The 119,493-nt window shown below is 45.8% G+C and overlaps 2 protein-coding genes across 5 annotated transcripts; one reads left to right on the forward strand and one right to left on the reverse strand.

Moving 5' to 3' along the window:
* Positions 1-9,335: 9,335 nt before the first annotated feature.
* CCDC177 (coiled-coil domain containing 177) lies at positions 9,336-15,642 on the reverse strand. Its single transcript, XM_063331700.1, has 2 exons — positions 14,977-15,642; positions 9,336-14,312 (listed from the first exon to the last, which is right to left on the reverse strand). Exons 1-2 carry the CDS (start codon positions 15,419-15,421, stop codon positions 12,406-12,408), a joined length of 2,352 nt encoding a protein of 783 aa, XP_063187770.1. The 5' UTR covers positions 15,422-15,642; the 3' UTR covers positions 9,336-12,405.
* A 15,007-nt stretch (positions 15,643-30,649) lies between these two features.
* Positions 30,650-118,412, forward strand: SUSD6 (sushi domain containing 6). Of its 4 annotated transcripts, XM_063331469.1 has the most exons (9): positions 30,650-30,849; positions 33,987-34,055; positions 38,064-38,150; positions 69,204-69,390; positions 73,925-73,954; positions 105,532-105,729; positions 108,699-108,837; positions 110,095-110,516; positions 112,348-118,412. In XM_063331469.1, exons 4-9 carry the CDS (start codon positions 69,270-69,272, stop codon positions 112,371-112,373), a joined length of 936 nt encoding a protein of 311 aa, XP_063187539.1. In that variant the 5' UTR covers positions 30,650-30,849; positions 33,987-34,055; positions 38,064-38,150; positions 69,204-69,269; the 3' UTR covers positions 112,374-118,412. The 4 variants fall into 4 exon arrangements, with proteins under 4 accessions (XP_063187539.1, XP_063187538.1, XP_063187541.1 ...); XM_063331468.1 differs by lacking the exon at positions 33,987-34,055; XM_063331471.1 differs by lacking the exons at positions 33,987-34,055; positions 73,925-73,954.
* The last annotated feature ends 1,081 nt before the right edge of the window (positions 118,413-119,493 follow it).

A 119,493-nucleotide genomic window follows, 5' to 3' on the forward strand; every position in this document is an offset into this window, starting at 1 on the left:
CACAACCCTCTGAGCTCTATCTTTCAACCAGTTTTCTATCCACCCCACTGTCCATTCATCTAACCCACACTTCCTAAGCTTCCCTATGAGGATGCTGTGGGAGACCGTGTCAAACGCCTTGCTTAAGTCAAGGTAGACCACATCTACCGCCCTCCCCTCATCTATCCATCTAGTCATGCCATCGTAGAAGGCTATCAGGTTAGTCAGACATGATTTCCCCCTGGTGAATCCATGCTGAGTACTTCTGATAGCTTTCCTTTCCTCCACGCGCCTTGAGATGACACCCAGAACGAGCTGTTCCATCATCTTTCCAGGGATGGAGGTGAGGCTGACCGGCCTGTAGTTCCCCGGCTCCTCCTTCTTGCCTTTCTTGAAGACTGGAGTGACATTGGCTTTCCTCCAGTCCGCAGGCACCTCGCCTGTTCTCCAGGACTTTTCAAAGATGATGGAGAGCGGCCCAGCAATGACTTCCGCCAGCTCCCTCAGCACTCTCGGGTGCATCCCATCAGGGCCCATGGACTTGTGAATATCTAGATGATCTAATTGGTCCCTCACTCGCTCCTCCTCAACCCAAGGGAAGTCGTCTTCTTTCCCTGTTACTTTATTCAATGCCTGGGACTCCTGAGGGCTGGGCCGAGCAGAAAAGACCGAAGCAAAGAAGGCATTCAGTAACTCTGCCTTCTCCACATCCTCCGTCACCATGACTCCTGCCTCATTCAGCAGTGGGCCTACAACTTCCCTGGTCTTCCTTTTGCTTCCAATATACTTGTAGAAGCTCTTTTTGTTTTGCTTGATGTCCCTAGCCAGGTCTAATTCCAAGGCAGCCTTGGCTTTCCTTGTTTCATCCCTGCACGCTCTGGTGGCATTCTTGTAATCCTCCCAAGGGGTCAGTCCCTTCTTCCACTTATTATAAACTTCCTTCTTCCACTTGAGCTTTTTCTGAAGCTCCCTGCTCAACCATGCAGGTCTCCTGCGTCCCTTGGCCGATTTCTTTCTGCATCCTGTCTGCTAACTGGCATGTATAAAAAGAAGGTTTACAACTATTTTTCCTCCACTCTGTCAATGGGGGAAGGGACTCCCGAATAACCAATTAATCCTGCTGACTCGAGCTGGGGACGAATAGCCATTTCTGCTGCTTCAAAGTTGTGGCTGGGATATGGCTGTGAAGCATCTGGGCTGGCATGCTGGAAAGCCCCACAAGCCCACCTTAACATCCCAGCAAGTGCAGCAAATGCATCAGAGTGTGGATGCATGGCCAGGCCTCAGGGCTGTACAAGTCATTGAGGCTTGAAGCCCCAGGTGATACTTCGGGTCTTGCCTGCAAGTGAAACCAGTGTAGGAGCTTTGACTGACAAGGTCTGACCTGGGAGGCTTCATCCTCCCAGCCAGCTGTCTGTCCCCCCTTTCTGCTTCTTGCCCCTGCCAGAGAAGGAGATGGGGACACGAGCCCACGTCCAGCCTGACAGTGATAAGACACTATCTTTCTTGAGGGAGGACCTATTTTTTGAGCAATCCTCTCTTCCCATGTTGTCACTGCATAGGTGAGGATTATGATTCCCCTTAAATCTGGCTTTTCCCTTTCTGAAGGTCCCTGCCCTCCTTGGAAACAACCCCAGCCCCAGGTTTCCTTTGCCTGTGGTGTCACCTCTGTTAGGACACAGGAATGTGCTAGTTGTCATCATGTGCTTGCCTTTGGGCAATTGACCTTACCAGGCATGAACCCAGCCCTGCCGCCTGGTGACAGAATTGAAATGGTTGCTTATAAATAAAGCCGCACATGGCTCTGGCCTTTGTACGAAACTGCCAGCCACCTCTCCGCTTCCCTAACAAGAATTGGGATATGGGCAGGTCATGGGTCTCTACCAGCCTCTGGCAGTTTGACATTTAATTTGGTCTTTAAGGGCCGGGGGGGGGAAGAGAGAGAGAGAGAAAGAAATGTCTCCGTCTCTGGAGACATTCAAAACCTGCCTGGACGTGTCCCTGTGCAACCTGCTCTAGGTGACCCTGTTCTGGCAGGGGGGTTGGACTAGATGATCTCCAGAGGTCCCTTCCAACCCTGACCATTCTGTGATACTGTGGAAAAGCAGAATTTAAAACAAGCTTCAGCAGAAATGTGCTTCCTCATCCTGTGCTCTTGAGCTGGATACCTCTCCTGCGGCTCATCCTCCTGATCCCAGCACTGACACACAGTAAAACCCTTTTAGTGCCCGCTACATTCAAACACTAATAGAAATGGTCTGTATCACCCTCTGCTTCGCAGGGGCACCCTTGGCTGATCCCCAGAGCCCAGAAGGCGGTGGGATAGCTCGGGATCCCTCCTGCTCTAATGTCGGGGTAGAGAAATCCACCGGGCTGGGGTGCTCCAGAAGACACTTCTCTGCTACTGTAATGGAGGAGCCTTCAACAGGAAGGAGACCTTAAAAAATGTAAAATTCATCATGACTCTCATGTAGGGTCCCAGTCCTTTTTTTATTATATTGTCCACTCATTTATGCGCCTATCCCAGGCAGCTCTGTGGAGCTTGTTTCCCTTTTCCCGTCTTACTTCCACCATGCATTCAGGACACGTTTCTTTGCTGCAGTGCTGTGAAAGCCATCATCATTGAGGATGTCTAGAACAGCTTTTCTATGTTTCTTCACTCACCCAGCTTTCCAGCCACCCCCACCTCGCCTTTCTTACCTGTGGTCCTAAGTACCTTCCACCATTCTTCATTCCCTGAGGGCATCCAAAATGCTGTGTGAAAGAAGCTGTTTGGCCACGCACATTTCTCTTGCATGAGACCTATACGCTGCATCTCCTATGATTTGAAGGTTATTTAAAGCTCCCACTTTGCCATTTCTTTCTTCTCTGTCACGTTCAGCAATTCTTTCCTTTCCTCTGGGGAGACATTTTGTCCCTTTGCCTTTGTACCTCCACCTTCCCCATAGAAAAGACTTATGCTAACATTATACTCTATACGTCTGATATATTGACTCCCTGGCCAGCCTTGCCTGCTTGCAGGATGCCTCCCTGTACCTGAGGACATTGCAGTGTGTTGTCATGGAGAGGATTCAGACAGTATTGCTAGGTCAGCGGATCCCATAGTGCATGTGAGTTTATACGGTGCTGGCATCAGGATGGACAGAAAGAGCCCCGGTAGATTTCAGGAGACTCTGCAGAAATCCCCTCGGTAGCTGCATTACAGTAAATTTTCTGTGCATTTGGGGACTTGCAGGCTGTGACTGAATCACATGGCATCTGTGGCACCTGCATTATAGTACAGTCCCTTTGCAGGGAGGGATGTGCAGGATCCCAGAGACTGCAGGAGCCACAAGATATCTGTAGAGCAGCACGGCATAGTTTGATCCCAGACACTTAGAGAGAACAGTAGCTCTGGGTGTGAACATCACTGCCTTCAGGAATCTCTACTGCCACAATTTTTTTGATGGAACCATAAATAAAATGCATTGAAATACCTGACTGTGCAAAGAGGTACGTGCAGGTTCTTTGAAATATTGTAGGAATCACAGAAAACTTCTGTTACAAGACACAACACCTTCTGCCTGGAAAGTATTAGGGCTCGCAAAACCTGAGAGATGCGAGTTGGGGTGACAGCTACCGTGCGAAGTGATATGGAGTGTATCCACAGCAAACCTGAGATGTCAGGTGCTTTAACTAGTGTTGCGTAAAGCCCTGAAGGATCCCTCAGCCTGCCCACCTGCATTTTCTGAGAGCAGGCAGGTCAGCTCTGGTTTTCTGAAACAACCCTCCCTGGCTTTACTTCCTCCTGTGCAGCAGTAGGTGAAACTACCAGCAGAAAAAGCAATGTCATGACTCAGAACTGCTAAGATACCTCTAAAATTCTTGTCACGACATGTCATGCAGGCCTATATAAGCTAACTATGAATTTACTGGTAGGGCTCAGAATAGGCTGAAAAGCCCATCAGGAGAATACCGGACCAGTTAGCCCAGCCTGGGCTCTGCACCGCTGCAGTTAAACTCCTAGCGGTGACCAAGCTCGTCTGTTTAACACTGGCTTGGTTCTACCCACACCTCACCGGCAGTCATGGCAGTGGTAATAGGGTGGACATATCTTAGACAGGGTGCCAGAAAGGGAAGCTTCCCTCTCACACGAGAAGGGGCACCACTGCCCATGCCAAGGACTGCAAGGAGGGCAAACACCTAATCGCTTCTTCTGGGCTGCTAGTGCTCGCCCCATTCGTGTTACGCTGTCTGGGAAAGCAATGCAAGGGAAGCAAGTCCGCAGTGGTGCTGCTATTTACAAATCAAACAGTAGCATCCCTTTGCTCCACAACAACATCCTAATTCCTCTGTAGGTTTTTCAATCTACACCACCCAAAGGCCCAAAGTTCGGATTCAGACAGTTCCTCTTGTTGCTCGTGCGCAGGCATGCCTCAGTTTAAGGAATAGCAGGGTGAATTAGTCGGCTTGAAGCCTCCACAGGCTTCCACAGCCAAGTGGAGACTTGGCTGCACCCTGTGGCCGGCTCCCCAGGTACCAAACTGTGGGTGTAGGCAGTGGGAGTAGGAGCCTCGGCCCTAAACTGGCTAGGAAATAAGGACAACTTGAGTCTGGTGGGGGTAGAAAATGGTGCAGATGCTCTTAGTCAGTGTCTGGGTGAGGGCTACAGAAGTCCCCCAACAAGAGCAAAGTGTCACTCCTCCGTGGGGCTTCATGTCAGACATAGGCTGAGTCCACCCAGCGTGGCTGGGTAGTGGTCCCTCTATGGTGAAATACTGCCTTGCTGTTCGTGGATCTCACCTTGTGTTTCTTTGATCTCAATTTTCCCATCAAGTCTGAGGAAATAGCTGTTACTGGTAGATAACATGAAGCCTGTCTCGTTCAGTGTGGACTGGAGACGGGTGCACAGGTAGCAAAGCTTGTGAACAGAGTGGGCCCCCTCCTAGGGTCTAACAAAATGCATGCCACTTGGCACTTGACAAAACTCTCGACTTCTAGTATAATGCTCAGGGTTTTTTTCAGGCGGGAAAGGAAAATGTCTTTCTGCTTTACCTACACATCTGTGTTTTGAGCTCCCTTCCTCATTTATTTTCCCATCTTTTATAAATCATTAAATAATTGTCAAAGACAGCACAGCTTACTTTGGAGGTGATTAAAAATGAGAAGAAATTATCCCCTCACCCTCTTACAAACCAAAACATTGCCAATAGCATCCGACAGACACGGAGCCAAATCTCTTACTCCCCACTGTTTAGCTTGCTGTCTGACAAGGTGCCTCTGTGCCAGCTGCTCTTCCCTTTGGCTGCGCTGTGCTCTTTAAGCAGACATTGCTTTACAAACACCCAGGAACACGGCGTGCAGCACAGGGTATTGACAAACTCGTCGCTATGCCTAAAAATACCAACTGATATGTGACCCTCCCATCCCATTGCCTGGGTGCAGCGCAGGCAGGGGGAAATTTCCACCAGGCTCTTGGAAGCATAACCTATCCCAAGGCATTGTGATTTACATAAACAATAAAAAGGTTAACATATCTAGGCTGTATTCATTCCTGAAGTAACTCTGCTGGCTCTAGGGAGGTAACTAATGGGATGAACCGGGCCCTGTAACTTTAATGTGCTGAAAGAAAGTGTTATTGTATTCTGTCATACATACACATATAAGTGATTCTAGACAGCCAGGATGGTATAAGGGTCCTCAGTTCCTGCCTGCTCTTTCATCTAACCTTTACAATGTTTAACCTGTAGCTCCTGCCCATTTCTGCTAATGCACCTTCCTCCTGCCTTGCTTCTGTCTGGAGCTCCCAGACCAGCCTTATCCGTGCCATTCACCTTTAGGTCCCCCGTCTGAAAGCCTAAAGAGAAATTTTACAGGCCTTTCAAGTGCTGCAAGGTTTGGGGGCGATGCCCAGAAGTGGAGGCTAGCACCTTAAAACCTTCATCCTTCATGAAGCACCAGCTGGAGAGCAGGAACCAGAGGAGCTGCCACAGCAGGGGGACACAGGGACATCCTTCCCTTGCAACCAGGAGCAGTTAATTAGAGGGCTGCTTGGGGAACGGAGAGGATGTGAGTGAGCATGAGCACTCCAGCTAGAGCACGGAGTGCCAGCATGGCCTGGGGCATGTCACATCAGTTCTTTCTGCTTCAGTTTTCCTGTACTTAGGCTGGGGGCGATTAGTTTACCTCACAGCCAGGTCCTGAGATTGGATGTGGGGAGATGTGTAAAGCATGTAAGAACAAAATAGCACCGGCAGTTTGGTTTTGTAATACAGGGTATTTCTTACTGCCAGAGTGATTTTATAATGCGGGGGATTTCTTGCTAAATGGCAGGGATGTAGGAGATGAGCACAAACTTGCCAGAGAATTATTTGGGTCCTTTTAGACTAGAATCTTACGATAACAAGCTTGTGTTTCACAGTGAAGAGCCATGCTCAAAGAATAGGCTAAGGACAAAGAAGTCAGACCTAGAACTGAACTTTATATGCCCTAGCATTAAGAGGCATGCGGGATGTGAGGCATAAGAGGCATTATGAAGGCTCTGAACGCTGGCCTCCCCCAGAACGCTGGCTGCTCTGCATAAACGGAGAATGTGTTTCCAGATACCTTGTACAGAAGAGTGTTGCATTTTTTTCCTCTTCCCAGTGTTATCCCTTCAAAACACCATCAAGTGACATCTTACCAAAAAGAAGGGCAGAGCTGCCTCCTAACTAGCAGACGCATTATGATTTTCTTACCGTGTCTCAGTACTGCCTCTTTACAGTGGGTGCCACTTGCTTGCCGAGGGCTTGTGGGGCTGCACTCCCACAAGGAGTTGTATTGGGGCTCCACCAGCTCACGTTAGAACATGCCTGTACTGTGCTGCAAAGTCAATGTCATGGGGCTCATTTCCAGAGAGACTGGGCTAAGCCAGTGTTTTCCTTTCCTTTGTCTATGGCAGCCTTCTTTTACAACTATGACAGCTAAGTCCAATTCCAACAAACTTAATTCCCTAGGACCTCGACTCAGCAAAGCATTGAACGAGCTTAAACTTGCATGCTTTGAAGGGAGCCTGTGTGATCCGAGCTCAGGCAGATCCCTCCCAGAGCAGCTCCGCTCTCCTGGACGTGGCGGTTGCTCTACTGGGCAGGAGCACAGTCTCAGGTCTGCAAAGCAGGACTGTGTGCGAAGAGAGCCACGGTCATCACCCATAGTGTGTTGCATCTAACTAGTTTTGTGTTTTGTCCTTATACCTCCCTGCATCTGCTTTAAGAAGAAAAACAAACTAAAAAAAAATTAAAAAAAAAAAAAAGACTTGTAAACTGGCATTCTAACTATTACGTTTTTGTCTTCACCACCAGAGGAAGAACACCTACAGCTGAAAGCAAATCTCTTGTTTTGACGTAGCAACTGGTGGTGATGAGAAGCCATCCGCGGGTACGATGCGATCAGCCTGGCTCTCTCTGAGGTCAGTAAGAGAGCAGAAAATGTCATTTTCCTGAAGCAATCAATTCCCTGATGACAGCTATCAGAGGTGGCTCTGGGGCTGTTCTTAGCAGAACTTTTGGAAGACTACTAGTTGATGGACTTTGTATTGCAAATTCTGTGTTTCCCACATCTCCTTGTCCAGGTTTGGCTTAAAGACACGCACACCAAAATAAGTCCCCTCTCAAACCTGTGTGCACTGCACATTCAGCATTGGTTTGGTGAACAGAATTCCCCTGGCATCAGGAGAAATTTTAGCACAGAATGAACTAGAACACCATAAGCATCGTAAGAGAAACACAGTAGGTAACCAAGGCGAGAAATCTGATCCTCACATCTCTTATCTATGCAGCAAAAGGATTTATGATAAACTGGCTTAAAAAATACCTTGTAAAATATTAACTAGTGGTGGTGCAGCTGCTCCTCCTAATAGCTTTTGAACGTATCTGCCAAATTCAACCTTGACAGAGAGATCGTGTTTTAATGATGAATTGTGTGTGAGGAGGCAGCATGCAGAAGAGGCTGTTGGCGCTCTCGCTGGCACTGAAGGGCTCCAGCTTTAGCCCAGATGCTGTAAAAAACTAGGCAATCCACATAAACAACATAGACTGTGAACTCTCAAAATGGGTGAAAGATTCATCCAGAGCTCAGGCAAACGAAACTGCTCTTTACTCAATGCTCCTCCCCCATGTGTGAGTTCTCTGATGTCTAATACCAGATGAACTCTTCCTTAGCATTGGTTTCACTGAAGTGAGAATCATGGGGCACCCGTCCAAGGAAACCGGGGTGCAGAGTTCTGGGGCCTCTGAAATTACTTGTCTTATTCTGCCATAACCAACAGTGCGACAGACTCTTCTTTTCGTATGCTGTGTGCTTCATCATGTTGTCTCACTATGCAAAACGTGAGTATATGATGATGGGAGTTTTGCCTGAAAATGAATCCCGGGACTTGGTCTTGTAATTCTCTTTAGTACATTTGAATTATATTGGAGTCTTTCTCCCTAATGTTTCAATATCTCAACTTCAGAAACCCTGTAAATACTCAGTCTTGTTCCTAGCAGGTCAATTTCTAGCAGTAGTCCCAGTCAATGGGCAGCAGTAAGCACTGCAGTGGTTTTCAGTGGGGTTAGAGGTGTGTCCACATGTCAGTGCTCGGCTTTAGATTTGAATGCTTAGTGGCACTGGATCCAGATTTTGGGTTGCCCTTTAAGAGCTATGGGATACAACGTGGAACCCGGAGCTAGACTCCCAAGTGTTTAGGAATTGAAACCTGGGAATTTGATGCTAGCTGCATCTAAGATGCGTTATCGCTCAAAGCAGCTTTCTGGTAATTGTCCTTTTGTTGCTGTTGCTTTTAAAGTGCAGGTATTTCAAGGTCTAGTGGTCATTCTGCGCCATGCATGCAAATGGCCTAGAAGCAAAGTCTTTATTATATAACCTTGTGATTATAATACAGCAATAGCCTAAAACGTGTTTTCTAATCCCAGGAGAGGACCAATCTAAGTTATCTTTCTGCAGGCTTTAACCAAATGTCATCAGCTGCTCCTCTGCTCTAAATAAGCCTTGTTCTACTTCCGAGCTGTGAGGTAACATGTTGCTTGCTTTGATTTTTAGTACTCCCTGGCCCGCAACTCAATATCAAAAATACCAAATAAGCCTCATCTAAAAGGCCCATACTTTTTACTTGTGTCCCAGGGTTTAATTTCTATTCCCATGGAAATCCAGCAGTAAAACTCTTTCTCAAATAAACAGAAGCATAAACAGACCCAAGAAGTACCTCTCATGCCTCCGCCCAACTTGCTGACTTAACTTTCCACGCTGCAATTTTAAACAACTTATAAACTCCATTGACTTTCACAGACTTTGGACTGGAACCACCATAGAAATAAAAAATATCCATCCACAGATTCATGTCTTTTGAAAAAAAAAATATTTTTTTTTCTTAGGTTGCACATTCAAAACTTGAGCTGCACACCGCGCAGTACAGGAACAGTAGTTTGCCAATCCAATTACCACCATTTAGGTGTGTTTTGATTAGTTCAGCAGTAGCCCCAAGGTGTCAAACACAGTCAGCAGCACAAGATGGACCCTGGGTGTAATTATAGTCGGTCGCCAAGACATGTCTTCTGGCCTGTAAAACGTTCTCAGTCTACGTTGGAAATGCCCCATCAGAGGGAGGTTTGGACAAAGCCTTCAGGTAGATTGCGGTAGACTTTAGGGAAAAACTACTGTTCCAGTTAGAGATTGCATCTGCTCATTCACCCACCGCATTTTGCCTTCTGTCCACTGTTTCCCAGCTCTACCCATTCACCCTCTCCTAAATGGATCAAGCAGTGAACTTCAACCACAGCGCGATGACGTAGGGAGCAACAGCCCTCACATCCATGCTGGCAGGCTTTCTCTGCAGCCCTGAAGGCTACGAAAAGGATGAAATGTTGGCTATGCTGGAGTCACCGCAGGTTTTATCCCAACTCTAGTGCTGCCAGGGAGCATGGGAGGTTTTGTACAGGCTGGATTTGAGCCACCAAGCATCTCTTTTCTAGGTTTTTGCAGCTACAAGGGCACACATGGACCACTGCTGTACAAACGACACATGAAGAAGACTGTTTTTTATCAAGGACCTTGTCCGGTGTTACAGCAGGATTGGTCTCACTGTTTGAAACCATTGCTGTTTTGAGGACGACGGTGAGGGGGACAGAGAGACTCCTAGCTGGAAACAGTAACGCAGCTATCTTTCCCGCAGCTACTGGTATTTTTAGATTTTGGTCTTAATTAGTGCTTTTCACCAACGGATATGTTTTACTTTAATAACCACTCAAATAAATAAATAAATAATAAAATAGTACTTTGTGCTTTGTTAGCATCACTTGTCCAAAGTCTCTGAAGCATTCTGCCAAGCCCAGTGTCGCTATTTCCTGCGAGTCCCAGCAATCCCAAGAGCCCGACTCTGCTTCCGTTTATATCAATAGGAGCAAGCCCAGCCCCTGAGGACTTGCCTGGTGTTACACAGCCAGCCAGTGACTGACAGAGCAAACATAGCTCAGGTGCCCTAATTCCGACTTCCACGCTGCCTGCCCTCAACAGCACCAATTGTACCGTGATTCAAAGAGGAGCAAGTTCCATCAAAATCAAAGAAAATTCCTACTTGCTTCGTTTTCAACATTGTTTGTATAAGGTCTCCAGCCTTGCAGGGCATCAGGGTGCACTTGGTCTACTGTTGTTGTTGCTGTTCATTTAACACCTTTCTTAAAGCCTTCTAAGAGGTTTTTGACCTGCTGTCACCTCCTGGGAAATTCTGTTAAGCAATCTATGCATGCAGGACTGCATGTCTGTGCCACACGTCAGCCGTCTTCTGTTTTTCTCTTCTACTGTATTGTTTGCCAGAGACATCCACACGGAAACAAGATCCTGGCTGTTCTTGCTGCTTCTCCCACATGTTCCAGGTCTGATGCCATCACCACAGCAACCCAGCATGGCGTCACGGGCGGTGGAACAGAGAGCTGGCGCTGCCCAGAGCCAGAAAAAAACAGCAGAAAGTGCCTGGTTTGCACGTGTGCTTGTATCTGCAACCCAGCGGAGAGTAAACATGGAAACCTGGAGCAGAACACTGCCTTACTTGAATGCTGTGCACAGGGCATAGGTAGGCTTTTCACATTTCCAGTGCAGTAATGGCAGAAGGACTCAGTTACCTCTAAATGGTATTGAGTTAGAGTTATAAAAAAGCCGTGATCCTCATCTAAGAGGATCTGTAATGTACCTTATTTTGTGCATCTACTCTTTCTTGTGCCCTATGTAAGAATACAACTGTTAGCACCAGTGGACAGATAAACGCTGCCCTACCCAGTAGACGATGATAAGAGCTGGGTGAACATCTCATCGTATGCAGCTCATAGAACCGTTAGGTTGGAAGGGATCTCTGGAGGACACCTGGTCCAACTTCCTGCTCAAGGCAGGCCAAGTTGGACAAGGTTGCTGAGGGTCTCCTTGAGTTTTGAGACTTCCCAAAGGTGGCAATTTCTCTATGCAATCTGTTTGCAGATTTCCATTTACAAATGATCCACGTGTTTGCCATAAAGGCCAGATTCCGCAGGTTCATTCCATTCATTTTTACATTTTAACAAACAAGTGGGTTGTATGGGTGCCCATCAGTTTGTGGACTGCCCACAAACTCCTCTCCTCCTCCAAAAGAAAAGAAGAAATTGTACAGATGTTTGTAAGAGAAACTTTGAAAGGAGAAGGAGAGGTGAGGATACCCGGAAGGGGCAACAGTTGCAAACGGCAAACGTGAAATTGTGTTTGTGAGCACTTCTAACAGCTCCTGCCCAGCTCTGATCATAATGTCTACTTACATGATGTTACAAAGCCTTGATCTGTGCTGTCTCTTGCTCAGTACCAGCAGCAGGCGAGGAGCACCCGGGGCGTACGGCATTCTGTAACTCCAGCCCTCCTCACCTTTGGTCTGGAAGTGCAGCGGCTTTGAAAATGCAGTCCCGTAACTTAAACCAAGCTGCCTGTCACTCAAGCCAGACTCAGCCGGGGTGGTTTTGGTTCTTAGTCAGTAGGCTCTAGTAGTCCTTAGTCTCTGTTGTCTGCATTTCCAACTGAAAAGAGAGCAGCTATAGTCAGCTCCGGTTGTAGACAATCAATAGGTACCTCACAGGCCCCAAGCAGACTTCTTCTGCAGCCCTATTTGAGAAAATGTGTGTGCTTGTGGGGTGGAGGACACAAAAGCTCGCTTCCCCTCTGAAAAGATGGCTGAAGTCAGTCCTTAAAACACAACCAGAACAAAAACGTATTTTAAAAAGTATGTGAAATAGCTGCCACGTTTTTGTGCGGTACCCTGTTCCCCCAAAATAAGAAATTAGGGTGGTTGTTGGTTGTTGCTGTTGTTTTTGAAATGTTAAATGTTAATGCGGAGGAGCTTTCTGATGCATTATGATGGACAACCGGTGATGTATCCCCACTCATTCATGACAAGATCTTTCATTTCTTATTCAGGTGGGCATGCAGTTCTGCTTCCAAGGCCATCTTGTCAAAGGTGCGCATGTTCGTCTCCTCCCGTACCTTTTCCCGGACGTGGAAGGACGCCCGGGCAACAGACCTGGCATTTTCTAAGACAGTCTTCTTCTCCTTGAAGATCTGCTCACTTCTCTCCAGCTTCCTCTCTATAGAGAGAAGGATCTCTCTGCGTCGTAAGTCCTCGTACTGTTCCACCTTTTGCTTGTTCATCTTCTGCACTTTCTCCTTCTCCAGACGGCTCAAGACCACCTTGCGGGCCTTTTCTTGGACGACCTCTTCGGCCACCTGAGCAGCATGCTGGAGCTTTCTCTCTGTCTCTCTAGCCAGGGCCTCCAAGTGCTCCTTCTGCTCTCTTTCCTTCTTCTCTGCTGCTAGTTTGGCTCTCTGGATCTGCATGTCCTCCCGCCTGGCCTTCTCCCTCAGCTCCTGGTTCCTCTTCTCCACTAGCTGCTCATAGTTCTCCTGAGCCTTGGTCAAACTCATCTCCAGGGAGGCCTTCAGCATTTCCTTCTCTTCTGCCTCTTGCTTGGCCAGTTCCTTGAGCAAGGCCTCGTGCTTCAGCTTCTCTGCTTGGTTGAGCAGTTTCTTCTCCTTCTGCAGCTGCACCTCCTTCTTCATCCTCTTCTGCGCGGCTGTGGACAGCTTCTCTTGCAGGAGCTGCTCCTCTCGCTCCCGGTGCTCCTTCTTGCCCTCCTCCCTCGCCTTCAGGTTGTGCTCTTGATGGAGCTTCTTCTGCTTGTCCTCCTGGACTGCCCTCTCCAGCTTTTCCCTCCGCAGCCGCTCCTGCTTCTCTGCTTGCTCCCGCCACCTCTCCTCGCACACCAGGCGCTGCCTCTGCTTCAGCAGGGTGGCCTCCTCCTGCTCCTGGCTCAGCCTCCCCCGTCGCTTCTCCACCTGGCTCTCCCACATCCGCTGGCCCTGCAGGAGCTGCCTCTGCTTCTCCTTCTCCTCCTGCTCCTTCCGCTGCTCTGCCAGCCGCCGCTGGCTATCCCACTGCAGGTGGGCTGCCTGCCGCTGCTCCCGCAGGAGGTTGGCCTCCTGGTGCTTGGCAATCATCAGTGCCGCAATCTTCTTGTCCCTCTCGGGCACCTCCGAGAGACCCTTCTTCCTCTTCACCTCCCTGACGATCCTCTCCACCCTCTGGGCAGTCTGCGGCGAGTGGCTGAGGTCGCCCAGGCTGAAGCTGCGCCCCAAAAGGGAGCTGGCGGTGGCAGCTCCCCCCCGGCCCCGGCCGCCCCCTTTGCCACCGCGCTCCCGTAGGCTCTCCCCGCTGTAGGACGATGAGGCCCCCGACTCCGAGGAGGTCTTGCCCCAGCTGCCCTCACGCCGCTTCTGCAGCGAGTCCAGGGAGTGGCTCTTGGCCTTGGCACCCCCCGACGCCCCGGCCTTCCCCCTGCCACGGGGCCGGGACGCACCGGTGGTAGCGGCGGCAGCCCGGGGGGCGACGCGGGCGGCGGGCGAGGGCGGCAGGCTGCCGAGGGGCGCCAGGATCCGCCTCTTCTCCTCCCGGATAATCCTCTCCCGTTCCTCCCGGCATTGCTGCAGCTTGCGGCGGCGCTCCCGCTCATAGGCCTCGTAGAGGCCGGCGGCCACCCGCATGGAGCGCCCGGGGGCCTCCCGCAGCAGCTCGCCCAGCGCCCGCGGCAGCAGCTCCACCGGCCGCACGGCGCAGCGGGCGCAGGCCTCCAGCGACCGCGGGCTGGTCAGCACGTACCGGCTGCCCTCCGCCGCCGCGCAGTCGAAGTTGTACAGGTCCAGGTGCAGCAGAGGCGACTGCTCGCCGGGACGGGCCGGCTCCCCCCCCGCCGCCCCCCCGGGTGCTGGGCAGGGCTGCGGGGGAGGCTCGGCCGGCGGCTCCACCATGGCTCGGCCTGCAAGGGAGAGAGCGGCGGCGGGTGAGCGGGGGGAGCGGACCCCTTTTGTCTACCCGGGAAGGCGCAAGGGCAGGGCGGGCGGGAGAGGGAGGTGGCAGGGTCTGCAGCGGGGGCGGGGGCGCCTGGTGTGTGTGCCCGGGCTGGGGGAGTGCAGTTTGCGGAGGGAGGGGGCAGGTGGCGGGGGGTGTCAGTGTGTGGTGGAGGGGGGGGCCTGGGGCGAGGTGGTTTTGGGGCGGGGAGACGCGTTTGGGCGGTCAGTGAGGGGTGATGGGGGAGTCTTTAGGGTGCGTGGGTTGCGTGCCTGGGGGCGTTTGGGGTGATGGGGGTGTTTGGGGTGGCGTGGGGTGCAGCCAGAGTCCCTGCAGTACATCTGGGCTGTGGGCGCAGGCGTGTTTGGCAATGGATGGGGGTGCTGGGGGTGCACGGTGTCTGTCCGGGCCAGGGGCGGGGGAGTTGTTCGGGGTGGGGGGGTGTTCGGGCTATGAACGAGGGTGCCTGCGGTGCACCGGGCTCGGCGGAGCGGCGCACGGGGGTGTCCGGGCTGTGAATGAGGATGGGGGCGTCAGGCAGGGCTGGGTGCGGGAGCGGGACCACCCCCCACCCCGGGCCGGCACCCACAGCGCAGGACGGAGCCCCCCTCTCCCCTCCCCGCAGCACTCACCGGGCGGGCGCGGTGGGCAGCCCCGCGCTTTGTCTCGGTGCCGGCAGCCGCGGGGATCAGGCGGGCGGCGGCGGCGGCGGCTCCTCCATGGCACCCCGGGCCCCGCGCGGCGCCCCCACCTCCGGGGCGGCGGCGGTGGGCACGGCGGCCGCCCGCAGGCTGCGGCGCCCCGCGCTGCCCGCTGCAGGCCCCGCGCGGGGGGCGGGCGGAGGCGGGAGCGGGGGGAACCCGCCCCGCAGCCCCACGGCGGGGCCGGGCCGGGCGGGGGGCAGCGTTGCTGCCGGGCGGGGGGAGGTGTGGGGGGGTGTCCCGCCCCCTGCCCACCCCACACCGCTGCGGCGGGAGCGGCGCCGGGGGTGGGTCGGGAGGTGGGCGGACGCCCGGCCCGCCAGGCGTGTGTCCTTCCCTGCAGGAATCCTCCATCCCCGAGTGCGCATCCCTCCATCCCGCCGTCCCTCCGTGCACCTGGTCCTCCGTACACGCATCCTTCCCTTTAGACCTTCCCCATACGAGCGGCACTTCCACCGTCGTGCCCCCCCCCCCCCATTTTGCACTGCGCCCGCACACAAACAAGCCCATCCGTATTTGCAATTAGTATAAGAGAGGATAAAGGGGCATAAGAAGGAAGAGGGGGTGCTAACCCAGTTTTACAGATGGCAAACTGAGCCACAGGGAGATGAAGGTGCCTGCCTTGGGCCACCTAGGGAATTGGTGCCAGAGATGGAAAGGAAAGCCACAGCTCTGAAATTTCAGTGCAAAGCAGTTTCCAGCCATGAAACTCTATTCCCTTTAGTGCTAAAGTAAGCTACTGCTTGCTGCAGGGATGTGTCAGGACTAAGAAGGAGGGAACTAGAGTGATGTTGTGGGCAATACAGTATGCCTTTGCAGGTACCCACTTTGAATGGGCTGGTTGCAGTTACTTTGATGGATTCACCGGTTTCTACAGGGATCCTGGGCTCAACAGCCACAGTGGGGTTGAGCAATACCCTGCTCTAGAAATACTGTTCAGCAAAAAGGGGATTGTTGCTGGTTGTGGAGCTGCAGAGCATCTGTGCCACACAGTGGAGCAACTCTGATTTTGTCAGGCAGAGGACAGTAGTAGCAAATGGACCACTAGCCACTGTGTTACAACTTCAGTGCTTTTCAGCAATTTCTTGTTTAACCTCTACAGGCTCAGCTTAATCTGCTTTGCTTTAATAAGGAAGGAAACGGCACTCACCAAAGGACTTCCAGAATGGCCCAGGACAAGGATACAGAGCAACAGAAGGACCCAAGAAAGGTCTAGGGAGCCCTTGGGAGAAAGCTGAAGAGCTGCAGGTTGGTTGTGGTTTCCTATTGCACAGGCAGAGACTTTGAATCGTGCTCATCCCCATGCTGATGAATGCACAGAGTGATGATGCATCCACAATGAGTGGGCAAACTCCACCAATAAACCATATTGACTAATCTGATCTCATTCATTCATCATCATTTTAGTCTGCAGGGGACGGTTATAAAGCTTGGTAATTAGTTATGGGAAAAATCCTCAGGGCAAGGAACAGCTCTCTGCTGTCTGAAGAGCCCAGCTCACTGGCTGGTGGGGCTAACCATTAATACTGTCTGCATCACCATAGCAGTCAAGCCATGGCTGTGTTCCCTCCTTGTGGAAAACATTAAGCTGGTAAGTGTATATGCCAGGTAAGGTGTGGGCTTCTTGGGGCTTTTGGCAGGTGTTATGGTTTGAGAAAACCCGTAACAATTTATTGTCATTTAGACAATTATTCTGTCACCCAATGGATCTTCCCCACCTGGGAAGGGGAATTGGGGAAAACAAGGAAACACGAGGGCTGAAATATAAATAGATTTAATAGGACAAGACTAAATAATTAATAATAATACTAAAGAACCAGTATTGATGCTGATACCGATATAAGATGTACAAGAGTTAGACAATTCCATCAGTAGGAAGCTGCACACTCCCAGCAGGGGACAGTAAATGTTGGACACCGTGAGCGCAATGGCTTCGGGAGGAAGGGAAGGGCTCAGGGATCCGGCATCGGGGCAAGAAGTTCTCTGGACCACCACCATCAAGGGAGAGAGAGAACTGCACAGCAAACTTTCTAATTTATAATGAATGTGATGTTCATGGTATGAAATAATCCTGTTGGCCAGTCTGGGTCAAGTGTCCAGGTCTTGCTCCTCCTCATCCCTGCACCTGGCAAGGCTTGAAAACACTGAGACCTTGAATTCCACATAGCCTAGCTGGCTGTAAAGTAAACATTTTCATGAATTCAGACATGAGAGTCTTCTGAAAGTGCACTTTTCCCGAGCATTAGAAGAGAAATTAGTCCTGTGTTGCTCAAACCAGGACAGCAGGTTGCAGTTTCAGCTCCAGTGGGGCTACATTTTGGCCTGGATCTTTCAGGTTTCCCTGTGGATCTTTAGGAGTCCCATAAGTGTTCTCCCAAATGCAATGGGAAGGAGATTTATTGGGAGATTTTAGAAGGAGCTGGATATGGCTTTAGGAGATATTAACACACACTGTCCACACATGGAGTCATATCCCTACCCCATCAAGACTAAAAGAGATTTTGGATGGTGCAGGAGGACATCTCTGGAGGAGTTCAAAAGGATCACTGCTAGTGAGCCATTTTCCCACACACAATTATAAAATCTAATTCTCGGTTGGCTAGAAATGTCTAGAAATCTATGCACTCAGGTGGAACAGTACTGTCAGGTTACACTCCTGCTTTAATAAACATTTTCCTTCTTTGCATTACTATTAATGATAGCAAGAGATGTAGGGCAGTGGAAAATTGGGACTGCAGGTTGCGGGGGTGGAAATACTTGTACCACTTCAACAAATTCTTCTGTATGCTCTTTGTTGCGCATGTATTAATTACTTTCTTCCCATACAACTTTAAAACTGCCTGTACCGGGGTTTTTTCCCGCTCTCCTCGTGAGAGCTATTTCACAACCTACTAGAGCTTATTGCTAAAATGTTATCAGTTACTTTCAACTTCAGTTTTTCCTCTCTTTGTTTTATCTTCTCTAGTAAGTAATTTGCCCTCCCTCCTGCTTGGGTTTATGCCTTACAAATGTTTGTAAACTGTTTCCATAAGCCCTCAGAGCCAAGGAAAACATACTGTCACTGCAAATCAATCCCCTGTAGTTGCACAACGAGAGCTATCACCTTTCTTCTGACCTCCTCCCAGTGCCTCAGGCTCTCCCAGTAGCTGCTGCCCTGAACTGAGCAGTGGGCTCCTGCCCAGCGCTTACCCCCGTGCTGCCCGGCACAGGGTAGCTGTGTGCGCAGGCCTGGTCCCGCTGTGTTGCCTTCCCTCTCTCTTGCATCTCCTCGTGTCCCTTTCTCTAATATGCTAGCTCTCCTAAGGTTTATTCAACACAGCTGGACTTTCCAGAAATGTTCCCCCCTCTGCTGTGGGGATTGTTAGTTGGTGAATTATTTCCTCCTTGCTAAATAGCTTTTGTTTCCCAGGTTGAATCCCGTCTCCAGCTAGTTTGCAATTTCTACTCTCTGAGGTAAACGATGTGTTTACACCGTTGTTGGGAGGACCCTGACCTAGCTATTGTGTAGCTCCTCCAGCTCTCAGCCTACTCACTCCTGTTTAGACTCTTCCTGGTTTTGCAGCAGAATATTCCTGCTCCTTTCTGAGCCCTGGGGGATAAGGGGAAGGTGACAGCCTTGGGGAGAGGAGAGTAAGGAGCCCTCTGACACAGTTTTTAGGCTACAGGCTGCTGGTGTCTCCCAGGCACTGGGTCCTTCTCTCTCTAGCTGCCGACGGGGCACAGGCACCCAGCGCCTTCCCGAGCGTGTTCCTTCTCTGCCGAGGCAGCTCCTGCACCCCTCCCAGGCACACCAGAGCCTCTATAGCACAGCCTTCCTCTGTCAGCTGGGTGGTTTAAGAAATAATTTAAAACTTTAATGAGGCACTGAGTCTAAGGTCTTACTGATCCCTGTCCCCATGATACCCTTGGTCCCTCAGCTGTAAACTGCCCCTTGCCACATGCCATAACGCACTTTACGGTCCTGCAGCCCCTCCACCTGAGGGATTTTGCAGCCGGCTCTGAGCTAATGCTGAACATTAAGTCCCGTAAGACTTTACATGCTGAGCTTGCCTGGTAGCCAAGGTCTGAAACCCAGCACGCCACAATGTCAGTGTAGCAACCTAAAAAAAGCAAAAGTCCTCTGGGACATCTTGATGTCGGCTCCTTCCATCCATTCCCATGCTTTGACTTTAGCTTTTGTCACTCCCTGCTTCTGCTCTGTTCGCAGCCCTGGCACGGCCCGCCTTTCCTTTCCTCCTTGGGCAGCAGGATGGGCGTTTGCTTTCCTCCTCCTGCCACCACAAACTGCCCCCCCCAGGCAAAGCCTCCCTCCTCCCCTGGGTCGTAGGCGTTGTTCTGCAGCCCCCTGCCAGGCTGTTCCAGTGCAGGGAGCGGGCTGCAGCACCCTGAGCCACTTCAGAGTAGCTGCCCAAAGCCGAGGCACCGTCCCCACCGCTCGCAGCCCGGAGGCTCTGCTTAATGTTGTCATCTGTGGCTGGGCGTCAGCCACTTCACATGAGTCTCTAGGGAAATGGAGCTTCTGGTTGGGGCAGATGCGCAGAGCAGGGAAGCAGAGAAGAGATGGGGCGTGAGGAGGTAGCCGGAGACAACGACATATGGTGACGGACAATGCAGAGGGCTGCTGCCAGAAGCGAAATATTTGGCAGCCACTGGGGACAGACTTGCGCTACAAATACTACATCCTTCACTCTAATTTAAAGCCGGAGTCTAAGGCCAGCATGTGAACTGTGCTGACAGGGAGTAGTTATTAGTGTTCATCTTGCTGGATGACGCTATGGTGCGTGCTGTTTGGTGTCTCGTCAAAAACGCCTGGTCCTTGGTAACAGGATCTCCAGACAGTTGGCGCTCTCTGTATTAAGGACCGGCAGCAGTGTTGCTGCATGGGTGCTTTCTTGGGGTCACGTTGAACAGCTCTCTGCTTTGTGCAAGTTTGGCACATCTGCAGTAGTCTCTGTATTTGGGTAAACTTATGCAGTTGGCTGGACTGGCAGAGAAAATTTTGAAAACGAGGGGAAAAAACCTTGTCAGTACATATTTCCATGGAAACAAGTGTAGATGTAAGAGCAGATTTTATTTGCTTTTGGGGATATTCTGTTGTCAGCGCTTATTTCTGGAGAAATTAGAAAGGAAATCTGAGATGTGGCTGCTGAACCTCATGCACTCAGTTCTCCTGGTCAGGCTTGGCTTCTTACGGAGAGAGCTCATGGGTCATGAGGGAGTTATGGAGCCCTTGCACAGGTGAATCGTGGAGGATAGACTTGGCTCCAGGGTCACAGAGCAAACTTAAGATGGGGTAAACAAATATGTGAATCACTCAGAAATTAGTACAAGGAAGTCCTTGTTATATGAGAAGTCAGAGTACACCGTTAGAGTGATCTGTGCAGGGCTACAGACTGCACCTCCATGAGCTACTATCCATATACAAATAGTGCAGTGACCCAGAATCATCTCTAATAAGCAAGTGCCATTGAGTGTAAACTCGACAGGAAGATTACATGCTAACGCTTGTTACATCTTCAAGCTGAAGCTGAAATGCAATTACGTTCCATTCATTTACTTGAAAACTGTTTGTTTTGAGCAAATGATCAGTCTTGCATGCTGTTTCAGTTTCCAAGCTGAGCTATTTATTCTGGCACAGCCTGGAAATCGCAACGTGAAGCTATTGAAGAACAGTGGGAAATATGACATTGCTGGTGATGCTCTTCAGGGGGAGTAAAATGCAAAGTGTAATCAAATAGAAAAAACTGTTCGATTAAGACTGGACATTTTGAATTATTTTAGTTTTAAGTAATATGAGGTGTTTATTAGCTGAATAGTAACAGTTTCTTTCTCTTTCTGTATGATTTCTACCTTGACTATGGCATGGATTTTATCAGTTAGGTGTTTTTAGGACAACTGCAAAAATCTCACATCGCTCCTCCTTACTCTATCAGAAGCCATAACAAAACATAGTTTTCCAGGGCATAGTGTTCAATGTTCCGGTCTAAATATGAGCTACTTTTCCATTCCTAGATTGTACTTGGTCTTGCCTGGTGGTGCTGTGCTGAGGAGCTTGTAGACAGAAGGAAGAGATTTGCTGTTTGCTTCTGCTCTTATCTGTGAGTGAAGCGCAGCAGGGAGCATGAGAGAGGGGTCAGGAGTTGGGAGATGGACCCTTCCTCACTTTGTTAGCTGTACACCCATGCTTATGGAGCGTAAAAGAGGTATATGGGGGCTTTGTACTCGCCCTGCATTGATGTACATTACAGCTGGAGGAGAAAGGCGAAGAAGCATTAAGCCCGTGATGCCTGCCCCCCGAACTCAGGAGAACTGAAAAGCAAATATTGCACTGGCGGAGGCAGAGCGATCGCACACGGGAAGAGTCACATCATGCACCCACATGAGGCCCAACGAGGCGATGAGTTGCTCCTGCTGTTTTAACACCATTTAACAATAACCTGAGCTACTGAGTCTGCCTCGGCTACAGCCAGCCCCCTTATGAATAATTCTGCTTAATTACAGGCGAATGTCTGCAGCTGAAGCCTACTACGCATAATGATCGGATTACATTTATATTCCCCCAAATTATATCTATATCTGCATGCTTAGACTTTGGAGGGGATAAACTCTATGATTATCTACAGCAAGAGCTGGGATCCTCTTGGTGGCCAGTCACCAGTGGTGTCCCTCAGGGCTCATTTTTGGGGCCAGTTTTGTTTAATATCTTTATCGATGATCTGGATGAGGGGATTGAGTGCACCCTCAGTAAGTTTGCAGACGACACCAAACTAGGTGGGAGTGTTGATCTGCTTGAGGGTAGGAAGGCTCTACAGAGGGACCTGGACAGGCTGGATCAATGGGCCAAGGCCAACTGTATGAGGTTTAATAAGGCCAAGTGCCAGGTCCTGCATTTCAGTTACAACAACCCCAAGCAACGCTACGGGCTTGGGGAAGAGTGGCTGGAAAGCTGCCCGGCAGAAAAGGACCTGGGGGTGCTGGTGGACGGCCAGCTTAACATGAGCCAGCAGTGTGCCCAGGTGGCCAAGAAGGCCAACAGCATTCTGGCCTGTATCAGGAATAGCGTGGCCAGCAGGAGCAGGGAAGTGATCGTGCCTCTGTACTTGGCACTGGTGAGGCCTGACCTCGAGTACTGTGTCCAGTTCTGGGCCCCTCTGTACCAGAGGGACGTTGAAGTGCTGGAGCGTGTCCAGAGGAGAGCTACCAGGCTGGTGAGGGGTCTGGAGACCAGGTCATATGAGGAGAGGCTGAGGGAGCTGGGCATGTTTAGCTTGGAGAAGAGGAGGCTGAGGGGAGACCTCATTGCCCTCTACAACTACCTGAAAGGAGGCTGTAGAGAGGTGGGTGTTGGCCTCTTCTCCCAGGTGAATAATGACAGGACCAGAGGAAATGGTCTGAAGTTGCGGCAGGGGAGGTTTAGATTAGATATTAGGAAGAATTACTTTACTGAAAGAGTGGTCAGGCACTGGAACAGCCTGCCCAGGGAGGTGGTTGAGTCTCCATCCCTAGAGGTATTTAAGAAACATGTAGATTTGGCACTTCAGGGCATGCTCTAGTGGCAGAGATTGTAGGTTGTTTGTTTGTGGGTTTGGGTTTTTTTTGTTTGTTTTTTTTTTGTGTGTGTGTATGGTTGGACTCGATGATCTCAAAGGTCCCTTCCAACCATGAAGATTCTATGATTCTATGATTCTATGATTCCTAGTTCCTTAGGCAGCAGAGAGCATTCATCCCGAACCCCAGTGGCTGGACCAGTTCCAGTTTATTTCAGATCCCATCATCTGCATGCCATGCCATCAAAACCTCCCAGAGAAGGGAAACTCTTCTACTTGAAGAGTGAGAGACTGCAACTGGAGACAGTGCCAAATAGATTTTTCTTTTCCATTGGGCTGATAACTGGGAATAAAGCCAGCTGGAAGACTGCTGGAAGGAAATCTTCCTAACTCTGATCATATTTGCAATCAGTTTTTATGCCAGATGTTGCCTCAGAAAATATGAAAGTCAGCAGACAGTAGTTTTAATATGCAGCTTTGCAACTTGAAAAGGGCTGAGTTTTTATAGAGGGGAAAGAAAATAAAGATTTACTGCTTCCCTGAGGTGCACAGAGTCACTATACGTAGCCAAACAATGCAACATCATGTGGAAAAAACAGATGGGAATCCAAGAAGTTAACAAATGTCCCATAATAAAAACCTACTGAAATAGAAAGATTTTTACAGCTACCCTTCATTTTGAAGAAGTCGTCAAGAGATGCCTGACTTTCTTACTTTAATTTTCAAAATTGATAACGAAAGGAGCAGCTGAGAGCAAATCAGGTTGCTTTTCACAGGAGAACCTGGAAAATGAAGTTCTCATTGGAAAAACCAAATGCTTGAGGACAATGGGTGTTAGGAACAGGTTCGGTTCTTTGCTTTGTCATTTTTTTACCTAAATAAATGCTATGAGTGGGGACCTTTGGGGATGTGGGCCTCCCTCTTCCATCTGTGAAAAGGAATAGTAGCACCTTCCCTAAGCGGTGCATAGCCAATGTGATAATGAAGCCGTATATTAAATATATTAGATAAATTTGGCAGCGGGAGGATTTCAAGATGGTTGGAAGGTAACTTAAATTAATCACGGGATTTTACAGTGAAGGAGATCTTGTCCTTCAGCCTCTTTGAAACAGAATCCCTCAGACAAGCAAAATGGCATCCCCTGTACCTCTTTATTGTAGCACATAGGCGATGGTACAGCTACTGTGTCATTGAACGGATACTAAATGGAGTCTGCATGAAGGTGGAGCTGAGCTGGTGAGTAGGATGGATATTTTCCTATAACAGTTTTGTAGAATTGGTGTTTCATATATGCATGTATATAGGTCAGATTCTGCAGTTTCTCTGCTTACACCAACAATTTCGCTGGACTCAGTAATTTGGGTTTTGTCATACCTTTTTTTCCCTGAGTTTTTAGCCCAGTGTAGGGATGGGATTCATGAGATGGTGCTGGACAAGCTGGTACAGGTCCATGGCACTGTAAGATACCATGGTGAGATACTGGTGCAGGATGGCTGCTGTACAGAGGTGCTGTACCCAGGCAATTGTTCTGCTGGCATCTGGGCGCACCTCTCTTGGAGAAGGGGTGGGTGACAGCTGCAGGGGGGCTCTAAGCTACCCATGTGAAGCAAAGCCAAGGCAGCCAATGTGATCTTCTGGTTTACTGGGCAAAGTGTCTCTGGTGGAGACGAGGGAGTACACCACTGGTTTGTGAGGAACTAAGGAGACCCTGTCCAGAATGCTGCTTATTATTCTGGTGTTAGGAGATGCTGCAGGCAGGACTTTGGTGTTAAGAGAGATTAAATGAAGTTTGAGACAGCGGAGCTAGTTGGGATGATCAGCAAACCAGGAAGGTAGCCTTGGGACAGGACACTAAAAGAGCTTTGATCTTTGAGCCTGTAAAATGAAATTTGAGGCGGGATGTGGCAGATCTTCAAAAATATGCAAGGGATCAGGCAACTTGCTCAGCCAGTGCCTTCAATGTGTCCTGCATTTTGCCGTGTTAACCCAGAGGCATGTCGCAGTCAACCTCAGAAATGCAGGCACTGAAGAAGCCACTCCTGTGAAAACCAGAGTGCTTTAGTTGTTGACTTCAACATAAGCAAGACCTACAGGAAACTCCCTTTTCCTTGCACTGAACGTTTAGTCCTTAAGTGAAGTGGAATTAATACCATTGTGCTGTGTGGCTTGAATCTAGCACAACTGGAGCAGAAGTCAATTTGCTGTATTTGAAAGAAAATTAATTAAGGCCTCGTTTGTTTCCCTCAGAGAGAAAAGCTCTGGGTAGTTTCCAGGAGATGATTTATTTTTTTTTTCTGAGCTCCTTTGGTACAGGCCTATATGTACAGAGCAAATGTTGTACAGCTTTGAGCCCCAAATCCCTGTAAGCTTGCAGGCTGCGAGTTGGGTCTTCTGGCTCCCATGACGGCGTGACAGCCCCAGCGGCTGCTCCGCAATTGTGCGCTGCATTTCAAATCACAAAAAAGGGAAATTATCTCATTGCAGTCAATATTGGCAGTACTCCGAGAAGGGAAATGTCATGGCAGAGATGATGCTTGTGGCCTGGTTTAGCCTCACCTGTCTTTTATCAGCAGGCTATGAACTGCGCAGAGGGAGGTGTGAAGGGGTTTGGAGACGAGGGGCTCAGCATCATCCCCTCGGCTCTTGGCATGCTCCAGCGAGGTAGGAAGGTGGATGGTGCGCCAGGTTTTCTGGTTTACTGTTGTTTTGCCTGTGTTGCTTCAGGAGTCTTTTGGAGATGAGCTTTTCTATTTACATCTACTCTGAATATTAATAAATGACTAATGCCCTGCTAAACACGAAAAATGTGAGTGGGTTCCAGTTTACGATCCTGGAAGTGCAATAGGGGGCTGGCAGAAGAGATGTGTGCAGGAAGGAATGGGAGAAAACAAAGCAAAACAGGAGAGGTAAACCATACAGGAGGCTAATGGGCTGTGGGGATTTCAGGAGCACTTAAAAACTGATTTACTGCTGCAGAAATCCCACGTCAAACGAGTTGCCAATGAATAGGTCACGTAGGTGTTATCAGCAAGAAGGCAAAGGAGCAAGAGAGTGTGTGGCTGTCATGTACACCCGAGTGGGAGATGCCGTTTGCTGGAATCATGCCTGGCATGCTGCCGGCTCCGAGGAACAAAAGGTACTTCTGGTGTGATGCCAGCTACCTGCTTTGCCACTGGAATCTGGACGTGGGGGATTCATGGAAGCAGCCAAAGGTGAGTAGCTCTCCTGCATCTTAGTCGTAAGAGTTTTGGAGCTGTCTCGCTAAGGAGAAAAGGTTTGTGAGGGAGCCCTGTGAAGCTGTATTGGGTTTGCGTGGCAATGTTTTGGTAGTTGGGAGGGCTACAGGGGTGGCTCCTGTGAGAAGCTGCTAGAAGCTTCCCCTATATCCAAGAGAGCCAATGCCAGCCAGCTCCAAGAAGGACTCACCATTGGCCAAGGCCGAGCCTGTCAGTGATGGTAACTGATAGTGCCTCTGTGAGATCATATTTAAGAAGCAGGGGGGGGACACCAAACAAAACTGCAGAACAGCAAGAGCAGCAGGAGAAAGGAGTGAGAATATGTGAGAGGAACACTCTGCAGACACCAAGGTCAGTGAAGAAGCAGGGGGAGGAGGTGCTCCAGGCACCGTAGCAGAGATTCCCCCACAACCTGTGGTGAAGACCATGGTGAGGCAGGCTGTCCCCCTGCAGCCCATGGAGTTTTACAGTGGAGCAGATATCCACCTGCAGCCCGTGGAGGATCCAACGCTGGAGCAGGTGGATGCCCAAAGGAGGCTGTGACCCAGTGAGAAGCCCACGCTGGAGCAGGTTTGCTGGCAGGACTTATGACCCTGTGGAAGGGACCCATGCTGGAGCAGTCTGTTCCTGAAGGACTGCACCCTGTGGAAAGGACCCACGCTGGAGCAGTTCACGAAGAACTGCAGCCCATGGGAAAGACTCAGATTGGAGAAGTTCATGTAGAACTGTCTCCCGATGGAGAGACCCCATGCTGGAGCAGGGGAAGAGTGTGAGGAGTCCTCTCCCTGAGGAAGAAGGAGCAGCGTGTGATGAACTGACCACAACCCCCATCCCCATCCCCCTGTGCCGCTCTTGTGGAGGAGGTAAAGAAAAATTGGGAGTGAAATTGAGGCCTGGAAGAAGGGAGGGGTGGGGGGAAGGTGTTTTAAGATTTGGTTTTATTTCTCATTACCCTACTCTGATTTGATTGCTAATAAATTAAACTAATTTGCCCAAGTCAAGTCTGTCATGCCCATGATAATAGTTGGTGAATGATCTCTCCCTGCCCCTATCTCGACTCATGAGTCTTTCATTCTTTTCTCTTCCCCGTCCAGCTGAGGAGGGGAGTGATAGAGTGGCTCTGGTGTGCAGGAGCTCATAGCGCTGGGGAGGAGGATGTTGCACAGGATGATAACGTTACCAGGGGTCTCATGAGTAAGGATGAATTGTATCGCAGCCTGAGGTAACGTTATCTGTTAGGCTATTTTTTCTCCTCTGATAGTGCTTAGATTGTCATGTCACCTTTTCCAGCTGAGCACTACCATCAGGAACCATATTTTATCTGTGGCTTCTCTCTCAGAAGGAAAATTAACTCAAAATTGGGGTCATATTAGATACGTGGTGCCTGGACAGACATTGATAACCTGTGAAGTCCATCATGGGATGGAAGGGATGGGCAGGCATGTGCATGAGGGTGAAAGGTACCATTTGTTATCACAAGGATGTGAAGGGCTTTCAGCAGTTTGAAGGAGAGGATACAGATTTCATGGCTGGGATTAAAAAGATGTTTCTTTTATCTGAATAATCCAGTGGCAGGTCTGGATCTGGTGGGCAGCAGCCGTCCCTGTGGGAGAACTATCAAGACGTGCAGAACAGCGTGCGTTCGCTGCACTAGGAGAGATGCTTTGTATTGCTGTAAAATGGGGCTTCCCCCCAGGCCATGAGCAGCCCGGCCTCCTCCACCATCCCATTGCTGTGGCCTTGCCAAGGGAACCAGCAGGAAAAGTGGTGTGGGGTGCCCCACTGCCCCCATGTGTGGGCCACCCTCTTCCCCCAGCCCCCTGCCAGCGGGTCACAGCCTGACCAAATGCCCACCGTCGTCTCTGCCAGGAAGGAGTGTGTTGATGGGCTAGGACTCCTGTGATAGTAATATTCCTTCTGTGGAATAAAAGCAACATCCATAACCACCGGATAAGAAATTAATTGTCTAATCAGATGGGGCTGCACAAAATAAACGTGCTTGGACCTTCCAGTGAAATTTGGCAGCTTTCATGCTTTAAAATTTCTGCTATCCATAATTAATGTTTCAATAAATTATTTCTTTTCACTTCTATTCAAGCAACCTGAAAGCCTTTGAACATCAGGAAAACTGTGACAAAATATCTGGGTTGAGATTGTAAGCTTTTTGCCTGGGGCAGAGGTGCTCTGGTGGTAGCAGCTCCCCATCTTCCTTTATTGACACGTGTGTAAAAAATGGAAAATAGTTCACCTCCTGTTCAGAACGCAGAGCCTGAAAAGAATGGGACCAGTAGGTCACAGGCACTGGGCGGTGAAGAGGGAGGTACCTGTTTTGGGGGGAGTTGTTGGCATTTACCTCCTCTGAAGCATCGGCTGTTGGTTAATGCTGGAAATAGGACCCTGGATTAGACGGATCCGTGTCTGATACAGCATGGCAAATTTGATGTAAAAGGCATTAGTCTGTGTGATACTTTGGACATATAGGAGAGTCTGTAAATGCTGATTTCTGTGATTCCACGATCGACAAAAAACCAAGCACAGTCCCATTAGTGTATCTGAGGGCCCAAAGGAAGAGCACAGCGTTTTTTTAATTACGGTTTGATACAGTTATAAAGAGAAATGTGTAGTAATAGGAATTAAGGAAACAAAGTATAGCATATAAATGAAAAAGTACCTCTAAATATTTTAAAACATTAACTGTTTGAGCCTGAAAATGTGAATCCGCCTCCAGCGAGAGGCCATTTTAGTGAGGATTTGCCAGGAGTTGTGCCTTTTTGGGTGCGTTAATGCTCCGAGCAGAGGGAGCAGCGTGGCAGCCTCCTCACTGCTCTCCTCTTCCAGAGGTGTGTGGGTTTCCAAACTTCCCCTCCAGGTCCAGAAGAGCTGCGCCAGTGGATCAAAACTGGAGCAAAATGCAAAGGTGGAAGGGACAGAGTGGAAATCCTGGCCCACGTCCAAGATTTCACAAAAAGAGCAGCTGTGTGAATCGGCAGGTTTTGTGTGCAGCTCCAGCTTCTGCTCTCTTCCTTCCTGCCTTCAGGCATGTTTTTCCGGATGACCATGTGGTTTTTTCCTGCTTTTTTGGTTTTGAAATGCTTACGTGGGGAGTATTTATTGGGAATGTTTTGTCATGTACCGTATTCATGTCTTACATCCGATCGAGTGATGGCAAGCCATTTCTATAGCCTGTTATGGGCTTTTACTATCAACGTTCACTGTGCTATTGTGGAAAAATTGGAAAAGTAAACTTCCCTCCACATTTCCAGTAGAGCTACGTATGCTTCCCTCCTCCATATAAGAGGGAGAAAAGCTAACTCTCCATAGCAAAATATGAATAATGCAGCAGATCTATAGAAGGTAAGTGTTAATTCAAGGAAGAGAAAGGAAAGCACAAAAAGAGATCCTTCTTGATTCCCTGCGGGCACTGTTGGGTACAGAAGTGTTGTCTTGGGAGAGGCTGTGAATAGCAGATGAAGGGAGAGGAGGTGGCAAGAAGGTGCAGAACTTCCCCCAAGACCTGTGGGCACCAAACCCCTGTGAGCGTGTTCTCCTCCTCCAGCCACGGCTTGGCCTTGGACTTTCTCACCAGCAACCAACAAGGACGGGGCCAGGTGTGGCTTGTCTTTCCACAGGCCGGTCACCTGCAGGGCCCGCCTGGGAGGGGAGCCGCAGGGGCTGCCAGCAGGTAAGTGGGAGAGAACAGAGCGAGGGACAGCTGGCAGATGGCCTGCTGAAATAACAGCTGCTGAAGGGGCTCAACGTGGCTTCTGTCCCGCTGTGGTATATTCACAGCGATGTCTCCATGGCAGAGCCTCTCCCCTGCCGGAGCTCTGCTACGATTCAGAGCTGCAGCAAAGGCAACAGGTATCTCACTGTGAGATAAACCCCTCGCCCTGGGAACAAAGGGGCTGAAAATGCACATAAACAAGTTGGTTTTGGCTAACAAGGCCAAGTGCAGGGTCCTGCACATGGGTGGGGGCAATCCCAAGCACAAATACAGGCTGGGAGGAGAATGGCTTGAGGGCAGCCCTGAGGAGAAGGGCTTGGGGGTGTTGGTGGATGAGAAGCTCAGCATGAGCCGGCAATGCGCACTCGCAGCCCAGAAAGCCAACTGTATCCTGGGCTGCATCAAAAGAAGCGTGGCCAGCAGGTCGAGGGAGGTGATTCTGCCCCTCTACTCTGCTCTGGTGAGACCCCACCTGGAGTACTGCAGCCAGCTCTGGAGTCCTCAGCACAAGAAGGAGGTGGACATGTTGGAGTAGGACTAGAGAAGGGCCACAAAGAATGATCAAAGGGCTGGAGCACCTCTGCTATGAGGACAGGCTGAGAGAGCTGGGGTTGTTCAGCCTGGAGAAGAGAAGGCTCCAGAGAGACCTTATAGCGGCCTTCCAGTACCTAAAGGGGGCCTACAGGAGAGATGGGGAGGGACTCTTTATCAGGGAATGGAGCCACAGGACGAGGGGAAAACGGTTTTAAACTGGAAGAGGGGAGATTTAGGTTAGAGATGAGGAACAAATCCTTTACTGTGAGGGTGGGGAGGCACTGGCACAGGTTGCCCAGGGAGGTTGTGGATGATGCCCCATCCCTGGAAGCGTTCAAGGCCGGGCTGGATGGGGCTTTGAGCAGCCTGGCCTAAGCGTGAGGTGTCCCGAACCCCCACCAAACCCCCTGTGGGCGCCCCCTCCTCCTGCCACAACGGCTCAGCCCTTCCCACAGCTCCCCCTAGCGGCCGCGCCGCGTCACCGTCGGTCGGCGCGGCCCCTTTAAGGCCCGCCAGGCCCCGCCCCGCCCCGCGCGCCGCCGGCCGGCGGCGCGCGGGGCGGGGCGGGGCCTGGCGGGCGGCGGCGGCTGTGGCGGCGGCCGGGGCGTTGGGCGGGCGAGACGCCGGGGCGGCCGGGGCGTGCGGCCGCCGACCTTCACCCCCTCCGCCCCGCCACCGCTGCGGCTACCGCCGCCCCGCCGCCCCTCCGCCGGCACCGCACCGCACCGCACCGCCCGGCCAGGCGCCGGCCGCGACCCGCCCGGTGAGCCGCCGCGGGGGAGGGTTGCGCATGACCCGCTTGAGGGGGGGCTGCTCCGCTGAGGGGCCGGGGTGGGGGGGGCAGGCAGCGGCCTGGCTCCGGCGGGGCCTGCCGCCGGCGTGCGGAGGAGGGTTTCCGCCTACCTGCACGGCGGAGGGCCGGCTGAGGCGGAAGGGCTCGGCGGCGCGGAGCGGCCCCCGCGGGGAGAGAAAGGGAGAGGGGACCCGCCTGCCGGCCCCTGCGCGCCTCTCCGCGTGGCGGCGGTTGCCCTCCGTGAGGCGACGGTCGCCGTTCGTGGTGGGGCGGCGGCGGGACCCCCGTCCCCGCCCGGGGGTGGGCGACGGGCTGTCCGGCCGGTCCTGTCACATCAGATCACCTGTGGGGCTTGTGTGTCCTTTCCCCCCCCCGTCCCCGGTGTCGCCGCGGCGTGGGGGCCGGGAGCAGCGACAGCGTCGGGCCTTTCCCCGGGGTTTGCGGTCTTCACCCGTGAGCGTTCAGGCGTGCGGAGCCTGCCCGGTGTGGGATGAGCCTCTGGGATTTAAACACCCAGCCGGGGAGCGGTGCTTGCTGTCGTAGGTTTTTCCTCTCGTAGAGCTCAGGGGTGCGCAGAGGAAAAGCGGCGTCTGAGGTGAAGGCGCTGCTGCAGACGCTTTAACGCGAGAAACTTTGTGTTCGGGAGGGCTTTGCTTTCTTATTTGTGATGCCTTAACCGTGCCTAGAGGTCAGAGCTTCCCTGGCAGCTGCCTTTACACGTGTGCAGTGCTGAGGCTGAACCTCTACCCGCCTGTAACAAATCTATCCTAAATCCCCCGGAGCACCCGGGACTCAAAAATAGCCTCGCTGGGCTTTTGAGAACTGAAAAGCAATAGCTGTTTTAATTATCCCTAAAATTGAGTAAAAGGTACCATAATAAATAGTTTCTTATTTACTTAATGCAAACAGTGGCACATTTTTTAATCTCCGTAGCGTTCTTTTAAACAGACTGATGCAAATACAGTAGTTTCAAGTGGGCTTATTCTCAAGAAGGTTGCATACGTTATTGTTGGGAAAAGACTTGATCTCGGTGTAGTTACAGTAACAGATTTTGTTGAGTGGAAGGAGGTGAGAGGAAGTAAACACGTAAATTAAAAATATCCTGAAGTCGTCTTTGGAACGGTTGAGAGCTAAACTGAGCTGATGGGCAGAGAGGATTTTGCACTTGTCTGGTTGCGCTTCCTAGTGGCTTTTTGTGCCTGTTCCCATAAATGCTATTATGTAATGGTGCTTCTCTTGGCAGGAGTCTATTGTCACCGTAATTCCTGAGGTTTCTGGAGCAATGCAGCTTGTTCAGGAGTGTCAGTGGTCAGAACAATGGGAAGAAAAGTTCTTAAGAGGAGGTTTTAACCTCTTTAATTTTTCATGCGGTAGGACTAAGCTCAAGACATCTGGATCTCTTCCAGAGTATCTTTACTGACCTTCTGTTTGTTGTTCAGCTTGTCTTTCTCTTCTCCCAGGCTGTGCTGTAGGTATCAGGCACCCGCTTGCATCCTGCATCAGAGCTAGGGAGACATTGCCTCTCTGCTTTAATAAGAACAATTTTTATACTTCTCTATTTTTTGTGGTTTTTTTTTTTTTCCCCTCTGAACAGAAGCAGAAGTGGTAAAGTTATTTTCAGAGCACTTAACTGTTGCTTAGAAAAAAATACTTGAGATAATGGGGAAAGGGGACTCTCCCAGTCTGCATCTCCAGTTAGAACTTGTCTGTATACATCAAAGGGAGGCAAAATGCCTAAGCAGAGAGAGAATTTGCATACTAAATGCCAGTGCTCTAAGGATCAGTGCTTTTGTGTCTGCAGTTTATCGTTGATTTCATCCACAGCCTCCTCTTCAGGTGTCTGTCATAAATCTCTTTGCAAGTCTGCCTCCTTTTTCTTGTGCCACACTATTTTTCAGGCGTATATTTCAATGCAGAGAGAATAATTCCAGTATTGTAATGTGGTGGCCAGTTGTGGCACTGTCAGTTTTACGGGTCACGCTGCTGTCTTTTTATATGTTGCATGTTGTTTCTGGTAGTGATTCCGTAAGCAAAACCTGGAGAAGTAAAACAACTTCTTCCCCCCCTCCTTGTTCGGAGTTTCGTCTGCCCTCTTAAATTGTCTTGTCCTGTTATGTAAATGAGTGTTTTATGGACCACTAAAGAGGAGAGTACCACCTGAAAGCAGGAAGGTCTGTCTCTTTAAGGGGCCACTGGGATGAAGGAAATGTGTCTGAAAGACCTGCAACCTAATCTAACTAGCTTTTAAAATCGAAGATGATTGTTATCCCTTTGTGGTGTGCAGAGTAGCACATGGCAAGGGGACTCTTAGACAAGTCGTGATCAACACCCAGGTGCCCTCGCGTTCCTACTTTAAAGGGATTTCTTAGTCCGCAGATGCTTCAATGAAGTTCGGGTCTGGGAAAGTACTGATCTGGAGGCTGAAATTTCCCAACCGCACTATTACTGTAGCAGGGACTTTAGTTCTGTCACCTTCTCTCCGCTTGTCATGCAAATTGGCCACCTGTGGTCTTTGAGGAGGGCCCAGTGTCCTTGAGTTGTTCAGTCACCGTGTATCTGCTGAAACAGTTTCCAGGCAGTTATCAGCAGAGTTTATATTTAGTGCAGCATGTGAAGGTGGACTGAAATGGCTGCTTGAGCTCATGAGCTGCCTGGGGAGTCAGCGAGCAATGGTTACTGAAGTCACTAAATGTGTGTTCTGCCTGTAGTGTAGTGATTTTCATGGGATTAGTTCTGTCCTGTGATCATGGTTGTTTTCAGCTGTTTTATTCCTGTCTGGAGAATTGTTTCAGCGCTCAGTGAGAGCAGTCTGCAGTGGCCTTAACCTCAGCTGTGCAACCTCCTCGCTGCAGACTTGGGTTTCTGTGTCTGCGGCGGTTCCTGTTGCATCACTTCTGCTTTTTATCAGTGTATGTGCTCACACCACAGCTATCTACTGCTGTACCGCCCCGATACCTCTCTTGCTTGTTCTGCTTTCATGAGAAAACGGATGTAAGCTGCCGGCCTCTGTCAGTCCAGGAAGATTTGACACAGCACCCAGAGTCTGTGTCAGGCCACTGCTGTCTTTTTTTTTTATTTTTTTATTTTTTTATTTCCCCTTTTGGAAGTTGCATCTCTTCTTGTTAACCTGAGATCCTCCCAGAGGAGCCCATTGCCTGCCGATACGTGCGTGAAAGGTCAGTAGCTTGAAAGTCTTGCTCCAGCGTTTCCCAGTCTGCATCCTGTTGTGCGCTCTGCCTGGTACCGGGACTCCCCGCAGCTCCCCTGCCCCCTGAGCCACTTGTCGGCTGCTATAAGCAGCTGATCCCAGCTGATCAGGCTTAGCAGGGAGAGAAGGGATCTTTCACTGGCAGGGCTGGGCCCGCTTGCCTGAAAGATTCCGGGGGTGAGGCGGGGGGAGAGGCAGCAGGGATTGAATTCTGCTTTAGGAATATGTAAATAGAAACATGAAGGTGTTTCCTAGAACAGGAAAAACTTAACCCATACTCGCAAAGGTGCTTGTTCATAATGTGGTGTTGATTACAGTAGATTTCTCTTGCCAGAAATACAGTAGTCAGTAATTATGTTTATCTAGTTGTCATGACAAGTGTCATGTCTTTAGAAATGCCATCATACATGTTTAATCTCTGTTATGAAGCTGTTCTGGGTACAAATGGAATTACTTCAGATATAACGACTTAACCCCCGGCACAGAGAGTAGTAGCTAGGGACAGGTAGATGACTTTGATGAAGCACTCTCTGTCTTTGCAAGTCCTTCTGTGTAATTCACCCAGCTTTGCTGTTGTGTAGTTATGTAGACGTTTTCCTTGACTCTGCTAGCAGACTCATTTGAGCAGCTGCAAAAATTCATTTTAAGTTTAACCAGTGGAAATGCTTCTTATAAATTTCAGGAAGTGGGCTTTTGTACGTAGCAAGAAATATTTTCGCCCACCACTGGTATGCTGTTTTTTTGTTACTGAGTAGTGGCAGCTAGTGCTCTCTCACAGGAAGCTTAGTGTTCTGGTGCAGCTTACTTTTTGATGCAGTCTGCAAACTGTGTATTTTCCGGCTGAAACTAGTGATGCTAACAAGAGACCAGTAGAAGCCTGGCCTGTTGTTTGCTTGCTTATTTGTTTATTTTAAACTGATGATATTTATGTGTGATAATTGAAAACAGTTTATTGAGTAAGCCCACGCTGTCAAAGAGCTGCAGGGCCAGAAGTTAGAGGTCTAAAAGCCCCTACCTCTTTCCCACTGCTTCAGTTGTCCCCTTCCCCCAGCTTCTGGCTTTCGCTGACCCTGTGTGGAACAGCGGGCAGGCTCCGAAAGTGAAGTGTACACTGTGGACCTTCTCCACAGCACAAAGGATCGATGTGTCTCTTATGGCTCTGGTGATTCCCCGAGGGGAACTGCTCTCCTGGCAAATAGCCCACCCAGCAGTAAATTTGCATCCTGGTATAAGTGAGTGTGAAGTGGAATGGGTTGGTCATCACCTCTGCAGCAGTAACCTTGTAGGCAAGGTAAAGTACAGCTTTTGGAGCTGGTAGAGCAGGGTAAAGGGAAACTGGCTTCTGGAAGCACTTTTATGTGGAGAATGAAACACTGCGTTGTATTTGTGCTACAGACTAGAATGGCTTTCAGTCCAGCAGTGTAAACTCCCTTGCCTTGTAGATGCTTGAACTTTGCTAGGCTGAAATGTGCACCATTTTAACCTCACGCTCAGAAGTGAACCCATTTCAATACTCTTTGTCCATAGCTTCCTTAGCTTACACTTTAAAAGCTCCAGAACCATTTTGAAAACTTTAAAGCTGTTTACGTTTCCCCTCAACTCATTTTCCTACTGATTTGTAATTAAATATTGCTGTGGTTTGCTGCTGTTCCTGTTTTTTTCCCTGCATTGGTTTAATGAGGTTTTGTAACAAAATGAGTGGGAACTGAAAGAATCTCTGATCAAAATTCCACTTGTTTGGGAATGAAGATAGGTAAGAAATTATGTTGGAGTATTGGATCTCTTTCTCTGTGACTCTTAAAGTAGCAAAAGTTTTAAGACAGAAATCCTGTTGATACATCAGTCTTGTTTAAAAAAAAAACAAAAAAAAACCACAAAACAAACACCCAAAAAAACCCCCCTGATCCCAACTCCCAAATTTCTGTAAGGGAGATTGAGAATGATGTTCTGCTGTATAAAAATATAGATCTTTCAATAGCTAAACTTGCAACTTGATTTTCAACAGTAGTTGTCAAAAGCAGCTTGCTTTGGAAGGAGCTGTAGTTTTTACGTGTAGTTTTAAATACATAGATTAGTGAAATGCTCGATTTGTCTCTGACCCATTTAAGATGTTTGGGATTTTTGTCTTCTTGGTAAATAACTTCTGGAAAGTCTGCAAGGAGTAGATACTAAAGCAGCCCACACTAATACAATTATATTGTGGGATGTGCCAGGATCTCCTTTGGGTATTGGAGCCCATTTGTGCCAATCACTCTCACAAGACATTTTATTTGTTAGAGTAGTAAGGTGCTCTAATGTTAATTAAAACTCCTTTAAATGCAGGGCAGGGGGAAGCTAAAGATGCTAACAGGGTATTCGTTGCTCTGTAATGAGCCAAAAAGCAAAAGAAGGCTGATATGCCGTAAAGAAGACTTAACAGTACTTTTTAATTCTCTGCAGTGTTGGGGATTCGTTATACAGAAACTCTCCCCAAAACAGCCTGTATAGGTTATCCTTCAGTGTTGGTGCACAGCCTGAGGAGAGTCCCTTCTGCACCAAAACACCAGCCTGGAATGGTGATTGACATCTCTGCTTTTCAAGAGAAGTGTCAAAATTACAGAGCATTGCTAAGAGCGTATGAAAGCTTCACTTCTCCATCTGCCGCTGCGTATGCCGCTGGTGACCCAGCAGCCATATGTGGGATCATCCTGAAAGCTTTGAACCCAGCTCCTCTCTGAGGGCCCCTCGCTCCTTTTGAAAGTGTAAAAAGGGCATGCAGCTTGTTTCAGGAGAGGGAGGCTCCTGTTTTCCCCTTAGGAAAATCTAGTAGTACATTTTTATAAAGCTAAAGCATTATTGCAAAGAGCTGTGTGATCCTGAAATGCTGCAAACTGGTTCTGTCATGTGCAACAAAAATATGCTGGAGACTCATTGCAGGCTTTGCCCTGGCTTTGTGAGCAGGGGCTGTAAAACCATACAAGCCTACTAATGGAGATCCATTAAAAACTGCTTCATGGGTATGGGGAGCAAGGGTGTACAGTCAGCGGTTGTGTCTTTTCATAAGCGTATGATTACTTAAGTTGAATGAGAGACATGAAGTGGAGTTCGCTAGGCTTAATTTTAATTTCATTAGCTGTGAGAACCTCCATCTCAAGTCTGTTCCTGGTTTGCTGTCTTGCAGGGCTTGCACACTTCTGAGACTCAAAAAGCTGAGATTTAAGTATGACAATGAAATGTTTAACAACAAAGGAGATCTTTAAGTGTGCTAGACAAAAATTCCTTTCAGCTGCACAGCTTTTACTTTCACTTTTGGATGACCAGTTTGCCCAGCTCTCTGTTGGTTGCTGTGCTTTCCTAAGTGGAGAAGGTTACCTTATTAATAGCAATCTTTTCTTTTTAAGTCTTGGAATTTTTAGTATTGATGCTGAGTTAAAAGGGTATGTGGGGGGATAAGAGATGATAAAACATACTGGTGTTTTTTTGGCACCATAGAAATAAATTTCCTTTCTCCTATGCTCATTTGGGAAGTACACAGTATTTGTGATCACTAGATTTTTATTTGTAGAAGTGCATGTGTGTATCCAACAACTGGACTTGATACAGTTCTAATAGGTGTATTTCAGGTCACTTCTCAGAAGTTTCTGTCCCATTGAAAAAAAAAAATTAACAAAGCTTGAGTGCTGCTGAAAAATGTTTTCAGTAACACTCTGCTATGCTTGAAACTGTGGTCCGTTCTCTTATACTTGAGATTTTTAAATGGAATGTGTGAGGGTAGTTTTGAATATTCTTTGTTTTTGAGTAATTTGTGCAGTATATATCAAACCCAGATCTGGATTTTGTGGGTAATGTCTGTGCCTGAAGCATAGCTGTGTGCCTGTGTCCTAAAAACATAATAGAGCTGCTTCTGCCCCTCAGCCTTCTAGCTCTTTCATGTGACAGTGCCATTCTTATCCCCTATGTACTCACAGCTAATACTTAGTTTTTTGTGCATTCCTAGGTGTGTGAATCAACGTTTCGCCACTGAATCATCACTTTAATCATACTAACTTGACAACCATTGTATGCCAGCTTGTGTCAACACCAGGTAAGCTGAAAGCTAGTGCTGTTACTTTATTTTTCCTGACTCTTTGCTTTTTAAACCTGCATTTTGTCCAAATGCCATGACTCTCCTGTAGACTAAAGTCAGAATGTGCTGCCTTCCATATTCTCTTCCTGCAGCGAGACAGCTGCTTACTGTTAGCATTACTTCCTGTTTTGAAAGCTAGTGTTCTAAAACGTTCTTAGGGTCTGACTCTTTTTGTAACGATGCCTTAGCCTTTTTCCTGACACCTCTGTTAACCTGGGTTTACAAGCTGTTTTTTCCCTTGTATTCTTCACACCCTTATTGTTGCCTCATTTTGCTGTAGAAACTGATGAAGTCCTGAGTTAAGCATGCACGATAAGCCACCTGTACTATCTGACTTTTTCCTCTTGAACAGAAAATAGTTTTTGTATTGTTTGGATTTTTTTTTTCCATACCTACTCTCAAATGTTACCTTTGAAAACCTATCACAGAAGGATCTTACTTGTGTACTTTGTTTTAGTGATAAGAAACTACCTGGATATGTCTTTCAGAGAACTAAACATAAAGCTGTTTTTTGGACCTCACCCTTTTATCCCCCTTTAGAGAAGGGAAGGAGATTGGGGGGCGGGAGAGGGGTGGGAAGGAAATCCCTCTAATGCTTTCAACAAGGTTATTATCCAGTACTCCAGAGGAGTCCTAGTGCTGACAAACTAATGTGAGCCTTTGTTCTGATGCTAATCGGAATAGGGATAATTCCTCTGACTACGCCCTCTTCCCCTCAGATCCCTCTAGCAGAGATAAGGCATTAAGCTCCTTTGCTACCACTCTTCTTGCTGTGCTGGCCTGTTGTCCTTGTTTCCTGCAACTGCTACCTTGAGCGCAAAGGCTTGAGTTTTGAGGAGGTCTCATTAGGAGTGCTCATCTAAATCTTTTGAGATTTTTTAGGTGCTCCTGAGTGGTACTTGTACATTTCAGTTAAATAGTTATCTTGGTGAATATGTGTGTGTTGATTTTTTTTTTGTATTATTAAATAAGAAAGTAACTTTTTGTTGATTCAAAACACATTGAACTTTAATATAGTGGTATCTTTTGTTACATGTTGGGACACGTAACTGAAAGAATGCAAGTCGGCATATAGCTGAAACTTAGAGGTATTTTCCCTTTTGTCTCTTCTTTCCTCCTTCCTTGGCCAGAGCAAGCAAATACTGTTTCTCAAATGCTTTTAAATACCCTTCAAAAGACTGATTTATGGTCACTAGTTGAAAAAGCTCTGTAAGTTTTTTAGGATGAATGTGTATGCAGCCTATATATTGTTTTGGTTTACGCCAATGATATGCACCCAGGCTAAAGACGAACTGCACACCAGTGGAGAGAGGATGCCTAGGCATGTAGTGAAATAAGACTTTGCATATAACATAACACAAAACCCAACTCATTAAAATGATGTCTCTTCACTAAATCTTATTTGTGGCTGTGGGGAAAGGGTTGGGGGTGGTGGTGAAGATACTGGTCAGGTCTGATGCGAAATGATCGCATCAGACAAATATGTTAAAAAATGTAGATCAAAAAGTGAAGGGGAGAAGTGTACAGAGTCAGCCTCTTTAGCCTTTCCTTGGCAGTATGAAGCTGATGAGAAGTTCATCCTTGTGTTTCTAAAAGCAGATCTCCTAGTATAGCTCTTCAGTTTGTGATAGTGGGTTCTCTGAGGATAGTGGGTGGCAATCCTGTGTGGATAATCTGTCCTGAGCCTGGCTGAGCTGGCCTTCTGGTGAATTTGTAAGGGAGTTTGCTCTCTTTCACTAGAGGCTGTTCTCTCCGTAGGATGGTTTGAGACCCTCTTTAGTATCAGTACAGGACAGAGGGACAGGAAGGATTTAGGCAAGTTAAAGAACTTCCCTAGAAGACAGACATTGAGTGTATCTGCACAGCTAGCATCCGTGTATCAACACAATAGTCTCATGGTGTTTCATTTTGTCAGAGGGTGTTTTTTCCTAATGCAGAATTGGAAAAGGCCTTAGTAATGGTATAAAAATCTGATGTCTTTGGAACTGCATAATTTTTGGCTATGTAGACATAATGTCTAGATGAGCTGAGCTCAAAAAAGCGTGTAGGGAGAGGAGGGAGAAAGGCTTCATCAGAAGATGCCTATCTGAGGAGACTGATTTAAAGTGTTTGGAGCAGGGGTTGCAGAGCTGAATCTTACCTTTTTGCCTAGTGACTGTGCACAGGTGGGGAGTGCGTGTCACAAAGGCTGTCCAGCGTGGCTTCCTGATGTGAATGTGTATGGAAGCATTATCTGTGAGAAGAGGTTTATGAGCACTTCCAAACAGCAATTGTTTTTTAAGGTTGATTATGTTGGCAGTATCATGAAGAGACATCACTAATAGATGCAGTGTGAAACATTTTATGTGGGTAAAATTATGGGCTAGGCATAACTGCTTTTGCCTAGCATAATCAACCCAACAGTTGTTAAATCCCAGGAAATGCACATTTTCAGGGTGGTGATTGCTTTTATGACCTGAAAATAAAAACTGGAAGGCGTATGCGTTGTTGGTTTTCTTTTCTTTACTCTTGATTAGCATATGCAGGGTACTTCCTGCAAATGAGTGTCCGGTACTTAGACTTATTCATATTCTATCATTTTGCAACATCCTGTTCATCTTCTATGATTTGAAACAATTATCCTGAAATGCTGTGTGTGTGTATGAGAGAGAGAAAGATCGCAGAGAAGTTGCAGCACGGAACACAGGATTCCTCTCCCCCATTATTTTTATCCTGTGAAGTGAGAACAGAAGGAGGATAGCAGAAGCATTTCTGAACAGCTCCTGTGCAAAGCTACATGTAAGGCCTTGAATGCTCTCTAACCTGCGCTTTTTCGTCTGTTCCCCTCTTGTCTGCCTGAACCATTTGTAACGTGGAAAGCCTAAAACACAAGTGTTTCTAACAGTGGTGTCCGCTCTGGGATCGGACAGCGTTCACCTGCATCCTTTCATACGTATTTGGGTTTCTCCTTTATGTATATTTTGACTTGGGTTTTTTTTTGTGTCCAGGTTAGTATTTCCTTTTTAAGTGGTGTGCTGTAGCATGAAAATCTAGGGGCATATGGCATTGTTGGTATTAAAAATAAAGGAAACAGTAAAGAATATTAAAAATTGATCTCTCTTTCTCACCAAATATTTTGCTTCTGCTCCACTGATAGGCGGTCAGAGGGAACTTTCTCTGCATGTTTCTTTATGTATGAACTGAGGGTTTGGATTCTAGATGAGAGTGAGTTGGGTTTTTAGTGGATTTTTTTGGTATTTATTTTAATGTAACTTGAAGACCAGCTTAACCCTTGTGACTGTCTGGTTTAATCTCTGGTAGAGAGGAAGGAAGATGAGTTTTCAGTGGCCGTCATATCCTGGAGACAGTATATTGTTCCATTTAAGCTGTGATGATCGCTTCTTACCACCTCCTCCCTGCTTCCCCCCTAACATTTTGTGGAACAGGCACTTCTTGGTTTTAATTTTTCATGTGTATTTACTCCTTATTGTGAAGCTAGGTTTTTTAATTAGCATAGATTAGTCATCAACTAACACATAGCAAAAAGGCTCTTTGACTTTTGATGTGACAAATAACTTGCTGCGTGTGAGGTTGGGAAGAAGATTTTCCCCATAGCCTTGTGCTCCCTGGATGATTCCCTGCTGGCTCTGTTACCTTAACAGAGTTGTGTTTACATGTAGAGCTTAGCATCTTGGGGAGTGCTTGGGTCAAACTAGCTCGTGATCAGTTATCTCACCTAACCTTGGAGTGGCAGGTTGGAACCCAGCATTGCCTGTGGGTGCTATTTTCCCTCTGACTGTAGTAGGGATCAGGCTCAGACCATATGCTCCTTAAACAGGAGTTGCAGTGAGGTAAGCTGGTTTCATGTGGGATGTATAGATTGACGTACTTCTCCTTTATGAGGATGGGTCCTTCAGACGAAAATGAAGGCATGCGGGGGGACTAGGTGTTGCCAATGTCCTTACTGTGGCTATCCAAGGAAATTGACATTATAGCTGGTCTACCATCTCACTTGCTGGAATCCTCTCTTCTTGTTGCCTCTCCAACACAAAGGGCTTGGCAGTTTGTGACAGAAAGCAAACTTCTCTAGTTCAGCAAATCTGTTGTAAGAGTCCCAAGAAAGGACAATCATTTGTAATGGGCATCAGAGCTATTGATGTGTAACTTACTTTTGGGGCAGCAACTCCCCTCTGTTGGTAGAGTGGTAGTTTTATGGCAGTGAGAGCCTGGAATGTACTCATGAATGTGAAATACTCCTCTGAAAAACAGCTTGCTCCAGAAAATCTCCTGTTTAAGAGGTATGGCACCTGAAGAGAGGCCTGTTGCAGAATAAGTTGAAATCTGTCAGTGCCTCTTTCTTGTTTTAAATGATTAACAGGAAATACCTAGATTCTTCAGAAGAACTTGGGTGTGTTTTTTGTTTGTTTGGGTTTGGTTTTTTTTGTTAACTAAAACCAGGCTGCTCTGCATAATGTATGAGACAGCAAAGGCAGGTGAGAAAGGAGATGCGTATTGTACTTGTGAAACTTTTGAAAGGGCCTGAACTTGGAAGGTTTGAGACACTAAATGTTAACAGTTAGCATTAATAGCTCCTGACCTCTAGCAACATGGCTGAGAAAAGTCTGCATTGCTCCCTGTAAGTAGATCTGCTTGGTTAATCCAACCTAGGCAATTCTACGAGTCTGTCTGTGTACCTGTGCCTGGTCTTTTCCACCATCTCCAATGGTGTACTGGTGCGTTGGTTGATGCTGACTGAAGAGGAGGACTTGAGTCAGAAATACTGCTTCTTACAGAATGATGCACATGCTGCAGCCTCTCCAAGCATTGCTCCAGACAAGCCTTACTGAATTTGAGATACATGATAAGATTTTTATTTAATTTTTTTTTTCCTCCGAGGTACTTGGTTGCAAGCAACCATGTTCCTTAAAGCAAGCTGGTATTTTATAGTCCTCTTGCGCTGTGCATTTAATTGCTGCATAACTGATTCCTGCTGTCTCAAGCGTACATTGATTTTTCTTTTTTTATGCCAACTGTTTAACAGGTTCCCAGTATGTAGGGGAATTTTGCACCCTCTTTTACTTAAAGTAGTACTTTGAACTTGGAATTGTTGAGGGATATTATTCATCTTAGACAATACAGTATTGTGTCTTAACAAGGGTGTGTGCCTATCCTAAATTCTGTGAATATATAGCTGGGCACTGTCTAGCTGCTCAGAGAAGTTCAAGGCAACACTTTCTTCCCTTTCAGCACCTCACGCTGGGTGCTCAATTTCATTAATCTCCACAAGTGGTGAATTTTATAGGATGGATGCAGTAAATGGTGCAGAAGGGTGTTGGGTTTTTTTTGTCTTCCAAGACATGAAGATCAATATTAAATGTAAAATCAGTAAATTCTGTCTAGATTTTTTTTTCCCCTCTAGGACTTAATGATTATCTTAGCCTTTCTTGTCTTTGAGGTCTTCTCTGTCTCCTTTTTGGCTGTGGAGCCAAAAATGTTGTACGTGATGATGGTAGAATTTGCTGTAAGTGTAGAAGGAAGCCTGTTTTTCAAGTTGAAGCCAATTTTTGGAGGTAGGTGAGGTTAAGGAGGAGCCAATAAGGTATTTTAAGCAGGCTTTTTGAAGCTAGCTTAGCTCATTAGTTATACTGGGATGAGCCCATGAATTCAGTAGAGTTATTTCAGGCTTGCACTGTGAGGGTGGTTGCGGTTACACCCTCTGTACCTGATGTTTGAAAGACTGCTGTGGAGATCCTCTGCCCTTTCTGGAGAAGGGAAGGAAAGTAAGAAGAATATTGCAAACACAGTATGTAGAATCCCTTGGTGAGTCTGACGCTGTGCCTGCTACCCAGGAATTAGATTCTGAGAAAAGTATTTGACTTAGACTGCCTAGGAGAAGAGAGACTGACAGCTCTGGAGGCTGAGGCTCTATTAGCCTCTAAGAACAAAATCAGGAGAGGTTGAGAAAGGTGATTAGAGTAGGCAGTGTTAATGCAAGCTTTGTATAGTGCTGTGAATGTTGTGGTGTTGTTGCCTGGGCTTCTCTACATGCTTCCTGCCTATCAAAGCCTCTAGCATCTGCAGGAAATGGAGCAGTGAGCTAGATGAATTCATTTTGATCACATGTGAATTCTTGCACACTAATATATGTGTTAATCTTTGAGGGTAGATCAGTTTGCTTAGCTTTGTATCTGTCTGTAGTTGAAATGTAATCTATGGTGTGCTAGGCAGTGCTCTCAGCTGAGGACACAAATCACAGCTAAAGGTCAGTAGCACGCTGTGAAAGAAGATAGGAAAAATGAAAATACAGAAAAATATAATTACTTAAAACTGAACTAGGCTGTTTCTTTTATGTGAAGCTACTCCTAGGAAGGTGATGATCTGTGTATGTTTGGAAGACAAACCTCTCAGCAATCTACCAGTCTCCTGGTGTCCAGGAACTAGTTCGGGGAAGAGATGATGTCGTTTAGCTTCCTGGTGAGAAGGAATAGCTTTGGCTGTAAAGTCAGAGCAATAAGGGTTGGACCTCTGGAGCTGCTATGGACCCAACCTCCTGCTCAGAGCAGACACTTGGATTGTGTAGATCTGGATACAAGGGATAGGTCTGGATGTCTTTTGTAACGGTTTGGGCTATAGGAAGTAGGTGAGTGTCCCTTATGGGACCTTCCCTCAAGGGACATGCTGAGCTTGGTTCCCAACTAGTGAAATCACTGCTATTAGCTGCAGAACAACAGGAGGCTCAGAAGAGGATTGCAAAGGCTTCTCTGTTTAAATACACATGTTTAAGTGATATTCATTTGGCTCCTGGGGTCTGAGCTTTGACACTCTTTATTATTATTTCTGTCTTTGAAGGATCTAGATCTGGGAAGAAGTGGTAAGAGGTTGTAGGTGTCCTCTCAAGAGAAGTTGTTGCATTTGTTTAACATAGAGAGAAGGAAGATTTCTTGTCTTGTATAAAGCAAAAACGTATTTTACTGCCCAGATGTGACAACCTCTCTCTCTCCCTTCCCACCCTCCTTCACCCTCTGATGAAAGCATGTATTCCAGGACATACGTGTCTTGGAATAGATAAAATATTTCCATCCTTACAAACATGATGTTTTCAAATACCACTGCAGTCTGTCATGCTGTCAATACTACATCCTGGGGTTAGGGGTGTAATGATTTGGCCATAGCCTTTTGCCTTTAGGCTGTGTTTGGCAAAAGAAGTTTTAAGTAAATTCAATACAGTTTACTTTGTGTTGGTATTAAAAGCTTAAACCCCATTTTTTTTCCTTGGTATTTTTGTGGAGAAGACATTGCTGGAGTGAGATTTGCAGTTGGATAACTTGGCTGTGTTTTATAGGTAGCCCTCTTTAACACAGGATGAGCTTCTCTGATGTCTTCTGGAATAAGAGCAGCTACAATACAGAAGCAAAATCTCAAGTAAAAATATATGCAGATTTACTTCTGCAATAATGGCCATTTCCAGTGTAATAGCACGTAACACGTGGCTGCTGCATGCCTTGCACTGTGCTGTGTGACTTCATTATGTTGTGGTTTTCCCAATGTGTGGCTGTAAGGTTGCCAAGCTTTCAGCTGCTGGTGTAGGGTTGTGCCAGCCATGCCTGGCATAGGAGGAGTGGTGACTTTGTACATGTGTGGGGCATGGGCGGCTGCAGGGAGGATGAGAGTTTATGTGCTGCATGGGGCGGGTTGGCAAGCCTCGGCAATACTGTAGCTGGACACAGAAGTCTTTATTTGTTTAGTCATTTGGTCTCAGGTTAAGTGACAAACTTGGGAATGCAGGGCTGCTACCTGGCCTGGAAAGAAAAACAAAGTCTTAATGCGGAAATGCTGTTCTCGGTTGGAAAACATTAAGATAGAAAGCAGCAGCGAGGGGTCTCTGCTGCTGCCACTGAGCCAGTGATGGCCTCTGGAGCGGCTTGCTCTGCATTTCTTGGTCTTGCAGACTTTGGAGGTGCACATTTTGCTGTAGTGGGCACTAAATAAACCACTTGATTTATCTAGAATGCAAACACGCAACAATAGCTATACCACAGAGGAAGATTTGTATGAATCTGTGTTGAACAAAAACCCAAGATACTTTGTCCTGTTTTTGTGGTTTGTTTTTTTTGGGTTTTTTTTTTTTGGCTTAAAATAGCAAGTGCCTAAGTTTGAGGGTGTGCTTGTCTTTGTTCTGAAGGAAGGCGAATTTAGGGATCTCTTCCCACAGTAGCACTGAGCTAGACCTTATCTCATTTTGCATCTAATGGAAGCGCTTCCTTGTCATGCTTCATTGGGCAGGAGAGCTCAAATATGTGTGTTCAGAAAACAAAAAAGTCCTGTTGCTCTGGGGTTTCTGAACACCTAATGAGCAGTGACTACTTAAAGGGACTTGGTCAACTGGGAAATTCTACCTTTGAAAAATTTCTCTACATCTGTTCATGTAAGATCATGAAAGAGTTTGGAGGGTGAAATGTTACTTTCTCCTTTCAGATCATGGTGTGCCCATTGACATAGGTGTGGTCATTTTGATATCCCACAGAATAAATCTGCTCCTCCCAGGGTCGAAGGCTTGCTATGCTTCTGTTTTTCTTCTCTGCGCTGCATGAGGTAATAAGCAACTGAGCTATCATGAGTCGAAAGTTCAGACCGTGGCAGAGCGGCTTGGAGGCATCTCTAATACCTGAAGTTCCTTTTAATTTACAGAGGAAGAAAAAAAATCCTTTAATTACTGGATAGATGACAAATATGAGGATCAAAGTGAGACTTTTGAGGCAAAGCTTAACTACTTATAAGCCAGAAGTAATCGTGGCTCTCCTTGCTAATGAAGTTTAATGTTGGAACTACAGAGCTGAGAAGGCAGACTTCGGAAAAGACAATGTGAAAGACTTTTTTTTTTTTTTTTTTTTTTTTTTTTTTTTGTCTGCCCTGTGAAATACCAGCCTTTGCCCCTTGTGCTCTGCTGAGGGTAAGGAGGCCAGGTGCCATGTGAAGGGTCATTTTGGCCACTACCACTTCCTGCAGTCCTGTGTGCTTGTATTGGGATCACCCACAAAACTGCTGGTCTGCTCTAACATTTTCTCTTCAGGCTTCCACTACTTCGTGCCCCAGAGTGTAAAGGGGTCACCACATCCAGCTCTGGGTTCAGGTGATCCTAAAACGGATAGGGTGTCGCAAGTTCCACACAGGAAAAAAATGGTTTTGTTTGTCTCCACAAAATCACCTTTTCTGAAAACAGTAGCAAGGTTGCTGTGGTTTGTTAGCCACAAGCAGAGTAAATGATAGTAGACAAAAAGGAGCCTAGAAATGTTTGCTATGGAAGTCCATATTTAATCTCTCCCAGTGGCCTTTGACTTGCTTAAAGCTCTGCTACAACCTTTCTGATTTCCAAGACTATTGATTGCCCCCCATATCTGAAAATGCATTTAATTGTGTGATGCATTTAATTGTGTGATGCTTTTGCTGGCAGTAGGTCTTCCTTTTCACATGGAAGAGATGTAGGCTATAGACCTTGGTAGAAATTGATTAGGAGTAACGTGTGGTGGCATGGAAAATCTTATATGACAATAACACAAGCCATGTGCAGAAGTCTGACTTGCAGAAGGCTTTAAAGTCAGAAGCCTGCACCCAGCTTTCAGCTTCCATAGGAGGTTACTACCCCACACAAGTGCACTGTTGCTGCTGCTCTCTGGTGCAAAGTGTATCCTTTTCTAGTAGGATCATCAGTAAATGAAATAAGTAAGGAGGGCAAAACATGGAATAAAATGACACTTCATTCTACAAACTTATCATCAAAAGCTGGCTTTTACAGACATGAAGATGAAGTTCCTGGTCTTAAGATGAGTCTGCTAGCCACGTTTCTCAGTGGCTAAAATTCAGATATTGCATCTCTTTTTCCCTCTGGCACTTTCTATCTCTGAGGTTGTTAACCAGATAGTTGCTGTCAGTGTCTCTTCTGTGCTGCATTACTGCTTGTGAGGAGGCTGAAAAAGCCTTGCTGTCTCAGCAGCGGACTTGAAGTCCACATGAGAGCTGTACAGCAGGTACCTGGGAGACTACCTTTTTGACATCCTGTAAGCAAATACTTGGCTCTGATGGAGACCCTTATGGATTGCTCTTTATGTGGGAATGTTCAACTCTGGATTTCTTGACCGAATTCCCTTCCATGGGGAGAGAGTGAATACAAAGTGAGATGTGTGGGTCGGGGCAATAATATACCTGGACTCAGACTGGAGTGTTTTAGAGGGATGGAGAGGGGAGACTGGGACATGTTGTAACCTGGATGGATGGATCTGGGAAGTAACGCTGGCACTAGTTAATCTGGCCTGTCATTTTTCCATTTTATTTACTCCTGGCACTTGATTGTCAGAGCAGGCTTTTATACTGTGTTCTCTTTGTGGCTTAGGCTGCTCAGCACTGCTGCAAAATCCTTCTAATCCTTTTTGCCATCCGTCTTTTGCAACGAAAACTCAATTGACAAAGTGAATACTTGAATTTCAGAGAGCAAGTGGGGATTCAGGTTTGGGAAGAATGAAGAATCAGCAAATATGGCAAGACCTTGTTGGGACTGAGGGACTCTTACAATAGGTGAATTAACGTGTGCGCTATACCTTGACAGCTGTTGAGGGACTTTGCTAGTACCAAGGATCTTATCTCCTTCCACAAGACTTTTGCAACTAAATGATACCCACAAACAGGTGCTCAAATAGAAAAAGACCTTATTGATCTGGTTTTTTAAGAGATAATGAGGATGCATTAAGATTGTTCCTTTTGACTTCATCCAGTATTAAAACTTTGCTGTGTGGCAGACCTGCGTGTGGGATAGCACTGCTGAAGTAGAAACTTTCTCAGCTAGCGTGCCTGTGTTCTGCAGGATATTAGAAAGCATTGCTGCCATGTGTCTGGCCTCACATTTGTTGAAGAAAGATGTGTTCTTGGGTGCTCTGATCTGAACCAACTGTGTTCGCTGCAATTCTGGGCAGCGCTTTCAGTAATCGAAGATGGCTTCAGGATAGCGGTTGAGATTTACATGGTTACTGCTGCCAAATGCCTCATAGCTCCAGACTGTTACTGTAATCTGCTGGGGACAAAACTGGCCTTTCAGCGTTGCAACTCTGACTGGTCTGTGGATTACCAGGCTTGTGTTAGGGCAAAGCAAAATTCCTACAGGAGCATTCTCATCCTCCTCATTCTGGCGTCCTGTCATGAAAAGTGCTCTGACCTTGACTGTCCAGGCCAAAATACTGGCAGTACCAGTTCTTCAGAAAGCCGAATCTGGACTGGGGGTGATGGGGCTGGAACAGTGGAAGGGGAACAGGCATTTTCTCTCTTGCCTTGGAAGGAGTGAACTATTACTTTTGCTTTTAAATATGAATGAACTCATTCTCCATACTTCAGTTACTGACCATATGGTATTCCTGGTAAAAGTAGCAGATGTTCCTCTCTTGCTGTGTTTTGCTTTGTTACACAAATTATCTTTGTTTTCTTTCTACCCTGTCTGCAATGGACTGTAATAGTGTTTGGCTCCAGTGTATCAGGTTATTGCCCTGAACTTTTAAATGTGCATTTACAAATAAGGCGGGGACTGCATAAAATGTTGCTTGGGTTGTTGATCTGATGCATGTGTGTATATAGGTGGTAACTGAACCCTGCATTCTGGGTCAGTATGCTCATCTGAATTGCTTCTACTTCTGTTTCACTGTTACTTACGGCCTCTGCACTTTGTTCTTCAACATAAAATAGAACGTTCCACCCCACCTTCTTTGTGATAGTTTGGTTTGATTTTGCTAGTGAATGCAATTTCTTTGCAAATCTGCATCCCTGTATCCCAGAGCAGTGTTGTTCTAGTGAGAGAATGGGGATATTTTTGCACATAAGTAGTTGTTTTTTGTATGTTCCCTGCCAGTATAGTTGTTCGTCCTCTTGTGTACTCATGAGCTGCTGTTCCAGTTTAGTAAGGGAGACTAGGCTTGTGGTGGTGGACTGCAGCAGACAAAAATGTCTATGAGTGCTAGATAGACTATGGCATGCCCCAGTCAGGATTGAAAGGGCTGCACCCACAAAGAGTTGTTCTCTGTTGTCTTTATTTGGATGGGATATAAAACACTTCGCACAACACTATGAGAAGCTGGTCCTTGCTGGTGAAAATGACTCAGCTCTTCATAAATCTCATAGTGTGTATTCTTAGGAACCCTCATGTGGAAAGGGGCACATTGCTTTGCTGCTGGAGGTCTGTTGCCCTAAGGCTGTGTCAGAGGCTGGCTGAGCCTGCGCTGCCGCCCTGATCTGCATGTAGTCTGTCGCACGTGCAGCTGAACAGGCCGGGTTATGAATGGAGTCTTTCTGCGAGCTTCTTGTCTGGGTGTAGATAGACAGCTCCTTCCCCTTTGCCTGTTAATCTGGCCATGGTCAAAACTTCTTTCTTTCCCCTATCCAGAGACCCTGCCTGCTAGTCTTCTGTGTAAAGATAAGCATGTGTCAGTATTGATGTGTTTACTAAGGGCGTCAAAGCGTCAAACAAAAGAATGTGGTTGTATGTTTTTTTAAAGATTTCTGGAACGGGGAGGAAGATTTGTAGTTCATATCAAGGAAACGGCTATGCTTTAACAAAAAGACTTCATCATTCAGTGAGGTATATGGTGATGGGATTGCTTAAGGTGAAACAAATATTAGTTTTGTCTTTCTTTTTGAGAGAATGCAGATACCAGCTTTCTCCATATATAAATGGCTGTGGAACAGTTCAAAGTGTGTGTGGGTGTTCGTGCTCACTGTTTAAGCGATACTGAGAAGAGGCACTAGCATGTGTCTTGTGACCAGTCTGTTGATGTGTTATCTCTTGCTTTACTTTGGAAGGCTTGGATGTCAGTGACATGGGTCTAGTGCCCTTTGGGGAAAGCATGAGCCTCTAGAGGAGGGATTCTTTCTGTCTTTATGGTGAAGGAAGCAGAGGTGGGGAGGTGGTTATCTCAGGGTCTGAGGGGTTTGCCTCAAACCATGCACTAAAGAAAGATGCAGTACAGAACTGTCCTTCCTGTCTGTGCTCAGAAACCACTAGTTCTTTCTGGAAGACTCATGTCTGGGTGCTCTTAGGCCGTCTGTTTTCTGTTTGAGCTGTAAGTCACCTCTGATGGTGTGTTTGTACAGTGCTGCTTAGCATGTGAGGGCTTGTAGTTGCTATATTCAGTGAGACGAGGTGGTCTTGCAGGCACCTTTGACTGCAAAATACTGTAACTTGCATGTAGTTCTGAATTTAATGTGGCCCCTTGGCAGAGCCAGTCAATGGGCCACACTGTTTTAAACATCTGCTGGTGTGGGAGACTGAAACCTAGAGGACTGTTTGAGGGAGGAAGTGTGTGTTTGATGATGTTGGGATTAATGGTAGAGTTATTCAGTTATGACAGATTGCTCTGAGTCTTTAATGCTCCTCTTAGTAGAAGACAAAACCACAGGAGTGAAACCTGCTGATAGCTGTGTTTGGGAGCAGGCTCGGGTTCCCTGAGAATCCTACTGGAGCCAGTTACAAGCATGCAAGGAGGCAGTGATTTCATCTTTGTCCTTAATCAGAAGAGGAACAACTGCACAGGAGGTGGTGAAATGCAAGGAAAGGCCAGATAAATGCTAAGACATCAAGAACAGAAAGAGATCTCTTGTTAATGTTTTTGTTTGTATTACAAAAGTTATCACAGTCTTTGAGGTGCTGCAAGAATGTACACCCTTTGAACAAAAAAAAAAAAGAAAAGCTTAAACTCAGATGGAAAAGATCAGTGTTCAAGATAACTGGACATGTTATGTAGTGAACCTGTGTTCTCTGTCCCGCTGCTCTCTGTAGTTTACTCACTACTGCCATTGCAGCACCCCATTGTCTGTGCTGCGGGCACGCTTTGGCTTAGTGTCAAGCTTTGAAAGATATGTGCAGCAGCAGCTCTTCATCCCAGCCAAGGAGGGGGTGTATGCTTGTACATAGGTTCTGTCTCTTAAGGAGGCATGACTAAATTGGGGAAAAGTTTAAAAACAAAACAAAACCCAGAAACAAACCAAAAAACACTCCCACTCCCATCCCCCCAAAAAAATCCAAACCAAAACCCCCAGCACAAAACCTGCACACTTTCTGAAAGTACATTTGGCAGGGGAGAGGAGCCAGTTTGCTTCTTTTTCCCTGGAGCAGGAGATTCCTGTGTTCCTAGTTGTGGTTGTTTAGAGAAGCCTGATGCAGGTATCTGTAGGGTGGCGATAACCCCTTACATGAAGGAACATAGTCTCCATTACCAGTATGCAGCTCATCTCTGCACTGAGCTCCAAGAAGTCAGAGCACAGCTCAGCCCTTGCTGAGGGACTGGTGTGCCCGCACAAGTCTCGCTAGATGGCTAATGCTGCCACCTCACAGGACCTTTGCAAAATGCACAGAGTAACTGCCCTCAAAACCTTACAAACTCATTCCTATATGCCCAGGGGCAATTTTTTTCAGTCATGGGAAGTCCTGCAGACATTGTTAATGAGTTCAGCTGAGGAAATAGCACAAGGAACTGTGGGAGAGGGAAGGCTCGCTCTTGCGTGCAAAGCGTGAACTGGAGTGCGTGCAGAGTGGGTAAGGAGGTGTGGTAGTAATCTTAAGAAGGAATGAAAGGGAAATGAAAGCAGAGGTGAAGCTGTGTTAAGACTTGAAAATGAGGGGAAAGAGCTGGGAACTGGAGAGGGAGAGCCATTGGCAAGGAAAGTCTTAGTCTTTATGCCTTTCATAAATCTGGTTTTATAAATCAGTAAGTATCAAGCTCGTGTCAGTGACTGTAGCTACAAAATTAAAAAGGGAGTTAAATATTTACTGATAAGAACTTGAGGGAAGCCTGTTCCCAAGCGGTTTTCCTCTTTGATTATTCCTTCTGAGCCAAGTTATTGGCATGTTCTGGGACAGAAATAGCTCATGTATCTGAGTGACCTTTTAATTTCCTTTTCAGTCTTCTGAATCCACTGTAATGAACAAAGAAAGCATTAAGAAGAGGCGTGGTGCAGATTTCACTGCATGTTTGCAGTAGACCAAATAGCTCTGGATTTCTTTGGGTGTTATATAGCAAGAACCTGCTGTGAGAAGGGAGTCTCAGGGAACCAGTCGTGGTTCAGATTAAAGAGGTGGCTTCTCTCCATGTGATGGTAGCTCTTGATATCTTTGTAGCAATGGTCTCTTTTGTTCTGTGTTCGTGCAGCACCTAGCACAGTGTGGTCTGATTCCTAGGCTCTGATTTCTGCCTCCGTTTGCCCAGCAAATGCTAATGAGGGAAGAAGTGCTTGTGAAGGGCTGTTTTTTGCCTAGTCTTATACCTGTCAGAAGCAAAAGTTTATCCTTTGGCATATGACTCAGGTTTCCTGCCTGCATCTCTTCCCTTGCAGTGACTTCTGTAGTGAGTCACAATAACTAGCTGTAATGTATAAAAAAAGGATGTTAAAAAGCATATGCTAAAGAGAAGGGGATAAGAAATGACGTTTCCCCCAAGAGGCTTTCTTTGGGTGATGGGATGAGGGAGGTGCATGCAGCGGAGGAAGAAGCAGTACGGAGATCAGTGCGTTTTTTATTGCAAAGCATGTTAAGATCCCACAACTAAAATCTGATCTAACCTTTGCTTCCTGTGTTTTACAAGAAATGTTTTCCATGTAAGGCACAGGAGAGCCTGCTGTAAGGAAGCACGTGGCTGTCATTTATTTCAGAAAATGTGCCTTAGCATTCAAACATAAGAAAACAGATCAGATAGACCTGTGGTAGATGCAGCCTTTATTGCCCACGTTTGTGCTATTTAAAGACTAGTCTTCTCCAGCTTGATTATAGTGAAATAACAGCCTTGCCTAAAGTCTGCTAGCTACGTGTAGGTGAGGAGAGTAAGCCAAGTGTCACTAGGGGTAGGCCTGACATTTCTCAAGTCAACATAATTGTATTATCCAGCTGATAGTAAGCTGAAACCCTTTCAGAAGGCTTCTAGAGCTTAGGTTTGGGTGTTGGTAAACCATTTCTTATGCAGGATGCCTATACAAAGCAGCCTGCAGTTCAGGTGTGGTTTTAAAAAGAAGCTTTGATTATGTTAATCACTTCTCTGAAGTTCTTCAAGATTGGTTCATTCCCCTGATACCCTTTTTTCTCTTATACTTTTTCCTGCCATATAATATTGGAGGAAAAAAAATTCTGTCTAGGAAATGGGGATTTAAGCATTTCTTGTAAGAAGCAGAGGATTCCGTTTTGCCTCTTGAAATGAAGGTGTTTGCGGACCTCAGGTTAATCTTAATAACTAAAAAATAATTCTAGCTTTTAACATTGGCTAATTCCATGAACCAAACCTTCCCAATATTGATGATATTAGGGCACTAACATGCACATCCACTGTTCTAGTCTTCTCTTCAGCTTTTTTTAGGCTTCGGCAAAGTCTGGGTCTCATTGTGTCTTGTGCATCTTTCTTTTGTTGTGATGTCTCTCACGTTACTAGTATAGGTCTTTATCAGTCTCAAACCTTTTGCATTTTGTGTGTAGGCCTGGGTGAACACCTGTAGAAGTGAACTGGGATCCCTCTGCATATTGTCATCTGTTGATGATTGTTTGTAGACAAGGTCTATAGCCTGCTCTCAGGAATGTGCAGTGGGCGTTAAGCATTACAATGCTCTGAAAAATAACGTGGCCCTCACAAGGCTTTTTCTTCCTGTTTCTGCATTTCTTCGTTCTCATCAGACCAGGAGTCCTTCCTGCAGTTAGGAAGTCTGATGGTCAAGCTTAATTACCTAGAAAAGAAAGTAAAAATTTCAGGTTGGGCATCTTGCAACTGCTGACACTGCAGACCATCACCTGCTCTGCTTTTCTCTGCAGGTGGAAGTACCTACAATGTTTGGAAGGAATAGTCTAGTGCTTCCTTGATGATGGTGGTGTTGAGTGTGTACCATCAGTTCTACAGAGGCATCCCTCCTGAGAGCCTTTGCCTCTTGAGAAGAGTAACTTTTTATGTCATGTGGTGGAGATTGAAACGTGCTGTTGGTCTAGTTACAAAACCCAACACCTTTCTTGGTCAGAAGTAAAGATTTCGGAATGGGAAAGCTTCTTCAAAGAACTGAAACTCCTGCCCTATTACACCTGTTTCATAGCAAATGTAGCCTAAATATAATTAGCTGCTTCAGATTTGGTTTGTTTGCAAGGAACTAGTGAAAACTATTGTTGCCTTTGGTGTAAATAAAGCATGTCTGCGCTTGGCAAAGAAAATGAAACTTAACCTTGGTCTCTCAGAAGTTGTTGGGCTCTGTCCTCACCAGCAGGTGGTCCTACCTTTCAAAAGGGCTGGTAATAGTGTTTCAGTGGGATTTCTTTCCATTTGTGCATGTGGTGTGAAGCAGCCTTTGCAGTGATTCCCAGCAGCTATACTCAAGTGCTTTTGAGGGGTCTGATTTGGAGGGGGAGTGGGGGTGGGGGTGTGGTGGGCTGGAGAGGAAGGTGGAGGGTGCAGGAGTGTTGCTAGAGGCCGGGGAAGGGGATGTGGCGGAGAAAGGGATTCTGATAGCCATTGTGCTCTGTAGTAAGCTGTAAGGAAGGTGGTTTCCTCAAAATGTGCCTTATAGCATCCTGTGGAGCCTTAAAGGAGCTATTTATTTTCCATGATGCAGGCTCCTTTGTCCTCCCCCCCCACTTCCCTCTGCATGTGAAACAGTGACTGCTTCATGAAGAGAGTAGATCCTGAAGTGCCAAGGGAGACAAAGAAGGTAGTTTATTGTCCAGAGCCAACTGTTGCTTACATCTGTTAAATGTCATGTTCAGCTCACCCATAAAAACAGTTCTAGGTGAGCTAGAATGTGTATAAAAGCAGGCAGAGGATTGCGTTTTCACAAAATGAAGCTTGTAAGTGGCCTTTTAAAAGATGCTGATGGAAGCCCGGACAGTTGCAAATGACAGACCACCAACTCCTCTGGATACTGCTGCTGTACATGACATTCACAAGACAGTCTTTCCCTGAACTTTATAGTTGGAGCTGCAGATGACATCGGTTTGATTTTTTTCTATAGTTGTTTCTCTGTGCATTTAGTGAAAAGAAGGGAGGTCAGCTTAAAAAAAATTCCTTGTCAGTTCCTATGCAGGGACCCTTTCTGGAAACTCTGCATAATGTATTTTTTTCTTGTGGATAAGAAAGAGAAGCTCAGTTAACTTGTGTATATGAGACAGTTGCCGATCTGTTGATGTTTAGACCTTTCTGCAAGATACAGGTTTTCTTATTTGTAAAGCATACCTTAATTTAAGTGGTTGCTCTGTTTCTTTTAAACTGTTGCTCCAGTGCCGTTACTTTACTGTTACTTCCTATTGTCTGTTCAAGAGATGCCAGAGAATTGTTGAGCAAGTTTCTGATACTGATGTCAGGCTATTTGTTCCCCTCCACACGTATGTAGCATTTGTAGGAACTAACACTTGTCCCTCTGTATTGTTTTTATTTAAAATGTTTGGCCTTAGAGGAAAAGGAAATGGGTAACACTAAAAGATGGAGCGAATGGATTTAGCCTGGTGTTTTGCAGCAAAGTCTTAAGACTGCAAAGGCAAAAGGAGAACAGCTTTCATGAGGATGACTGCTGACTCTTGAAAGACTAAATTGCATGTCAGATTGACAAAATGGGGAAAACAAATTTAATCTTAAGAGTACAGTAATAAAGGGATTGGGTGAAATTTCCTTTGAGAAACTCACTTGAAAATAGATTAAACGAACATGAAAATACTCTGCTATTGAAAGACGTTTTAAATCTTTGTCTAGCAGTTTGGTGGGTTTTGCATATTAATTTTGCTGTAAGCTCTTGTAGCTGATCTCTTTGTGCTGCTTCTTGGAGCACTATGTTACAGGTAAAAACACGAAGTGGACGACTTTTAAACTAGCTTGCTTTATACTAATTCTAATAACCTTTATTTAATCAATTCACTCTGAGGGAACCTTGTCTCCAGAGACAGAAAATTGCTTGAGTATTACTGACTGTGGCAAGACTTTCATATTTATTTGCAAAATATCTGAAAAAATAAATAAATAAAAACAGTCTTCCTTTAAAGGCAATTGAAGCTGGAGTTGCTGCGCTTTTCCCATGAGGCTGAGTAGAGGTCACTGGGAATTCTGTGCCAGAATGTTTTTTTCTTGACAAAATAGTTTGATGGCTTGAGTGTGCTCACCCAGGTTGATGCTTGGAGGTGCATCAAAACCCCAAGCAAAGCAGAGAGAAACCTGTTTCTCAAGTGGGTGCACTATTTGCTTAGCTGCTAGTGGCTCAACAGAGTTGTTTCCTACCCTGACAGTAGAGAAGAGTTAAATGTGCCTGCTCTAAAATGCCTTTTTTAGGGGGAATGTGGAAGGATCTTCTACTTCTTAGCTCTCTGTGTGTGCAAGAGGAGCGTGGGGAAAAGGTGTTTGGGGCAGCATGTGTGGTATCCTTTATGCTCATGTGTCCAGCCTGTTGTCATTTGAATATAAGCATACTATAAAAGTAACAACATGCAGAAATCTAATGAAGACTCTGTACTCTCGTCCTCTTTTTGCTTATGTTTCATGGATGCTTGCCTGGTAGCTGGCCCATTCAGGTGGTGGGAGGACTATGACTAGAACCAGGAGGGAGGCAGCACCTGAGAGCAATGTGCTTGGCAGAGGGACAGCAGGCAGTATGTGTTGCTTTCAGGGGGGCAGCTGCCCAGGTCACTGGCAGGATGCTTCAACTCTAGCTTCTGGACCCAGTGGTAAAGAGGCATTGCCTCTGCCTTTATCTGGGGTTTGTCTTTGCACATGTGAGTATCAGGAGGGAATCTGATGTTTCGAAGGGTTTTCCCTGGAGTTTTGAGGCAGACTGGCCTCTGTATAAGCCGTGCTTACGCAGTTCTGGGTGGTCTAGTGAAAAAGCCAAGGTGCGAGGCAGAGGGTTATTTAACCTGTATCCTCTAACTTTTGGGTGTATCTCCTCCTGACCTAAGCATTGTCATGTGTGTGATTCTTGTCTGTGTACAGTGGCACTCGGTAGCCTTTCTCGCTGTTGCATAGAACTGTAAGATTTACTGCCAGAGAAAGTTGCTGACTCTTGCTGTCCTGCTTTGTACAACTTCTTCCTCTCTCTTGACTTCAATTTCATTTGACTTCCTCTAACTAAGCAAGCCTGTGTTGCCTTTGGCTATCGTGGGGCACTCTCACCCAGCCTTCTGGCTTTTAATCTGCATGGAAACCATGCTTCTCAAAGCCCTGATTTAGAGAGAGGGTTTAGATCTATACCATCTTTATGCATAGTACATTATTTCTGCCACATTTTAATGTGGATTGAAGACTGAGCTGATTTTAGGAGCAAAAAGCCTGTGCAATTACTTAGCCCAGCACATAGTACAGGCTAGTCGCTTAAGTCAGTGGTTCCATGAACTACAGACTTCAGCAGCAAAGCTGAGCTGGGAGTTTCTTACCTCTCCCTAGCTACTGCTTCTACTGGCTCCAGAGCTGTGCTGGTGCAAGGATCCAGTTTCCCCAACAACCTCCTAAAAGTTGCATCAGCATTGAGAGTGGGAACAGCAGCATGGGGGTATCTGGTCACCCTTCATCCGAGGTAGCAGCACAAGTATGTTACTTCTCGGATGGCGGAAGGACAGACCTCAGCCCCAGGCAGCTCTGCAAAGGGGTGGCGCTGATGTACAAGGGGCAGACTAGGCTATGGGTCAGTAGAGGCTGAGGAACCATTGCTGCTATATAAACAAAGCACTGAGAGCTGCTGAATGAGCAGTTACTACCAGACAGTGCTCCTTGGCTGCGTCGAGACCCTTTGCTTAACATTTGTGTTGAGTTTCTGTTCCGTGGTATCTGGGCAGAGGCTCCTCCTTGGGGAGCAGAGGAAGGGTGATCCCTGTGAAACTTGCAGGGTGGGTGCTGTGGGATGGGTGCAGGAGGCCACGGCTGTGCTGCAGGTCAGAGCATCCTGGTTCCCACCTCTGGGCTGTCCTAGTTGTAGCAAACAGTGTCCATAGAGATATTTTTTTTCACTAATAGCCATACTTTGTAAAGTGTGGCCATCAGTGTAAATATCACTTTGAGTCAAGTGAGGGAGAAGTTGAAGATTCAAATTGACCTTCCATTGAGGTGCAAATTACAGGATTTGAGACAGGTTTTATCCTGCAGACTTATTCCTCTACTCTTCTCTGTTGGCATGCCTCTTCTCTCCCACACAATTTAATGGTAGCAATCTTTAATGTGCAACCCTTGAATGGTGGCTCTTGGTCTCAGGAAGCCAGTTTGCCACCCTATTAGAAGTGGACCTGTCCTGGGGATTTTTCTTGGAGTGCTTGGCCTCCTCACTGTGTGTGTGTGTGTGTGTATGTCTACCCCGACATGTAATAAGCGGCGATCCTTCATGGAGTGTCTCCCTGGCTTGATGCTCCTAGCTTGTACTGCTCAAATCAGAATATAATTACAACTGATCCCTCGTTAGAAAATCAAATTAAGCATAGCCTGTTGAGGGAAGCCAGTTAGAGAAAAAAGGCTGTGGGGGTCTTCTGCGTAGACATGTGTGCTGTCTGTGAGCTGGTAATTGCAAGAGTGATTTAAAAGAAAGGAAGCTGTTAGGACTCCAGTTTCCCACCTCCTCTTCTCTCAGCCCTTGAGTAATGACTTTTGAGATTAATTTGCAGCACCTTAGCTGGAGTCTGAAAGCTGAGTATCAGGGTGAACGCTGGTATGCCTGATGCTGGTGAGGGTGCCCAGATGAGGAGCCTGCCTGCCCCACCTTCTGCAGCCACGCTTGACCGTGGCCTCATGGGAGTGGGTCCGTATGCAGGTGGTGTGCTAGTCATCCTACAGTTTTAGTTGGAAGGGGTTTGAATATTGATGCAAAATTTGAATTTTCCTTTTCCAGTCGTAAGCTGTCAAGAGTGATGTGGCTGGGCTCTGTAGAGTGAGATATGCCCAATGCCCTTGTGATTGGTCTCTGCCACAGTGAGCACTTACGGCAATACACGTGCATCTGTAATGTTAGCACAGTGCATCCTATGTAGGAAAAGCAATAGGAAACATCTAACAACTTTGCTGCTACTAAAAAAAAAAAAGTAAAGGGAAATAGTGAGCTAATAGATAGAAAACTGAGCCATGGTGCTGAGACCTTTTGAAAGTCTGCTCCCCCCCCGCCCTGCGCCCTTATTGAGATCTATTGAAGCAGTTCTCTGCTGTGTTAGAATACCAAATGCCGTCTTAAAGTTAGAACCAGAATTCAAAACTGTGCTTTTTAATTTTCTCAGTGTGGTCAATGATGCTGGGTTGTTGGAAGATGAAGTTTTCAGAGGGCTTAAGGGGCAGTCTTATTTCTCAGAGCTTCTGTGTGTTTGTTTACCTTTGAAAAGACCTTTGTTCTGACAAATACCCAAACATCAAGGATTTGTTAGCCTGGAAGGTTCTGATATTACAACATGTCTGTTGTGCAGAACTTTCTATATAAACTGTGATACAAATAATAACTGCTGCACAGCAATTGTCATCATCCCTTGGAAGTGAGTGAGTGGATGTTTTCATAGCTGGGGTGGCAGCTTCTAAACTTGAGTTGTGTCTCACAGCTGTGCTTTTAGGAATAAACCTGAGACTGCCTCCATCTTCTAGTATAGTTCCTTATTTAAATGTCAGACTGGTCCACCAAAGTTTATGTATAGAGGGCTTTGGTAGGAAAAAGATTTCCCAAGTGGGTGTCCTCTTGAAATGGTTGTGCTGCTGGCTGGTATTGCAGCTGTGTGTATAGCAGACTGATGCTTTTAGCCACATCAGTTGAAATGAAAGCACAAGAAGTGGTAAGGGTGGGGAGAAGCACATTCTAGTAGTGAGGGATTATAAAATAAGCCTTTACTGTACATGGACCTTGTGGTGCATTTCCTGAAACAGATTAACACAGCTGCATAAATGAGGAAAGCATACTGGATGTACAAGTGACCTTACCAATCCATTGCTGCTTTGAGAACCGTGTTTTACTGAAAATAACATTTTAAGCTTGTATGTGGTTTCAAGAGGTTCTGCCTTTGCATGGCTTTTCTTTATTCTCTTTCCCTGAAGCCATTTCAGTTTACTGTGAGTTTTCTTTTTTAGAACTTATTATTTTTGGAAAGCGTTCTGGAACATTTTGTGCATATGGTCCTCCGTAAATGTGCTGTTGTACTGATTAAAGCTGAAAGTATGAAACCTAGCCTTTCTGATGCAGTGCGGCAGGGGAAAAATGCTGAAACAATAGTTTCCAAAGGGAATGCTTTTCCAAATAAAGACATATTAAAAAAAAATAAAATCAAAACTGGGAAAGATTGTGAGAGAGAGAGATTCTCCACTATCTCCCAGTCTCTACTTTCTGCCATAGATTCCATAGATGCTAGTATGCTAAAAAGAAAAAAAAAAAAGAAAATCCCTTAAAGCAGATCCAACACTTCATTTTTTCCTTAATAACTGGTTTCTCTTCATTCACTGGTGACGTGATGCATTGCTATAAGCATCTTTGTAATAGCACAAGAAATCTGCCATGCATTGGAGTTGTGTGCATTAACCTGTCTAACTCTCCACCCTGCCCCTCCATGGCTCTGCTTTTCCTTCCTACTGATGCCTGGAGGTTCACAGCCTGCCTGTAACTAACTTCTTCCTTATTTGGAAGGACAATCGGATTTTGATCTCTTATCTTCCTCCTCCCAAGTAAAACAGGAAAAGTTTCCACTGAAATTCTGTGACTTTCAAGGAAACTTCTTAAAATTTGGGGAGCTAATGATATCTAGGGCTTTGTTTCAGACTTACCAAGGCAAGGAAAACTGAGTGATTTTTCTTTGTTTTTTTTTCAGTCACAAAATTCAAATCTTCTGTGACTGTGTCAGACTTGGCATGACAACAACAGTACTTGGAAATGGGGAAGGATCTTCACAAGACTGAGACCCTTTCTAACAATGTGTTGTCTGACTGTTTCTAAAAGTATGAGTGCTATTTACAAGAATGAAAACCGGGTCCTAGAGCAAGCTCTGCTGTGGTGTCCTCTTTACTGTGTCATACAATGGGAAAACAAGTCAATGGAACAGAAAACATTTTGTGGCTTAAAGGCTATGATGTGAAGCAATGTTACTACACATTGATGTATGAGAGTACATCAGAGTATTTTGCTAGAGTATTGCTAACAGTTTGTCCTCTGCAGTTGGATGTCTGACGCAGGCAGTCCTGAAGTGAAGTACATCTTTTTGGAGGCCTAATTTGGTGTCTTCTTGGGAAGATGGAACTTACTGCTGCAGTGCACAGATGTATTTAGAACACCAGCATGGCTTGTTGGTTGGTTTTTAAATCTTTAATATACCATGCAAAGGGATAGCAGTCTATACTGTAGGAGATGCAAATCTGTGACCTATGACTGACAATGATGTAGCAATGGACTTCTAAAGTGTGCAATGAAAATATGCTTGTTCTGGTTTTCCTTGGGGGATCCAAGAGCCCCTCACTTGCTTGACTTATGCCCAATTAATTCGTCCTTCATACAAAATATCTTCAAATGCCCACATTGTGGTTCTCAAGGGGATACTGGAAAGAAAATTGTTGGGAGTCAGGTGTTGGAACCTGAGGTGTCATCTTCTTTCTGGTGCTTCTTGGATGTGCCCAAGTGTTTCTTCAAGAGGCTGTAGGCCTCTTTTCTTGTTCATTTTCAGTGGCTGGATAATTAGGAACAGAGGAGACTGTCAAGCAAGGTGTCATGAGCAGCAGCAGAGTGTTGGGGTCCTTGTTATGCTTAAAAATTGCCCTGTGCCTTACACTGGACTGAGGAATGGTAAACCTTTGGGGTTAATTCACAAATGACTTCAAAGTTTCCATCATGCAATGGACAGTGAAGAGTACTGAATACCACCCTTTCCCCCCCTTGGCAACCTTGCACCTCTTCTTTGTACACCTTGAAGTCTGTTCCTTCCTTATCTTTAAGGGGACTGTTGGAGTTGCAGCTTGTTTGGTCCACTCAGGAGTATCTCTGAGGCTGCTGTGCATTTCTCTTTGGGCTGCAGCAGGGAAGCAGCTCATATACAAAGGCTTGCATTCAGCTGCTGGCGTGGAAGGGAAAAAGATGGAGGAAGGAAGCGATCCCTGCCTTTAGCCCACAGAAGAATATTCTTGGCTAAGCTCAGGATGAATTCTTGAGGAACGTCAAGTGAGATAAGGAGGCAAACAAGGGAGGGTTGCAAAAGCATTATCTAGACGCAAACAGGACTTTAGACTGTGATAGGAAGCATAGAGAGGAGGAGACTGGGGAATAAGCTATGCAAATGGCTGAGTCTTGCAGGTTTAGTCACTTTGGGTAGGAATGCTGGTATGACTTTCCCAGTCGTAAGGGACTGGTTATCTGGTAGCAAAAAATCCAGTTTCCTGGCTTAAAGCTTACGTGTACCTTAGTGGGGCTGTGGAGAGTTAGGCACATGCCGTTTTCAGTGGGGCTGTGGAGATTTAGGCATGTGCCGTTTATCAGAGATTAAAATGGAATTTCAGAATTTAGCTTGTCCAGCAAGCTTCTTTATGAGCAAACTCTAACGTTCGCTCTTGAAAATGGGAGTTCTGCATCACCAACAGTTGTGCTGGTATTTTAGAAACTTCCATGAGAGAGAGTAGGTGAAAGCTAAACCAAGATACTTATGTGAAAGAAACAGATGAATTTGCAGGTCATAGGCCAAATCCTGTGGCACAGTTGGGGAATGAGGAAGGAAACCCAACAATTCAGGTCCCACTACAAGTTGCAGTCAGGTTTTGTTTTGCAGGGGGATGTGGGATGATTCCAGCGTCTGGAACAAGCAGCCCTCTGCCCTAGCAGTTCCTCTCTGTAGCAGGGGATATGTGCAGTTCAGCTTTATGCTGCGCCTGTGCTATGCAGAAATCTGCCTTTTTATAATTCAAAGATGAAGGTGTAAAATGAAGCTACCAAACACCCATGTTCTAAATCATCTGATTCCTCTGTGTGTTTGTGCGGAGTGTTACATGAGTTGTTTGGTTTTTCTTATTTCCTCTCTTCCTCTTCCACCTTTTCCAATTATCCAGGATAATTGAGAGTTGTCTGTGCTGAAAAGTCAGATGATTAAGATTTTTCTAAACTGCCTGCAGGTAACTTTGAATGCCTTGGGTTTTTTTCTTTCTGTCTAGTTTAACTTAACAGTTTAATTGAACTGTGAAGTTATTCCAAAATGTTAAAAATACAATTCTGTTTCTAAAAGCTTTCAATTAAACTGGTTTAGCTACAGAAAGTAAGTAGAATTAGAGATTTCTTTCTTCTGCTGGCACTTGGACTTGATTTTTCTGCAATTTTTCTTACTAAGCAGCCAAGAGGATGACTGACTTTGTTTTAAAGCTTGACTGCTTATTGAAAGCAGACAAAATAAGGATACAACAAAACCAGCAGCTAAGGGTGAAGGTTAAATCCTCTGAGCCACATTGCTCACATCAGGTTCCACCTGCAGCGTGACCATGAGGCAAGAACAGTCCTTGTACTTAGCCTTTCAAAAGGTATGCTGTGCACACCCATCACGCATCCCACTGCCAAGATCTTTCCTGTGTGCATTCAAGAGATAATAAACAATTTCTGAGTATTATCTTGTGAGGGGGAAACTACGTGGATAAAATAGAGATTTCTGATGTGCATGAGGATAACTAATTTTCTTTTGGCAAGTTTCAAGTATGGCAAGCAGCATTCCAAACGTACTGAACACTTCCCTAAACAAACTGTGAAGAATCCAGGTTGAAGACCTGTTTTCCAGAAACGGTGACACAGGACATAGCTGTGCCAGGCATCTTGAGCAACTGGACAGCCCCAGACTGTCCTGTCCACCCCCTTGACATCCCATGTCCTTGGTGCACCAGAAGTACACGAATCTGGTTCTCTTTCATGTCCTGAGCATGTGACCTTCCAAAGAACACTTCTTCCTTGGGGATTCCTGCTGTGACAAAATGGGGAAAAATCAGAAAATTAGTTATAATCCTGGGAAAATGTACCCGTGTTCCACCGTTTCTGGAAAACAGGTCTTCAACCTGGATTCTTCACAGTTTGTTTAGGGAAGTGTTCAGTACGTTTGGAATGCTGCTTGCCATACTTGAAACTTGCCAAAAGAAGGGATCTTGGATCAAAGGACGTGAGTTGGCAGCTTCTGAAGGTCTAGAAGATACATGGCAGAAGTCCCCAAACAGCTTAGCTTAGAAGATGCTCCTACCATATGTGAGCGCGTCCGTCATCTTTGGAAATGTCTGATTGTGGTTTAAAAGCGAGCAGAAAGTCTGGCCTGTGTGGTTTCAGTGGAAGCTGATGCCTGCTTCAGGGAGCTCATGTTGAAGTGAACTACTGCTTGTTATGTGAGCAGGGCTGGCCATGCAGTGAGGGGCACTAATGCTGAAGCATCACTTGGAAGGTTGCTTGATGACAAGACTTCAAGAAAAGAAAGAGCCGGGGATGACTGTAACTCAGGAGCAATAAGTACTTTTCCCCCATAACGTTCCCTGAGAAGGTGTGTGGCTATTGACTTTTTGGCCATAGAGGACAGTTTATTTTCTTATCTGTATTTAGTAGGTGCTTTTCAAAATGCACATTAAAAAGAAAGCAAAAGAAATACCTCTAATGATTGACGTACTGCTGTTAACAGAGAAGAATCTCCTCTCCCCTCCTTACTGTATATATGGGAACTGCTGGCTATACTAAATATTGTCTTTGAAAACATCTCTGTTTAAACTTAATCCTCCCATAACCCGTCAGCCTAGGCTGTGATATGTGAAACAGGTCTGAAGTGTCCTCACTTTGTACACTTGTGCTAGTGTTGGCCTCTGCCTCATTGTTTCTATGATCCATTAAAGAAACCAGCCTGTTCCTTAATGCTGTGTGTAAACAGGGAATCACTTTGATTCACTTATACCCATGAATTGTTAAGCTATCTTTCCTGAGAGTGTCTCTCTGACAAACGTGTATGCTCTACAGTGCACTCCAGTTGACTTCTGGAGGTGGAGGCCTGAAGAATTGTTATGAAAGCTGCTTCCCCCTGAGCTGTAGGTATGAGGAATGTGCTAAAACAACAGTCAACTTTCAGAGAATTGAATGTCTGTCTAAATAGCTTCCCAACCACCAGCTCCCCTCTGGGAGGAAAGGATACCTTCTTATCTAGCCAGAATCTCTTTCATCATCTAATTTTGCCAAGGAAAAGTCAAGGCTGGGAACAAGTTTTGTAACTTGCCTGAAGCCCAAGGGAGAATCCTTGCAGGCGGTACCTGTGCCCATTCTCTCCTAACAATTCTGAGGGGTTTATTGATGCTATCTTCCACTAAATGGTTTTGCTGCCTTTGTGCCTCCTTCAAATCCCACACTAAACTAAATCAGCTTAGTGGGATGTTAATGTAGGCACAGCAGCAGCAATTTACAGCATTCCTTGTGGGGCAGCCCCGAGCCTCTGACAGACAGGATCCCTGGTAACCTGGGGCTCAAGTGGCTTGGTAGCTGAAAAGACACAGGGAAACAGTCTCCAACTTTAGAAGAAAAGAGAGAAACAGCACTGTGCTTTGGAGCAATGTGTTAGTGAATTGAGAATAAGCAGTAATTGATTCCCCCAGAAGATATTCTTGTTTTAGGTATCTCTAACTAGATTGTTGTTCAGAGGCTGTAATTGAACTGCTGGCTTCCACATGCAATATTTGGGAGAGGAAAATGCCTCTGGGGCAAGGTAGCACACCTCGGGCAGCTCAGAAAATTCTGTGATAACTGCATGTCCTCTTCCCGACCTCTCCTTCTGGCCACTGATATGTCCCTGGCAAGCACTGTTCCAAGGGCAGGGAAGGGCACCTTTAAAAGATACCTTGGCAAGACTTGTAGAGTTTGTTATACTAACGAGGCTTCATTAAATTGGAATGGGGAAGACAGACCTGTCTTGATCTGATCAGAAGGGCCATTTGCTGAAGGTGGTGTATTGCTTTGTCAGAGCTGTAATTTGGTGTAGAGCAGTGACTCTTGGAAGAAAGCAGCCAGCTGTTGGCCTGGAGTATAGGCTTGATGCTGGCGTCTTCCAATTGCATATGAACTTAAAAATCATGCGGGAGACCTAACTTGAGAGGAGGGGGCAGAGGTACAGACTAGCTGGCTTGGTTTTCTTCACAGAGGAATATTTTTTTTCATTCCCTGGTTTAATTTTTGCTGAAGGAATGCTAGCAGGTGAGTGACAGCATCCTTATTCCTTTCTGCATGGTAGGAATTTGGTGAACAAAGCGTTGGCTCCTTGTCTGTGGAAGATACGAGAAATGTATAGGCGGTGCTGCAGGCACAGAGTGGGATAGCTTCACTTCTCTTCCTCCCCCTCCAAATGAAGCAAGAAACAAAAGGGGCAGACACAGAGTTTATTGTAGCATCAGCTCCAGACTTGCCACATGGCAGTTTAAATGTCATCTTGAAATGACATTTCAAGTCGGGGGTGTATGCAGACAGAGAATTATTCTTTGGTAGAGACTAATTGACTTGAAAGATCCAAATCTTAAAGATAGCCCTTTTGTGAAGGAAATGCGAGCATAGTGATGACATGGAACTAAGGAAACTCTCTTTTCACTAGGATGACTTCCAGGTTTCATGACAAACTTACATATTCCCCCCCATAATGCAGCTTCTTTTTTGCCTGAGTAACTGGAAGTGTGAGTTGTGGCTGTTGGAGTTGTGTGTTTCTCTGGTCAGTGCTGGCATGTTGACTTAATCTCAGAAGTACTTAAGGATCTGAAAGTCATACTGCCTTCCCTTTGTAGTAGAAGCACTAACTTCAGGTCTCCCATCTCTTCTCACAGGGTACAAAGGAGTACGATACCCACCTCTGCACCTCTCAGATTTGCTTGGAGTTATCCAGCAGTTTTGAATTTCTATGGGAAACTTGGCCAAAAAAAAAAAAAATAAATAATGCCTCTTCAGTATCAATATCCATTTAACTGAAGGAGCTGTGGCTGAACGGGATTTCCCTCAAAATTGAAAGGATTCCTGTGGTCAAGTGTAAAGAAACATTAATTTCTGCAATTTTATTTTTTTCCTTGAGAGCTTTAGATGTTTATGTAAGGAATAACATGATAGAAGTGTTGAAATGTGTCTTCATGTGGCTTGTTTGTTTGTTGGTTTGGTTTTGTTTGTTTTTTTCCCCACTCCATCACTCACCCAGTTGTCTTTATCCCAGTTTTCTCCTTCTTGCTTTGTAGAACCAGTACACACACATTTTTGGTCCCAACTTTCTTTCATCAGCATTGGAGTCGTGTGTGATGTTGTTCATTCATCCAGGTCCAAAGTTACCGTTGGAGGTATCGCAGGCTAAAACCAAACTAGATTGGTGGGACAGGTATTCTGCTGGGTCTTTTTCCTTCATTAAAAGTAGGGGTTCAACTTTGTGCTTTCTTGATTTCCCAACTGTGCTTTGTGTGTTTGTGTACAAGTTTGGTTTTGCTGTGACACTGCCTGATAGGCTATGACTGAATCCCTCAGTCCTCAGGTATGAGCAGTGTCACATCCTGCAACTTTAATTGCTATGCTCTGTACTGTCAGAACATTATACCTGAGGTTTGCAAGCTGTTTTACATTCTTCCTCATAAGCGTGTGTTTGCCTGCCTGCCGGCTGGCTGTCAGGTTTGCTGTGCCTCTCCAGGTGGTTGAAGAAGCATTTGATTTATTTATCCTAGCTGTCTAGTACAGTCTACTGTGTCTTGGAGACCTTCTGAAAGGTGGTGGGGGTGTAGGAAGGCTGGCTCTCTTGAAGTTATTTTGAAACGAATTCCCCAGATGCTATGTCCTCTGGGGTTGTCTTGAAAGGAAAAGCTGAAATTAATTGTAAGCTAGGCAGTCTTCATACCTGAAATACTACAGGGTGAGTGAAAATTTCTAGTCTCTCTATAATGCAGCTCCTTGTAGTATTTTCTGTGCAGAAGATTGTCTTCTCTGCTCCTGTTTCCTTGTGAACTGTGGAATCCTACTATGCAAAAGGTTGCTCTAGTTTGTTTCTGAATTTCCCCTCTTCCCCCTCTCCCCAGATGATGTAGGTGTTTGGCTTAACACTTACTGTTTCTTTCTTTCTCTTTGTTTTTGTAGACCAAGGTGCTCCTGATCAACCAGATCTTTTGGGAATTTTTAAAAAGAAACTTTGGTGGGTAAAAGATGTGCCATGGAATGGTAGCACCAAAGAGCAACACAGGATCGTCTCTTGCCTTGACTAGCCATGGGTTATTTCTTCTGCTAGTTATCTCTGGTACCTTTATCCTGGAAACACAGGCCACAGGTAAGTGAAACATTTAGATATACTGCAGGGTGGGGGAGATGTATAAGTACGGAGGTGGGCTTACGTATTTATGAGAAAGCTGGTGACGGTTGATGCGTTTGTACACATCTTTCAGTACTCACAGGAAATCTTTCATAGCTGCTTGTTAAGTAAAGGGCAGTGTCTGAACTGAATGAGTCTTGCATATTAGTAAATAAGTGGTTGTCCTTTACCCTGTTATTTTGATTCCCCCAGATTTTTTTCCCCTCCATTCTCGTCCCTTCACTGCAGCTGGACTGTCTCAAGAGCACGGACCACAGTTCGTTTGAGTGAGATTCTCATGTAGACACTCCTGTCTCTATGCCATGTAGCAACTGCTTGTGTGAAGTAGTTTTGGAAGCACAGGCTGTCTTCAGCTCTTTGCACAGCTGATGAATCTGTTCAGTGTTTCCTTGTGTGCTATCTTCTGACACCTCATCACCTGCTAACTGCATCCCTCTACTGGATCCTCTTTGGTGCTTGGGTTTCCCCTCCTCACCTTTCTAACTTCTTGATGTTTATCTGATGGATGAGTGGTAAATAATGTAAATAGCACTGCAATGGGATGATATGTAAAATGTGAGCAGAGATGAGGGAACCTACCTTTTAGAATTGAGAGGAAGAAGAAAATTATACTGATATTCACAAGGTGCTACATGATGTGAAGTATGTGTTTGTTTACCCAGTGTACACTGAAATACGTCTTTTTTCTCAGACCAGCCATGATACATTTTTTTGTCTGTAGAGAGATGCCTGATCGCAAGGGGCATGGGATGGAAGGAATAACTTTGTGTGCTTTTGCACAGAACTTTAAAGGAGATTAGTCCCTAAAGGCACATAGATTGCAACAGCTGCTGAAGTAAAACGTAGACCAACAGCTTACCTCTTAAAACAAAATCTCAGTTCTTGATGTAAATCTAAAAAGTCCTATTTATTTGACATATCATGGCACCTGAAAATGTCCCATGACCAATGCTCTTCAGCATCAGTGAAGGTTGAATTGGCCTTTGTGTGATAGAGCAGAATAAATGTTAGTTGCCAGATGCACTCAAAGCCAAGATGATGCTGTATGGAAAAGTCTGCTGGTGCTGAAAACTGCTGGAGGAGGAGCTGATCTCCTTTTAGTATTTCTGGCTTTTCGAGTTGGAAGGGAGAGGCTGCTGAAATCAGATATCCCAGACTTGTATATCTTCCTGGCCTGATTTTGGCATTGTATGTAATGAGGGGTGGGGGACACACACGTGAGAGAGTGACAAATTGGCAAGAACTGATAGTGAGAGTGGGAAAGGGACAAGGTCTTTTTGGATCTGGTCTGTCCTCATTTTTTTTTTTTCCAGCCTTGCTGTTATTGGTGATAGTGTCGCTGCCTCATTTCAGATGTAGGCCTGTCAGATATGCCTCCCAGCCTGGGGCTGGAGTGCACCATCCCCGACTGAAACTCCCATTACAGCTGCGGCACCTTCAGTTGAGTCTGTAATCAGTATGCAGATGCCTTGTGCTGCACAGGGCTGCTGGGTGGGGAAGGCAGCCACAATACTGGAAAGCCTTTTTGGTATCATTTTTGAGGCATCCAGTCACACTAACAAAAGCACTAGTTAAGCATGTCAGAAGGTCCGAGAGCGGTTCTGCATTGTTTCCCTTTCTGTGTTCCTTTTGCTTCAGGACCTGAAACCAGCTGCGGTAAACTGATCAAGGCAGATCATCAGCGAAATAGGATTAGGGTGGCTAGGCATGAACCATTTCCTGCAGGGGAAGTGAGAAAGTGAGTGCGTGTGGAGGGGAGCCCAAGATCGTAGCAGAGGGCAAGACGTGCAGGGGAACAAATCTTGGGGGAGGGGAAGGGCTTACTGAGGAGTGCTTCCATATACAGGTTTTCTGAGACTGGGAAGTAGCAACCCAGCTGCCAGTTGCTGGGAGGGATGGGGCTGCTCTATGATGCGTCATGGTCCCGGAGAGCTGCACCTGCAGCAGCACGCCAGCCATGAGTAACATTAATGAGCAAGTCAGCCGAGGAGCGGAGAGCCAGATGGAGAAACAAAGAATACTGGCGAGGCGCTTGGAAAATCATCTTCCCCTCATCTTTGTCCCCCAACCACCCCGCCATCCTTACTTTATTACTTTACATAGTGAAATCATTCAGAGCAGGCAGAGCAAAGCGATGTTAACATGAAGGAGGTGTTTGTATTAAATCTCTTGGTGGTAATGCTTATCTTGAATGCGGGGCCAACGTGACGTGCTCACAATTGCTACAAAAGCTGAAGAATGTTCTCATAAAAAGACAGACAAGCATGGAGACAATGGCTGGCTCAGCTCTGAGTGAGAAAGCAGAGTTTGTGATTCATATGTCTAAAACCATATGATGTGTATTGTATTGCAATGATTTTGCTATTTAGAAATTCTATTGCTTGAGTTCCAGGAGGCTTAGAGATATATTCATGTTCTAGGCAGAAATGTGTTCTCTTTGCCACGTGGTTAATGCAGAGGGCAGACTAATTTCCAGTCAGCAAGCATCTGGTCTGTCCTCTGGTAATAAATTGATTTTATTTATGCATGAATTTTTAAGGAAAATCTTCAGCACTTTGTCTCAAGCAATCTATCCAAATATCCTGGAGTGCCGTGAGATGAGTATGATAAGTTGCTTAGTCACTAAGCATGCTGCAGAATTTGGAGAAGCTGCTCCCTTTTCACAGGAAGATATCCATGAACATAAAAATAACTGCTGCGCATGTTTTAACACAAAACAAACACAGCATTTGGTGATGGGCAAGCAACGAAGCTATGTGAAAAGAGGAGGATTTATGGAAACTTCAGTGCTGTTCAGAAATATTTTTTGAGCTTTATCACTGTTAGGCTTTTTTTTCTCTGTCTGGCAGCCTCTCCAAGATTAGTTGGGTGAAATAATGGAATGAGCAGGCAAGGAGACTTGGAAAGCCAAGGACATGAAATGCTGAGGCTTAGTTCTTTGTCTGTCTCCTCTGTTTTCTTTGAGGGTTCATCTGGAATGTAGCTAAGAGCCAGGGTGCTTAGTAGGTAGAGATAGGGAATTTTTGAAGTATTGGAGGGGAGTAATAACAATGATTTTGTCTGCTTTTCTACAGATAACGCTTCTCCAATCTTTCTTTGTTACTGTGACTATTTTTTTTATTATTTTTTTTCTTCCCTCTCCATCCCATCTCTGGCCTTTAAGGTTATTCCCAAGCTCTCAAAGGCCTTGTGTTTATATCTCATTCACAGTGGTCCTCCTGTCTGGCGAGGCTATTTTTGGAAGGATGACAGGAGATCAGAATAAGTTGTTCATTAAATTTTAACATGTAGTCTCTAAAATACTCTGAAAGCTTCCTATCATTTGTGTTCCAAATGGTGTAATCACTCTCAGATTCATAAACAGCTCTGTCAGAAACCTATCAAAACATAGGTTGGTCCTTTCATTATTGATAATAGCATCACCTGGTCCTGGGAAATGCAAGTAAAGGTGTTGGTAAAAGTATTAAACATCTTGAATTAAGCAAACATCAATTCCCATGAAGAAGAGACTTTAAATATTAACCTTTAAAAATTAATAATAATGCAGGCTCAGTGAATCTAAGTCCATTTAGATTTACACACAGCCTGATTTTTGTTGACTGATCACGTGTGAAACGCTATAAAGCTAGCTCTTTAATTTCTAGGATTGCCATTAAAGTGATAAATTGAGCTTGAATAAACTGAAACGACTTCATTCCTGTGTGTTGTCTCTGACGCAAATGCAGCCAATCTGCTGCTTGCTGTTCTAAGGTCTTTTCAGTGCCAAGGTTATTCTGCACAGAAGCTCTTGGATACCGCTGGTATTTGTTTGCATTGCATAGAACAGCTTGTTAGAGCGCACTCCAGTCATTGAGCAGATTCAGACTTGTTCCTATTCTTTGGGAATCTGTGCAAAGCAGAGGTTTCCTTTGTCTCTAATTGTGCAGCTGAAAGGAAGGCTGCGGGGATACAGCTAAGGATGAATTCAATGGTCATGAAAACAAGGACACTATAAAATTGGATGGCCAGACAGAAATGTGGGAGGTGTTGTGCGTGAGCAGAGGATCTTGATTCTAACCTGCATGCTTCATGTTTGGAGAAATTACAGGGTCAGCCCAAAGACATGTGTAGTTCTCCATGGAGAAAAGGGGGAGCAGTTTTAGGTGCAACTCCTCTTTCTGGTCCCTTTGTAGAACTTAGTAAGAGCAGAGTAGTATAGAAGAGCACGGTGAGGAGCTGCAGAATAATGGCCAGGCTGCAAAGGTGGCTAGGAAGCAGATACAGACGGGCCCAGAATTAGGCTATTCAAATAATAATATTCACACTGTTAGTACACTGATACAGGCAGTGCTATTTAAGCAACTGGCTTGAAGGGAGTAGTAAGGGAGTAGTAAGTAACTCCTTCCTTCCTTCCTTCCAGACAGCTTGTTTAATTTTAACCAATTCTAATGGTTGACCGAGGAATAAAAGCAAGCATAATAGTAATCCTGATTTTTACTTTTGTCTGTCCTAGGTTGGCTCAGCAAATCCAAAGGACCTGCATGTGAGTAGACTTATATTCACTGCTGTATCATGAGAAATGAGTGTGATGTTTTACTGGTTAATACAAGTGGCTATGAGCTAGGATTCCCCATTATACTTTTGTTGTGTTGGATAGTCTGAGATCCATCTCTATGTCCCATTTCCACTTTTATCCCTGGTATTCAGGAAAGATGTCTGCCCTCAGTTCGAGAAAGGGAGATCAACTTCATATGTTTTACTGTGCTTGAAGGGATCCCTGTGCCTTCTATAGCATTTAACTTCAAATGACTCAAGAAAAAACAAATAGAATAAATATTTCATTAAAATGTGGAGAGAGATGCTGCTTGTGAGAGATTTGAGAGGCTGCCAGAGAGGACTGAGAGGACAGGGAGGGCAAGCTAAGGCAAAAAACCTTGTTTCCTTTAATCAAGAAAGGTGAAGCATGGCTTTGGATATATTCCGTTGGATACTCCTGCTTTTCATATCCTGTGCTTGGAAGAAGTCTAAAATCTTTCCTGTGTGCAAGTTATGGATGTACGTAACTTTGGGAGGAATTGCGAAGCGTTATTTGGCTTCTGTATCTGTTCTAAATGTAAATCTGTGGAGTAGGTATGTCCTTAGTGTGCTTACATGGGTGATAAGGGGGAAACAAGTGGTAGCGCAAGGTGGGTAGCCGTAGACTGAGTCGTCAGCTTTTGTGGCTGAATTTGTCAAAGCCCTGTGTTAAACCCAGCAGTCTGTGTCTAGATGAGAATTGCTAAAACACTGCAGGTAACAAGCTGCTGATAGTCAAGAGTGAAGGTAGGGTGCTGAAGGCACCTGAACAGCAAGCTCAAAAATGCTTGTACCTTTGTGAGAGTAATTGGAACCCAGTGACAGTATTATGGCATTGTCTCAAGAGGTTGTCTTGCTTATCTGTGTGCACTGATCTGCATCTCAAAAAACGTTTTCCTTTTAATGAACCAAAACCTCTGGGGAGTGTTCATCTTTCTCTGCAAGCAGGAATTCCCCTGAGGCTCTGCTGCTGCAAAGTGTTGGAAGGCTGTTGAAGTTCTTGCTTCCAGATGTCATTGAAGGGATTTGAAGTAACCCCTTAGGTATGGGGCTGCTTAGATGAGTTATAGGATGTGCTAGAGGGGACTTGTTGAAGAATAAAATGAGCTTTTTGGCCAGCCTGGTACAGTGATCCTTTTATTGTGGAAGGGGAAGGGGAACTTTTGGAGTTCCTGTGTTGAGAAGACTGCCTAACCTCAAGAGGTTGTGGGGATGCTTCCTCACTGCTTGTGTACCTTGGCCTGGCTGGTGTTGGATGGAGATATCTCCTGTGTTCCTTCTCTGTAGGGCCAATGCTGTGAATTCAAGGATAAGTGCATTTATCTGCTTGGTGTGTTAAGAAGTATTTCAGGGGAAGCAGAAGCCGAAGAATTGACTAGTAGGGTAGCAAAAGAGCATCTTTAAATCCTGCGGACTCAGCATTTTAGGTCTAACCAGCCATCTTAATTCAATAGGGAAAATCTTTCTTGTTAGAGAACAGAAGGAAACATTGCTGCTGCTTTTGAGATATATCGTTTACTTTGTCAGTAGAGGGAGAGGCATGTCTGATTGGAAAAATGTTGCCTTGCTGTTGAGTGAGATAAGCACCTCTGGTGGACATTGTCGTGAGTTTTCAACCCACAGACAGGTACAAAGTGTGGTAGGCCTGGCACATGCAGAGTCATAACTAGAAAGCCAGAGGCTGCTGCTGCTTTTCTGGCTTGAAGGAACATTTTCTGTTCCTGAGAAGATCATGAACATGATGTATAACGAGTTTTGTGTCAGACATACCCTTAGGCACCCATAAAATTGTCGGTCAGAAAGAGAATGAAGCTGTTTCGTGATCTTACCAATTTTGTTGTTTAGGCAACTTTGCATTTTCTTCTGCTTCTTTTTCAGCAGAGATATCAGTTGCTGAGACAGCAGGTGAAGTTATTCTGGTTTAGGTAGAACTAGAATATTTTGATGGAAATGGAGCTATCTGGAAACTCTTCAGGGTTAGAAAAGGACTAGAAGTGAATGGAGACTTGTAGGAAGGTGGTAGAATAGATTGAAGGTGAATGAGGATCATGGGAGAATACAATTCTAGGAAGGCGAGGGACACAGGAGTGCAGCAAAACAGGAAGGTGAAGGGTTTCCATAGGTGGAGTTGTGAAAAAGATCCTGGTGGTTTGAAAAGCCAATTATTGGCTTGGTGGTTAAGTAGTGTAAGTCCTGAAAGAAGGTAGTGTTTCAGTTATGCAAGCAGATTAGAATGGTTGTGAACAGTATGGCCTTGGGAGGGAGGACTCTAGTAGAAATACGTATGTGTGTGTGTTTATTTTTTTAATGGTTAGGTAAAAGTGTCTTAATGCAGGAGGATGCAGGATATGCCTTTACATCATCGGGCCTTTCAGGCTTTTCTATATGCAGCAGGACTGACTAATGAGACACTGGCAGAGAGTTTAAAAACTTGAGGGTTACAAAGTGTGTGTGCCCTCCAGGGACTGAAGCTTCAAGGCAGGAATGTCCTCAAGGCAGGAGCAGAGCAGGATGAAGATGTCAGTTACTGGAGCACTGGCTGTGCCTGCCTATAAGTGCTCCAACATGTCTGGGGACCTGGAGGGGGAGAGAAACTGCAGAAGCCCTTATAGCAACTGTGTGTGAAACAAGACATAGGGAGGAATTTCAAGTGGAAGTTGCTGCCATGTTCAGAGAAATATCTGTGGCTTTCCGAGAAAGTTCTACTTTTCTTAGTTTGTGTTCAGTTTTACAGTTAAAAGCTGCTTTGCTCTTCCCCTGTCCTGCATTTGTTTGGCTGCTACACCCGCTGTAGAGGAACACTGTAAACAAGATAAACCTATTAAAGCTGCTACACCCTGGATCCTTGTCAACACCGAGGTGCCACTCCCTGCTGGTGGTGGTGCTTTCCAGGTGGGGTCTGTGTGTCACTGTATGTGTGTGTTAGGAACTTCTGGTGCTGCCTCTATTCTGGACCACCCTGGAGACTTATCTCCGGAAGCTGTACCTGATGCAGCAGAGGCCTTTAGGAACCTATTTCTGGTGTGCCATACAAAACCCACAGCTGTCGATTTATCTTTGGCTAGGAGGGGAGAAGCGTGGGGGTTTTGTTTCTTCTAGCCTGTTCCACTCCTACCTTCAGAGCAGCTAACTTTGAAATTCGGAATCCTGGAGATGCGCCTGTTGTGTAATCTGTCTCCAGTAGTTCAAGTTTTAGGCCTGCTGACGTGCTTCTTGAAAAGGGCTGGTACTGTCAGAGTGGTGCTGAGCCACGCGTTACGCTGCAGCACACCTTTACTTCCCTTTAGCACAGGCAAAGCACCATAACTGTAATGGTCTGTATTATCTGTCTGTCTCTGGTTTTGCTTTCCCTAGTGAAAGTAACCTTTGAATGCTCCTGGAGAACAGCCTTCAGGTTTCATCGTAAACACTTCCTTGGAAGTAACTGGCTTAGGTTATAAGATACTAAGAAAAGATAAAGGCTTTATCATTTGAGTGTTTAGGTTCAGCTTTCACTTTTCTCTCAACTGAGGAAATTATTTGGTTTTGGTATGTAAGCTGAAAAATCTGAACATAGTGACAAACTGTGGTGAGTTTGCGTCTGAGTGCAAGTCTTAGTGAAATCCATGAAGATGGCAAATTTGTTTTTCCAGTTGTATTCTTTTAATCCTCCACTTCTTTGTCTTTCCCAACAAGCTAGTCTTGTTGCAAATATTGCTAGTAGCCCAAAGCAGAAATGAGTATTGCTGTGATGTAGAAATGTGATGTCTTTGAGCTAGCGTAATTTTAACCATCAGGCCTTCCCACTTTGAATCTCTTTATTTGCATTTACTTCTGAAATACTTAAATGTTATCTTTAAGTTGACAGTTTGCTTCGATGGTGGCTGTTTCCTCCGTGGCATTTAGTAAGCTAGACTCCACTTTTTGGAATAGTTGGGGGAGATATACATGCTGAGAGAGCTGAAGATGGATCCTGTACCAATAAAGAGCTCAATTTTGTGTCACTGAAGCAGTAGTGAAATGAATAGTTGTCAAATTTGGTCTGAGGCAGATCACAAGGCTGGCAGTCAGGCACCATTAGTGCATTTCAGTGTGGGAGAGGAGGTGCATGCAATGGTGGCCACATCACTGTCTGCTGGGGTAAGGCAATACCTCTGGTGGGCGAACAGACTTGAAGTGCAGTGTGGGTGCTGTGCTGGAAGTTCTGTCTCCGCTTAGCACCCTGGAGACCTAACTGCCTCTTGGCTCGTGCCTCCAGCTGTGGAGGCTCCTCAGGGCTGGAGCACCTTTTCAGAGCACTGTTTCTTTTCTTCTTTTCTTTTTTTTTTTCCTACTTCATTTTTTCCTGTCGGTGTTGCCTTGTTCATGTTTGCTACCACTTTAAGCAGCTCTTTGCAGTAATGAGCTGATCACTTGTAAGACTTGAATCCTTGGGTGGGCAGTGGTATGACTGCATGGGGGACAGGGGACATTGTAACCTGTCATCCGGTACGTAGGTAGGGCTGCTTTTAGCATCCTTGATTCTTGCTGTCAGTAAAACCAAGAGAGACTGGTGGAAACTGCTAATTAGGGGTGTTCTGAGGAGATTTATTCTCTGACTACAATCTGGGTGAGCAAAGACTTAACTATTTTACTGCATACCTCTGGCCACCTGCCACTTGTCTGAGGCAGGTCACGCTTGGCTGTGTCGGGTGTTGTGGAGCGATTTGAGGGGATGAAAATGAATGTTCTGCATCCTCTGACAGCAGGGAAAGCATCTATCACTAAGTCTGTTTCCATCCGCTGAACTCTTAACTTAATTAGTGGCTTTAAATGAGGGAAATTTTTCTCCAGACATTGGTTAGTTAGCAGCACAAAGGGAAGGGTGCCTGCAGAACTGAAGCTTTTGTGTTTTTCATTTTAAAATAATTTGGGTTTGGTGGCAGCATTTCAAAGCTGCTTACCAGTGTGCAGCCTGCAAAAATGAAGCCAAACACATCTCCCTTTCCAGAGCAGTCTTGTCACCTTTCTTTCTGTGGCAATAGAGGCTGGCCTCCTCATTAAACGCAGGTCCTTCTCTATAGGTAGGAGTTCAAACACTTAAGCGGCAGTAGGATGACTGAACTTTCAATGTGAAATAGCTCCTCTTTCTTTTCCAGCAGAGGGATTTGGGGCTCTTAGTTATTATTTCTGTAGTATTATAGTAGCTTCACCCAATCACATAGTGAAGTGGGAATTGCTGTAGACAAAACAGTTTGTCAATGGCAAATGTTTCAGTCTGTAGCTTGTTTTTCCAGTTAACCTGTATTTCACCTGGTGTAAAACTTAGCTTGAGTTACATCTCAGCCATTGTGGTGATGGGCTCCCTTTTCTCCTGTAGTGGGAGGCACTCTGGGAGACAGTAGGAAATGGTGAGTTGTAGGAAACACATTTTTTTTTTGCAGTAAATCCTGTAGTATTTAAAAAAGAATCATTACTTGAAGTTGGTTTTCCCTGGTCATTCCATGACTGGTATCGGAGGCAATGAAAGCTGAACACTAAATTGAAAACAAAACTAGAAAGCTGTCTGGTAACCATCTGTCAGTTGTTACAAATCGCATGGTGGCAGGATGAAACTTGTGCCCGATCTGGTCTCTGATCTCCCCACAGCAACTAGTTCCAGTTCCTTTCGCAGGGAAGTTGCCTGCTCTGCATCCCTTTGGAGTAGCTTTCTCCATGGGAGGGATTCTTCCCTGAGTCTGAGCTGGTTCCTGGGGTTGTCAGGATAGATGTATTTATGTTGATTAGTGTCTTTGAGCTGTGCTCTCCTATACCGGTATCTGTTGTGCCCAGTTTAATGACCAGCTGTAACATTTTTTTTTTACCGTCATGTGATTGTTTAGCAGTAGCAAGAGAGCAGTTGGGGACCTTTTGCTTTGCCTTTTTTTCCAGTCTTCCCTGAGCCCATCTTTGTCCCTGTGTGTGTGCTTGGAGAACACAAGGCTGTGGCGTACGGCTGCTGCGCCCCGGGCCCCCGCCCCGCACGCATGAATTCATCAGCTTGATCTTTCCACCCCTGCTCCTCCGGAGGGTCGGGCGGCAGCTGTGGCTCCTGTCAAGCATAATGCCGGGCAGGGAGCTTTGGGGAGGAGAGTTACAAAAGGCCCAGCTTAAATCATCTGTGTAAGGGCACAGCCGAGGCTCTGTCACCCAGGCCCCACAGCTTGTCTTCTGGTGCTATGGTTGTAATGACATTAGCATTTCAAAAAGGGGATTATCACAGCCCCCAGGTTCTGAGTGGAGGATATTTTGGCTGTTACTTGAAAAGCTGCTTTCTGTCTGTCTCTGCTTTTTTTTCCCCTGTGTATGGATCCTGAAGGGTTGGTGAAGGTGGCCACACCATGCTAAAAGTGCATTGTAGCTGTTGCGAGGTAGCTGGTTGTTTATTGGCCTAAATGTGGGCTGGTAAATGAGAAATTGTTGCTGCTAGCATTCTTTCTTACCGATTTGGAGTGACTGTGAAGATTTCCTAGTGGAAAAGCTGAGTTAAAGGGTCCATGTTGGGATCACAGCTGTATGCTAGAGAAGTATCCTGAAGTCATACTTACAGGAAGAAGTTAAGGTAATTATACTGGTCTGTCTTGTGTATTTCAACCAAAGGAAATGGGCAGCACATGCATCCTATTCATTGTCTGCCTTCCATACCTCTTTTGGTACCAAAAACCACTTTAAGGGCCCTGGCACAGAATTTCAGGGTCGTTCCTTGGGAAAATAATTGTATTTTTATAAGGTCTTGTTTAAAAACAAAAATTCCTCTAGTGAAATTTAACTCCTGAGTCTTGCAACTCTGTTGCATTACCCTCACCTCAGATCAATATTCTGTTGATCTTCGTTTTTCACTGAGTTCGCTTTCCCTTTCCGATGTTGCTTGTGCTGGAAACTTGCGTAAAGGCCTTACATAGGCTCTAGTGGAAAATCTGTGTAGTTGCCGTCTCCTCTCCAGTTCCATTAGCTGTAGAAATGACAGGTCAGACCAGGCAGGTTGGTCATCTGGTCCCTGGGGCAAGAGAACAAAGGGAATTGTCTTGTTTGCCTACTGGAGAGAGGCAAGAGTACTTTGTGCAACCACTTCAACCATGTCTGAGCCCTAAAATTGGTAGCTGACCCACAGTGTCCAAAACAGGAGCCCCTTGGCTTGAGCGTGGGAGCATGGTTGGAGGGCGTGGAGCAGAAAATGCTGGTGGTTGCCTGGAGCCTTGTCCTGAGTAGTAATGCTAGTGCTGTGTGTGTTGAACTGTTGAATAAGAAAGGGAAGGTGTGTTTTGAAGAGACGTTATTATAAGCATAGGTTGAAGTATTCACAGGCCTTAGTCTTCGTGTGTGCCCATAAGGACTGGTCTGGCCTGTTCCCGTAAGATGTAGTTCACCCACATGTTTTTGCAAAGCGGTGCTGGCTGTAGTCACGGCTGCCCCTTGCGCTGGGAGCAGCCACGAGCTGGGCCTCATGCTGTGAGTCACTGCTCCTGCAAGGGGACAAACAGACGGAGACCGTCTGGAAGACCTGTGTAGCTCTTCCTGAGAGAGACGGCAGGCCTGGGCCATAGATAAGCTGTCCCTCAGGGCATCAAGGAGGAGCAGAAATACAGTTTCCTCTGTAAACATGGCAAAGGGTACTTGGTGTGCTGAGGAAGGGAGGCATTTAACTTCTCTGTGTGAAAACAGGAACTGTGGAAGGCCTTCCAGGAGTGTGGTGGCTGCTGACAAGGTGTGTGTGCTTATTAGATGTATTTCTAACTCTACTAATTTCCAGGCCTGTTCTAATCTGCTTATTTCTGTAGAACACACATCTGTCTATGAACTCCCAACAAGGATGGAGTGTCTTAAATGTTAGATGCTCAACTGAACCTGTGCTGAGCAAAGGTGGGGCTTTTGGGTGCCCTGTGCCTCAGGTGAGCTGGACAGAAAGCACAGCGTGGCAGAGTCGCAAGTCGCTATGGTCACTCTGTCTTGTCCTCTCCTTTTTTTCTGTTTCTGCAAATGCACCAGCAGACACAGCTATGCAAACCTGCCAGCTGTCTCCATGCGAAGTTAGTCACTGAGTTGCTGTGCAACCAGCTCTTGTTGCACAGTCTTTCGAATTTGCGGTTAAACTTAGCTACTGTGCGTCTTTGGCTGGTTTGGGGATGTGTGAGTTTCTGCATCCTCTTTTCAAACCAACTTTTCTGATAGTAAATGATAGAAATGAAACCTTCAGTATTCAGGTGGAAGTAGGCTGGAGAAAAAGTAAAACTGTAAATCTCAATGCTGTGAACTAAAAACCTAAGAACTAAAGAATGCAGGAAACAACAAACAGCCTGGTTTCTAATCAAATTTTAGGTTTACTTGGGGGGAACCCTCTGTCTTTTCAATTTCAAGGCAATTACTGTTTTAAGGCTTGTAATAGAAAGATAAGGGCAGCAAAAAATAAAATGAATAAGTGCTGGTCATAACATTTGGTGGGATAAGAGCATTTATAATTATTATGGAGTAAGAGGAGGGGGAAAAAAGCATGAAGGAGAAAGTAGTTTTATTTCCCTTGCTCCCTGTTTGGATTAATGAATTTAATTACTTGGAAATAGCTAGTAGCAAACTTGTGGGTTTTTTCAAATGTACTTTTAACAAGACTGCAAATTTTAAAAGAGGAGGAGGCAATTCAGTAAAAATAATTGAAGATGTGAGTAAGAATTTAACTGCTACATCCCCCGTTGCAAGTGCTTCGTGTCTGTGGATGTTAAGAGACCTGAATTAATGTGCTTCTGATGTACTGGGAGGGGAGAAACCAGGGCAAGAAGACACAATTCTAAATGTAAGGAAGCAAGCAAGATACCGGTTTTTCAAATAGATCCTTATAATAAAGTTGTTCGTTCTTTTGTTCCTGTCAGCATAAAATAGAGACAAATATGGAAGCGAAATGGCTGAACAGAGTAATGGGATTCTGTCTGACAAGCAGCAAGAGTGCATAAGGTGGGAGAAAGGAGATCGGGCAGAATGCCAGAAAAGGATCTTTGTATAATAAAGTTTATGTCAGAAATTCCTCCTTTCTTGATGGTATAGTTTAGTTTCCACTAAATTGTTTGCTCTTTTGTCAGCTTAAACTGGTTTTTTTAAAGCGATATGGCAACTAAGCAAGTAGATAGCAAAGAAAAATAGCACTGCATCTTCTTTAAATTAGTGAAGGTACCTGGTGGGATGGCTCTGATGTCAGACATGTTTACCATCAAATGAAACTTTCCAAAGTGCTTGTGTCCCACTGGTAATCAGTTGAGAGAGGATGTTTTGAGTCATGCAAGCACCGCTGAAAATTTTGCCCAGTGTGTTTAACAGTCTGAAAGAGGGGTTTAGTATCCTGCTGCCTTAATTTGCAGGCAATACAGTACTGAAGGAGAGCTGCAAAATTCCCATGAGGACTGAGTAACATGAGATTACTCTTGAGTTACAGAGCAACTGAGTAACATCTGGAAATCCATGAAGAGAGACTGACACTAGCTTTCCCCAAAGTTTACTTGACTAGTAAGCAGATTGAGGCAGCATTTGGAAGAAGGCACAAATCCATTCCCTTAAACAATTTGCAGAAGGTGGCAGCCCATTCTGAGTTGTTTCAGGAAGGCCTTTTCATTTCCTCTTCGTGGGTTTGTACCCCCGACAATACTAATTATCTGTACTAAAAGTCTACCAGCAGTACAAGAGAGCTTCATATTTCCAGCTTGTCCAATTCTGTGATGAGAACAGGCATGTTGCCACAGCTGGCTGGGCCATGAATACTGATGCAGGGAAGCTTAATTCTCTATCTGCAGTTCTACCTGGAAAGATGCTTCTGTGTTCCCAGTTTGACCAGTAGCAACAGTCTCTTCTATTCTCATCAGCATTAGCGTGAGTCCCAGTGTGAGGGCTCTGCAGGGCATGATTTATTAGGAAATAGTATGCTGAATAAAGTAGTTTTGTGCGGCAAGGGTGAGGCAGTTTCTTGTGGTTTTCTTAGTGTGACCCTTTTTGTCAAGTCATCAGGAGGAGTGTTTGAAAGCAATGTGCCATGTTTGAGTCAGTCTTATCAGGTGCTCTACCATGCAACAAGCGTGTCCCCTGACTGGAGCCAATAGAGATGCTGTAGGACAAAAGTAGCCGTTCATTCTTGTCCTAGGAGCACCTCTTGAAAAGCCATCCTTCCTGTTCCTGTGGGCTACTGTGCCCCCAGAGATTGCCTTGACTACAACATAGTTCTGTCTGTGCAGGTATTTTGCACTTCTAGACAGGAACTCACTTCAGTCTAGTAGCCTGTGATTGCTCAAGAGGATTTTCACATTATGTTCGCATTGCTGTGAACCTTGTTTTTTAATGTTTTTAACCATTTTTACTGAGTGCTAAGTTCCTTAATATGTCCTAGTTTTGTACCTGCAGTTGCACGACCTCCTCTCAGAATGGAGCATTATGGAAAAACTACTCTTCTGGCAGCTTTTTGCAGAGTCTAGACTGGAAATCTGTTGCCAGTAAATGTGCTAGAGTGGGATTAGAAGTTTCCAAGCAGTGGTCTTCAGAACACATAAGACTAGTCCATGTAGTTCTTTTGCCACATGACAGCTTTGTATTTTCAAACTGCTTTAATTCTGTTGAAGTGGAGCTTTAAATTGTGTTTGCTTTCCAGTGCAAGCAGTTTCTGTTATTGTCAGAGGTATATGCCCCTGAATAAGAAGGTATACTATCACAAACTGCCTCTGTTATGGAGGAGTGCTCTTGTTGGAGTGTATTCTATGCACTGGGGTGACTTTCATTGCTGATGAGGAGTTCAAGAGGAGCAGGAAGGGGTAACTTCAATAAGCACAGCTGTTTAGAGGAAAACAGAGGTGCAGTTGAGTAGCTTACTTTTCCCTATGGAGTTACTGCAGAAGGAACGCTAGGCCTGGCAGTGTGGTTGTTGGAGGATAGTGTGGGATCAGTGTCTTTCCAGAGCAGCGGAAGAGATACTGTGATTTGGTTTCTGTTTACCCCGTGAGCTAAAGAGTAAATGTCAACTGTCTGATTGTCTCTTCCACCCTGAGAATAAGAGTGACAGTGACAGCTTTGATGTGCAATAACGAGGTTGCTGTGATTTGCGTTAATGGCTTTAAGTCCTGATGCTGTGGGGGCAGGGCTGTGAAAGTAGATCATGGCATTTAATATAAGACAGACACCTTGATTCACTTCATTAATGAAGGAAATTTTCCCTTTTACAGTCAGCCATACTGACTAGGAAGAAAAACGGGGAGAAAAGAAAAATCCAGTGTCATAATGCAGGTGACCTTTCCCAGGGCTTGGGAAGCTTTTGCTCTCTTTGTCCTCAGGCAAGATGCCAAGAAAAAGAGGGTGGAGAAGAACAGCGGGTCTGTCTTTTGAGGAACACCCTCCTTTTCTAGACATTAAATTCTGTTCTTACCTCTTGGGAAGTCACCTTTACCTCTGGTGGGAGTTGACACAGTATAATGGTGTCTTTAGTCACAAAATGGCCTTTTGCACGATTGCAGCAACCGTTTAAGAACTGAGAACCTATTTTAAGGTTTGTCATTGGGTAAACCTTTGGGAGAATGAAAAAATCTATTTCTCGGAGTGATAGATCTTGAACATGTATTTTAGAAACAGTAACTTTGAAATCCTTGGGTATTTCGTGAAAAGATCTAATCCAGAAATTTTGGAAAAGGGCTCTTTGTGCTTTGATCCCAACATAAGATCCTCTTGTGAGGTTTTAGAAGGCTCTTCAGTATACACACAGAGGGAATGTGGTGTCAGCTGGAGAATGTGTGGTCGAACTCTAGTGGTGCTCTGACTTGGGAGAAGGAGCAACAATTTGGGAGGAAAGGACACAGAGAAACTCTTGAGTTTAGATCAGTCTCCGGCTGTTCAGTATTTCATTAATACTCTGATGAAAGATACGTATTATTATGAGGAAGTCCAGTTGGGAAGTAATACTTTTAACTCTTCTCCCTTCTTTCTCAAACTTGAGCTACTTTCCACTGGGGCTAAGCTGTCTCCTAGCAGTATTGTTGTCTGCTCTCCACGTCAACTGCCAGAATATAGCTGTTCTTATGAGTAGCATCCTAAATCCTAAGCGTGGCTAAAGTGGCCTTTTCTAAAAAGTGAATAGGAAAGGCAGGGGTGGACAAGGGGCAGAATAAAGGATGGCGCTGCAGGCTGTCTAACATGATCAGCACTGTGAAATTGAATGCAACAGCCTTTGGACAGTCTTTGACTATAATTGTGTTGGCAACGGGAAGAAAGTTCTGACAGTGTCTGTGCTTGATGGGATGTATCTGGTGAGAGGGAGTCACTCCCGTGTGCTGAGCAAATTGTGTGGGGGTGGAAGAGATAGGAAGAAAGGAAAATTACCAGAAGTTCGAAAGAAGGGGCTGTGGAATCTTGTCCTGGTAGCTCCCTGCTGCCTGCTAAACACGGCTATGCGGTGCCTGTTGCTGTACTAGTAAAACAGGGGGTTTTCTGTTATTTCCTTCCCCCTAAAAGACTTCAAATCCCATTTTCCCCAATCATATGGAGGAGATGGGGAAACAAAGGAACAAAACCAGGTAAGCTCTGGTTAAAGGAGATACTGTTTTTGTCCTTAGTATCAGAAGGGCTTTGTAATATCTGCTGTTGATCCATAGGCTTCCTAGGTGGTGTTTGTTCAAGACACTGTGTTCCTAGCAAATTTGACCCACGTGATCAAGATTGGGCATTTTGGTTTACATTGTCACCCCTATAATGCTTATTCTTCCTCATTAAATGCATGTGCTTTTCTCTGAAATTCTCTATGTTGGTGTGAAAAAGAGATCAGTTACAGAACAGTAACTGATAGATTTAGTAAATGGAACTCTGTTTTACTGTCTGGAGGCTAGTTTACCGGCATCAAAATAGCCTTCCTCCCTGCTGTGTTTTCCCACCAGTTCTCAGGCATAAGACATCCGTATCTCTTATTTAAGTGTTCTCAAGGAGCCTGCATACACAGTCAAGAGACTTCCCAAGTGTGTTTCTCTGGGGGACAGCATTTCTGCTATTTTTAGCATGATTTCTTTGGGGCTTCCATTTCCTTTGTGTGAGAAACCTCACTAACTTGTAAGAGGTTGAGTCTCGAAGTTACATGGGAAGCTTTCACTCCACTACCAAGAAACCTGTAAGCCCTGTCTGGGCATTTTCACCAAAGACTGAGCTCCCCTGAGCAGCTGAAGAGACATCATGGTGTAGCCTGGCATAGAATTACTACATCTTGGAAACAGTTGGTGTAGGGGCACTGTCTGTGTACTGTTTATTTTCACCGTGTCTGGGGTCTTCATTTGTGTCAACTGGTAAACTCCGTCTGGCCATAATGCTCGGTGGTTTATTGCCTCTCTACTGAACTACAATCCAGAGGGTGTGATGGGAGAAATTTGAACATCTGCTGCAGGGAGAAAGAAAAAATGCATTAGCTTGTGAATCGTCTACTTAAATGAGGAGGAGAGACTTTGCAGTTCGTGGAATTCGTGGAGCGTAGAGAGATGCTGAATTCTATAGGGGATATGGCGGTAAGGCTGGGTGACAGTCCAGAAATAGCAGTAGGGATGTTGAATTAGTTAGCATGGGAAGTGTTCAGATGTAGACGTGGTGATTGCGAGTGTGCTAGAGTTAGTGGCCTGTACATCTGGCCTGCTCTTCAGCTGCCTTTTTGGGAGGGCACAGGTCTCCTGAAGGCCCTGTGCTGTATCTACCAGCCCTGTGTGGATGTGTAGTGCCTTAGAACTAACTGAACCCTCTGTCTGGGGAGCCCCATGCAAGAGGTGCTTTCTTCAACTCCCTGAAAGTGACTTGTGAACATGTATGGGGTCAGCTTTTAGGATATGGGGTGCCCTATGTGTTGAGGGATCTTTTGTATCTTGCGTTTTTCTTGAAAGCGTCCGATGATCTGCTTGTGAGCTGCCTTTTCACAGAAATGGGGCTTGCTGAGTCAGTGCCCAGGACCTGCAGGTGTCTGGTTGAAGCCAGGCTCTATGGGCAGAAGCCTGGTGAGGCCTGGGAAGGTATGTGCAAGGCAGATTCAGCAGTTGGATCTGTAGAGGGTGGGAAATCTAGCTGCAGTGGTAGTTAACACTGAGTGAGAGAACTCTGGTGAGAGAACACAGAGAAGAAGAATAGCATAACCTCTGCCCTCCCCTGGTTTAAGCTTTTGATAGTGTAAGCACTCTTACTGGAAATAAACAGATGCTCCCCCCCCCCAGCCCCTAGATTGAGGGGGTATTAGATGGGAGCAGTGATACTGGGGAAGAGCTGGGATTTGGATCCTCGCTGCCTACCACATGCATTCATGTGATGATGTGGGAGGCAGGTCTGGGTCCAGCTGTGTGAGCGTGAGGGCTCCCCAGGGTGTTCTCAGCATTCCTTCCAGCTCTGGCCCCAGCTCTGCAGAAGCTGGGAACGCTCATGAATTTTCCTCCGTTTGTGCTCAGCAGAGCACTTCCTGTGGCATTCAGGCGTGCTTCAACAGCTTCCTCTGCTGCATTCTTCCCTGGGGAGCATCTGAAATGCTCTTTTTGTGTGTAAGGGACTTCTTAAAACTGCTTTGTTCTTGCATGGCTTGGGAAAGATTGTGTTGTTGTTTTTAGCTGACGGGCTATAACTTCTCCTACTGTCTTGGTTGATCTTGCTTAATGTTTCCATTCCAAAGTCTGAGTCAGAAGAAGATGGTTGTGAAATCTTTCTGCTACATCAGTGTCTATAGATGTGAGATGTATTCCATGTTGACCAGAGTACTGGAAGGAATTTTTATGTTCTAGGAAATTATGAACTTAAAAAAGAATAAATAAATCTTTCCTTTTAACAATTATTTTTCTTTTGGAATAATCTGGGCCTCCCACCTCATCCTGTTTCTCAGAATATAATAGAATTGGGCTATTATAATGACATTTTATAATGTAAAGTTAGCATTTCATTCTGGTAAGTCTTCTGTCTCTCGTAGTGAAGACAAGGTGGTTCTGCACCTCTTGAAACCAAATTTGAAATGTTGTCCTGCTGAATTGACAATTTAGACAGAAAGGAGCAGGCAATTTAAATGTCACCGAAATGTACTAAAACTGTCTTTGCAGGTAAATGCTTAAAAAAACCCAACAACCAAAACCCAACCCAACCAACCAAAACATCCAAGCAACCAAAAAAACCAAACAACAAAACCAAAAATCAAAACAACAACAAAACCCAAACAAAAACACTGCACACCCCAAAACCCCAACTAACTACACCATCTCTTTTATGAAGCTAGGTAGTTGAAATAGGAGTTGAAATTATTGTCTGATATGCGGGAATGCTGGAGCTGAGCAGGAATTTTCTCATGCATGTTTGATAGAAGATGGCTGTGAGCAGGAGCAGTAGGACTTAGGAAGGAGAAGGCAAAACTGAAGAGGGACTGCTTGATGCAGTAAATGCCGACTGGAAAGTGCATAGGACAAATAGCAATGAAAATGTTTTCATGTTGTTTTGGTGGTGTTCTGGTATTTGGGGAAGCAAGGTTTTGTAACAGTATCTGCAAATCAGCTGAGTTGTCTTGAAGAACCTGGTCTGCAACAGTCTCTTCTTTTCAATAAGGCAGTGTCCTAGACCCCAAGGTCTGTCTGGTAAGAAATGGTAAAAGTATAATTCAGGCTTGGCCTGTCAAAGTCAAGAGCCATGCAGGTAAAATGCTATTGTTGAGTTGTGATTCTGGGTACTTTATGCAACCAAAACTCATTTTCACACTGTTGTTATCCTGCTAACTGTGTGTTGCCTTGAGAAATACTCTTGCTTGTTTAGCGAGAACTGCTCTGAAATGATTGATGATGCTGTATGGATAAGATGTAACTGAAAGAAGCCACTTGAGAGAGCTGAGTAAATGAATACCTCAAAACGATAAATGAAACTTAATGAAATGCCATGAATAACATAAAAATACCAGCTGGCACAAAAGGAACCTTGTCGAGTTAAAACCAGACGGTGACACTGCAAGATGGTAGTGCAGCATATGTGTCCCTAGCCATGTGTTTGTCCTGTTTATGACGATAGAGATTGAAGTAAATTCCTGGCCAGAGAGACCTGTGTGGAAGAACTGCTGAACTGTGAAATCCTGCATCTGGGTTGGCTTTCTCCTATAGAAAAAGACAACACAAATATTAATGCAGTCAAATGAATCTGTAAATCTTTGAAATTAATCACATTGGTGACAAGGGCCCTTAAACCATCACATTGGGCTCTCCAGACTACCTGAAACTCTATATTCACAAAGGCAGGCAGAAAAGCTCTCTGAAGAGGGAAGCTGAGGCAGGGAAGCAAAAGCTCAGGTGAGGTAGCGGTGGAGCATGTCTCTGGGCCTGGGTCCCTTGTGCCTGGGCCTTAGTTCCAGCCACTAAGCTGCAGTCTCTTGCTTCAAAATTTCATCCCCTGATGTAGGGATCCGTAGGCTCTGAGTCAGTGATGGGATGTGTTTTGGCTGGCTTTGTGGCAGTAGGTAGGAGCTGGAGTTGTGTGTCTCCAAGGCTCTTGAGCATCTGTCAGGCCAGCTGTGCTCCAAACACACCAGGAAAGGAGCAAAAGCAACCCCATAATAAAGCATTCTGAGAGTGTTTGCTTTCTTAAAGATTTAACTTGGTATTTTAATTGTTACAGAACAAAGAATCTGTCTAGGTTACCAGGGAATACAAATAAGAAGCAAAGGATATGTATAGTCCTGTATTTCTTGTTGCTCAGAAGCAGAGAAGCGTAGAGAGGCAGGACTGAAGATTAGCAGTCCTTGAGGAGATCTGGTCTCTTTCCTGAAGATTTTGTTTTGAAAATAGCTGTGCTGTGGGAGGTTGGGTTGTATGTTTTATAATCTCTTTTTATGTCAAATGGAAAGAATGGTATTTCATCTCTTCTTATGTTGTCGTCACACATCTAGGGCTACAAATGGGTCCCGTCTTGGCCGTTGCTACCTCTAACCTTTTTTTGTTATGTGCTTTTTCAGCTGGATTTTTTGACTTGCCTGTGCTTTGATTCCAATGGCTATAGTGAAAGTGTCAAAGGGCAAGTAGCATTTTGAAGGGTGAAAACTTCTACGCATCTTTTCTGTGCACTTTTCTTGCCAGGTGTGAAAGGAGCTTGTTTTTCAAATGGTTTCCCAATCCTGGCTTGTTTCAGTGTGACTTTGTTTATCCTGTGAGTGTGTGGGATGAGGGGCTAGAAAGACAGAATGGAAAATTTCATGTTTGCTGCTAGGTATGCTTTTGATAATTTGCTAATACCTCTTGTTTGGCCATTTGCTAATTCGTATCCATTGAGTTGCTTAGAGCTTTTGGTAGGTACTGGGAAAATGGAGATATAAAAACAAGCACTTTGAAGCTATTACATGTGTATAACAGGACAGTCTTCTCAAAGGAGCTGGCTGAAAGTCTGAATTATTTTATACACTGCATTTGTAAGGATTATACTAAGTTGCCATTTACTTCCCATGTGCCATTTGATCTCCAGCAGAATCTGAGTGGGTGGAATGTGTGGGACTCTGCCTGTTCTGCCAGAACTGATGGTGTCTTCTGTGACTGGTAAATCAAAGTAGCAGCAGCATCCCGCCAGACCTTGGTGCCTCTTCTAGTCACGCTCCAGTCACGAAGCAAGCTTACTGATAGCTTCACTGGGTTACCTCCCTTCTTTCCAAAAAAACCTTTCTGGTTACTTGCATTGCCAGTAAATAGAGAAGACCACATACTGAGTAGCTGTTAAGTTTCAGTGCAGGTTATACAAGGTCTGACACCACCTTCTCTACTGTCATGTTGCTAGCTCTTAAATTGCCCAACACTGTTAAAGTTTAGAAAGGTGTATCATAGCTAGCTCTTCTCAGTAGAAGAAACTTCTTACTTTGCTTTGACACTTACTTCTTCAGCTTCACACTGTGTGTCCTACAGCTTTTGAATTATTAGAGTCTGGATTGGGTCTGTATCAGCTAATCAGTTCAAGAAGATGTAGCCGGTTGAACTTGCAGCATAACTGCAGCAGCTCTAAGACTTTGGTCTGTGGAAGAGCTAGGTTTGCCATGTGGAGTACTTCTGTTGTTCTAGTCTGAGGTGCCTCACATTTTGAATGGAATGACTTGAGTGTTCAAGTGGGGCTATTTTTGTTTTCTGCCAGGCTCTGTAGAGAAGTTGCTTGCGATGCTGAGCCTCCTGTAAAGCCAGCAGAAAAGATGACTTAATATTTACAGCTAACCTAACCACATTTAGAGTGAAAATATGAAGTGTGCTTAAGAGAGGCTTTCCGTTGAGACAGGGTTAATAACTCTTTACAGTTCTGCCCAGTCAGTGGTGAATGATTTGAGTGCTTGTTCTGACAAGTCCCATGACAGAGATGAGTCATTCTTAAAGGATAAACAGATCTGCCCAGATATTAGATCCTGATATGTTCAATGGTCCTGAACAGAGCCAAAGGTCAGAAGAGAAATGTCATGGCAGGATGAAAAAGTGTTCTCCGGTGTGTGCTGATACATCAGACTGAGGTTTCAGGATTGCTGTCCTTACCCACCTTTGCCCAGCAGAGCTGTCCGTAGAGGTACTGCAGAGGGAAGCTTCAGTAACCTAGGGCTTTGAGCTTCCCAGTTCGGTTTCCACACAGATGAAAGTGGAACAACGTTTAGCACAAAGCAATCTCCTGTGTGCGTGCCATTACTAGATCAGCCTTGGCCAAACTTCCAAATTAGTACTTTTTGGATAGGCTGAGTCAGAGGCAACAGCTGCTGCTGCTGCTGAAAGGATGAAAAATGAATCAGCTGCAAAAGGCTCATTAGTGAACGAAGGAGGCCTACCAGAGTAGAGTTTTAAAGTGCCTTGGATAATGTAGGGATCTTTCTGTGCACATGTAAGAAGATAGAGCTCCTTTCTAAACTCTCAAATTCTTACGTCAGATATTCTCATGTTCCCTTGGAGTTTAGGACTGATTCTTTAGCAGATTCATGACTGTGCAAGTCTCAGAATAAACCATAGCAGAAGGTAGGCAGGAGCTGGCCTCTTGGCTAAGGGGGAGCCGAGTGTTGTGTAGGTTGTTGATGACTGCCTGAGTTCCACCTCCCAGTGGAAGGACAGCAATGGACTCCTACTGCTGTCAGTGTTACCAGCCAGGTGACGTGTCATCCAGAGCTTGAGTGGGCATACTGGAGCCTACAACAGGGACATATTTTGGGAAACTGCCATAGCAAGAACTTCTAAGGCCTTATTGGAGAAAGGAACTGAATTACTATACTAGGCTGAAGTTTAGGGATTGTAAATGTTTTGTAGTCATATGGAAATCCACAATCAAGTGAAGCCTTCTGAGGCACTGCTAATTGTCACTTGCTGGTAGAGATGAGTTTTGCTCTGCAGTATCCTGGTGACATGTTTCCCCTGTGTCCTCACCTCATGTCAATAGAGGGCCTGCATTTATTTCAGTCAGGACTTACAGACCAGTTAGCCCAAATCAGTCATCACTGTCCTATGAAAACCTGGTGTCCAAAATCAGCATGAATGTCTGATAGTTACGCTTTTTCCTATCATGTCTCATTGTTTTTGCTGAAGAGCCAGATGGTTTTCCTTAGACCAGAGCCCATAGCGCGTGTCAGGCTTTTTACCTACAAAGACAGCCTTGGGGTGTTACTACATCCAAAATGAAAACTACCTCGAACAGCCAAGGAAACAGCAGGTAAATGTGCAGATTACCTCTGAACTAAGACCAATTTTTAGTTTTGTAGGTTTCTGGAAAGAGATGAGCAGGGACAAGACGAGAATCAAAGCTGTGTGAAGAGTGAAGTTGAAGTTTAAAATTAGCACCAGTAATTGAGGACAGTGGATGTTACTTCAGTTCAAATGCCATGCTAATACCTTTCCAACTAACCTGCCTCTACACAGTAGGTGCTGTAAGTTCCTGCACAGCTGCCTGTTCCTTTTTTGAAAGAACATGCTTGTTGCAATTTAAAGTAAGGTTTAGAATTGAATGAGCTGCCAGTGAGAGAAAGAGAGGCCCCTGATGAGTGTTTGCTGTCTCTGCCCAGTGCAGCAAACACTTTTGGACTCTTTACATTTCTTAATAATCAGAATTCAAACTAAAACACATATGCAACTTTCTTAGGGGGACCCTCTTAATCAAATTTTTGAAGGGAGAGGGAAGTCACAAAACTAGCTGGGTGCTACTTACGACAGTGGGTTTGGGTTTCAAAAGCAGAATCTGGGACCCTGCAGATTATACAGTGTTGTTACAGCACTTGCTTAATTTTCTTCTCTGAACACGTGGAAGTAATTATGGGGTGGTTGGAAGAAGGCACAGGGAGGCCGGAAGCAGACTTGAAAAACAAAAGCAAATGGAACATGTGCCACTTGGAAAGCTGCGCTGTGCCCGAGGGGAAGAGCAGGCTTCTGTATTAAACTGGCCATTCTAGTGCCACTGTACCGCTGGCTCCAACTGCAGCCCAGATGTAAATTGTTTATACTGTCTTGGCAGTATGGGATGCTGTTAAGTACCGATCAGCTGGTCTTCATCGTTACTGGACCTGAGCAAGCTGCATGAGCTTCCACATACATCACCAACAGCAATTTCATTTATTTATTTGTGTGTGTGTGTGCGCGCAACAATAAGATCACTTTATCAGAAGATCTTAAAAGCACTTCTGCAGCTGTTCCTGGTTTGTTTCCTCCTCCTTGTTAATGTTTCCGGCATTAATTTGTCAATCCTTGCTTTGTTTAAAAGCACCAGGTTTTTGTCTTATGATTTTGTGTTATCCTGATGTCCAGAACGCCCGGTGCGGATGAGAGCCCTACTGCAGCCGGCCCTGTGCAAACATAACGCAGAGCCAAGTCTGAAAAACTTGGCAGTGTTAGTCTTAGAGCCTGTCAGGCTGAATCATTCAGGAATGTATCTGGGGGGAGTGCATTACAGGTGGGCCTATTACGGGGAAAATAATACAGTTGTCATAGTGAGTAGCACTCTTCTAGGGAGGCAAATCTGCTGCTAGAGTGCAGTTGTGTTTTCGTTGCTGCTTTCCATCACAGAAATCTTCCTTTCCCACACGTGGTTCTTTCGTTAGCCCTGGATTTTGTGTCTCGGTTTTCCCTGCCTAGCTTACAGTAAAGTCTGTGCTCCTGTTCTGGAGGGGGAAAGGAACTTGAAAGGCATAAAACTTATTTTTCTGCTAAAATTTCAGTGAGAGAGGGAGTTGTCTAACTGAAGCAAAGCTTTCTAAGGGACAGAGAAAAGTACATTTTATATTAAGTCAGTTTGTAGCACTCTAGAAGCACTAGTGCCAGCTTCATATAGCCTAAACATTTTGGCTCTCATAGAATGTAAATAGAATTTGCATTTTAGAGCAAGCTTTGATGCTAATGTTTTGGGTTTTTTTAGGAGAGAGATAAGCCACAGGGAAAAAAAAAATCATATTTCTAATAGAAAGACAAGACCCATAATTAATGTTGCACTAGCAGGCTTCCTCCATGGTTGGCTAATCACAGCTGAGTGTTAATAACCATAGAGTTTTTTTAAATACTGTTGTAACATGTTAATTAAGATAATTTGGCTCCATGTGTCTCTTGAGTTACCAGATGGCGACTGCATTGGTGGAAGGCAGCAATTAGAGTCTTTTCTTTCTTCCTTTTTCTTCCCCTGCCCTAAAAAAAAAAAAAAAGGCAGCTTTGGTGTGGATGGGATGGCTGTGTGAGGGGTGCCTGTTACTGTACACAGTGTAAGTGCTTCTGCCTAATTATATAAATGCACAGCTATATGATTATATATACAAATCTCTGCTTTGGTTTCTTCTCATTTACCCGCATTATGACATAAAGAAAAATAAGCCTCCTCTTCAGACTGCGTCCTTGCTAGGGAAACTGTAATTTCCACGTAAAGACTTCAGTCCTGCTCAGTTTGCTCTTCTGTCATTGACTTCAGAGTAAGCAGCATCTGGAGCCAGTAAAGACAGAGAGCTTATTTTTCAGCAGACTTTGGCCTCTGCTTAATACACAGAGCCCAAAAGAGGGTTATGTTTTGCAGTGTGTTTTTAGGAAGGCTTAAAATATTTTAGGGGCAGGGTCGGCGAGAAGTGTGTGTGCTCACAATGGGGGCCTTTTATTGACTTCTGCCTCCTGTAAGTAAAATATAAAGAGGTCCTTTAGCCTCAGCTGTTGTGACTGGGCCCCGGCAGCAGCTGCCGTCTCTGGTTTGTCCCTCTGGGAAATGACCCATCTGCTCATGTGCTAGAGAAAGCCAGAAGTGCTGAAAAGGAGAAGGTTCAAAGTCTGTTCTCCTGGTTCCAGTCCCCATCTCCACCCGAGAAATTACAGACCAGTGGAAAACTTGGGCATCTGGTAATCTGTCTTCTATGGTGTGAATGCCGTCTCTGGCTAGAAACACACAGAGTTCTCAACTGTTTCCAGCTGGCAGAGGACAGCTTCAGTCTGGGTCCCTTTTCGGATATTGTATCTGTAGCTACTGTATTTGTTACAGTTAAAACAAAGAGGTTAGCACACTTGTGGGCAATAAAAAAAAAAAAAAACCAACAACTGACTAACACTTCAATCTACCTGAAAGGGCAGCAGAGCATCCTTCACCTTCACTGGGAAGGACCTACCTGTCCTCTAGCGGAAAGGCTTTCTAATGCCTGCAGGAGACATTTGTGTTGGAATTTAGTTATATGGGCTAAGAAATGTCCCCCCCTAAAGTCCCCAAGATGCTGGATGTCAGGAGAGGACAGAATCTCAAATATGATTCCCAAAGCAGGTCATTTGCTGTGCTCCTTGGAGCCAGCCTGCCAAGAGAAACCCTGACCTAAAGCGTGTGCCTGTGTTCAGCACAGATCTGCTGTTACAAGCAGTGACGCTTATCCATGGAATACTTGGTGAGCCATTTCCTAGCCTAATATTGGTATTAATCCAAATGCTTGGACTGGGGAGGACATTGCAGGAGCAGAGGGTGCATAGTGGGAAACTTCTGTGCTGAAAGCTTTTGAGTGCATCCAGGCAAACATCACTGGTTGGAAACCTGAAGGTATTTAGCATTCAGAAGTGGAGCTGGTGCGCTGACTAGCTGGAGCACGTGGGTAGAGATGACTGCTTTTATATCTACCACTTGTGTATCTATGATACATCACATCTATCACTAAAGGGCATCCCCTTGTCATTGCTTTCTCAACAGGAAGGAAGGTGTGGGTGCGTAAGAGGCAGTACTGTTGATCAGGGCCTATCTAGGTGCTTTTTCTCTACAGACCAGCTGCCTGGGAAGTGGTTTTTGCTTTGGTAAAAGGTGGTGTTTAGTTGACGTAGCTAGTCTAAAAAGGGTACGACATGATACAGACTTGCTTCTTACTAAAACCAAACTGCTGCTGAGGGAGGGGCTTCCAAAAGTGGTTTCTGCTGTTTATAGGCTGGTTTGTGTGCAAGAGGGAAGAGAGGAAAAACAAGGACGTTGCCTGTCTTGATTTCACACTGAAAGCAAAGCTGGCTCATCTTCTCCCCACTTCCACATCATCCCCCTCTCTGCAGAAGACTCCTGGAGCCAAACACCAGTCCTGCCTCAGGCAGAATGAGATGTTATGTGTGACTGAAGGTCCTGGTTTGAGAAAAAATCCTGACCAAAAGAGGACCTTGTGGATTTTTTTTTTTTTAGTTCTGCAGTCATGGGTGTCATTGTGGTTGTGCTGGTCTTCCCCTGCTTCCCCAGAGAGCGATGCAGCAGGAGGCTTGGATTAGGGCGGCCTGGTGGGTATCCGTATACTCTTTGAATCCAATAGGTGTGTATATTTTTTTTACTTTTTTAATCCTCAAGGCAGCAAACCACCTTTAGCCTGGACTCTTCAGGGCATAGAGGGTGAAGTTCTCATGAGAAAAGCAGCTGACTTAGTGAATTTCCTGTCTGCTCCTTGGGAAGGATTTATAAAATAAGTGCTTGCTGATGAAAACAGCATGCATGCCGGTTGTGTGCATGCCTTTAGTTATGGTGCCACTTTTCTAGTTTTTTTTTTTTCTCTCAGTAGGGATATTGTGGGGTTTGAGTTCGTCATATGCTACATAAGGATCTGTCCTACCCTAGCAAATGTGGGAGGGTTTGAGACAATCACTTCTCTAAGAGGAAAAGAAAAGTTTAAAAGCCAAAAATGTTTTATTTGCAGAAAATTTGGTCAGTGTGTTCTGTTAGGTGTAAGCTGAGGCACTGTAGTCTGTCTGCAGGCAGGCTGATGTGTTGCCTTTGTTGTTGCTCAAGAAGCTGCTAAGTGAGCTTGGCAACTCCGGATGGTTACCCTATTGCTGTGGCTAAGGACAGTAGTGACACTATTATCTGGTTGGGTCACATTCGTGCTTCTCTGAGTACTGATGACAGAGGTTGGGAGCATATCCAATAAATAGAAGAGAACCAAGAAGTGGGCAAAGGGAGGGGTAAATTGTTTCCTTATTGGCTTACTAAACAACCAGGAGATTAGTGGAGAGGTCGGGTGGTGCCCTGCTGGCGAGAATTGACACTCTGCAAAGAGAGAAAACAATGTCTCTTCTCCTATTAGCAAATACGGCCAGAGCTCTTGCTAGCAAATTCATTCAGTTGCTTCGTAAGGCGAAACAAATGTTCAGGGTCACCCCTGAGTGGGATCCGTGGGCAGCACTCTGCTAGAATTGCCAGACCCTCCAGAAGCCAAAATGAGCTTTATTGCTGGTCTCTGACTTACACTTCTAGTCCTCTGTCTGTCTGTCCTCTGTCAGGCTGTCACATTTTTATTGTGAAAAAGCACTGCGTGAAAAAGTTGAAGGATTGTGTATGAATTTACAAACAAATAGCAACTGGGAAAAGAACCTGCCTATTGCTGCAGGTCCATTCAGGGCACTAACTGGAGAGAAGCAGTGAGCGCCTGGCTCTGTTGTTTTCAGCATGGTCTGAGATGCTGAAAATGCACAGTCTCTGCAGAAGGTTTCAGACGCAGCTGGTGTTTCAGACCACCCATTTAGCTGTGGCAGGACCCAGGCTGAAGAGGGGAGTGGAGAGAGAGGATTACTCCGAAGGATACCATTGAGAGTTTGGGGCTTTTTAAAGGTCCTTGCCAGAAGTTAGTAATAGCTTTTGCTATTGTAGTGAAGAGATGCAGACGCACAAAATATCAGAGTTGAAAATCAGAAGCCTCCATAGCAGGGACAAGTAACTAGATGATTGGGATATATTTGTGTTTATTTCGGATGCTATTCTAGATGTGCTGGTTTCTGTGGCTACTGGCAAGTCCTGGCTGAGAAAATAAAGGTGGTGGTGTTTTGGGGAACCAGAGACTTGGACAGAGAAGCGCTCCTTGCTGCTGCAGAGTGAGCTTGGAGCACAACTTGGAAGAGAGTAAATAGGCGAAGGCAGTGACTTGTGACTGGGAGGGAACCTTTCTGTGTGACAGGAGATACGAAAAGAGACAAAAAGGAAGACTTTAAAGGAAGACAGCATTTTTAAAGCTACTCCACAAAAATCCTACTGTAGGGGAGTCAAGGTAGCACAAGAAAGTTAGGATGAGGTTTCTGAGGGAACTAATCCCAGCATGAAGGAAATAATGTCCTTTAGTACTGGGACACAATTTAACTGTGTGCTTCTGTGTTCTGCTTCACAAAAATGTTTACTCACCAGGCTGGACATGCTGGCATGAGAGAGTTATGACAGGTTTAACCAGACTAGCCAGGAGAATGTTCATCTTGTTAGATCAGGAGGGCGTTTTTTTTCTTGGCAGGATGTTTCTCTTCTTGAGTCTTGATAATATCAGTTGAATGGAGTAAATCTTGCAGATGAGGAAAGAGAAGAACGGAGCTTAGGATCTTCCATTTCCAGTCTTAATATCCCACAAAAGTTGAGTATGTCTGCAAGGCCAAGGAGGTGTTAACATATCCAAACAGGGCACATGTTCAGGGGATCCAGCTGAAGAGTTGTCATCTACCCAGATTGCTTCCAAAATGCTTCAGCGCTGACATATAAGCTTTGTCTGACACTGCTCTGAGGATGGTCAAAAATGCTAGAGCACTTGTGTAGTCAGTGAGGAATTTACCTGAGGCTCAGTCCAGCTTCCTTTTCTGGTTCCTGGGATTTGAGCCTGACTCATATAAACAGCAATTTTAATTTGTCAAAAACGTTCCCATCCTAGCTTTAGTGACCTTTGTGCCTTGCTGTGAACTAGAAGAAATGCTACTGGATGTTCAGTGCCAAACATCCCTTTGTTAAGCAATGTTTTACCCATCCGTCCACCCACATAAGGTGAGCAATGCAATGGTTTCTTCTCCCTCAGTCACAAGCCTCCAGTTACACATGCTAGCAGATGTCTTGTTCTGTTGCTTTTTGTTTTATTGTCTTATAAAAATGCATTCAGTTAAGGAGGATTTGTTTTTCATCTGTGTGCTCAGACTAGCAAAAGAGGTGAGTGACTGAAAATACAGTTCAGGTGCTTGATGTCGAAAAAAGGGATGTAAGACCCCTGCTAGGATCCAGGAGTCTTACTAGTTGAAAAAAGAAACACACAGTGCTGAGCAGACAAGACTGTAGAAAGGTGCCTTTTGGTCACCTCTCGTGCTGTGTTGTGCCTGTGCGAGGAAGGTCAGTGCTGGGGAGCTTTCATAATTCTGTGGCAATTACCCAGTCAGATTGGAGTACGTTTTAATCTTCCATTGTATGTGTAAGTGGAGTGTATTGTACTTGATCCATGCCACCGCAGGCTCATCCTGCTTGGGCTTTGGAAATCTTCTGTTTATCTGTGAATTTCACTCTCAGAGATCAAGGCCCAGCTGCGCATCTCCTGTGGTTTGTAGACCCCTCACTTTTACGTCAGCACACAAAATGCCACATAATTCATCTGTGGCATTATCTTTGACCATGGCTTACTTTTGTGTCATTTTTACATTATTTTTAGAAATACTTTGTAGCTCTGCATCAGATTGGTGTTCAGGACTATGGCTCAGCTTCAGCTCAGCCAAAACATAGACGATCAATTTCATCGTTTGGTGATTAGGTTAATCATTTTGGCAAACTGACATCTCTTGTCTCCAAAAGAAGCCATGTTGCAGCCTCTCACAGCTGTCTGAATTTGGTAGAAGAGAAAGCAAGTGGAGCTTGCTACTACTGGCAGAGCCATGGGAAAGGGAGCTGGTGAAGGCACAATGTGATGACACTGGTTGCAACAAAAAAGAGGTTCCTTAGTGTTGTGCTGCTTATTGTCAAGTTGCTAACAGCTATTCAGAGAACCTGAACAGTTAACCCTCTTTGAAGGAGGACAGTATTTTCTTGTGTGACTTAGACACAGAAAAATATGGTGCTTACAGATGATTTGATGGGAAACTGAGTGGAAGTGCATACTGGCTTAATATTTTTTCATTTATGTATAAAAAATTGTCTATATATTAAATACCTAGTATTTTGGAATAGCATTTGCAGCAACTCAAGTGTATAACTTTATTTCTGCCTGCCAGTCTGGAAATGACAGGTTTTTTACCTCTGAACAGAGTTCAGTGATGTTCAAAATTTTGGACTTCTTGTCAGCTGTTATCGCCTTCCTGTTTTCCAGCAGTGTATGCTGGCAGATAACCAGCTCTCTCGGGAGATGTCATAAACTTCAGTACCTCTTAGAAACCGGGCCTTTGGGAGTAGAGCTCTGCCCGCTTCGTACACAGTGCTGCGATCTTCAAAACCACTGTTTCTGTGCATCCTCAAAGCTTGATGAATCAAGTTGCTGGGAATAGCTTTGCAAGCCTAGGATTTTGGTAACCCCTTAGGAAATTGATAACTTCTGTAACTTGGCTCTCTTTCTCTTCCCTGCCTGGCGTGAACATTTGTTTTAAGATTTCACCTAAACTCTGGGATACTTCCAAGAACATGTGTTTCAGGGAGCAGGTTGATGAAATTCCTGATGTTTCTCTGCATTTCAAATATAACCCAGTACCATGGTGAGTCTAGGCTGATGCTGTTGGGAAGGGGGACAATGGTTACAATATATGTACTTAAAGTGACCCACAAATTTAAAGGAATTTTTGTAATCTTTTGGGAAGCTTCAGTGTATCTGTTATGGGCCACACACCCTTGAAACTTGGAAAGAGTAAATCTGAGGGTCATGGTTTTGCTGTGTCCCTTGAAATCTGCCCAGCTTTAATTGGGGCTGAAATGCTGAAAAACCATTCTCCATGGTTTAGTTCACGTGCCTCAAAAAGCATCAGTGTCCCAAAGTAATATACGAGCTAGCCTGGGGCTTGGCCACACAGCAGTGTGCAGACACTGCTGAGGGCTGAGCACGAGCAGAGCACTTGGGGAACATGAGCTGTAAGGAGAGCTGGGTCAGGCTGCTCCCAAACCCGGTACCAAACTTTAACAACCCAGCCACGCTCTGGAGTGCTAATAAACGGCTCACACAGGCAGCTATTCCCATCTGTGTGCACCCTCTAGCTACAGCGCATAGCCACGAGCGGGCTGCTCTGGACGTGCGTTCCAGCAGCAGTTGGCACCCAGCCCTTTTCACCCCTGGGGTGTCAGTGGTTTATTCTGTCAAAAGTGGTAAATGGGCTGCTCTGCCTGGTTCTGTATTGCCATGGGTATACCAGCGCTGCGCACTAGGGGCATAAGCTTTGCTGCTGTTTGAGATAAAGAGTTGTGCAGAATCAGACTGTACCTTTTCTTCTGTTAGCCCCTGTTTAAAGCACACACACAGAGGCAATTAAAGAAACCCCTTAAGGAGCACATGAAAGGTGAGGGCACTGAACACAAGTTGCTGTAGTGGAAGGCTGCATTGTCACTCCCAAGCTTTCTGGGTACCTGTGTCAGGCTGGTCCGGACCCTGGTTTGCAGAGGTGCTGAGCTCTTAGAGATGCCAGGGAAAGGTAGTTGATCCAGCAGGGAGCAGAGGTGTTTGGCTTCCTCAGCTTTTTTCAACCACCACCAGTCCACCATTTACCCACCCAGCCCTTGCCTGGGCCACCTCCAGCAGTTTTTAAAGTCATCAGCACTGTCTAGTAACCCTCTCCAAAGCTGCAGGCCCCTGAGATGCTTGGTTGCCCAGAGTTGCTCTGTCAGGTGGAGGGTGTTGATGTTCTGGCTGCCTGATCCCTATCTTTTTTATCTATTTCCTTAGCACATAAACAGTGTTTTTTTCATCACAGGGAAGGTGACATTTTAAAATACTTGTGACGCTTTTGGATGCTGTGGTGACAAATGACCTAAGGAGGTGAAGGGGGGAAAAAAAAAAAGGGGAGGTGACTAATTCTGCAGTCTCCTCTCTGTGTGAAGAGGACAAGTCAGGCACAACTGACTGAACACACTTATTAGATGCTTCTCTCCCTTTGCGCCAAGTGGCCTGTGGAGGTGGGGACGAAACCAATCTGCAGTTGTGTAGCTGTGCCTTTCCTCCTGAAGCCCTTGCGTGAGGAGGCCAAGTCGAGGTTCTGTAGGTAACTGATGTGGTGGTATTTCTAAGCCTTCGAGAGCACTGCTGCGATGTAAATGAGTGCTTGTTTCTTGTTGGCTGGCTGATTTTTGTACGTAATTCAGAAACCTCATCAGTGTAGGTGGCACTTTACAATAAAAGGGGAGTTGAACAGTGAGCTACTGCCTGGTCCAGAAGGGCTCCTGGTGCGATGGCAAAGCATGGGTATGGCTCAGGAGAAGAGGGCACAGAGGGAGTGAACTCTGTTTGCTGCAACCACTTAGCAGAGAGATGCTGTGTGTGGCTCCAAAGCAATGCCAGGTGCCTCCTGTTGCATAAAATGGTGTGGGGAAGTTGTCCCATCTGCTTCAAGTTTCAGCAGCTGCTGTGGCAACAGGAGTTTTATCCCACAGTGCTCTACTCTCTACCGTTGCCTAAAGAGGCAATGTTAAACTGCTGAAAATGTTTCTGGTATTCAAATGGGTCCCCACAATTTAGCATGAAACACCCTGCTCTTGGGCTGCAGATGGAGCAGGGCATTTGTCTGTGTGCCTGAGTGTGAAATGTGCCATGAGGCTGTCGCTTCAGCTGATCCTGAGTGTTGGACAAGCTTGAAGTGAAAGCAAGTTTTAGCCTCATGAGTTAAAGGATTAAAACCTTGGTTACAAAATGGGAAATTATTGCAGAAAGGAAAAATAAAGAAACACAGAAGAGGCAACAGTTAATACTCATGAGGCACGGGACAGTGGCTTCTCTGAAGCTTATTTAAGAATAAATCTCCTCAAGAACAAAGTCTTGAAAGGCTGCTGCTTAGACCCCTGCTAACCTTTTCTCTCAAGACGTAAATTGAATTGCAGTTATAAAGCTGGCAGAACTCATACCAGAGAGCTTTTGGCTCCACTCAGCACTTCATCTTGGAGTTTACTGGCATTTACAAGGCACCACCTATGATGTGTTCACACATGTGATAAGGTTCAAGGGTCACTTACACTGCAGCAACATAGCAAATTTTCCCACAGTGAAATGAATCTCTAAAATTTTCTTTTGCTTCTTAAATCTTGCCCAAAATCCTTACTTGAACTTTGGCCAACTGTTTCTCAATGTTTGTCCCATGGTAAGTGGGACACTTAAAGGCAGAACCTGGGAACACAGGCTCCAGGGGTTAAGGGCAGGCCTAGATCACCATGCTGTGATGGAACAGGGTGGGTGGGATGGTTGGTTTTCTGTGTCCTGGAGTATCTCAGGAGGAATCTTTTACATATTTTCTTTTGTGAAGTTTGGGAAGCTTATGTGGATTTAAAAGGAAAAAAAATGGCTTTCTCTGTCTTTCAGCTGGGCAAATGCGCAGCGTCAGTGGCGGGCTGTTCTGCAGGGTCACCATGACCTGACAGAGAGGAAATTCTAAGCAATACAAATATCCTGTTTTTTGTGCAGTTTCCTCATTCGTGATTTGTTGGTTTTATATGAATGGCTATTGAAAATTCTACGAGAAAATTTCTGGTGTGTGCTATGTCTATGCCCATTGGTCAGGACCGGGGAGACGCAAGAAGGGTAAAGTGCCTTCAGCACTCTAGACTTCACATAGGTAAATGGAGGGGTTTTTAGAAATGTCCTTGTAATATAACTAATTCCTTTTTAAAAATAAGCTAGAATACTTGGTCTTACTTCAGCAAAGCTCTGTTCCCTGTACTGTTGGTGGTACCTCTCTGTAAAATAGCTAAAATCAGTGCGCCTTATGGGGCAGCTCTGTACCTTGACATTCTATCCACAATACAGTGGGGTATTTGCATTCTTCATTCATTTCAGTAGGAGGTCTCATGCTTTTTCCATATCAGGCTAATAAGAAAGCCTGGTTGTTAGGTCCCACCAGTCTCCAATGAAACAGCTGTGGGGAAAAGATAGCACCAAGGATTTTCTTGGCCTCTCTCATGTGGAATCTCTGTTGTGACAAACTTACATGTCACCATTCAAAAATATCACCAGTTTGCATGACAACTAGATTGTACTACTGGGGTAACAAACAGTATTTAGCAATCACAGAAGACATATCAGAGGTGAAACTGAGCAGTGTTCTCTGCCATTGTGTAACAGTCTTTCTTCTGAGTTTTAGTAGTTTCTTAATTTAGTGGGTGTTTGTAGGTGGAAATCTGCCTCTGTGCCAGATCTGTTGTGCAACAGATGTCTTCCTCTGAGATATTCTCCATGATGCTTTCTCTTTTTTACAGATTGTCCCCAGCCACCACAGCCTGAGAATGGAGGCTATAAATGCCACCCTAGCCCCTGCAACAACCCTCTGACTTCAGGCAGTGTCATAGAGTACCTGTGTGTCGAAGGCTACATGCTGAAAGGAGACTACAAATACCTGACCTGCAAGAATGGAGAGTGGAACCCAGCCATGGAAGTCAGCTGCAGGCTCAGCCCGGGTGAGTGCTCCCCAACAGTTAGAATTGCCCTTGTATTAGCTTTATTATTACCCTTAAACACTGAGTCCGTGTGATACTGAGGAAGTCCATACAGCTGCCTCTCATTGCTCCAGCAGTTTCATAAATGTCACTTACAAACACAGCTCTTGATTAGAAATGTCCCTTCTGTAACAGCCCATCAGATGCAAGTTCAGAGTTCCTCATACAAGCAGACAACCCATGGAAAGGAGTATAAACGAGGCAACTTGTTAATTAGTAGAGCTTCTAATTTTGACAGCTCTCATCCCAGAAATGGGGGAGGCCCTAACTGAAGCATTTTTCATCCTGTCTGGTTTTGCTCCTGATGGGTTTGACAGTACATCTCCCTCAGTGGTGTACCCTTTTGTCAACATGTGTATGTATGAGCATGCAGAGCCGATCTTCCTTGCAAACAGGTTAACTGACTGTTGGTCTCCTGTGGCAAAGAGCTTGATGGTGCTGCTTTTCACTGTACTGGCAGGAAAGACGTTGCTGACAAATGATTTCTACTTCTCTCCAAATGGAAGTGGACAGTTTTTGTTTTGTGAGTCTCTCCCAGCTGAACTGGAATTCCTCCATCAAAGCAGGAAAGTGAAAAGGTTTGCAGGAAAATGTTCACCATACAGCTCTTAGTTTTCCTATGTCTCTTCTGGTTTTAAAAGCATGTGCACTGCACAAAGGGAGAACTGCCTCCCCTCTTAAAGTTTGGCTTGTTGATATAGTCTTACTGCTCAGTCATCCTGAGTCAACAAGATATACGCTCTGGGATTAAGTCTTGTAATCCATAAAGCAAAATGTGTTCCCTTCATCAGAAGGAAACAGAAAAGCACCTTCTTCAAGCTCTTTATGGAGCTCACTGCATGTCTGTAACCTCTGGAACATTGTGTCCCGTCCCAAAGACGCTGTCTCTCAGTGTCTGCCACAGCCACTCCAATAGTCCCTTCCTATGATGTATAAGGAAGGGAACTGGGAGTTTACCTGGCAGCAACTAGATCCTGAAGAGCCTTTTCAAATTCAGCATAAACTTCCTTTCCACAGTGGTCCCCTTTCCTCTTGCTGCAGCCAGGCTGGAGAGCAAAGCTGTGCTATTTCAGGTAGTTTTCCCTGGGTCGCATTCCTGCATAGTGGCACTTGGTCTACATCAGGGCTGAAGAGAATGTTGTGATGAGCAGCAATCCCTCAGATTTCTTTAGCATCCTGAAGGATCAGTGGTCTTATCAAAAATACAGGGACTTAAAAGTCTGACCCAGTGAAAAAGCCATTACTTTCACAGCACAGGCTTTGAAACAACTGGTCAGGGTCAGAGACAGCTGAGGTTTAACTGGCGGGTCTCCTTCACCAGGCTAAAAGGAGGAGGAGGTGGGAGACTGTAGAGAGAAAGGCAGTAGGTCTTAAAAGGTTGCTAATGGATAAGATCCTGCCTGCTCCCTATAGAGTAATGGAAATCCCTAGCAGTTATCAGATGTTTTGTGTAGCTCTGAACCTGTCAGCCCCATAGCCTTTTGACAGTTTATTGAATGAGTTAGTGAGCATCTTGTTGGAATATGAGATGGTGAATGTACTGGAGTGTACCCTGGGTAGTGAGCAGTTTTACAGCATCGCGTACTGATGCTGAAAACAAAGCACCTCTATGTGCCTACCCTGTTCCCTGTCGGTGTAGTCTGTGCCCTGAGCAATGTTGAAAATGGACATCTTTACTCAACCCTATTTGCCATAGGGAAAAAATGTACCAGACATTGGTTTTTCCTGGGGAGAGGTCAAGCTACTTCTCAAAAACTTCAGAAAACAAGTTCTAAACAACTAAACCAATAGGTTTTTCCCCAAGAGAAGGTGCAGAAAATGCAGACTTGCTTTCCATCTTACATGCCTTTTTTGGACGTAGATTTCAGGCGGTACTCTTAAAAACAGTGGTCCTTCAGCTTTTTTCTTCTGTTTGCGTGCTTTTCTTACCCTCATCCTTACCTGCAGGTGTGTCCTGCATCCTCCTGCAGTTTGGGAGCTGTGCTCCCGAAGAATGTGTTGAATGTAGCTAAAAAGAATCGAGGATTTGATAGGTGGGAATGTCCTGAATGTGAAATGCCCAATAGTATTTGCAAATGGGGAAGCGAGGTTTTTCAGGTCTCTACCAAAGACATAAATCAGGGATAGAAGCAACACGTATACAGACATTTATTTGCTCTAGGGAGGTGAAAGGGCTAGTGTAGCATTCTAGGCATGATATGCAGTGCTTAGCAATACCAGCTCCGGGCCATTCTCTCTCCACTCCCAATTTATTTCTGTCTTGCAGGGGACCTTAAAAAGCCAAATCGGTTCCTGTACAGTCACACAGCACAGCTGAGGAAGGATGGGGAGGAGTAATGTGAACAGGGTGCCTGTATCTAACACTGAAAACTCAGCATCCTGAGGGGAACATCTGCCTTCTCTATCTGTTCCCTGGCATATGTTTCTGTGAGAGAGAATGCGAGAGAGAAGCTGAATGCTTGCTGCATCTTAAACATACCCAGCCAGGTGACTTCCACCCCTTCCTTTGGGAGACTGCTCTATTAGCCAAGAAAAGCTGTTATTTGGAACTTTTCCTATTGTTTGGTCTAAAATATCCTGCTTATTGTACTAGACAATTATTGGCCTTGCTGATGACATCAGGACATTTTTTTAGCTTTTGCTCAGCCAGATCTTTATATAACGTGACCTTTACCACCACCTATCAGTTCCTGTGGCCTCCTTGCACTGCTTTTCTGTTTGCCTTGTGTTTTTCCAAAGGACTGTTATATGTGCACGTTTTGTTTTAGGTTCCCTTTACAGCTGATGGAGAGGTGTCAGCTTGAACTCTGAACATGTGCACCAAGTATAATTCCTGAGGGCAGGCAGTGTGGTTTGGTTTTTTTTCCTTCCCTATGGCAGTGATTTAAGGGAGTGGATCATTTTACCTTGTGTTCCTCTTGGTTTTGTAGAAAAGGACTCTCCTCCAACAATTGGAGTACCCACGCTGTCCATAGTAGCCTCCACAGCAAGCTCCGTCGCCCTGATTCTGCTCTTAGTTGTGCTGTTTGTTTTGCTGCAGCCAAAGCTGAAGTCATTCCATCATAGCAGGTAAGTGTAGCTGGGGGCTGGAGGGGCTCAGAGGCATCCTGTTTGCAGCCAGTACTTGGTTTAGGTTTTCATTTTAGAGCAACTTATCTCCTCACTTCTCTGCTCCTGCTTTGATCACCTCAGTGGCACCTCTGTCCCGTGGTCCAGTAGTGGTCTGAAATGGTTGTCTGCGATACCCAGCTGCAGTCCCTGTTCTAACATGCCATCTGATGAGTGGTTTCCTTGCTCTTTCTTCTTGGCCTTGAATGTGAAAAGTTATGATTTCTGCTACTCTGGCTATAGATCAATCTCTTGCCGCTTCTAGCTTTGGGTAGCTGCTGAAGTATGTGTCTGGGTATATGGATGTATGTACCTCCTGCAGTCTGTTTGTGAGATCCTATGGACAGAAATTCTGACAACTGCTGATTAGATACACATGCAAATCCTGAAACTGCTAATTAGATACACATGCAAATCTGCTATTGTTCCTTTCTATGGGAGGAGAACCCTCCTGGCCAGGGGTTTGTAGATGTGGGGAGGGCCTCAGCTGTAACACTGCTGCCAACTGAGGTCAACAAAGTCACTGTGGACTCTCTCTTCCAAATCAGCTACTGGTACTCCTTAAATAAGAGCAGAGACGTGGCTGTACAGCAGCAGGGAGTCTGGGAGGTGGAGCTCTGGAGTGTGCCCTTTTCTGAAGAAGTCCAAACCACTGGAAAAGAAAAAAAAAAATCAATCTTGGACTCTGACTCATGAGCCTGGGTGAATCACACTCTGCCAATTGAAGAGCTGTCTGCCCCACCCCGCCAAAGGTTATCTTGCCAGCAGCAAAGGTGGCAGAACAGGCAGCGGAGCTGGTGGTTGCGGAATACAGCAGTGTAACAAGCTGAAATGAGCGGTGGTCAGAGCTCTTTTTTTATCTGCAAGCTGTGACAGCAGAGGGCTCGGAGTCATGATCTTTGTCAGATTTAGCTATGGAGGCAGGTGAGGTGGGAGGCATGGTAACCTTTTCAGCGCTTGCTGCTAAATCTGTCGGGCACTGTGAATTGCAGCCTCTGCTCCTGTTTATGGCAATTCATAGTAGGGATGCAAGGCTATGATTGCTTGACCTTGTTATACCACCGTTCATGTTCCTGTTTGTTCTGACCTCTCAATGGTGAGTGTTAGAGTTCTGCTGTGGGAGGTTGCTGGAGTTCTTGGTAATATGTATAAAATTGTAAATGCTCAACTTGATTTTTATTTTTCCCCCTTCCCCCGCTCTGTGTTTCCTTTTTTGAGGCGAGACCAAGGTGTGTCTGGAGATCAGGTCTCCATCATGGTGGATGGTGTCCAAGTGGCCTTGCCATCCTATGAAGAAGCGGTGTATGGCAGCACGGGGAACTGCATTCCACCCTCGGACTCCCGAGTGCAGATTGTGCTCTCGGAGGGAGCTGGGCAGAATGGAGCCAGAGAGATGCAGCAGCAGGACCAAGGGGTTCGCAATAGCCTTGAGAGAGAAGATGAAGCCCCTGGACATTCTGGACTGTGTGAAGCCAGTGGCTCTCAGCGCTCTGAAACTGTTCTTGTGCATCAGGCTGCTACCTCTTCCTGGGTAGCTGGCATGGCTAGCAGTAGACCTGTACACAAAGAGGTCCAAGATTCAGAAAGCAGTGACATACAGAGCCTTTTATCACTCACTTCCTCCGAGGAATACACAGATGGTACGTTACTTGGGCAAGGAGCACTGAAGGAGACCCTTGTAAGAGTAGGTTCTGCAGCTGACTACCTAGGATGAAAATGGCAAGGAATGCCCCTGTGTATGTCAGGCACCAGAGGAGCTTTTGAGAAGAGGTGTCCCAGTCTCTGTGGCATGTTTCACAACTTAAACGTGCAAGCAGTATTTTAATACCTTCTTCTGAAGTATGCGGTGCTCTCAGACTGGGAGCCTAGGGCAGTCTGGAAGGACTGTCGGGGTTCTGCTGCTCGCTCTTGTTTTAGCAAAGGATTTACAGAGCAACGCCAGCCTCCAGTGTCATAGTGCAAATGCAGTAAAATATCTGTGTTTGTGGAAAACAAGGTGGTGGGAGTGGGAGGATATGCTTGGAATACAAACCCTTTGTGATATTTGGGCGGCTTCATTTTTAGACTGTTTTAGTGAGCAGCTTGCTGCCATAGTGCATACAGTGCCGCAGCCTTGGCATGTGAGAAAACCTAAAAGGGATGTGCTTGAACTTAAAGTACAGGACGGAGGGGCAAGTCTGTTAAAACAGTTACTGTATCTTGCATTCTTGACTTCTGTTCTGCCCTGAAGGAGTGGCTTTACAATGCTAGAGCTGATGTGAAGCTGCAGCTTAAGATTGCTTCTGCAGAGACTGCTGTGTCTTAGGCAAGAAGCGTAACTGGCTTGTAGATAGTTCAGGGCAGAACTTCTCCTTTCCCTGCTGTCAAGCCCTAAGGCTGTTGTAATGCCGTCCAGAACCCTTGCAGTAAAACCAGTTAAAGGGGATTTCTGCTAAAGGGCGGAAATGGCAACATGTCCTGAGATGGGCATTAAACCTCAAGTGCGTAAACAGCAGAAATCCAAAAGTGGAGCTTAACAAAAAATGTCCGCATTGTAGAAATCAGAGGATGTTACCTCTGCACTGTCTCATTTTTATCACTGCCTGAAACATGTATTGCCTCTAAGGCTTGTACAGTAGCAGATTGCCCCTTGCAGCAGGAGGGACCATAAAGCTGGTGCTTGTGGCTCAAAGATGAGGAAGCTGCAGCTGCTGGAGGAGGTTACCTTTCCTCAAGTTAGATAAGGGCAGGTGTGATCCTTGGATCTCCAGCCATCCCTGTCACAGTAACAAACATGGCTTGGACATTTAGAGGAACTAAAAAAATTGATGAGGTTGTGGGAAGGAAGGGAAGTTATTCTTAAGGGAACTTATTAGCTTCCCCTAAACAGCATTGGTGAGGCTTTACTGGGAATGTTGTACCTTGTTGTGGAGTCCCCAGTTCAAGAGAGATGTGGAGAAACTGGATGGGCTCTGCTGGAGGCCTGCCAAGATAGCCAGGGGCTTGTGGGTAGTGGCTGAGGGAGCTGGGCATCTTTAATCTGGTGAAGCAGCAGCTGAGGGCCAAGCCAGCAATTGACTACAATTACTTTACAGGGAGGTGAAAAGACTACAAAGCCAAACTCTTCTCATCCAGATGATATATCATGGGGCAGTGGCCACAACCTGTAACTTGACAGATTCAGTTTGGGCATTAGGGTAATATTTTGTGCTAGGAGAGTAGTGCAGGACCAGACGGGCACCCAGAGAGGCGATGGAGTTATCTGTCCGTGGAGATTTTCAAGGCTGGAGCTGGCGCTGGTTCTGCTCACAGGGGCAGGTTGGAGCAGAGCCCTCCAGAGGACCTTCTGCTGTGTTGTGATGACAGGAAGACCACTGCATTATAACATTATGGAACTGGGAGCCTGTCTTGCTTTCAACGGTGGTTATTCTGGTGTGCATTGAACTGCAAAAGTTTGACGACTATTTCTTTTTTTCTTCCCCCACCATTCAGATATTCCCTTATTGAAGGAAGCATGAGGCCTGCTGTGTTTGTCCAGCCTTCTCCCTCTTGGATTTCTTCCTCCTCCCTTCCCCCTGCCTTCAGGACAGAAGCACTCTGTGCAGCCTTCCCCGTCCTCGCGAGCTGTACCCTGGATACCTCCAAGCAGAGACGCCCTCAGCTGAAGATCCAAAGGATGTCGCCAGGTTGCCTCCTGGATGCACCAGTGGGGCTGGTGCAGCGCTGGCTTCCCCATTCCATCTGCATCAGGGGCTCAAGGAACAGAGTGGATTTGAGCTCTCCTCTCCTCTTCCCCAGCCAGATGTTTGACAGCAGTCTCTGAAGAGCTGCTCTTTTCTCGTGCCTTTCTCCTCCTCACACCGGCTTGTTGCAGCTTATCAGCCTCTCTAGCCCTTCTGCTGCCCGGAGAGCAAGGGCTAAAACCGCTTGCTCACTGGGTGCAGACACAGTTTATATATACGTATATATGTTATATAGGCTCTTCTTCCAGCATCCTCTTTGTGATAGGGCAGGACGAAACGCCTCACTGGGACTGAAGCTGGGCTTGGGAGGGATCCCAGTTAAGGGGCGGCTTGTGATGTCTAGAAGCGCCTCAAATGAGATGGGCTGTGTGACAACTTAGCTGTGCAATAACAGTTCATTGAGAATTGCTAGAGCGCTGAAGGCTGAGAAGTCCAATGTGTAGGAATGCCCTCCGACCCTTTCTCAAAAACTCTCTGCAGGAGTCCATTCCTCAAAATTGCTTTTGTCTCCTCCTTCCTTCTCTACTTGTGCAGCCCACTTAGTTATGCTGTGTTTCTAGAAGCTGGGACTGGGACTGTACTGCCAATAAACCAACCCTTTCAGCTTTGGTCTGGTGCCAGAGCAGCTCCTGATGTTAGGTTGTAGAAGAGCCTTGGAGAATGGCCTGTGGGTAGCAAGGTCCAGAAAGCTTGGAGGATGTGACTTTCAGTTAACCAACGCTGTGTTAACCTAGGAGTTAGCCCCGTTCATTGAGGCATCAGGATTGGAGCCAAATTTGTGGCCCTGCTCTTCTGAATAAGCTGTATGCCTCAAAGCTTTTTCAATTAAGGTGATACTGCACTAAAGCTGAGGTTCCTTTTGGTCAGATCTTCAGGCAGAGGTAACACTTTTCAGATGTAATCTGGAAGTGGTTCAGGTGTTTGAAAATATCAAGAGAAAAAATGCCCACAGGTAGTGAATGCCCATGCCATTGGTGCAATCCCAAATTACCTTTCCAGCCACACTTAGGTACCTTGGTACTTGAACCCTGGGTAGCTACCATCTCAGAGGCTAGTGTCTTCCTAGCTTCATACAGCAAGAGTCTGCTCTTTTCTCCTAATGGGCTTCAGTGGGCCCACAGAGAAGAGCATCTTCCTTGTCCGGCATTTATAAAGTGTCTCCTAAATACAACACAGTTGCCTGTTGCTGTGAGGGCTACAGTGAGAGCAGTGCCAGAGGACACCATAGCTTATCCCTGAACCTAAGTTTTGAAGATTGTTTCAAGTTCTGGTAGCAGGGAAAAGAAAAACCCCAAAATATGAATACCTCTGCCCCCCACAGTTATCTATGGCAGTTCAGAACATCCTGGTTGCTGTTAACAGGACTCTCTTTTTGCAGGAAGCCACATTCGTCTGGGGTAGATAATCCAGTCACAAAAGTGTTGTGGTGGTTGTAAGGTTCTTCACCAGGGAGGTCTGGACCAGTTCCCTGGTATTGGTTTCAGCAAGAAGAGTTGGCTTTAGATGCATGTACCTTGTCGTAACCGTCTTGAAGTAACTAGGGGAGTGTTTGCCCTGTGAGAAGCTGCTAAGTTTTTGAGTTGGTGGAGCAAAATGACATGGCCTTATACATCATGTGGCAATATACAGGTAAATAGGGATGCTGTCTTTGCTGCTTTGCTTTTGGTTTTTGATCCTCACCATCCTCATCCTTGTTGTTTCAGGAACATACCGTCACAGCACTCGGTAAAAGTGGCGCAACACCTTTATGTGTAAAATCACTGTGGCTTAGCTCCAATTCCTGGAAATGGGGATTGGCCATAGTGTCCAGCCACGCGCCCGCTGTTCCTGTTCCTGATTAGCTGTTAAATCCCAGGACACCTGGGACAGTGTGTGCCTGTGGATGAGAGAATCCTATTTTCCCTATCCTTGTTTTAGAGGGATGTTGTTAATTTAAAAATACAGTGTTTTAAACTTCCTTCCCTATTGCTCGTATTACCTTGCGTTAACACGAGGATTTGATAAATCTGGTTTGGGTTTTTTTTGTTTGGTTTGGGTGATGAAAATCCCGTGTCGTTGTACAGTGGGCTGGGGTGTCTGAGCTTCAAGTACTGTAGAGGGCAAATGCTGTTTACACATCTGCTATTGGAATTTTAAAAAATAAGCGCAAAATGTTTCTATTTAGTTTTTTGACTCCTACCTTGGAAATGGTCTAAGCTTGAGCAAATTGTCTCATTCATTGGTTTCATCAGGGCAGATGGAGGGATTGAGCGTGTGTAGTGGTAAGGCTGAAGGAGTGCGGAGGGAAGGATATGTGACTTCTTTCCTGCTACCTAACCAGCTCAGAGCTGGAGGAGTTGCTCTTTATGCATTTAAGGTCCTGTCTGCTCAAACTGACCCTCAGCAATCAGGGTGTAGAAGTCACGTTCGTGCTTGTCTTCCTGCAAGGGACAGTCCTTTAACCCAGTGTTAGCACCGGGTTGGGGGGAGAATCCCACAACGAAGCTGGAAGCTGATCCTGAGGCCTGACCTTGCCCTGGACGAGCGCCTGCTCCACCGGCAGAAAGCACGTATTGTGTGGCCCTGCCTCCTCTCCCTGCTATTGTAGAGCAAATAGTTGCCGGTTTGGGAGAGAAAATTTAATTTGGGTGGGGAAGAGGAGGAAGCAAGCTGGACAGAAGAGGCGGTGCTTTGATTTTGTTTCATTTATAGAAATTGTGGGAAATAGCTTTACTAAGGAGGGGGGGAAATGCGGAGGTGGAGGGAAATATGCAAGCGTGGATCTTGTGATCAGGCATAAACAGGCAGCTTCTGTTGGCTTGCTGAGAGGGTAAACCAGCAGCTCCCAGGCCAGTCTCCGCTGTGCTGGCTGGTAACCCCAGCTGATGCTTCCAGCGCTTGCAGAAGAGCCTGTTCCCTGCAGCAACACCGGTGGGGGAGCGTTCTGCAAGCCAGAACGTGAAAACCAGTTTGGGGGCATCACATTCCTCTTGCCCAAGTTCTCAGCTTTAGAGTTTATTTTCATATAAAATGAAGTACTGTGGCTGGGGAGGAACCTGGGAGATGACTGCTTGATGATTTTTTTCAAGGGGGAGAAGGAGGGGGAGCGAGGCCTCACCTCACTGATTTTCAAGTGATTGTTACTCATTCATGTTTTTTTTTTTTTTTCATTCTGCAGAGGCTGAAGGATGGGGGAGTCTTTTGGGCAGAGATTTAGGAAAAGCTAAATTGCACAGTCCTGTCTTTACTTACGGGAGCGAGCGCTGAGGCGTAAAGATCCCTCAGTCGTGAGCTCTGCTCTGTCTCGGGAGCGTTCGTCACTTCTGAGCAAAGAGCGTGTCCTCTTTGGCTGGTGCCGTGGGTCGGTGCAGCCTGGATCTCAGTGTGGTGGGTGGGTAACACAGGGGCTCAGCCTTACAAGATGTAACAACAGTAAATGATTTTTTTTTTCTTTCATTTTAGTTCTTTTTTCTCACGGGGTCACAGCCTCCTTACTGTTTTTTTCCACCCATGTCTGGTAAAAGAATTCAAAGGGAGGCATTTTTTCTTATTAAACGCTCCCGACAATCATCTCATGTTCTGTCCTACGTGCTGGATCCTGTGATATTCAAGAACATTAAAAAGATTTAATTACGTTGGAAAAATAAAAATAGCACTTATTTTGAAGGTTTCTGTTATTTTTGGAGTCTGATAGGTTAAAAAAATTAAAAGGGCATTTCAGAAATTCAAAGTACTATGTGCAATAAAAAATAACCTCATTGCTCCCTTTCAGTTGCATAGTTTTTTTTAAAAAAAAAAATTAATAAAAATGCAGCCTACTGCAGTGTTCCCAGCCTGGGCGTTGCAGAGCTGGGACCAGTCTGAGAGAACCAGAAAGTGAAGGTGTCAGTAACCCTTGGGGGAGCGGGGCAGCCGCCTCTCGGCATCGGCACCATGAAGCTCAGCTCAAAGGATGAGCCGGCCTGGGCTGTGTCGGAGCCTCCTGCCACCTCGGAGGGGGTCAGCGACCCTGGCGAGAGAAGTGGTTCTGTGCGTTCGGGTTTTGAATAGCTTGCATCTCCCCATCATTAACTGTAGAAGAGGTAAAAAATGAAGTCTGGAGGAGAGACGTGCTGCAGCATGTGAGTCTCTGGAGTTGTTGCTGAGTTAAAACTTCAGGAGTTTGGGAGGGAGAAGAGTTTAATGCATTTTTATCCTTTTGGGGTTTGTTTTTTTGGTTTTTTTTTTTTTTTTAACCACCAGGGAACTTGCAGTGTAGAAGAATGCTTGCTCGGTGAGCATGCTGCTCCTTTACCCCTTGGACGTCTCCCCTGAGGCTTCTCCTTAGCCTTTCAGCTCCAGTGTGGTGGTTCTTTTAAAGCACCTGAGGCCTGTATTTGACCGTTCGGCACACAAAGAAGTCAGATGTGTTAGGAAGAAATCTGTTCCGCTTGTTTGGGGAGGCAACATCCTAAGATGCTCCCAGAGGTGGATGACTTGGGTCAATAGTGAGAAGTGGGGCTAAGAAAGCAACAGGCTCAGCCCCTGGAAATAATCTGGGATGGTGAAATCATTTGCAGTACAGAAAAGGGAACACAAGGTGGGGGGTGAGGAAGAGCTGTGACTGAAAGCAGAGGTTTGCTGCAGGCTGATGGGCTGATGCCTTCGTGGCCGGGTTGTAAGGAAGCTCGTGGTTTGTTTAAATGATTTGGCAGACACCAGCAGGCTTGCTATATGAGAAGGAAAAAAAAAAATTAACGTACAACTGGTTGGACACACTGAGATTTCCTTGCTGACCTTTTTAGAACATGTTTGCAGAACCTGGTTTTACTGTTCTGATAGCAGTTGTTTAAAAAAAAATAAAACAAATAAAATCTGCCTTATTACTCTATCCAGTTAACTTATTAAATCAATTTTACTTTCTGGTTTCTGTATATAAATGCAATAAAACCCATCCGTTTTGCACATCCTGCCTCACCCCATCCCCACCCTTCAGTCCTTACCAGGGAACTTCAGACTGAACTTGCTCTTTGTGAACACCTTTGCTCGCAGAAGAACTTTCTTGGAAAACACGTATTCTCTACGATACACTTTGAAAGCGCAGAGAGGTTTCCTAGAGCAGGCTTCATTTTAAAGCATATTTTTATATAGGAAATAAGCCCCCTTTCAATCCTCCATCCCCTCCTCCTGCCCGTCCACAGCAGGACAGAGCACGCTGCTTCCCACGCTTCTCTTTGGGGCCCTGTGTTCAGTACCGCTTCCAAACTCAACCCTCTGCAGGTGGTGTACGGATACATGTACCCACCGAAACAGGTTCTACTGATGCTTTGCACATGCTTTCTGTAAGCTCTGCTTTTGCTTCTGCCCTGGGGTAAGCAAGGACAGAGGCAACTGAGTTGTGCTGGGAAGTGTTTCAGTTCTGGTTCTCAAATTGGCTTCCTTCCATAAGAAAATGAAGCAAAGTTGTCCCTGAAGCAGACGTCCTCTGACGCGGTGGGTAGGCTGCTGGTAGTTGCAAGGGGAGCTTGATTGCCTTTGTGCATTAATCTTTTCTTCTTTCCTTGTATGTGTTTTCTTTTCATCTGAATTGCACCACTATGGAATTATTTGCAGAATGGTACTCCATATATATGTGGGATTTAAAAACAAAAGCAGAATTGATGCTGTGCAGGATGTCACTCAATTGGTTTTATTTTGCTTTATTTTATATATATTTTCTGGTATCCTGTACATTGCAGTGGGTGTGAAGATAGTATTTTAATATTTGTACAAAGTTTAATTTAATTGTTCTATGTATATAACTGCATTTCTAAATTAAAAAAAAAAAAGAAAAGTTCTTTTGAAGTGAATCTGTAATCTCTTGTGTTTTTTTTGTTTGTTTTTTTTTTTTTAACTGCTTGGGCCTTATGGGCTGGCGATGTAGCGGATGATTGGTGAAAGCGTTGCGGTGGTGCAGAGCCTTCTATGTGAGGTCCCCTGGTGGGGCCGGACGAGGCACTTGTTTGCTTTTGCTTTCCACAGCGCCGGGCGCAGACGCGGCAGGTTACTCATGGTGGGGGTCAGAGCCCTGCAAGTGCTCTGTCCCTTCCTCTGCTCCCCCGGATAAAACGTCGTCTGTGCGGTCTGAGGGACTTGGGAGCAAGCAGCAGCGGCGGGTCAGCGATGGAGAGGAAGGACGTGAGCTGGGAGGAGGACGTGGCAGTTTTATTCGGCTCTGCCACAGCGGTGGTAGATGTGTTGCCCGCAGGGCCTGCGCGCGAGGGGAAGAGGCCATAGCAGTAGAGCAGGAGGGGTGACTGCCTCAGGAGACACGGGATGGATGAAAGCCCCAGGGAGGCCTCAAGGAGGGAGCAAGGTTGGGTCTGGATTTGATGCAAGGAGAGAAGATGTATTTTGGGGAGCATTTGAAACAACTGCTGGGTGGTTTTCTCACAGTCCCCTGCTTACCGGGGCTTGGAACCTGCGCTGGTGGCTACGGCACCAATGGCTGATAGCTGCTGCCACGTCTCCATCCACTGGTGGGCCCTTGGGAACAGTGAGCCAGGGGAGGCTGGCCAAGCTGCCCACCGTGGGAACGGGGAGGGGGGAGAAACGTTTGAGGAGATGATGTGTGGTGTGAAAGGGCTTCAGAGGGGAAGAAGGGGGTGAATGTAATAAATGACTACTTAATCTTGGAGACTTGATAAGGGAGAACAATATATATAGGAAGAGGATGCTATTTTTAGAGGGAAAATAGCTCTCATTGGTGAAGTACTAATCCAAAGAAGGTAGCGGGAGAGGAGATGGGAGACGTGCGTAGGAGACACTGGAGAGGTCTTTTAAAACAGGTGGGCGTAGAGCGCACGGGTCGGGGCGAGGGGTGAGGGTGGGCTCTGGTCTTCCCTCTTCTGGGTAGTCGCGCCGCACCGGGAGGATGGCAGAAGCAGAAACTCCAGCG

Source organism: Chroicocephalus ridibundus, chromosome 4 (genome assembly GCF_963924245.1).
Source record: "Chroicocephalus ridibundus chromosome 4, bChrRid1.1, whole genome shotgun sequence".
NCBI lineage: Eukaryota > Metazoa > Chordata > Aves > Charadriiformes > Laridae > Chroicocephalus > Chroicocephalus ridibundus.

What these genes read in the sequence shown, in the direction of transcription:
- CCDC177 (XM_063331700.1), bottom strand. Translation starts at nt 15,421, where the DNA reads ATGGAGGGATGCGCACTCGGGGATGGAGGATTCCTGCAGGGAAGGACA. An exon ending in CTGCCCACCGCGCCCGCCCG is followed by an intron (nt 14,313 to 14,976) that starts GTGAGTGCTGCG and finishes TCTCCCTTGCAG; the next exon opens with GCCGAGCCATGGTGGAGCCG.
- SUSD6 (XM_063331469.1), top strand. Translation starts at nt 69,270, where the DNA reads ATGTGCCATGGAATGGTAGCACCAAAGAGCAACACAGGATCGTCTCTT. An exon ending in CCTGGAAACACAGGCCACAG is followed by an intron (nt 69,391 to 73,924) that starts GTAAGTGAAACA and finishes TGTCTGTCCTAG; the next exon opens with GTTGGCTCAGCAAATCCAAA. An exon ending in CAGCTGCAGGCTCAGCCCGG is followed by an intron (nt 105,730 to 108,698) that starts GTGAGTGCTCCC and finishes TTGGTTTTGTAG; the next exon opens with AAAAGGACTCTCCTCCAACA.